The sequence below is a fragment of the Heteronotia binoei genome, chromosome 9 (genome assembly GCF_032191835.1).
Source record: "Heteronotia binoei isolate CCM8104 ecotype False Entrance Well chromosome 9, APGP_CSIRO_Hbin_v1, whole genome shotgun sequence".
Lineage (NCBI taxonomy): Eukaryota > Metazoa > Chordata > Lepidosauria > Squamata > Gekkonidae > Heteronotia > Heteronotia binoei.
In genome coordinates this window covers 88,861,096-89,005,274 of record NC_083231.1, presented here as the reverse complement: position 1 = coordinate 89,005,274, position 144,179 = coordinate 88,861,096, and the positions used below count along the sequence as shown (strand labels likewise).

Genomic DNA, 144,179 nt, shown 5'->3' with positions numbered 1-144,179 from the left:
ATGTATACCCCACCCCACAAACCTTCAACACTTTGTTATTCAAAGAAAAGCAAACCTGAAACTTCTGGAACTTCTTACTGTTTAGAGAAGTAGAGATACATACAGAGTGGTTCTGGTTCATTAATACTGCTGCTTTCTCCCAGCTCAGGGAATCTCCTGTTAATGCAAGAGGCTGTTCTGCCAGCAGAATTGGTCCACCCATGTATGATATATAATAATGGATACTTCAACGGGAATGTAATATAGTCCTGGCTCTGGAAAATCATCTGTCAACAGGGGGGAAAAGTGTATCCCTCTGGTCTTGCCATATGAACCAGTGTTGTGATGGACACTCTACCTTTTCTGGAAGAAAAACTCAGACCACCAGCCATAGCATGTGAGGCATATTTTACCATCACATCATCAGAATACATTCTCGTCCTTTTGTCTGAGGCTGGCTTCCAACCAGAATAACCTGAGTAGAAAGCCACCCAACCTTTTTTATTAACCACCCCATTACTTTTCCTTCCTTAATGGATCATAATGTGGTCTAGGCTTCTTCTTTTGCCAGTGCAGCACTTCCTTTGCGCACAGCTGGCGGGTCAAGATCGCACCTGTCTGCACCATTTTGCAACTGACAGCCGCTTAATTCACAGCCTCTTGGTCTTCATTCAACAGGGTTTGTGGTGGATTTTCCAGACAATGGTTTAAAAAGTGATACTCCAAATCATCTTTAGCATATGACTGTCATGCATCATTTCTTTTAAAATATGTGGACTGGAAGTCCCATCCACGGTACATCCACCTTGGCTGCCTGACAAATGGAATTTAAATTACAGCAGCACTTCAGGAGCATTTTGGAATCCCAGCTATATTAAATGCATCTGGTGTCATGTGGTGGGGATGGAGGTTGCTAAGAATTTGACAATAGCATGATTCTCAAAGCACTTATGCCAGACCTTTTAAAGTGAGCCTGGTGTGCAGCAAGCATCTCCAAATGGCACTATTGGTGGCAATGGGGACATGACCTACAGCTTTGTTCATCTTCATTCCTGTGAGGTCACAACTGCTAGCTGTCTTGTACAGTGCGATGATCCATTGCTCTGGAGCCCTAGGGCTGTTCTTACTGGATTCTCCCTTTCTCAACCAGTGGATGCTTCTTCCCTACCACTTATCTAAGTTAGTGCTCTCCTGTCCAGAATGACTATAAATGCATGAGAGAGAAGATGACCATGTATTTCCAGGACAGCACATTCTATCTTATGTTGGCACTGTTGCAGCAGGTACTCTCTTGAAAATGGCATTGGATATTGCATCTAAAAGTTCAGTATAAAGTTGTTAAAATAAAGCAGTTAAATAACAATAAATGAAAATCTGACACCCATTGCTAACTGCTGCCTGGAGGAGTTTGTTTTGCCTAACTTGGAAAACACTTCTAACAATGGAGTGTGAAAAGGGAAATTCTTCAAATGATGGAGTGCATGAATGAACGATGAAAGAAAGGACAAAGCTTAGCTCTCCTCATGCACATGCTCTATTTCCAATTAAACAAGACTTCCTTGCTCCTTTTTTACTCAGCCGCCCTGAGTCCGTTTGGAATAGGTGGGATATAAATGGAAAGTAAATGAATAAATAAATAAATAACTTGCCAATAAATACGCATAGATCTTCTGCTGATGTTTAGTGTGGCTCTATGCCAAACCATTGATTTATTCAGACCAATACTAACTGCTACTAGTGACACTGACCCTTCATAGCCAGGCTCTCTTTCCTACCTCCTACCTGAGAACCTTTAAGGGGCAATAGCAGAAATAACACTGGGGAACTTCTGTGTGCAAAGTGCATGTCATGACACTGATCTATGGTCATCTAACTAGGCAGTGTTTGTGGTGTCCTTTTCGGTGCTGAGTAAGGAATAAGTGGTAGGAAGAAGGTGCTTGTATTGATTCAGCTCTCTCTCCAAGAAGTGTAGGACTCTGCTCCATTGTTGTAGGGCAGGGGTGGCTATGGTAGCTCTCCAGATGTTTTTTGCCTACAACTTTCATCAGCCCCAGCCAGCATGGCCAATGGCTGGGGCTGATGGGAGTTGTAGCAAAAAAATCTGGAGAGCTACCGTTGGCCACACCTGTTGTAGTGGTTGGTGGGATCTCTAGATTGGAGGTCCCATCTTTCAGGGAACTGCAGATGTCGATGTAGCAATGGTTAGTGTAAGAGCTAAGAGACTCCCCGTTTTGAAACTCTCCTCCACCATGAACTCATTAGGTGGCCTTCTGCAAGCCACTCTTTCTCACCCCCCAGCTTCCCCAATCTGCCATGTGGGGATAATAATACTGACCTTACAGCCTAAGGATTCCAACAAGATAAAGTATGTGAGTGATTTATAGAAGAGATCTGAACACAGAAGCCTGCACTGATCGCTTCTCCCTGGACTGCTGCCAGTGTGTTTAGGCCAGAGAACATTAGAAGTTTAGGCCAAGCTGTCTGGACTCAGTAATGCACGAGAGCATCAAATGAACAGAGTTCTTTCTGCTGAGTTTGTTTCAATGGATTTGAAGCAGCACTTGTTGGTTTCTTGCTTGGAGAGACTGTGTCACAATCCTTCTGTTGCTGGGAGAATCTCATGAACCAACACCCCTGAAACCTGAATTCAAGCCTAAGAAATGTGGCTTCAATTTGGACCATTGTTTGGAAGCCTCTTTCTTTCATGGCTTCCCTGCCATGTAGCATTAGGATGATGACATTTGAATTTTCCAACCCGGGATCTTAGTGAACACAAGATTAGTAAAATGTGAACTAAGATTCCAGAATGCTGCAAAGAATGGACTTGTTAAAAAATAAAAGAGAGAGTGACATTTAAACTAGGAAGACAAGTGAAAAGAACAAAAATGATTCTGGGACAACATTTTCTTTATTTTATGGAAGTGATATAAAATCTCAAGTTACACCCATTTCTCACTGCTCAAGGGCTGCTTGAAAATCCCTTCTTGCTACTGTAGTGTGGATGGTAGCTGGAGCCTTGAGAAAAGTGGAGGATAACTAGAGTGGGTGAGCTGGAAAGCCAATGGAACCCCAGCAAGCACACTTCCCACTTCCTCCAGTCCTCTCCACCTTGTACAGTGAGGCCAATTCATCTTTTCCCAGCATGTGCATCTGACTCCTAAAATTCATCTTCAGGCTAAATATTTTTACCTTTGTGTCCGGCTGGAAATACTATGAAGAGACAGCATTCCCTGCACTGTTTTGGCACTCCTACGAACTTGGCTCAAACAGGAAAGTCCAGAGGTGCAGTGAAATGAAAAGCAATGTAGCAAAGAATATATCATAACTGTCAGTGTGATGCACACAGTGGCCAGACAATAACTCCATAGAAGCAGCAGAATCATAATTCCCTTGCTCTGTCTTTTAAAAAAACCCTATCTTATGATAGAAAACACCAATAATTAATGCATGCATATAAGAATGGAAGAGACTTACCAGATCATTTCAAAAAGTCCATCTATTCCAGCACTCTGTTGCTCACAAGAGCCAATTAGATACTTCCTGCAATGTCTACAGGTACAGCATGAATGCCAAAGCCTCCCTCTGTTGTTGCCCAGCACCTGCTACTCAGAGAAACGCTTCCTCTGAATGTGGAGGCTCTATTCAGCTATTAGCATCAATAACCATTGATGGACCTATCTTCCATGAATTTGCCTAACTGCCTTTGGAAATTATGAAAGCCATGACCCCAGCCTTTAGTAGCAAATTCTAAACACTAATTCTTAGAGTTGCCAACCTCAAGGGCTTTTTTTGATGAGATCTCCTGGGATTATAACTGAACTGGGATTATAACTGATAAAAATATGGAGCAGAGGTCCATCAGTGGCTATTAGCCACAGTGTGTGTGTGTGTGTGTGTGTGTGTGTATATATATATATATATATATATATATATATATATATATATATATATATATATATATATATATATATATATTTGGCCGCTGTGTGACACAGAATGTTGGACTGGATGGGCCATTGGCCTGATCTAACATGGCTTCTCTTATGTTCTTAACTCTGGGCGATAGAGATGATCACCAGGAGAAAATGGCAAGGAAGGGGGAGTTTCTGGATTGGATTTCCCATACCCTAGTCCAACATTTGAGCCGCTACACCATGATGAATCATACTTTTTTCTAATGAAAAAGCCTTCTAGGCTTTAGTCTTGCCTGCCAGATTGTATATACAAACTGGATTGCATGCTTGCATAGGGTTATCTCTGCATAATCAGGACACCTTTCTTCCTTCAGGTTTCCAAGTTGTTTGGTAACAGACCTGCATGTACATCCATGTACATGTATAGGTTCTATGTGGATGTTTGAATGAATACATGTAGGTCAAGGATGGAGTTTGCAGTCACTATCTTTCTCCCTCCCCTACATGCATTGATTCTTCTCCCATTAGCCCTGTATGAGACACACATTGACTGAATGCAAGGAAAGGGATAGAGGCCACAAGTGTACTGCCTCCATGCAATCACTGGGCAGTCCGCATGGGGCAAACCCACAGAGGAAGTTCCCATACACTCTCCCTGTGCTCAGCAACTCCTACCATCTGAACGTTTCTGACCATGGGGAGGAAATGTCTGTGCTGATACATACTCTGCACATGTGCACTGTTTGCATGACCCAGAGATTGTGCAGAGGTAAGGCCAACATGTTTGCATATGTACTGTCTCTCCCTCCATGTCCAGTGAATGCACAAGGAAATTGTCTGTATAGGACTACTGAAAAAAGCTAATGGGTGTTTGGCACAGCTCCCTAAGCACCTTTCATTATCTCCTGGAAAATGACAAATTCAGCATACAGTCATAGAATAATCTGGTCAGTTCTAATTTCTAGACAGCTGATATGCAAAAAAGGAATTGCCAAAAATGATTTCTCTATCACGGACATATTATGTGACCTTTTGGTGGAAAAATTAAAATGCTAGTACTTTATGTTCTCTGCAATGTTGATTTCCCTTCCAGAGAGAGGTGGGATATAAATGTTTTATATAAATAGAATAAGGTCTTGTAAAGCTGAGATAATACTCCTCCTGTAGTCACTTCCAGCAGCTCCATGACAGCTCCTTTTGCCCCCCAAGTTGGAATGAAGAGTTGGACACAAGGTATTGGTATAACTGACTGAGGTAGGGGCGGGGGGCAGATGGTGCTGCCGTTATAACGGCAAGCCCCACCCCTTCCAAAGCACACCCAAATGGGCTGCGAAAGTCCTCCCTTCCCTTCCAGGGAGGCAAAGACGTTCCAGCAGCCTAGCAGCGTTGCTGCTGGCTACTAGAAACGGATTCTTTGTTTCATACCACTTTGAAGGTATACTTGATGGGAAACGCATACAATGGTGCTATACAGGAGGAAAAGGAGGAACTTTACTGAGTTCATATTGTTCCATTTTGTGCTGGTGCTTTCCGCCCCATTCTTAAATATTCTGACACAGGATGGTCCTTTTTGAAGAAAAATTTTATGCAGCAGTGCAATCAAATGGTTGTCATTTGTAAAATAAGCATTTATTACTGACAGGCTTTCGTAAATAAGTAATTGATGTTCTCGCAATGGCAATGACAGCTCCAAAACCAACAAGGAACTGCCAGAACAAACAGATCTGCAGTGTGCTTCATCCGATGCCGAACTTATTTTCCATCAGAGTGATGATGTTCCAAGCTGTACCCAGATTTGTTGACACATTGCCTGCTTTCTACTTTCCCTTTCTTGGCTGCTGCCTTTTAGCAGGAGGAGAGGGGCTTTCCCCCCTAAATGGCATAGCTGTAATTGTAGGACATTCTGAAAGTCTGAGGGGGCTGGTTACAGCAGCTAGGTCCTATTCCCTTCTTCTGCCGCTCTCTACCCACATAGATTTCTTAAGTTTTGTTGAGTTCTTTTTGCAGCCACTTTAAGGAATCTCATTTACTTCTTTATACTCATTTACTTCTTTATACCTCACCTTTCTCCACGCCTGAGGGTGGGGGCCTCTGGTGATTGCTAGAAGCAATCTCGGCTTTGTCTCTACCCCACAGAGAATGTATTATCATAAACATTGGGAAGAAGCACTTTTAACCCCCTTCCCTTCTGAGGAAGGGCATTGACAGGTGGGCTCACTTAGAAATATTCCAGAACAGCTCTGATAACACCAAGACTGTGAGGACAGGGAGATATACTTGCTGGTAACAGTAGACCATCACCATCATTTGGAATCTCCCTGGCTTTTCCTATACCCTTCCCTTTCAGGTCTTCTCCCCCATTTTTGCTTTTTCTCTTGCACACCTTTCTCCACAGTGGGGGGCCCAAAGTGGCCCATATCGTTCTTCCATCCTCCATTTTATCCTCACAACAATCCTGAAAGACTGACTGGCCCAAGGTCACCTAGCAAGCTTCCATGGCAGAGGGGGGATTCAAACATGGGTTGCCCAGATCTTAGTCAGACACTATACCATACTATATACCAGGCCTCAGATTCAGTGGGAGCTCACAGGAGCGCCTCTCCTGAACCTTTCTGAGAGTTCCTACTCCTCTTTCCCACCTTGTCCATTGAATAGTAGGTGCAGCTGCATAACAATCCCTGGATGAGCTCCACCACCTATTTTTCTACAAAATGATCACTGCTATATACCATTCAGTAGCATATAGTGTTGCACTGGGAGAAAAGGCAGCCTGATCTTGTCAAATCCTGAAAACTAAGCAGGGTCAGAATTCGGATGGGAGACCAACAAAGAATACTGTGCAAAAGAAGGCACTGGCGAACTGCCTCTGCTTCCCACTTGCATTGAAAGCCCCTTGCTGGGTTCACCATAAGTTGGTTGCAACTCAACATCACTTACATATGTCTGTATGTAATGTAGCATTTGGATATTGGAGCACCATGATCTTAGACTCTCCAGGATTGTATTGTTAATCTAGTTTGTGCCAGAGAGCATTGTGTTTGCTAACAAAAACATTAAGCTTGTCTGGAAAGTGAAAATGAATTTGTGTTTGATGACTAAGGTGGCAGTTGAGGAAAAATCATTATGGTAATTATAGGCACTGGGAAGGGGTCTGGGAAAAGGGATAAGGGAAGGAACTGAAGAACAGAATCTTGCTGAGGGCTCTGAAACTTAAAATGCCTCTGCAGTGAAAAACAGTTCACTTTAATTATGCCTTGGCAGCAGAAGACTTTGATCACCAGGCTTACATTCTTTCCAAGAGGGTGAAGAAACAATATGCCCAAATTACAAATAGAAGATGACTTTACAAACTCTACAATATGTATGTTTCGCTTTATTGTCTAAACTTATTATAATATTACAGAAAAAGGCAAAAGAGGGCATTTTGAAGACACCTTAGGTTTCCTTTGGTTTATTAAAAAGAAGATAATGGGAAAAAACCCCAAGGTTTTAAACAGCTAGAAAAGATGCATGGATAGATGCCTAAGAAAAGTTGCATGGACTGATGCCTGCAAATACAGCTGTGAAACAGGGAGGTTTTGATTAAAACAGGGTAGTCGGGACACTGAAATATGCTTGTCATTGTGGCAGGCAGGTACCTACAAAGGAAGAAATCCCCTCTGAAGATTTTTTTTAGGGATAGTCAGGCCATCCTGTAATGGAGATCCACAGTTTAGTCCCCCAAAAGGATGAAGGGCAGCTATTCACTAGTAGATGAAAAAAGGGCACAGCCATGACCAGTCATTCCCACCCACATTTATGACGCTTTCAAACTCCTATGATCCCCCAAATAAAAATGCCTCTGGGCTTCCCTTATACCACCTAGATGCAACCCGGACATCATGAAATACCAAATTACATGGCTTCTCCTGGTACATGGGCTTTCAGGGTGACAAGAACACTCAGAATTTTGTCCCCTGCTCCTCTCCACTCTCCAGCTCTGCACATTTCCATGTAGGGCTTCAAATAAATTAATGAAAAAATAGTGATGTCTTTATCAGCATATTGATGACACCCCATTCCCAAACGGTAGATTATCTCAACTAGGATGCATATATAGGAGGGAAAGACTAAAACAAATGCACATCTTTATCTGAAATTCCAAATTCCCTCTTCCTATTGCTCTTACTGACCATATTGAAAACTGCAGAAAAATCTAGCAGGGTTAATGCAGAGGAAATACCCTTGGGATGCACATCACTAGAGTACTATTAATAGGACATCCGTTTCTGGAAACAGGACTGAAAAGAATCAAAGTAGGGTCAGGTGTCAGTCAGGTAGACCAGAAGTTGCTCTGACAATTTTTCCTAGGTAAAGAAGCTGTCAAACTAGTCTATAATTAGCCAGGATAAAGAGTTATCAAAGACGGTATCTTTAGTAAATGTAGTAAAGCTCCTCTTGGTTCTTTTAAAAAACTTTCCCCACTTTAGGGATCTGTTAACAGTTCTGATCAAAGGGACTCTCACCTTATTTTGGCAAGGTATAATTAGCTGGGTGGAACATGGATCTAAGCGACACAGTGCTTGTTTTCACACTGCCAAGAATCCTATCAACAGTAGATAGGGGGACCATGGTGAAATGACCCAGGCAACTTGGATGAGCGAGCACATCTGACACCTCTGAAAGTGGATCAGCTGTCATTTGGCATCTAAGTTGGAACAGATAAGAAAAATCTTCCTTTGCAAAACAAACAAACAAAAACCTACCAGAATGTCACAGTGGCCACAGTGGCCTCTTCTCCAAAGGAACTAATGTTAAGTGTTAACAAGACTGATAGTTTAATAAAGCTTTGGGGCATGAGAATTGTCAGAAGCCACTCTGCCCCTTCATCTAAACAGCCCTTCATGGGTTCCTTTTTTTTTTTTTTTTTGTCGCAGAAGAGTGGAACAGAACTATGGGAAGTGATTTGGTTTCAGTTCTTCCTTGTTCAATGGCTGATTTTGGGTGAGGTCAGACATTCAGAAAATCCCACTACGGGCATGAGTGGAGTCCGGAAGCATGTCAGATTTTAAGCGGTTGTCCAAACGTCAGCATCTGAGAATGGTGGTTAGCTTGTTCAAGTCTCACGTTGAGACAACTGGGGCATGGACTAATTTGATACTGCTTTAAATCCGGAACAAAATTCTTCTGACGGTTCCTGAGTGGAATTTCTCTGTTTGAACACTCCATCGTTGGCGACTCGTCGAAAGTGCACCACCGCTTCCCGTCCAAAGCCCCCTGCAAATGATATCACTGCGCCAGTGAATGAGTGAGCGAATGTTGGCTCGATAAATCGTTTATCCGCCCCTATGTCTGGAAACAAAACTCACTTTTGAAACTAGATGTGAACTGATTTGAATTCCTGGGTTTTTTTCTGCACGCGTAGTGCTCGTACTGGAAAAAGTAGTGCCAACGGACTAGCAAAACTGTTAGTGATCCGACCCATTTAAAAGCAATGCACATCCCCGCCCTCAAGAACGAGTTTATGGTGGGTGTGCGAGGTCTCTCGTGGAGAAGGGAGGAGACGCTGGATCTGCTCGATAGTGCAGATAGCAGGCATCACTGCGCCTGCACTATTGCAGATTGACGTCTCATGAAACGAAGTCCGGTAGAGCGCTCTGATCGACCAGCGACGGGACCCACATGGGATAGAACGGGAGCCCAGCTGTTGTCTGATTGGGAAATTGGTTGTGCAGATTATAATAGAGGTGCGTTGCAGATGGATTTAATGGTGAGTGTGACTGCACCCTTTGTCTAGGAATGAAAGTGTTTATTGAACTCCATACATTCACTTTTTACTCCTGGAAATGTAGGGTTGCTTTGATTTTTTCATCTTGCAATATCCATGAAACCTGCAGTACATATCTGTTTTTTTTTTGGGGGGGGGGGAATTGTTGGTTTGCTTGCTTGCTTTATACCTAAAATTTCAAGGAATATATTTGTCCATTTTTGAAAATACATGTCAGTTCCTTTCCTCCTTCTCAGCCTCCTCTGGAGCACAGTTCATAGGAAAGTGACATACAATGACTTTTTGGTGTTTTGCAGATTGGACAAGATTCAACACGTGAGTTGCTTCTCTGAAAGCAATGGAATGGGATATTTATATGTAGCCTGATCCTCTCCTGGTTTATTCAATAAATCCCAATTATATCAGTGGGATGTTCTTCTAAGTTAGAGTGCACATGATTAGAACCTTGTCAGGATTTGTTTATGTAGAATAGGTTTCAGTGGGGTTGATGATGCAATCCTTTGTACCCTTATTTAGGAGTCACTTCATTGCTCACAGTAGGATATGTGCAGTTCTTATGTATTTACTTACTTCATTTATACATTCTTTTCTCCCCAATGGCCCCCCGCAAAAGCTTACATCATTTTCCTCTTCTCCATTTCATCCTTATGTGCACAGGACTGAGCTATCCAATGCAGATATATAGCAAAAGCAAGATTGGTTGTCGTAACTGATTAAAAGCATGCCTTTCAGATAGTGGCTTAGGGCCAGTTCACACATTACAAAAATAATCTAGGAAGTTGCACAAATCCCCCATGTATATCATCATGTTGTACATGTTTGTAAATCACAGTGTGTACATGAAGCAATTTACATGTGTGTATGATTGTCACATGTGTTGATCTACATGGGGGATTTGTGCAATTTCCGACATGGAAATGACTTTTCACATAGGACTTTTGTAATGTGTGGGGTGGCTGTTATTCACAAAGCACTTAGTGTTTGGATAGAAAATATATTAATCACCAGGGGGTTAACAGTCTGTTGTAATGATTGAGAGAACCCAAAGCCTCTATTTTCTCTGCGGTAGGGTTATAAGTTCAAATGTTCAAGTTAAACTAAATTCATTTTCAAGGTGTTTTATGGGTTAACTTTTAGGACAAGAGCAAAGAGATGTCACTGAGCAAAGAGATATCTCTTTTACATGTTCAATGAAATCAATCTGATACTGATTGAAACAAAACCCATTTTATGGCACAAAAACAAATGTAACAGACATCACAATCATAAAACAAATGGAAACAAATGACTGGAAAAAATGTAGAGATAGGCTGGGTACAGACGGGCAGCTTTGCATGTGCCAGAGGCATTCCAAACTGTGCCGCCCCCAAATGGACTGGACAAATCCCGATCAGATGCTCCCACGCAATGAGCCCATATATCGCACAGGGGGCACTTTGGTGCATTCACATGGTTGTTGCGTGCCATCCCCTTAGCAGTTTGGGTTTCTTTTTCCCCCTTACATTTTTATTAGCCATGCGCTCATGTGGCAGTGATTTTTTTAACAAAAAAGAATATTGGTGAGCGCCTAGAGTACCACCTCAATTGCACACTCCCACATTCAGACACCTGGAAAGACAGATGGGGTGCAGCAGAAGAATTTGCTACCACTTCCCATGTGGTAGCTGTTTGATCCGTTTCAGGGACATCAGAGAATGGGGTGAGTGCGAGAGTGGAACAGGTGACAGCTGTGCCTGTCTGACCTTGCTTTTTAAAATCCACCTGGAGGCCATGCCTATGTTGGCTCAAATTGGCTGTCTGAATTCAGTCGTACTCCTCTCACTATCGTAAGCACAGTTGTGCCAATCTAAGTCTATTGAAGTCAAAGAGCTTAGAAGGATATAATTTTGCTTAGAATGGTGCTTAGGATGGCACTGCCCTTGAAGACTGTTCAGCATGCAGCAGAATTATTTATTTATTCATTTAAAACATTAAAACATTTCTTCAAAATAACTGAGACCCAGCAACAATAAAATCAGCACAAAGTAATATAATTCTGAAAGCAGCTGAATTATAACAATTAACAGGAAATAAACTTCTTTAAAAGTTCAATAGCGAGCTCTGTTTTAAGACACCTACAAAACAATGATCTTAAGGGACCAATGGATTTTCTAAGGAGGCAAATACCACTTTCCATTTTTTTTTTTGTTCCTGCTTCTGCCACCATGTTTTAAACTGGTAGCACACAAAGGAAAAAGTAAATTATATCTTCCAGTTTTTCAGTAAGAATTGTTTTTCATTTGATGATCAATATCTTGGAATATTATATATAAATTGGGACTAAAATGTTTTACTCAAATTGAATAAATGGCTCTGAAAAGCGTAGTATATTATGTTATTGTCCACTGCAACCTGCATCAGATATTTGTGGCAAATGTGGACAAAGCTGAACCAGAGGTTTATGATACAGCCAGAGGGAGGGGAAATCTTGTGAGGTAAATATGGAGGAGGGGTAATCCCACTCTCCTTTCCCATATCTACTTCCTCTCATCTTCCTCACTTCCACTTTCCTGTTGCTGCTTACTCCTCCTTCCCCTACCCACCTGTTACTGCCATCTTCTTTACTCAACCTTCCCATTGCTGCAGTCTCCTCCATTCTCCATCAGAGGAAATTTTCCTTCATGGCAGATCATCTTTATCTATTGAAGGGAGGTATTTTTATTTTTAAAGGAAGTGGAAAAGACCAAAGGATCCAGCCCAATGAGTGTTGCTTGCTGATTCCATTGTTCACTGAACATCTGCCTTGTGGTAGGACCAAACTACATGTGATGGAGGCTTCCACATGTAGCCATGTATTTGCCCATTCATGTGTAAAGCTGAAGGGACTTTTGCTCTTTCACAGGAAATGGAGTGTGTAAATCTATGCCCTTTCTTATCTTGTTGCACTCCACAGCATTTTTCTTCTTGCACATTATCAATACCAAAAATAAGGCAGCATAGAAGAAGAATGCTTAAAATAATAGGAAGTGTCAAGATAGCCTGAGAGACATTTTTATATAAAAATAAGAGATTCCCTCCCCCAGCCCACCCCCTTGCAAATGAATGGCCAGAGAAATGAATGAATCCAGATAGTGAAAGCTTATTGTGGCTAGAAGGGCCCTTATGTACACTTTGTCCCCATCTCTTTGTGACTGAAGGAAAACCAAAATCAACATTTGCTGAGGAACAAAACTCAGGTATTCTGGTGCTCTTTTGGCCATGATGCCTTATAGGAACTTTTGAAGAATCCACTTCTACTTGGGCTCAGTAGAGGAGAAGGAAACTTATTTGCCCACCAAGGTCGGAATAACGAGTCGGACACAATGCATTGGATTAAAATTGGGCCACTTTATTAACTTACAACATGAACAGCAAGGGAACCCCACCAGCGGCCTGGCCAGGGCTAGGGGTCACCGCGACCGCTCCCCTGCCATTAACGGGCGAGGACCCAGCCCCCCTTCCGGAGCTGAGCTGCTCAGCTCCCTCCAGGCAGGCCCAGCAGGGAGGCCCGCACCAGAGGGCCCAAACCCAGACGCACGTCTCGGCGGAAAGGCACCCTCTAGCCGAGCCTCCTGGACAGTCTGCATTCTCCAACCCGGGTCTCCAAACCCCAAGGCCGATCATGCCAGACCCCAAAATTTCCCCCAAAGTGGGGGACGCTTCACAGTCCTCCCCTAGCCGCATAGTGTCCTAAACCCCTAAAACCTGCCACTAAAGTGACCACCTATTTAACGGCACCTTCCCAAGCCAATTCCACAATCCACTGCACTGCTATGCAGGGTAGGCGAAAAACACACCCCAGCACCAGCCAATCAGCTGGAGCGTAAAAAATTCCTACCCGGCTCCCCAAATGAGGCAACCAGCAATGCCCACATAGCATACAGGGCGGGTGGGAGGGCCGATCGCCGAGGGACTGAAGAAGGGACGGGGAGCTAGCCGTTGACGCGGCTAAACCCCGCCCCCAGCAAAGCGCGCCTAAACGCGGCGCAGTCCCACTCTCCCGCCCTGGAGGGCAAACAGGTCCGAGCAGCCTAGCAGCTACGCTGCAGGCTGCAAGACCACGATTGCCCACCAAGGTCGGAATAACGAGTCGGACACAATGCATTGGATTAAAATTGGGCCACTTTATTAACTTACAACATGAACAGCAAGGGAACCCCACCAGCGGCCTGGCCAGGGCTAGGGGTCACCGCGACCGCTCCCCTGCCATTAACGGGCGAGGACCCAGCCCCCCTTCCGGAGCTGAGCTGCTCAGCTCCCTCCAGGCAGGCCCAGCAGGGAGGCCCGCACCAGAGGGCCCAAACCCAGACGCACGTCTCGGCGGAAAGGCACCCTCTAGCCGAGCCTCCTGGACAGTCTGCATTCTCCAACCCGGGTCTCCAAACCCCAAGGCCGATCATGCCAGACCCCAAAATTTCCCCCAAAGTGGGGGACGCTTCACAGTCCTCCCCTAGCCGCATAGTGTCCTAAACCCCTAAAACCTGCCACTAATAAGGCCAAGTCTCTACTTAGGGCTTAGCACCCACCGGGAGGCCCAAAGCCACCCGCAACCCTTGCTGCAAATCTCTCAGAAAAAGCACGTTACCCTTTTCCGAGAGATGCACCCCATCCCCTCTGTAGAGGTCAGGACATCTCGCTGAAATATCCGGATGGGGTAAATAGTGGCCCAAACCCTTTTCGAGTAATTTTTTAATTTCTTTATTGGCTTTATACCTAGCTCTTTCTAAGGCTGCAGGGTCCACAGCATGATGCCACACTTGGCGGGGTAGCATGGCTGACCAAACTATCGTGGTCTCCGGCCATCGCTCCCTGATGCGCTGGAAGTCATCCCGGGCTTGCCACACCAAGGCCTTACCCTTCAATAACCCCAGATCATTACCTCCCAGGTGAACCATTAAGACCTGTGGAGGAGGACCCGCTCTATCTTTGAATAACAACGGCAGCAAGCCCGGCCACTGGAGGCCCCGGCGCCCCTGCCATTCGATGACCGCATGCTTGCTGAGTCCCAGCTGAGAGCCGACCGCAGTTCTCCGTGCTTGAAGACCAGCCCAAAACACGTAGCTATGGCCGCAGATGAGAACTCGGCACCGGCTCCTCTGGCCAGGAACAGCAGCATCTAAAAGAGAAAAACCATTAAACACAAACAGGACCAACTCCAGCACACAATCCAATGTGCTCAATGCCCGCAAAAGGGGCGTATGTATGCCTTATAGGCTGAAGAACGCCAACGCCCCAACCTCTGAATAGAGGTGGAAGGCAACCCCATAGCAGCCGCTGTCGAGGCCGCCCCAATTCTAAAGGAGTGGGTACCAAACCGCACCCCTGATAACCCTAACTCACCCAGCGCCCTGGACGTAACCGCCCAAAACTGGTGCTTCGTTAATGGCTTACCATCCATGTGTATAAACAAAAATCCATCCTTGGGCCCGCGCACTGCCAAATAAGCAGCCAGCGCATTAACTGGACACAACTCGAGCTCTGAACAACTACCCAGCTCGAGCACGGCACCCCGCTGCAGCTGATCCGTCTTCGAGCGACGGACAGTAATGACCGCCTTAGGCCCCAACAACCTCAGGTCCCTCAGCTGCAAAGCCCTACCAGAAACATCGTTTCTAGATTGAGCTACCAGCTCACTCACTCTAAGCGCCCCAAAAAAGGCTAACAAGGACGCGGCATGAAATAAACATGCCTCGAAAGGCGAGGCACACACCACGCCCCATACCCTTTTTAACCCCCGCAGAATCGACGGAGACACCGGATTCCGCGTGTCAACCCTGGGTCCGGCCTCTCTAGCCCACCCCTCCAGCATCTTTCGAATACGAAAGTCTGCTGTATCCTCCCTATAACCAAGTGCCTTACTTGCAAAAGCCAATGCAGACAGGCACCCCCTAATAGATCGCACGGCCAACCCCTTACCTCGTAACGACACACAGTAATGGAGCAATTCCTCCACTGGGAGGGGCCAAACCCTGCGATACCCTACCTCAGCCCGAAAGTCTTCAAACTGCCGCACGGCCCGCTCGTAAGACTTCCGAGTGCTGGGCGCAATGGCTAGACCTATCGCTCTGCAGGCTTCGGCTCTCCAATCTGCCATAGCTCCTGGGGCATTGGCACCGGCTCTCCGTCTGCCTCCGGGGCCAGCTGACGAAACCTCTCCATCTGTTTACGAGATAGAGCATCAGCCACCCCGTTGCTCACCCCAGGAACATGCCTGGCTAAAAACAATATATTAAGCCGCAAGCAGCGCAGAGTGAAGGCCCTCACCAACCTCATTACCCTCTGCGATTTGGATGAAAGGGAATTAATGACGTGGACTACTGCCATGTTATCACACCAAAAATGGACAGTGTGATTGGCCATATCCTTCCCCCACAGCCAAACCGCAACTAAGATGGGAAAGAACTCGAGGAACGTAAGATCTCGGTTCACCCCTACCTGCGTCCAGGAATCAGGCCACACATCCGCGCACCAATGTCCGCGAAAATAAACTCCAAAGCCTAAAGATCCTGCAGCATCAGACATGACCTGGAGCTCGGCCTCAAGCAACAAGTCCTCCCTCCAAAAGGAGACCCCGTTGAATGACTCCAAGAATTCCTGCCAAACCCTCAGATCATCCCTCATGCTGCAGGTAACCCTAGTTCTATGCTGGGGCAAGCGCAACCCTGCCATAGCATCACAAAGTCTCCTAAGAAAAGCCCTGCCAGGAGCAACCACCTTGCAAGCAAAGTTAAGGTGCCCCACCAATTGCTGCAGTTCCAGCAAAGTGACCTTCTTCCTAAGAAGAAATGCATTAATCCTAGCCCTCAGCTCCTCCACTTTCTGCAAAGGCACCCTAGACAATTGATCAACCGTGTCAATCTCAATCCCCAGGAAGGTCAACCTCTGGGTTGGACCTTCCGTCTTTTCCGGCGCTAAGGGTACCCCAAGCTCAGCAGAGAGCTCAGCGAAACCGGCCAGCAGCTGGCCACACTGCCCTGTCCCTACTGGCCCCACAAACAGGTAGTCGTCCAAATAATGCACGACGTCCTGCAACCCCACTTTCTCCCGCACAGCCCATTCTAAAAACGTGCTGAAACGCTCGAAAGCGGAACATGACACAGAGCAGCCCATCGGCAATGCTCTATCCATGTAAAATTGGCCCTCAAACGAAAACCCTAAGAGATCAAAATCATCGGGGTGGACGGGCAAAAGGCGAAACGCCGACTTAATATCGCATTTTGCCAACTCAGCCCCCACCCCGCAATGCCTCACCACAGCGATGGCCTGGTCGAAGCTGGTATACCTGACAGAGCATAACTGCTCTGGGATCCCATCATTCACTGACTGTCCCCTAGGAAAAGACAGATGGTGAATCAAACGAAATTCACCAGGCGTCTTTTTGGGTACCACACCTAAAGGCGAAACCCTCAACGTAGTCACTGGAGGCTGTAAAAAAGGACCAAGGATCCTTCCTTCAGCCAACTCCTTAGCAATCTTGTCTCTAACAACTTGTTCCAAACCTTGAACAGACTTAAGATTTTTAGACATAAACGAAACCCGAGGCCCCTGAAAAGGGATCCTAAACCCAAACTGGAAACCCTCCAACAGGTACAAAGCGTCAGCCCTCCTAGGATACCTAGCCAGCCATCGCTCAAGCGGACCCACCCTTATCGGGCTGGGCCCCTTTTTTGGCTGGAAAGGCTCCCCCACTCCCACCAGGCTTCTTTGGATTCCTGCGCCCCCGGGCTTTAGGGCAGCTGTCAAAGGCATGGGATCCACCACACAAGGGGCAGGCGTGTTTAAACTGGCACGCCTTTCTATTACACACCCCCAGGGATCCAAAGTCCCAGCAGAGCAAGCGGGGTTGAACCGCCTGCCCCGCTGCGCCGCGGGGGGAGCTCGACGAAGCAGATGGAGACGCCCTACTCACTAGGTGACCACTATCTGATCGGTCACCCAGGTTGGGCCTAGCCGGAGACATAACCTGCAGCCAAAGCTGCTGGTGAATCCGATCCCACTGGAGGGCCGGATATAGGGCGGCCCTCATTCTAAATTCCTGGTCGTACTGTAACCAGGCTGATCCACTAAAGGCAGTATAACCCTTATAAATAATGTCTAGATATTGGAACAATGATGCAGCCCGCCACGGCTGCGCCCTGGCAATTACCCCGGCGTAAATGCAGAACCCAGGCAACCAATTAGCCCATGTTCTGTCCACCTTTCGCTTCCGCAGCTTCTCTTTCTCCTTTTCATCCAATTCCTCTTTGTCTTTTTTTTCCATTTCTCGGTAAAGAAGGGAAAATATATCCACATACTCTCCCTTCAAAATTTTTTCCCTTGTGGCGGGCAGCAAATGGTCCCCGAGTGGCAGAGCAACCTCACCAAAAGGCAAGGCTGTAAAAGGCACCATCCCATACTGCGATGGTGCTCCCAAAATGGGACCCGACAGGCTAATCTGCCCTGTGCCAGGATGCATACAAGGTATGCCCTGGCCCCCTGGCCAAGCCCAATTCTGCACCAGCCCGGACGCAGAAGGAGCAGGCACACCTAAGCCTAACCCTGAGGCACCCAGCCCGGCTGTAGTAACAGGTCCCCATGGCCAAACCTGCCCAGACCCAACTTGCAGACCATCACCGGACCTACCTCCAAATCCAGCTGGCACCACCGGCAAACCACTGCCTGACGTCCGCGCCTCGTCCACCGCGCCTGCATCGGGGCAACTGGAACAGGCATCCCTGCCTTGCACGACTCCACCAGACCTGCCCTCAAGAATGGACAATCTGGTGAGAATATTAGCCTGCCGTGCTTTTTTGGATTGCCTAACATCGCCCCCCACGCTTAAGGAAGGAACACCCGCCGCCTGCTCCAAGGCCTGCAGCCTGCCCAAGATGTTAAAATCCACTGCCCCTTCATCCTCCTCATCCGAAGAGGATGACGGAGGTGGTGGCCTCCTGGCAGGAGCCTTAGCTGGTCTGGGTGCAGGCTTCTTGCCCTTGGACTTGCCGGAACCTTTACCACCAGACATTTTGCCCACCTTCCTTTAAAATGGGACCCAAAATGGCCGCCCAACTGTCTTTCACCCCTTTTCCAGAAAACCTAAAATGGCCGCCCAAACTGCCCGGCAACAGCCCAGCTACCAACACTTCCAAAATGGCCGCCCAACTGTCTTACCACCCTTCACTCAAGGAACCCCCGAATGGCCACCCAAACGCAACCTAACGCTGCTCCAATATAGCCCAGGGGTGCTCCACTAAACCCAAGGGGCTCCACTATACCCAAGGGGCACCACTATAACCAAGGGTGGTGCTGGGGATTCAGCAAACTGCCACCGCATGCAAAGACCAATGCACCTTAAACCCCCCACCTGGCCCAACCTTCCACCAGGATCCAAGTAAAAGATTTTGAGCAGCCCAAGCTGCAGTACTGCAGCTTTAACACTCTGGGCTGCCAAGGTCCTGCAGCAATAATAAATGCCCACACCAAATGCGACCACCCAGACTCCAACCAGCTAGGCTAGGCACCCCCACGCAACCAGGCTAGTCTGCTAGCTACGTTAACCCCCAAAGCCACTCAGCCTGCCGCCGTTGATCCCTTCCAAGATGAGGCCGCTGCCGCCGCGCCGATCCCCTTCACGATAAGGCCGCTGCCGCCGCTGCACTCAAGAGGAACAGCCAGCACCAGGTCCCTCCGAAGCGCCTGAGAAGCCGCCGGCACCACCAGCCCCGAAAAGGCTCGTGCTCAGCCCCCGCGCCTCCCGAACGCGCTCCCAAAACGCTTCAAACAAGAGAGCCGCCCGACCACGCTCCGATCGCCGAGGGACTGAAGAAGGGACGGGGAGCTAGCCGTTGACGCGGCTAAACCCCGCCCCCAGCAAAGCGCGCCTAAACGCGGCGCAGTCCCACTCTCCCGCCCTGGAGGGCAAACAGGTCCGAGCAGCCTAGCAGCTACGCTGCAGGCTGCAAGACCACGATTATTGAAAAAATTGTTTAAACATCTTATTAAAGAATTTTTGCATTGCTTTTCTCCCCACTGGGGGCTTCAAGCAGCTTATAAAGAATATAAAAATACAACATATTCAAACAAAGAGGAAAAAATTCAGTGCAGCTCTTCAGCTGGACCAGAATCCCCTGGACTGGTTCACCAATGGCAATGGGCTAGAAGGCAAGGCCTAAGAATCAAGGGCAAAGACCCATTTGACTCTTGCCCTTCAGCTCATACTTCTGGTTGTGCCCAGCCTTTCAAAACCTGCAAGAGGACTAGAAATAGAAGCACAACCCAGGTCTCATTTAGCCTGCAGAAATGTTTCTAAGATCCCTTTACCCTACTACTTGATATAGGTCCAAGAGTCTAGATATATAACTAAGACTTGCAAATTTTTCCACAAGTGGGCAAAACCGTATAATAGTTCCACAGGCTTGTCCATGTGAGATAAAGCCAGAAAGAAATGAGGCTTCTTATTCCAGAATCAGAAGTAATCCACCACATGCTGTACTTGGAAGCAGAGCTTTTTTTGTAGCAAGAACTCCTTTTGTAGCAGGAACTCCTTTCCAATTTGCCAGGACCTTACAGGGTTCTTCTTACAAGGTCTACTGTAAGCACTTGGAGGATTGGCTACTTCGGGGGGGGGGGGGGTGTAGCCTAATATGCAAAGGAGTTCCTGCTACAAAGAAGCCCTGCTTGGAAGTATAAAAATAGGGCTACCAGGTCCTCCCTGGCTACTGGTGGGGTGGAGGCTAGAGTTGCCAACTCCAGGTTGGAAAACTCCTGGAGATTTGGGGATAGAGCCTGGAGAGTACAGGGACCTCAGCAGGGTGTAATGTCACAAAGTCTACCCTCCAAAGCAGGGGTGTCAAACTGGTTTATTACAAGGGTTGGATCTGGGACTTTGCGGGGCTGGGCCATGTGTATCATAAAATGTAATGCCAGGTAGTGGAAATATAAACTTTATAAAGGACATGGACAAACACAATTAAAGATATTTTTATTAAAATACAAACATGCTAAAAACTTTTGCAGTATTTTGCTTAAAATGGAAAGGTGGGGAAAATAGTGGGATTTAGCAATACAGTTTTTCAGGGCCTTTTTTGTAGAAAAAGTCCAGCAGGAACTCATTTTCATATTAGGCCACACCCCCTGATGCCAAGCCAGCCAAAACTGCATTCCTGTGTGTTCCTGTTCAAAAAAAGCCCTGCAGTTTTTCAAATAAAACAGCAAGTAAAAGCACAAGGACCACAGCAGAAGCTAAAACTGTAAAATGTTCTGAGCCTGTACTAATATTTCGCACAAATATGTTCCCGTTAACATTCCAAGAGAAATACATGTGCATAAAGTAAACAATATAACAAAACTTTTGCAAAAGGAATAGAATCCCTCCATTCCACCCTCGCACAAACTGTGGAATTCACTGTGTAAGCTTTACTCTTAATACCTTTGAGCTATTGTCAGGAGGTAACTATTGGTATATACTCACTGTTTTGGTCAGATTTGTAATCTTCAAGAGAAATGCAATTTTCCTGTTTCCATTCAAAAGCCTTTACAAAGTGCTGACTGGTTGACCTTCCTAACAATTATAGAACTGCTGCCTCCCCTTTCCCAAGGTGGTTTTCCAAGTTTTAAAATAAATTAAAATATTTCAATTGGGTAAATATGCAAAGAGTTTGACTTTTTCAAAGACATCTTTTGGAACAAATAGGATGGACACAGAGGAGGAGGAAATCAGTCTTGATTCAGAGCAAATAGGCATATTATTTAAGCAACAAAGTCAAAGGAAGATGGGGTTCAAACCAACAGAAGAACTCTCTTGCTTCTTGGTATTATTGTATGCACACTTCAACACCTATTTCATTTCTTATTATATTCATTTATTCGGTTTTAAAGGGGCGGTATCTATAAAGTTATCAAGTTCCTGATTAACAAAGACCCTGTGTAATGCAAAACTGATATGATGGGAGTGGCTTTACTCTGATTATTTACATACATATCGTTTCAGAAAACAAAACTGAGTTGGACAATTTTTAGGGCATGAAGTTTCAGGGACGATCATCTGCAGTTTTGCAAAACAGGCATATCGTGTCTCATGTCCAGGTCTTGTAGACTTTGCTGAATAGTAAGTGAGTGAGACAAATGCATATGTCCTAGAATCACTTCTAATATCTTATCTATCACGAACCCTTTCATGGTCTCTGTTATGTTGTGGGGCAAGACTAGCCACTGTTTTGCCCCCTCTTAACAGCCTTCACCACTTTAGGTAAAATCCAGCCCCCTCTCTCTCACATGCATTGCCTGAGGCAACCTCACTCAGGTGTTGCTCAGTAGTATACCAAGTGCCCAGGCAGGTAGGGGAGGACTTTTGCAGACCTTCTCAAGTCAAACAAACTTTGTTTCTACAAGGCACAGACTTGGGATATAATAAAGGCCAGAATCTAGGTGCACTAAAGAAAACAGACAAAAAGACAATTGCTAACTGAAGTACTTACAATCCATGTTACATCTGATCTCTGGCAGTTGCAGGAAGCCCCTGTCCCTGGTACATCTGTAACTCTATTTGGCATCATTCTCCTCTGCAATCCTTCATGGTAAAACAGCCAGTCCCAAAGAGTTTCCAAAATGAAGACCCCGCCCCCCCCCAACAAAGAAACAGCTCCCCTTTACAGACCTCACCCCATGTGTGTTCTGGTGCTTTCACCCAATCTGAATGTAAGCCTTGGGGATCATTCCCACCAGATCTGGACCCTCTAATAAAGTGGTGTTAACAAGTGGTATTGTGTTATCTTTCCCAGCTGGAAAAGGATACTCTGAATGGGACAAGGAGCACCTTCTCCCCTTCTTCCTAGCCACATAAACACTTGAACTACATTCTGTCACCATAACTGTCATGGAATCTCTTGTCCCCCTGCCCCTCATCTCACTATAAACCCTTTTGGAATAAATTGGGTTTAAAATGTAGAAAAATAAATGAAATGGAGTGATATCTTCAGATTGAGATGAGCCAAAGCACACTGTTAGTACAATTGTAATACATTTTTGTGTGAGGAAGGTCTCTGTTTCAGCATGAGATCTGAAGAAGTAGGGTTAGGAAATTCTTCCAGATGCATTTAGATGAAAATGCTTAAGTGAAATAGCATTTGCATCCCCCCACCCTTGATGAAGGGTGTCAGTCACCTCTGAAACGTCATTAGTTCTCACTCAGGTTGTGGTGTTTGCAGTGGACTGTGGATGCCTATAGAGAGCAATTCTTGGTGTTTTCAAAGGACTTTGGATATCCATAAAATCCATAGAGAAAGCTCTTGGTGTTTCTAAAGAGGTTGTGATGAGATTCTCCTTATGTAGCTCACTTACTGATTGCTACCTTTGACCTGTGATCCAATCAGGATGGTCCAACTAGCCCAATATCATTAGATATCAGCCCTGGATAGTACGTGGATGGGAGACCACCAAAAAGTTCAGTGTTGCTATGCAGAAGCAGGCAATGGCAAACTAGTTCTTTTTGTCTCTTGCCTCAAAAATGTTATATGGTCATAAGTCAACTGCAAATTGACCACACTTTCCACGGTCACCTTTGCTGTATAAGGAATCAGGCAAACATACGAAGACAAATGTGAAAAGGATCACTTCATATATTTAATCTTATTATACATTTCTTTCTAAATTACAAATTCAACAAGTTGCAAGTATAGTTTGCTACAAAGCTTTCTGTACGAAATATCTTCTATAAGAAAATACATCTCATTAAACATTTCCTGTAAATAAATTATTTCAAATACTAGATCTTGCAGGAAAACAAGGGAAGGGCATGCAGAAGCCATCTGATAACCTTTAAATGAGGGGGAGTTCTGACTTTGCAACTGCTGGGGTGCCAAAGGACTCCTTCCTGTCATCTCATAGAGTCAAAAGGGTTAGAGCAGGGTATATGGATACCATCCAGTTCAGCAAAAGGGGAAAGGTCTTCTTGAAATGATGCACCTAATGACCTTGTTGCTGTTTTCATTGCACTTGCATAAACCGGACACAGCTCCTACATCAATCCAAAACAAGGCCCAGTGGGATGCAGTATTGAACCACTGCAGTTTAAAGTTTAAATAATCTGTATAATTTTTTAAAAAAGAAATAATAAATCAGAGGCCTAAACTCTGAGATGATGTGCAGTATTACATGCTCATAAAGGAGCTCTCCCAGTTTTCAACAGAATGAAAAACAACCCTGAGAGGCTGCAGTTTTGAATGGAGGAGCTGTGTGGCTAAAAGGAGTGTTTATCCCTTTCTACATCAGCCATTTTCTGTTCAAAATCCCCTCTTGCAGCTACTTTTCCCTCTCAACAGATTTTCATTTGTATATTTTCAATGGTAGCTTCACATCTGGACCTCTGCTGAAGAAAAGCAACTTGCAGGGCGGGAATTCTGAATGAAAGAAAGAGCAACAGAGAAAGGTTCAAGTGATTCCTTCCCCCATTCCTCTGCTATTTTTTTTCATTTCTACAATATCTGTTTGGACCTTATTATAAGCATTTGTATGCCTACTTTATTTCTGGATAATGCAAGCTATCTAAAACTTTAAGACTGGTATGTAGGTCAAAGTGTGGCACTAGTTGTGTAAATACACACAATTTAACTTTTCTGACTTTTTTTTACATTCTGTTAAGGAGAGCTAAGGCAGGGAGGGAAGAACTTTGAAAACTGTCAGTATCTTCACTGAACTAGTTTCCAGGATTCTTGACAAACTGGCTCAGAACCAGCTTCGTTTGTAGCATAAGAATGTCCCTAAATACTTTTAAACTCTGTGGATCATTAATGGCATGATAACGTAGTCTTGTTAATCCAAAATATAGATGATATGTATTGAGCTGTTCTGATTTCCAAGTTTGAGTCACAAACAAGCCATAATTTGCAGAACACAAAAACATAAAGTAGAAACAGAAAGCTTTGTAGAAAGGGTTGTGGGAAGCATAGTGGCCACAGATCCCATTTATTTTAGACTCTCTTAAGATGGCTCATTTCAACATGGATTTAATCACACAGGGCGGCAGGAAAAAAATTATAATCTGACTGCCCCCTAGGAGTGACACAAGGTAAAACAAAGAAAGGAACAGACACACATGTTCTTTCAGCCAATCAACCATACTGCCTGGGGTACTCCTACCCCTCCATTCCCCCCCCCCCAGCCTCTTCAGCTTACACAAATAACACATTTGAAAAATAAGTGAGTATAGCAAGAGAAAATGCAGGGGTGCTAGGAAAGAAATAAAGCAGATAGTGGAAGTCATCATTCATTTGTATCATTCCATTAATACTGCTGCGGTGATTGAGAAATCATTGTTGTCCACTACAATCAATGGAAGCATTTGAGCCTATCCACACAGTTAACATGCATTTGAAATAAGAACACACTCTTTTGCCAGTCTGAGCTGTTGTATTTCATCATGTGAAGTCATTTATGAATAACTGATCATGTGTCCATCTTCATGGTAGCTTGCATGGGGTTCTCATGCCACTGGCACATGGATGCTTCCATTTTTAGCGTCTCCCAGGTTGACATGTGCTGAGCAGTCTTCTTGGCATTGTCATTAAATAGTTCACAGCCAATTGACAAGGCTGTCTCCCTTTGAGGTAAAAGTCCTCAAGAATTTACTAGGCAATTCCCAGCATCCTGGCATTCGCAACTAGCAGCTCAACATCCCATTCCACTCTGGAAGCATCCAGGAACAGCTCAGTTTATCTCTCAGCCTCAACGTTGCCAGCGTATAGTCATATAGAAAGCGTGTTATACAAAGAGCACACCCTTCTGATAGAAATGCTCAGTCAATTTGTGCAACTGTACCACACAGACTACCATCCCTGCTCAATGCCTATCTTCAGGGTTAACATCTTTCTTGAAAGATACTGACTGTTCATTTCCTCCACAACCATCTACTAAGCAACCTGCAAAATGAAGCTCTCCTGTTTGTCAGGACACTCTTTCAGGTTCACATGACAGCTTTGAATTGTTAAACAAGTAAAGCTAACAGTTTACGACGGTCACAATAACTTTTTCCTCCAAATATCTTTTGTTTGTTATGGAGTCCTTGTTTAGTGTCCAAGAATGCATTGATCAAAATGTCCATCAGCAAAGCACTGCTTTGTGTTGTACACACATACGATAGCATTTATTTTACAATCATATGGGGGAACCTAACCCACCAGGAATGCAGCCAACTTGTTGAGAAGTCACAGGACATCTATACAGCACAGTCAACTTCAAATGTCATTGGCGTTGTGCTTTGCCACAAAGATTTGGCACTACAGGCAGAATGACACTATATAATGAAGACATTCCAGCTGCCTTGGCATTCCTCTCCAGGGCAGAAATGTCATTCAGTCCATTATGATGCTTATTCCTGCCACAGTTGTTACTTTGGTCATTCTGCTTTTATCTGCAATCCTTATGTTCCACCTTGCAGCAATGCACTCAGTCCATAGCCTGTTGGTTACAGGCTCTGCATCATCAGATCTTCTGGCACACGTGAAGTCTCGCTTTTGAAGAGTAGGTGGCATCTTTCCAGATTTTGCATGACAACCCTTTGGCACAGTCACATCGCTGGAAAATCTCCAAGCCATGGGACCCTTTCTTGCGCTGTTTGGTGCACACCTCCCCTTGGTGCAAGACAGGCTTACAAATTTTGGTCCAGAAATGACGTGCACAGCAGAACCCCTCAGTACAGTCAGAGGACCTTAAACAGGGGTCTCCTTCATGACCTAAAAATAAAAGAGGAAACCAAAACACTCAATACGCAGGGAAAAGAAAAGGAGCAGATTAAACAGTCCTATAGGAAAAAGTGCAGCAGCACCAAGGGGAGGGGGGAACTACTCACTACCAATGAAAAAATATTAAAAATCTATTTTGAAAAACATGTACCATTTCATAGAAGAAGCATATATACAGGGAACAGGAAAATCCAGTGGCTACTTGCAAGCAAATATGAATAAAAAAGTTGCACAAGAAAAACTGAATAACGTTATTATACAGCCAGACACAAAGAGAAAACATCTTTCTGTTTGTTTCAGGCCAGCCTGTTATCAGTGTTATAGTTTTATATTTATGCAATTTAAAACGTAAGCCAGTCTATTTTTAAAAAGTTTGCATGAACTTGCCTTATACTGAATCAGACCACTGATCTTTCAGTTTTATCTCTGGGTAAGTCTATTTGTTTTGTCTCTCCAGTGTTTTAGGTCTTTCATGACACTTGCCAGGGACCGAACCTAAGACTTCCTGCATGCAAAACTGATGCTCTACAGCTGAGTCAGGGACCCTCCCTTAGTTTTAGGAAAGATACATCAGAAATTATTTTATGACATAAATATATGCATGCAAATATGTTATTGGATATGATCCAGCACCTTGGATTTAGGGTTGCCAGGTCCAATTCAAGAAATATCTGGGACTTCGGGGGTGGAGCCAGGAGACATTACGTTGGAGCCAGGAGCAAGGTTATGACAAGCATAATTGAACTCCAAAGGGAGTTCTGGCCATCACATTTAAAGAGACTGCACACCTTTTAAATGCCTTCTCTCCACTGGAAATAATGAAGGATAGGGGCACCTTCTTTTGGGGTGCATAGAATTTGGACTCCCTGGTCCAATCTTTTTGAAACTTGTAAGGTGTTTTGAGGAGAGGCATTGGATGCTATGCTGAATATTTGGTGCCTCTATGTCAAAACACAGCCACCCCGAGCCCCAGAATCCCATGGACCAATTTTCCATTATACCCTATGAGAATTGGTTTACTTAGGGAATAATGGAGTGCCCAGCAGATATTTCCCTCCCCCTCCCACATTCTGATGACCCTGAAGTGGGGGGAGGGCCTCCAAACCAGAGGATCCCCTGCCCCCAACTGGGGATTGGCAACCCTACTTGGATATGATCCACATTTGGAAGATTTCCATAGGCTTAAAAGAGCTCTTCCTCCCCCACCTCAGTATATATGCAGCAGATAGGGTTACCAGCCTCCAGATGGGGCCTGGATATCTCCCGCTTTTGGAACGGATCTCCAGGTGGCAGAGATCAGCTCCCCTGGAGAAAATGGCTGCTTTGAAGGATGGACTGTATGGCATTGTACCATGCTGAGGCCCCACCCCTCCTCATACCCTGCCCTCTCCCAGATCCACCCTCAAAGTCTCCAGACACAGACCTGGCAACCCTAAGCAGGGAAGATGGGTGTTGTATGCTTCCAACCACCCTCCTTTGCCATTTGGTGCTAGTCTCTTCTACTTCAGAGCATGGGTGCTATGAATCAAGAGAGAAGACTGGATGAGGATCTAGGCGTCCCATTTGCTGCCTGCATAAGCACCCAAGAGGCAGGTCCACACTGTAGTGTCTCAAACTGGCGTTGGACAACTCCCCCCAAAACAGTTTCCTGGAGGCACCTTGCTTGGTGGTCTGCTACTTGGATCCCCCCAAATCTGACATGCATGTAACATGTGGGCCATATGGAGGGTCACCCCAGGGAGCAACTGTATGGGTTGAAGGCCTCTAGCTCACCCTGGTCAGTTTTTGTCACTCCTGAACCAGCAGAGGTGACATCACTTTGAAAAGCATTTCACTGAATGACCTTTTAAAGAGGTCTGAAACTCAGCCCCCCGAAGTCCAATGTGGACCAAACTTGGTCCAGCACCTTGACGAGGGAGATCTGGAGACGACATGACATTTTGAAGCCTCGAGACCATGTGGGGGGCTTTTTAAAAACCAGACCAGTTCACAAACTGGTTCACGAACCAGGCTGTGGTTTGGTTCATGAACTGGTCCGGTTCTGTTCGTGAACTGAACCAGCATTTTCTAGTCTGTGCTCATTGCTAGTAAGAAGTATCTTTCATATCATACTGCAAGGTATTCTCTTGATGGGGAGAAATTTTAGATGTTTTTTCTATTTTCCATTATAGCTTTATGGAAATCATCACAGTGAATGAGAATCTACAGTGAAAGGCAGCCCCTTTCAGCGGGGATGGAGGCACTCCTGTGTGCTGACCGACCAAAGCAATCCAATGGTCTCCAAAAATCTTATGTCTTAAGGGTTAAATAACCAAACATTTGATTTCAGGAGAACATTGGAACCCCCCGCTGAGCAAGCTTTTGGCACTGCCGGGAAAGTTAGCCCACTCCTGTGGGGATGGAGGCCCTCCTGTGCACCAAGGGACTGATGCAATCCAGCGGTCTCCAAATATCTGTAATTTGAAGGGTTCAGTAACCCTGAAGGGTTATTTTGGAGACCTTTCGATTGCTTCTGTTGCTCGGCTCATAGGAAGCCCATTGTTGCTCATGGGAATCATTACAGTGAATGGGCCCATAGGGTTAGAGTTAGAGTTAGGGTTATGGTTCGAGTCACAGTTAGGTTTGGATTAAAGTTTGGGTTAGGTTTAGGGTTGGAAAAGATATCTTTCATATCATACTGAAAAGTATACTGTTGATGCAGAAGAATTATGCATGTTTTTCCATGCTCCATTTTAGCGTATGGGAATCATTACACTGAATGGACTAGTAGGATTAGAGTTTTGGTTAGGGTTACGATTTGAGTCACAGTTAGGTTCAGGTTAAAGTTGGGGTTAGGTTTAGGTTTGGGTAAGAAGTATCTTTCATATTGTCTTGATGGGGAGAAATTTTAGATATTTTTCTATTTTCCATTATAGCCAGGAAGGCACAGTCATCTGCAGCCACGTGGGTGGTTCCTGGAGAGGTATTCTGGGAGTCTGATGCCTGTAGCTTAACCAGGTCCACACTGTAGTGTCTCAAACTGGCGCTGGACAACTCTCCCAAAAACAGTTTCCTGGAGGTACCTTGCTTGGTGATCTTCTACTTGGATCCCCCCAAATCTGACATGCAGGTAACATGTGGGCCATGCAGAGGGTCACCCCAGGGAGCAACTGTGTGCTTTTAAGGCCTCTAGCTCACCCGGGTCAGTTTTTGTCACTCCAGGTCAGTTTTTGTCACTCAAAGGTGACATCCCTTTGAAAAGCATTGCACTGAATGACCATTTTTAGGGATTTGTAACTCAGCCCTCTGAAGTCTAATGTAGACCCAACATAGTGGGTACATTGAGGAGAGTGATCTGGAAACAACATGCGATTTTGGAGCCTCGAGGCCTGTGGGGGGGCTTTTTAAAAACCAGACCAGTTTGCAAACTGGTTCACGTACCAGGCTGTGGTTCAGTTTGCGAACTGGTCTGGGAACCAGTCCGGTTCTGTTCGTGAACCAAACCAGCATTTTCTGGTCTGTGCCCATCCCTAATTATTATGTTACATACATTGTATGTTGAGGGCAGCATCTTAAATGCAGTAGATAAGAAGTTTTGTATATAGATGATTCCAAGACAAAGGCCACTTGCAAGTTGCTGAAGGCTTAAGGTCTTCCTGTATCTTTCTCAGACCAAAGAAACACATGTTTAAATACTTATCTCATAATAGGTTCACGTTCAATCCAAACAGCTATTTCTGCTGGTGAAACAAGGAGGAGGGGATCTCCTTTGGCTACTGAAAAAGGCTATGGGATATATATGTAGAAAAGCCATGTAGGATGAATGCTGGAGGGGGTTTTTTTGATCAGGAAAGCACTTCCAGCTTGCTTCCTGGCAGGGGGTGTGGCCTAATATGTAAACGAGTTCCTTCTGGGATTTTCCTACAAAAAAGCCCTGTGTGAAACAATGGTGATGTCAGGGGTGTGGCCTAATATGCAAATGAGTTCCTGCTGGGCTTTTTCTACAAAAAAAAGCCCTGAGTGCTGGATAAGGAGGGGGGATGGTTGAAATGAAAACACTTCCTGGATCTAAAACAATGTTACAGAAAAATCAGGAAAGACTTGGTGAATCTTTAGACAAGAAAAAAAAAATCAAGTCCCCGAAGTAGCACTAGGACCACCAGGTAGACAGGGTTTTTTGGCATCACTGAGAGGCAGAGGCAGTGTACTTTCTGACAGACATGAGACTCATAAATGTGGGGAGAATTCTTCCTTACAATTTGGTCTGTATTGATGCTTCTTTCTTGTATCCTTTCACCTTTCCTCCTCTTTCAGGTTTCCCTGTGTCATCTTTACATGGTTTCCTTTGGAGTAAATACTTAAGAAAGTCTCTTTATCTGAGCTTGACTCTGAATTGGGGGGGGGGGGGGGGTGTCCGAATTCTTTCTGATGTAATCAGCCTTTATTCAATCATAGGCGCACTGATTAATTGTAGCACAAAAATCATCTTTATGTGATTGCATTAGTTTAGGGTAGCTTTTGAACTGTGTTTTGATTAAATACATGCATGCATTGATTAAGTCCTAGCCCTTGAAAGAAAATTGATGGACTTGTTTGCATTGATTAAATCACAGTGCAGAAACAAGTCAGGAGTTCAATGTAGGGCCGCCCTGCAGCAGTTTCCAATTCTGCCATCACTTGATAGGGCAACTGGTTTGTAGGGGGGAGAGGCTCTGAAAATTTTTGGAGTAACAGTGTAATGTCAATTCTAGTGAATTGCAGAATGTTGCATTAATTGAGCTGAAGACAGCAACGGTCTGTCATTGAGCCTGGCCTCTTCCATTTCTCCTCTCCCCTAAGGGGGGAAGGATACCATTGGTTAACTGCCAATTGGTTCTTAGACTTGAAATTGTTACTGTTCTACTGTTCTTAATTGTTTTAATTGGATTTGTAAAACTATTTATTGAGATGTTCACCACCCTGAGACCTGCATAGGGAAGAGTGATGTATAATTCAAATAAATAAATAACATAACTTCAAAGATCATTGCAGAAGTGATACTGTGCCTTTGCTCTGAAGGAGCCCTCCATGCCTCCCTCCACTCTCCCCATTAAGTGGTGGCAGAACTGGGAGTTGCTGCTGGGTGCCCCTACACTGAACTCCTGTCTTGCCTTTGCGCTGTGATTTAATCAGTGCAACCCTAGTTCAGTGACACCTTAGAGACTAACAAAAGTCATCCCAGCATAAACTTTTGTAAGTCAGAGCTCACTCTATTAAATGCATAAAGTGTATATCCACAGGCTGATGCATTTTTATGGGCGTGATTTGACTGTAAATTGAGATCTAACAATGTGTGAATACTCTGGTAAAAACACATTCCATATTTTACCACAAGATATTTATTAGTAAGACATATATTTTACATAGTCCAAGCCTATGCATGTTTACTCAGAAGTAAATCCAACTGAGTGCCACAGAGCTTGCTCTCAAGTAAGTCAATGCAAAATTGTAGCCTTGGAGTGCATCATGACAGGCATTTCTTGGTTTTCTTTGCATGTAATAATCCTTGAGAAGAACACTATTATTATTTGTAGCTTTCAGATAAAGGCTGAGCTAATGAGATTCATACTTGTTCCCAGAAACAGAAGATCTGGTCTCCATTTCACTAACATCTAACTTAGTCTACTGTAGCATGCTCTGAGGGAGCTGCCTTTGAAAGTGGTTCAAAGCAAGCTTCTGTGGCTTAAGGGGGCTATAATGCTGATAGGCACTCATTGCGGAGATCATAAACCTCCACATTTACGTCAATTGCACTGGCTCCCATGTCTATAAATGTATTTATTTATACCTTACTTTTCTCTCCAATGGGGACCCAAAGCGGCTTACAACATCTTTCTCTCCCCTATTTTATTCACACAACAACCCAGTGAGGTAGATTAGGCTGAGAGAGTGAGCTTTCATGGAAGCAGAGATCTGGATTTACCCTGATCCCCATTTGTGGGACCACGAGGAGGGGTAAGAGGCAAAGCAGCCTTTTGCTGGTGGAGAGGGGCAGCGTCAGACCAAGCACAGGAAGCAGGGGCCCACCCTAACTTGATGCGGGCCCTATAGGATGTCTTTGGGGAGGGTCAGAGGGCAGGGGGCAGCCACCAGCTACTTAGAATGCAGCACCGCCTCTTCCTGCCCTCTTTGACCATCGAATTCAAAGTTCCTAGCCTAGCACCGTAATATCACACCATGGTGGCTACAGTTGTTTCTAGACCCAATTTAAATTCCTGGTGTTGGTTCTAAAAAGCATGAGCTTTGGACCAGGGTTTCTGAGGAACTGTTGCACCTGTATGAACCTGTCCATTTCCTTCTATGTATCTGCCTTAAGCCAGAGTAGGTCATTTTGGCCATGGCTTGGAATTTCTTGTCCAGGAAGCCTCATGGAAGCTTCCTGTTATTAAAATTGACCTCCAGTTGACCAAGATTAGTTCCCCTGGAGAAAATAGCTGCTTTGGAAGGTGGACTCTATGCTACTGAGATTCCTGTCTTCCCTTAATGGCAACCTTACTTATCAGCCTGTTGCTATTTTAGAGACTGGCTTTCTTTCTGGAGAACCTTTTGGGAGAGCTGGACCTAATTCTGTGATTTTTTATGGTATGGTCCACCACGTCCTTTTACATTCTCTGCTGCTGTACTGCACGTTTAAGTGTTGGAGTTTTGAATATTTTAGACTGCTGTGGCCATTTTTTTTAAAGTGCTTATGCATGGTTTATACTGTTGATAGGCTTGCCAATCCCCAGGTTCCAGCGGGGGTTCTTCCGCTTTCCCAGGCTCCTTCTCGCCCCTAGTCACTGGCTGGCAGGGGGAAGCCCCACCCCCACATAACCACGTGCTTTTCCACCTCCATAGGCTTCAGTCTCCGATTGAAAAGCTTCCTCTTGGGATGGTGTGTCTGTGTTACATTGAAGAAGTTGGCAGCAACTTGTGAGTAGAGAGGTCAATCCCTCACTTCAGAGTCGCCAGAAATGGGGTGGGGGTGGGAGGGAAACGTCTGCTGAGCACTTCATTATTCCCTATGTGGAGATCGATTCTCATAGGGTATAATGGGGAATTGATCTGGAAATTTCGGGGGCTCTGGGGGAGCTGTGTTTTGAGGTAGAGGCACTAAATTTTCAGTATAGTATTTAGTGCTTCTCCCCAAAGTACCCCCCAAGTTTCAAAATGATTGGACCAGAGGGTCCAATTCTATGAGCCCCAAAAGAAGGTGCCCTTATCCTTCATTATTTCCTATGGAAGGAAGACATTTAACAAGGTGTGCTGTCCCTTTAAATGTGATGGCCAGAACTCCCTTGGAGTTCAATTATGCTTGTCACACCCTTGTTTCTGGCTCCGCCCCAATGTCTCCTGGCTCCACCCCCAAAGTCCCCAGATATTTCTTGAATTGGACTTGGCAACCCTGTTGACCATCATGCTGCATACTTTGTAGAAGAGTGGGACAATAAAATGAAGGAATGAATAAACTGACTTTCTAAAAGCATCATTGCATACTTTACAGAGAAAGGCTGTCTTTTCAGAAGACAACCATAGTCCAAGAGATTGTTGATCCAATCCTACCTTTTACGTGTGTCAACTTGGATTGCCCTTTCCCTAGATTCTGCCAGCCCAAGTCCTTGGTGGGATAGTGATTATTTTTCTTGTTGCGGGGTATTTCCAGGGCTGGAATATGTGGTGTGAGAATGCTTTCGGTCACTGGTATGCAGATACCTAGGGTGATAAGTAAAACAAGAAAAGACAGAAAGGTGATAAGAACATAAGAGAGCATAAGAGAAGTCATGTTGGATCAGGCCAATGGCCCATCCAGTCCAACACTCTGTGTCACACAGTGGCCAAAAAACCAGGTCCTATGAGAATAGTGTGGCAGTGGACTTATTGTTCACTAAGGAAGAATCAGCTGAAAGAAAATGAAACATTAGGAGAGCATTCCATATTTGATTTCAGTAAATCAAAATGTCTACAGTCACCTATTGAACATGTGGCTGAAAGGAAATCTCAATTGGTAGTTGCTGATTTGTGGCTCATATTTATAATACCATCCTAAGCTTAGTTGTCTCAAGAGAATGTAACTCTCCAGAGGACTGCACAGTTAGATACATAGCTCTCACCTAGGTGGTATTGTTTCTGGGCTGTTCAACTTCAGACCCCACATGAGAGCCTCACATGATTGAACTGCCTTCAAATAAAATAATCTCCCACCCTCACAGAGGACTAAAAAGAAGCCTAGGGCGTTTTCGCATTAGCGTTTACTCCGGGGTGGGTGGCATCCCATTTACCTCCGGATCTTTTGCTCGATTTCGCACATGTTGCTCCGTGGTCACGGTTTGATCTGGGGCTTCAGCAGTTTCATCCCGCAGTATCTGGATGCGCATGTTAGCGGAGTTTCCTAAAACCTGCAGATCCACACCGGATCCACTCCGCGGAGTTTGTTGTGGGAAATTCATCCCATCCCGCATCAACTGCTTTGTGGGCGGCACCCTCTGCCTTTCAGTCCTCCCACTCCATCCATCCCCTTGGGGCGTGCAATTCAAATCATGTACGCAGCTGGCCTGGCCAATCATCAGCCATTCGTGGTGCTCCCCAAAAGTGCCCACCCGGCCATTTTTTTTTTAAACTTCTCAATTCTTGCGTAATAGCGATACTTCAAAATAATAAAAAAAAAATTCTTTGGTTGAATAGCCTCAATTGTCAATTCATAGCTCCTGTAGTTTTCCTAGAGTTTACGCTGAGTAAAAGCCAAAACCATTTTTTTATACCAAAAAGCGGTTTTTGTTATTTTCCATGTAAGAGAGAAACCCTTTTTTAAAAAAAAAAATCGTCTTAGTTGCGTTATTTCGCAATAACGAAATTTTGTCATATAAATTCCTCAATATACATCAGGGTCGATCCCTGGGGAGGGGCTCGCAAGTAGCAGCGATTGTCACAATTTGCATGAGCCAAACAGAACACTGGGAGGAAGAAGGGACTGGTATTGCTAGGCGCCATTGAACAGCTTACTGCCTCCACCACCGCACAGCAGCTACGTGCAATGGCATCCAGCAGCAAGCCGATGGGGGCTCGTGGTGTTTCGTGGCGTGAGAGCGAAACAGAAGCCTTGCTGTCCATTTGGACTGAGGATAGCGTAGGTTGTGTGGAGGATGCTGCTGCTGCAGCCAATGCTTAAGCAGAAGCGTCACGTGATGGTTTGCCCGCGAAAAAAAGGGGGATTCTCTATTACGTTGTTACGTTGTTACGCAATTACGCAACTGGAATTGCGCTTAAAAAAAATGATTGACAGGGCATCGAAGTCAAGTCGATGCCAGTGTGAAAACGATTTGAGCTGGGGCTTCATGGAAAGCGACTCCGCAAAAGAGACAATAGTGCGAAAACGAGGGAAATGGTCCGGACATAATTGCTCCGCGGAATATCGGTAGCAAACGCTAAGTGCGAAAACGCCCCCGAGTCTTCTATTGACATTTAGGCTGGACCCAACCCTACAGCTGCACCAGATTTCCACTTTCTGTGTGGAGTGGAAGTACTTCAACCATTTCAGAATACACCTTGAATTCAGGACTGGATCTACATGTTTTTTGAGGAGGGGGATTAAAAAATGATGCCCCCTTGTGGGCCCATTCTATCTTATGGGCCCATGGAATAGAATGGGCTTCATACCCAATTTGGCACCCCGCCCCTCCGGTGGGGCCGGGGCAAGCGCACCCTCTGCCTCTCCCTAGATCCGGCCCTGCTTGAATTCCGTTTTGAGAGATGGGCTCATGAAGTTCCCATCCTGTTTCAAGGCAAAGATGTACAACTCTCCTGTTTCCTCATTTATGTAGTGATCAGAATGTCTCAGACTTTCTAAGCAATGTGGAAATGTTGTGCCTATTGCACAAGTCCCCTGAATAAAACAGTCAGTGGTTGAAGCCAAAATGATTTTTTAAAATGATGTTAACAAAATGTCTCTCCTTTTCTGATCTAGGTTGATTATGTTGATGTCCTGATTCTACTTCTTCTCTGGGCAATTCAGAAAAACTACTTAGAGGAGCAAGTGAAATGCAGATACAGTTTCCTATTTACATTTAAAAAAAATTGACAGTGACCTACATACCATTGTTGCAGCGGTTTCCTGGGCAGCACATGCCATCTCTGTGACAACGCCTCTTTTTCCTCCTGCAAATCATACAGGCAGATGTAGCTTGATGGGGACTATGGCAGTATTTCCCAACCTCACATTCCTTGTCGTTGGTACAAGGGTAAACCTATGGAAGAGAAGGGGAGGACATAATGAGTTAATACTTTGCCAATTAAAAAACAAATAAAGGAAGGGGAAAGGAAGTACAACAAAAGGGAACAGTTAGACTTGAATAATTTTCAGACAGAAAATGGTTTGACACCCCAAATGCTGGATTTATAGCTCTGTAATCATCATTGGTCACAGCTGATATCAGAGGACTTTCCCATTTTATTCTGTTTTTCTTTCAGCCAGTATTTTCACACAGACTGAGACACTGCCAATTCTGCATATCATGAGCTCATGGCCCCCATAATGCACCTGATATTTTATTTGTTTATATCCTGCCATTCAGGGCCACCAAGACAGATAGCAATTATAAACAGAGACAATCATTGTATCATGTCAGCTGGGCAATGCATGCCTTTTCCATGTGACACACATGAAAAAAATCCATGCATTGTTTGACTCACGTGCCTCCTGTACCAAAACAAATCAGCCAGTATCATAATGCCCCTGTATAAATCGATGGTGCGGCCTTGTTTGGAGTACTATGTACAATTCTGGTTATTGCACCTCAAAAAAGATATTATAGCATTGGAAAAAGTGCAGAAAAGGGCAACTGGAATGATTAAAGGGTTGGAACACTTTCTCTATGAAGAAAGGTTAAAACACTTTTGGGCTCTTTAGCTTGGAGAAACATCAACTGCGGGGTAACATGTAGGCTTCCCATTCCCCAGGTCACAGCAGGGGATCCCCCGGTTTTACAGGCTTCCCCCTGCCCACAGCCACCATGTACCTCTAGAGCTCCAGGAGGTTTAGAAACCTGCAAACAGGTCCCGTTTTAAAATGTGTGTATGTTTCTGTTGTTTGTGTGCCTTTAAAGTTGAGCATGAAGCAAAAAACGGGAAGCACTTCATGGGGAACGGTCAGCAGCAGCTTCAGTTTGTTTTGCTTTCATTTTCAGAGCAAGTAACCAGACCCAGTAAGTGTGTGTGTGTGAGAGAGAGAGAGGGGGGGAGGGGGAGGAGGGAGGGAGGTTGCCAATCCCCAGGTGGGGGCAGGGGTTTCCCTGGTTTGGAGGGAAATGTCTACTGGGCACTCTATTATTCCCTAGTGTGTTGGACTGGATGGTCCATTGGCCTGATCGAACATGGCTTCTCTTATGTTCTTAGAGTTTTCTCTCCCAAATGGCTAGAGCGTCTGGGAAAATCATAGAGTTTTCCCAGAAATGCCTAGAGCAGCTGCCACGCAACGTTGCCGGCATGATGACATCACTTCTGGGTGACATCAATGCACCAATGATGTCGGGGGAGGTTCCCCCTGCTGGCCCAATGTGGGCCAGCGGGTTGGGAACCTCCCGGGCAGGGGAACCCCCATCCAGACAGGGGGCTTGGCAGCCTATCTCTCTTCTCTGTATAGAATAACAGCCACTGGTTTTATGTATTAGAATGCCATAACGCTTTGCATAAAACATAAAACACTGCAAACAAATGTACCATTTTTGTATCTTTTGTACAGAATGTATGAGTGTGTGCACACTAGAATCACCAACTCTGGGTTGGGAATAGCAATACCATTCCATAGGGCGGGGATCCCCTGCTTTCATAGTGTCTTGCTCACCATTGTCTAGCTGGCCAGCAGGAGAAAATCCCTCTGCATCCCCAAACAGTGATGCCACGTGTGATGCACTGACATCACACGGAAGTGACATTAGCATGTCAGGGATGTTGGGTGGGTGGCAATCTGTTTTTGGGCAAAATTCTATGGTTTGCAGCTAATTTCACCATAGAGTTTTGCCCAAAAAGCAGATTGTCACCGCAAACATGCTGACATCACTTCCGGGTGACATCAGTGTGTTTCACAATGTCCCTGCCCACTCTTGGAATGCCTCTCAAATCCATATGCGAGCACAATGAAGGAACCTGGCAACCCTTGTTAGCAAATTTGTGGAGATTTGTGGGTGGACTCTGGGAAGGGTGGGGTTTGAGGAGGGGAGGGAGTTCAGCAGAGATGTAATGCCATAGAGGACAAGTTCTAAAGCAGCTATTTTCTTCAAGGGAATTGTAGGCTGGAGATTAGTTGTGAGTTCTGTAAATCTCTACTCCCCTCATGGAATTTGGCAACCCTATGCACCTAGGGTTAAATCTCCCTTCTATGACTTTTACTATGTGATAGTAGGCAATTACCATCCCTTCATACTGCTGTATCTGATTTGTGCTTATTAAGTTACCCTTTCAGTTGCGTAAGCAAATATATGTTTATATCATATTAATTCATTGAAGACTTTCACCAAACAAGTTTCTAAATTATGAGTTAATTTTTATAATTTTAAACCAAAGGTTAGTGTAAGACTCAAAAACACCATTGCATGAAAAAAAGAATTATTTTCAATAAAAAATGTTGACATTTTGAAGCTGTTTTCCCCGAAGGCTTATATTTAGTTGCCATTTTAAGTTTGCTTTTTGAAAGACTTTTTATACTAATAGCCAGAGGGCCAATAAATATAAAATAAATTTCAAAATATGATACTGTCCCTACTCCAAAGAACGTGTTGTACATTTTTACATGCTGAATAGCAAGCAGCTTACATAAGAGCATTCTGTGAGACAAAAACAACTTTCAATGAATCTTTGCTTTAGATACTAAGTGTTCCCCTATGTACTTCACAGTTCACATTTGCTCATGTGAAAAGTTGTACATCTGCACTGAGAACAGGTTGCAACCAACTTATGGTAACCCCAGCAAGGGTCTTTTGAGGGAAGTGAAAAGCAGAAGTGGTTGGCCAGGGCCTGCCTCTGCGCTGTCTTTGTTGGTGGTCTCCCATCCAAGTACCAAACTTGCTGAAGTACCAAGAAGCGCCTTCCCTCCTGAGAACTATTATATGCATTTTTAAAACTGCACTCAGAGAGTTCTGGACCATGGCCTTAGACTACCTTTTATAAAGCATATTTTTTACAATATCTGTCTCATAGGTTCCCATGAATTACTGATAGCTCTTCTGCTGTTGCAGAATATGCATTCCTTAAAAGACTGAGGAAGATCCTTTGACAGGCCTTTGAAAAACAGATAATGGCCGAGGTCAGACGTACAGAAAATCCTGACATGGGCATGGATGCAATGCATGTCAGTTTTATGCAGGCGTCCAAACATCAGCATCTGGAAATGGTGGATGACTCGTCCAGGTCCTGAATTGCCTCAACTTGGACCTGGAGTTTTTTTGATAGTGCTTTAAATCCAGACCAAAAGCACTCCTGACAACTCAAGAGTGGACTTTGCATGTTTGAACACATTACCGGGTCATTGTAAGAGCAGAACCAGTTCCCACCCAAACCTCAACCAGAAGTAATATCAATGTGTGAGCGGACAAGAGAAAGATAACTCTGTCAACTGTCTGGTAAACCGAGCACCTGAGTGGTCTTTTAATCCAGTCCCAGAACTGAGAATAGTTGTGTGTAATTTAGCAGGTTATTTCTGCATGCGTGATCATGCAGGAAAAGTAGTTCCGTGGTAGAGAAAAGTAGAGTTGCGGGGGATGTACTAAAACAAATTAAAAGATTGCCCATAGGAAACAATGGGAGAGACTGGATTGCCAATTGGATATAATGAGAGACAAGATTGTCAATTGACTTGCATGGGATCCATTGAAACACATTGAAGCACAAAAATGGCTGCAATAAAAATCTGGAATGGATTTTCCAGGGAAGTCAACACAACCTACAAGTGTCCAGGAATGGGATTGGCAATCTTGTCTCCCATTATATCCGATGGGTAATCCAGCCTCTCCCGTTGTTTCCTATGGGCAATCTTCCTATGGGCATTTTAGTATGTCCTGCGAGCCATTGGGAATGCACCTGCGCAAATCCAGAGTGCTACTGTCAAAAACGAGGTCGGGCAGGGACGTCTGATTGACCAATCATGGGAGCAAAATGGGGTGTAACGGATGGCTGTTGGGATGTCTGATCCAGGAAATGCATTGATAATACACCCGGACTATAATAGCAATGTATTCATGACGGCTTTATTGGTGAGTGTGACCAGGGCCAATGGGTGTTTTTACACACACTATTTCAATGCAATTTGCTGTTAGATTTGCTGTTAGGTTTGCTGTTAGATTTTACTGTGTGAAATGGAAAAATCCACTTGTAAATGGTCACTATGTAAAAGCTCCCAGTGTATCTTTCCTAGGGTTGTTCTCTGTGCTGCTTAGCTGATAATTTCAGTTTTGGTGCTCTTCCTAGTCCATGTTATGTTTGGGGGACAAAACAAAACTTGACAACGTGCCATGGATGGTGAGAGGGGAAGTAGCTTGAGATATTTTCCTTTATTCAGAAATAGTTCTCATTAAAAAAAAAAAAGTTTTGTGACCTCCACTGCAATCAGATGAACACTTTGATCCAAAGTTGTTGCTGTTCCCTTCCAGATTTAAAGTGCACAGTCAGACAGCAACATCTGTCTCCCATTCCCCAGTCATTGGCACCCTGTTCTGACCTGCCTTCGAAGTGGAGTTATTAGGCACCAGAAAGTCCAGTCTTTATGGATGTCAGCACTTTCACTCTGCATTTCTGGATATCTGAACTCCCCTGTTGCTAACTGAAGCCAGTTGGGAAGTGTGAATGTTCCCATCCAATTCCCTACTTTTTTTGATCAGGTGGAGATGTGTGCATATCCCTGGGTTGTCAATTCACCACTTGTGCATTTCTTATTTCTAGTTCACAGACATCTCTCTGTCTCTGTCTTTCACGCGAGTGTCTCAAGACTGTGTTTTCCTTATAAAAACCTCCAAGGCACAGTTTCAAAAATATTTTAGCCACGTTGAACTACATATCTCAGCAGCCTCCTCCAGCAATTCCATTGGCCACCAGCTGCTGCCATCCTGCTAGGAGTTTGAAGAACTGCTTTGCATAAGTGCTTAAACACATGCTCAGAAGACAAAAGATGAAAAAAAGCTGCCTGATTGCCCACTCTGGTTGCTTCACAGCAGTGATCTGACCAATTAACCACAGAGTGAGTGCGCACCAAAGTGGGTTATGGCAGGATATCTGATTAGAGACGATGCCAGATTACATTAAGTCTGTTGTCTGACTGTAGCCAGTGCATTAAATTTCATGCCAGCCACCCTGCCCCCCCCGCCGAAACTCCAAATGACAAACACGATTTTTCCACCCCCATTTTATCCTCACGACAACCCTATGGTTGCCAGCTCCAGGTTGCAAAATACCTGGAGGTATAGGGGAGGACCATGAAGTGGGCAGGGGTTGGGGAGGGGAGGGACTTCAATGGGATACAATGCCATGACCATTTTCTCCAGGAGAACTGATCTCTGTGATCTGGAGATTAATTATAATAGCGGGAAATCTCCAACCACCACCTAGACATTAGTAACTCTAAGCAACCCCATGAGGTAGGCTGGACTAAGAGTATGACTGGTCCAAGAACTTCATGATTCCATCCATGTGAGGAGGGGAGGTAAAAGATTAAGCCTATTGCTGTGATCCACCTACTTCACGGCTTCATGTCCACTCCATTGATCATTTGAACACCCTGAGTGACTTGCAGGAGCCTTCCAGGGAAGTAAATTCAGAACAGGGAAAACAAAGGTTTCCTATGACAATTAAAAATGATGTTTTCATCCACACTGGGGGTTTAAAACAATGTTAGACTTTTCTGTTAATAATCAGTTAAACTCCAGCACTTGTGCTCCTCAGGATCTGGAGATAGTGATGTCTTTTGCCTTCATTTAATATTCAATATTCTCACATAAATCTTTCCCCTTACCAAAGACCCATGGTTTGGCAAAACATTATAAAGTTGAAACACTTCTCTGAATTTATAGCAGCCCCTTTGATCTCACAAACTTGGCATGAGAGAACCCTCAAGCTTGTGAGAATCCCAGTGGGGTGCTTCTTAGTTTGAGTACAGCAGGAAACACTACTGGGGTGTGTAGACAACACTCAGAACAATCATCTCAAAACGTACACAATGAAGGGCTTTTATGTGTTATCTAAACATTGTTGCTTTAATATTTGCAGTGTCTTTATGACTTTCTTTTTTGAGAGAAAGAGAGGAAAAGAAAGACTTTAACTTTCCATTCCAGGCTTTTATCAGCATGCACCATCCTGTGACCTTATCATTTCTTTTTACTCAGTCAATATTCCAACAATCTGCCTGGAGAGACTGAATTTAAGGGAACCAGCTGTTCTTTGGTCCTGCCTTGAACTACTGGGAATAACTTCATTTCTGAGGTACAGTTTCCCTGAGTCTTGCAAAGTGCCTTGGTATTAGCATGAAGCAGAATAAACCAGTCTGTAAATTATAGCTAAGCCATCCAAATCTATAAATCAAACAAAAGTGATTCTTTCCCCCCAAATAGCTATAAATAAGCAAGCTTCCATCTGATCATGTAAACAATATTAATCTGTATAACCACAGGAAAGAAGCTCTTCTTGAAACAAATTACAATTTGAATTAACAGCTGCATTTAGTATGAAGGTATGCTGCTCAGAGCCTGGAAAATGGCAACACCTGCCCAACAATACTCTGATCTGAGGGTTTCTTTAGACTCCAGTAACACAGAGAGAAGGATGATGTCTTCTTGTCAGGCTTTGGAAGCATTTCCTAGCATTGCTTTATAAAGGGACACACACACTGAAAAGCAGCCAAAATAAACAGAGTTTGCAAGCCCACACTTTTGTGTGATCTCACTGGGGTAATTTACCCACTGGGAACTGCTGAATGTAATAATCTGCTGTATTTCAACCAGCTTCTTCAAACACAGGAATGAACACAAATGAAGAACAGCCTAGGGGGGAGTTTTCCTCCCTCCCATGTTCAGGTTCTAGCTAACACTACTATCCATTTACTGTAGAAATGACTTCTGAAGCAAATCCAAAATGAACAGAGGGACTGTGCTGGTCCCTCTGCTTTTCTCACAGGATGATTCACTGACACATGACTCTACCTGCTCACCCCACCCCATTGTAACTCTTCTTGGCTGATTTAAAGGCACATTCATAATTGGAAACACAAAGAGTTGCAAGCATCTCCTAACCATGCCAAGATTTAAAGGCACATGGAGGCTGTTGGGGGGGGGGGCTTCCCCCCACCAGCCAGCTGACTGCCGGTAGAAGGAGCCTGAAAAACCGTGGGCTCCCCTGCCCAGACTTGGGGACTGGCAAACCTAGTACGAGGCGAGGCAAGGAAAGGCCAGGTTGGATATGGCCTTTCCCTTCTACATCTTCACTGGTCTGATCTGGGCCAAGTTGGAGATGGAGGCCTTCAGCCTAACCTATCTCACAGAGTTGTTGTTGTTGTGGAGGAAGGGAGAGCTACATAATATGTCACTTTGGGTCTTCACTGGGGAAAAAGCAGGATACAAATAAAAATAGTACACATGTACAACAAGGATAGAATTTCCTGTCCCTCCCACCCACATCCACCAACCATGTTTATATCCTGTGAAGATGAAAACTGTGCCATTTCAAGGAACCTCTTGGGGATACTCATTGAGATTTTGATTCCCCATGATTTGGCCAGCCTCAGATCCCAAGTTTGCCTAAGCAGAGGTGATCAGAATTTGATCCACAGAAAGCCTTTCTTCCAGGTAATATGTATTTACTGCATTGATTCTCTGGCTAGAGGAATAAAATGAGTATGATGTATGAATTCACCCTGAATCCATTTTTATGTGGATATATCTTGTTTCACTAAAACTATTTATGGTTTAAAATATTACAAGCACTGTATGTGTGAGAGCAAGGGAGAGAGAATTTCAACATCTGATTGTTTTAAAATAGAGAGAGATACAGAGTAAAAGCTTTCTGGGGAGTCTCTGGGGAGTGTTTCTCTCATTCTGTGCCATGGCATGTGGAGTTCTTGGATCTTTCTGTGAGGAACACATGATGTGCCAGCCAAGTCATAAAGAAGCCTGGAAGTTAGACACACAATGAGCCTCAAAAAATATGGAATAAACAACTGGGACTAGAATTTTATTCATTGACTGAACAGAAGAAAAGGGGAGTGATTTTCTATATTAAACAAGAATTGGAGCCGAAATTAGTGTTTAAGGATAAAGATGGAAGATTTGTAGCGGTAGAAATAATACTAAATGCAAAAAAAATGTTGTTATTGGGACTGTATGCACCAAATGGTGCAAAGGATGCTTTTTAAAAAGACATTATAGAACAATTTGATGAACTGACTTATGACCAAGTTTTGATAATGGGGAACTTTAATGGAACAATTAAGAACACACTGGATAGGTCTGGGGGGAAAAAATAATAAGGAAGGAAAAGTGCCAAAGTCTTTTTTTGAATTGGTCAAACAAGAAAATTTGGAGGCTATATGGAGGAAATTTAATCCTGAAGTGCGGGACTATACCTTTTTTTCAGCAAGACATAAAACTTTTTCCAGAATTAACATGTTGTGGGGCACTAAAGACTTAGGCCTTATAACAAAGAAAATAGAGATTTTACCTAAAATTGGGGCTGACCATAACCCAATAATGTGGATTACAAAATTGTCTAAGAAGTTGAGAAGATGGAGATTGAATGAAGATTTACTACAGAATAAAGAAATAGTGACATCTCTAGAAAATGAAACTAAAGCTTTCTTCCAAATAAACGATAAAGAGGATATAGAATTTCAGACAGTCTGGGATGCTTATAAAGCAGTAATGAGAGGAATATCAATTACATTGAATAACAAAGATAAGAGGGCAAAAGAAAAACAGATGTTGGACATTCAAAATGAAATAAAGAAAAAAGAAGGGGAATTGAGAAAAAGGCCAGGGAAAAAGAAAATTATAAGGGAGATTACAATATTACAAATGCAAATGAGACATTTGTTAAATGAAGAACTGGAATGGAATCTGAAAAGATTGCAGCAGAAATCTTTCGAGGGAGCAAACAAACCTAGAAAATATTTGGCCTGGCAACTGAAGAAAAAGAGAGAAAGTAAAATTATTAACAAAATTGTGGTGGATGGAAGAGAGGTGGCAGATCAAGAAGGAATAAAAAGAGAATTATTATGCCAAGTTATTTAAAGGTGTTAAAATAAGGATAGAAAAGATGGATGAGTACTTACAAAAGATAAAAATAGCACCCTTAGCAGAAAATATGAGAAAAGTTTTGAACGATCCAATTGAAAAAAAAATAGAAATTGAAGCAGCAATTAATGCAATGGAAAATGGAAAAGCACCTGGGCCAGATGGATATACAGCTAAATCTTTTAAAACCCTCAAAGAGGAGTTAATCCCGAAACGTCAGAAATTGATGCATATAATAAGAACAAAAGGGGAAATACCAAATACATGGAAGGAAGCTGTTATTTCATTGATTCCAAAGGAAGATAGAAATGTTATGAATGTAAAAAATTATAGACCAATTTCATTATTAAATAATGACTATAAAATATATACAAGAATCTTGGCAGAACGGTTTAAACAATATTTGATAAACTTTATAAAGGAAGATCAAGCGGGGTTTCTTCCCAAAAGGCAAATAAGAGACAATATCAGAATTGTTGTAAATATTGTAGAATATTATGAAAGACATCCAGAAAAGGAAGTAACATTATTCTTTGCGGACGCAGAGAAAGCATTTGACAATTTAAATTGGGATTTTATGTTTGCAGTAATGGAGAAAATGGAGCTGGGAGAAAGCTTTATAAGAATGATAAAAGCAATATATACTGAACAATGTGCAAGGCTATGTATAAATGCTGATCTTACAGAAGACATGATAATTAGTAAAGGTACAAGACAAGGTTGTCCACTTTCCCCACTGTTGTTTATAATGACTCTTGAAATATTACTGATGCAAATTCAAGAAAATAAAGAAATAGAAGGATTAAAAGTAAAAGGATTTACTTACAAATACAGAGCATTTGCAGATGATATAATGTTTATAAATGAAAACCTCATACAAGTCACACCTTTGTTGTTAGCCAAAATACAAGAATATGGAGAGTTGGCGGGACTTTGTATTAATAAAGAAAAATCAAAACTTCTATGTAAAAATATGCAAATAAATAAGCAACAAGAATTGCAGAGACTAACGGGCTGTGAAGCTACCTCTAAGGTAAAATATTTGGGTGTGGAGATAACAATGAAGAATATTGATTTGTTCAAAAATAATTATGAGACGCTATGGTGTAAAATGGATGAAGATATGTTAAAGTGGAATAAACTTAATTTGTCACTGTTGGGTAGAATAGCTGCAATTAAAATGAATATTCTACCAAGAATAATGTATTTGTTTCAAACTATTCCGATTGTGAAAGACAGTAAACAATTTAATAGATGGCAAAGAAAAATTTCAGTTTGTGTGGGTGGGGAAGAAACCAAGAATTAAAATGAAAATTTTAACAGATGCAAAAGAGAGAGGGGGATTTCAATTACCAGACTTAAAATTATATCATGAAGCAGTTTGCTTAGTATGGATAAAAGAATGGGTAATGTTGTTAAAAAAACTTAGCGTTGGAAGGTCATGGAAATAAATTTGGCTGGCATGCTTATATGTATTATGGGGGAAAAAAGATAGACGGCTTTTTCTCTCACCATTATATAAGAAACAGCTTGCTAAATACATGGATGAAATATAAGAAATATGGAGATGAGAGAAAACCGTTATGGATAGTGCCAGCAGAAGTGATAAAAATAACAGCTGAGACAGGTGAAGAAAAGTGGTTGTCATATAATCAACTATTAAAAATACAAAGTGGCAAAATAGAATTGAAAACTGTTGAAGAGCTGAATAATAAATATGATTGGTTTCAAATGCAACAAATAAAGAGCTTGGTGGAGAATGACATTAAAACTGAAGGAATAAGAAAAGAGCAAACAGAAATGGGAAAAGTTCTGCTTGGAGACAATGAAAAATTAATTTCAAAATTATATAAATTACTTTTAAAATGGTCTACGGAAGATGAAGTAGTGAAATCTCAAATGATTAAGTGGGCAATTAATGCAAATAAAGAAATACAGATGGAAACTTGGGGATATTTGTGGAAGAACTCTATGAAGTTTTCGACGTGTCATAGTATTAAAGAGAACTATTTTAAAATGATGTATAGATGGTATATGACTCCTAAGAAATTGGCAAAGATGAATAATAAGATGCCAGACAGATGTTGGAAATGTAAGAAACATGAAGGTTCTTTCTACTATATGTGGTGGACTTGTGAAAGAGCAAAAAAGTATTGGCAGATGATTCAACAAGAAATTTCTAGGATCTTGGGATATGAATTTAAGAAAGTTGCTGAGACTTTTCTGTTGGGATTACAAATGGAAAAATTTCCAAAAGAAGATAGAACTATAATTTGGTACTTGCTTTCAGCTGCTAGGATATTATATGTGCAGTTGTGGAAGCAAGAAAAAATACCAGAGAAATGGGATTGGATTGTAAAAGTTATGACATGGAGTGAAATGGACAAATTAACAAGAATTATAAGAGTCTATGATTTAGAAGTTTTTAAGATGGAGTGGAAAAAGTTCAGTAGATAAGTAGAAAAAGAGTGGAAAATAAAAGGACATTGGACAATTTTAGATAATGACTAAGTCTTAGAAAAAAGAATATTAATTTTTGTTTTTATTAGTTAAGGGTACCTTTAAACATTAGTACTTTAAGTAAATAACACCGGCGGGGGTCAAGTATTGGGAGGAGGGGTGGGTTGAAAATAATATATGGGATAGATAAAAGAAATTATTAATGATGCAAGAAATATAATTTGTTACCATATGTTACCAAATAAAATTGTTTTAACATTAATGAGCCTCCAAAAATAGTGCCTTCATTGTAATACCAAGGGCTCTGAATGAATCATTTGGATTGGCTATTCAAGGGAAATTATAGTCATAAGGAAAAAAACAGAAGTTCTGAATGCAAGCAATGATCCATCTGCAGTAAAACAAACCAACCTATTTCCTATTTTCAGATACTAACAATAACATCACTGGGATTTGTTGGAGAAGATCTTCATATAGCTCAAAAGCTTATATGTTCCCATTACTCAAAGTTGTAACCCTCAGCTATGAAACTGGCTTTCCCTCTCACAAATATATTTTTTACCTCAAGAATTTGATCTTCCACAAATATTTCCAAAATGTGCATTCCATTCCAAAACGTGAATGTGAAAGATCAGCTGTGAAGAGCATTGTTGTAATGCCAAGTACATCCTAGCCATCTAATTCTGAGATTACTGAGTCACTCTCTTGCCATCTCTCCACACCCTTTCAACACCATTGTCAATTTCATTTATAAAAGGTTACTTTTTTCTGAGAAGCAAAATGAATTATAGGGCAGGAGTGATCCTAAAGACTGATTTCACTCCCTGCTGTAAAATGTATTTGCTTTCTTATTGGAATATGAAATTGGGGACTTTGTAGTGTTTTCAACATGCCTGTGGAGACCCAGGATGGTGCTTGACTAGAATGTTAGACTAAAATTTTAATCTCCAATCTGTCATTGAGACTTGCTGGGTGAGCTTGGTCCAATTGCACACTGTCAGACCTATTTCTCACTCAGCTTGTTCCGGTCTCAGAGCCCCTTTCCCCCCGGCACTTCTGTCTGGTTTCACACAAGCTGCCCTGGGATTGTGACTTGCCTCGCCTCTTTTCCACAGCAAGCAAGATACTCTGAAAACTGGTTTCTGCTTGCTGTGGGAAAGAGGCAGGGCGAGTTGCAACCCTGCAGCAGCTTGTGCAAAATTGGACAGAAGCACCAGGGGGAAAAGGGCTCCCATACCAGAACAAGCTGAGTGAAAAATCAGTCTCAGTCTACTTTACCTCACAGGGTTGTTGTGAGGATAAAAGGAAGGAGAGAGGAATGATGTAAGCAGCTTTAAGTCTCCACTGGGGAGAAAGGTGGGGTATAAATGAAGTAATTACCGTATTTTTTGCACCATAAGACTCACTTTTCCCCCCCAAAAAAGTGGAGGGAAAAGTGTGTGCGTCTTAAGGAGTGAATACTGCAAAAAATTCACACAAATGCCTCTAAATTCACACAAACAGCTCTAAAAACTAGGTGCGTCTTATGGAGTGAAAAATACGGTAAATAATAAAACAAAACAATAAAAAAGATGGGATTCTGGGATTTTGTTTGTTGTGATATCAAGATGTTGGGAATCTACAGTGAGAAGGAAGGCAGGAGGAAACAGCTGAGGGTTACATGTGAGGAAATGTTGTCCACATTTCACAGCTAATCTCACTTCAGGAGTCTTTGTAAGAGTTGGACACTGGGCCCAGCCATGTATTATTAAAGAGGAGATTAACAGAGAGTTGACACATTTAACATAAGTCAAGCCTATGATCTGATGTTTAAAAAAAATTACAACATATGTTTCATTTTCAAGAATACAGGGTTTAAGTTGCTTACATGTAAACATTGGTTAAAATACGTTCATTTAAATTGTGGCTAAAAGTTGTTGGTTTCTGCAGTCCTCTTTCTAGAGAATTAAAGGCTCTATGAAGAGCCACTGGGTGTTGTTTACAATGGCATTCAAAATAAATCAGTCCATTGTGTCCCACTCTGGGATTCTGAAACCATGCAATAGTCCAATGTCAATAATATCTCTGCTTCAAAGATCATACAAACCAATCCTACAAAATATGGGCATATTTAGAGTACTTAATATGCCTGATGGAGAGATGACAGCATGGTGTAGCCTGGACTCATCAGATATTGGAAGCTAAACAAGGTTGGTCCTGGACCACCAAGGAAGACTCTGCAGAGGAAGGCAATTGCAAACTTCCTCTGCTTCCCATTTGCCTTGAAAGCCCCTTGCTGGGATCTCCATAATTTGGTTGCAATTTGTTGGCACATACTTTTATTATTAATATTATTATTATTATTATTATTATTATTATTATTATTATTAGTAGTAGTAGTAGTAGTAGTAGTAGTAGTAGTAGTAGTAGTAGTAGTAGTAGTAGTAAATTTATATCCTGCCCTCCCTGCCAAAGGCAGGCTCAGGGCAGCTCACAGATTAAGTGTCACACAATCAAATTAGCGTGACCAAACAAGATAAAACAACAGGAAAACATAAAAACATAAGAACAATTATTAAAACCTCAACATCAACATGTGCTAGTACAATAGTTTCAGACAACAATTAAAATTGTAATGGTGATAAGTAGCTAAATGGTTGATATTAGATGTTCTAAGAGGTCCCAGGATCACTATAGTGTGATGAGATAGATCCGCTGGTAGTATTTATGGGCCTGTCCTGTTGCTGCAGGTGTTGCCATTATGAAAATGCATGGCGGAAGAGTGCTGTTTTGCAGGCCCTGTGGAATTGTGGAAACTCTCACAGGGCCCTGACCTCCTCCGGCAACTCATTCCACGAGCTACAGGCAGCAACAGAAAAAACCCTAGTTCTAGTTGATTTAAGCCTAACTTATCTGATGCTGGGAACTGTCAGCAGGTTTTGAGACCCGAACCGAAGTGCTCACTGGGGTATACTCAGGGAAAGGTGATCCCTAAGGTATGCAGGACCCTGGCCATATAGGGCTTTAAAGGTAATGACCAGCACCTTGCACGGTAGCCAGTGCAAATGTAATATGTCTGAGGTGGGTATCATGTATACTTTGCTTCCATCAAGCAATCCAGTGAACTCTTACAGAGTTCGGAGAAGATGGAGCGGGACTGGCAATGATGATTGTTCAAGTCTCTAGACCACTGCATAGTTCCTTATCACTCCCCATGTCTAGCGGTAGCAAAATTAGGTTATGTTGAGTACATGCAAATGTTCATGTCATCATTTATACGCATTGCAGAATTGGGCTTCCATATGCTCTTGTAGCTCATGTGGTACATCTTTGGGCAGTTCCACTATTTATGTTCAGTATGTGAGTTTATTCTTACTGTATCTCTTTAGTGCGACCTGAATCCCATTGTTTTGATTTCTACATAATAGTTAGCCTAAAGCGATAAAAGAAGAGTAATACTGAATTAGCATCTTTTTTTAAAGAGCAGGTGGTGCTTAAGGGACTCTGGAGACCTGAGTTAAAATGTTGATTAAGTAACAGGCGAGAATGAGTTTGATGATCTCAACATTGTCCCCAGTGAACATTTATTCCCCCCCATAAAACAACGCTGTTTTTGATATATTGCAGTTATTTCCTGTTTTGGATATAGGGAAATAGCATACTTCTGTTGTGGGTCAGTAACTGAAAGAAAACCACTGTGGTTAGTTTAACTTTTATTAGCATTATGCGATAATTACTTGAATGCGTCTATCTATCATTGTGACCTAATTCCAAAGGACAAGAACAAAAGCCAAATGGAGATGGATTTATTCAGCAGGTGGCTGGAAATTAACAAACCCTGTCAAACACTAAAGCTTGCATTATGCATACTATAAAAATGAATACTCAGTGTTAGGTTGTCAACTTGCTTCTACCTGTAGTAGAAGAGAATAAAGGGCTATTGAGCAGGTTAACAGCCTCATGATGCAATGAAGTTGAGACACTTGGCTCAAGTCAGTGTCTAGAAAACTTGGAGACTGCCTTTGCCCCTATGCCCAATGGTTATCTGTAAGTACCACCTGCTTATTTTTGGGGGGGAGTAGAGATATAGTTTGCTGTGAGAATATTACCACTCAACTATTTGATCCCTTCCAAACTATTCAGCACACTATTCTTGGGTTCATCCCTGGCTCCAGTAGACAGACATGTTCTGGGGATTCCTGCATCCCAGGTATGTATGGGTGAAATTTGAGAGCCAGTTTGGTGTAGTGGTTAAGTGCGTGGACTCTTACCTGGGAGAACTGGGTTTGATTCCCCATTCCTCCACTTGCACCTGCTGGAACGGCATTGGGTTAGCCATAGCTCTGGCAGAGGTTGTCCTTAAAAGGGAAGCTGCTGTGAGAGTCCTCTCAGCACCACCCACCTCACAGGGTGTCTGTTGTGGGGGGAGAAGATATGGGAAATTGTAAGCTGCTCTGAGTCTCTGATTCAGGGAGAAGGGCAGGGTATAAATCTGCAATTCTTCTTTTTCTTCATTATGTACAAGTTTCCCAACCCAAAACAGCCCTGAGAAGGTGCAATGAGAAGGTGTAATGTGGTTTAGTGGAACAAGTTTAAGTACTAATAGGCTTACACACAGGTTTCCCCAACAGGACACTTGGGGCGTTTTCGCACTCACCTTCAAGTGGTGCGACCACCCTCCTCACGCCGGCGGATCTGCAGGGATTTCGCACCAGAAGCGCCGGCGCACCCAAAAGAGCCGGCGACTTCCGTCGCGAAACCAGCTCAAACGTTTTCCTGCTTCTTGGCGGTTTCCGTTTGAGCTGGTTTCGCGATGGAAGTCGCCGGCTCTTTTGGGTGCGCCGGCGCTTCTGGTGCGAAATCCCTGCAGATCCGCCGGCGTGAGGAGGGTGGTCGCACCACTTGAAGGTCAGTGCGAAAACGCCCATAGAGTTGCCCTAGTGGATGATCTCCAGCGGCATCTGGACCGAGGTGGCTCAGCGGTACTGATGTTGTTAGACCTGTCGGCAGCGTTCGATATGGTCGACCATCGGTTGCTGACTTGCTGTCTCGCCAACGTGGGGATTCAGGGGTTGGCTCTACAATGGCTTACCTCTTTCCTCAAGGGTCGGGGACAAAGAGTGGCGATTGGGGGTGAACTGTTCTGGAGGTACCCGCTGGATTGCGGGGTCCCTCAGGGAGCAGTTCTATCCCCGATGTTGTTTAACATCTACATGTGCCCTCTTGCCCAGATTGCCCGGAGATATGGGCTGGGTTGCCACCAGTATGCTGATGACACCCAGCTCTATCTACTTATGGACGGCCAGCCTGCCTGTGTCTCAGAAAACCTGGATCTGGCATTGCAGGCCGTGTCTAGATGGCTCAGGCTGAGCGGGCTGAAGCTAAATCCAACGAAGACAGAGGTCCTTTGCCTGGGTTGCCATGGTCGGTCTTCCACCAGTCGCGGATTAGCGGGCGGGGGGGCGGGGTGGCGATATTCATACGGGAGGCTTACTCCTTCAGGGCCCTCCCGGCCCCAAAGATCGATGGTGTTGAATGTGTCGGCCTTGCGTTGGATGTCGGGGAGAGGTTGGCGATCTGGCTGGTGTACCGTCCGCCTAACGCACCGGCCAGCGCCTTACCATCCCTGATGGAGGCGGTGTCCGGCTGGGCGTTGGAGTGCCCGGGGCTTCTGGTCCTGGGCGACTTCAATGTCCACGCCGATGACGCGGCTTCCACTCAGGCGATGGACCTAGTGTCTTCCATGGCGACACTAGGACTCTCCCAATTTGTTACGACTCCCACGCATCAGGCGGGGCACACATTAGATCTGATCTTTGCGGCCGGGATTAAAGTGAACGAAATCGCAACGGAGGCGATACCATGGTCGGATCACTTAGCCCTCAAGGCTCGTATGGAGACGCTACCACAACCCTGTAAGGGCGGAGAGCCTATTTTGGCTCGCCCGCGGAGCCTGATGGACCCGGAACGGTTCCAAACGGCTCTTCGGGATCCTTGGCCCCCTTGTGATTCCCTTGACACCCTGGTTGATGCCTGGCAAGACCGGCTATCTGGGGCAATCAACGAGATCGCACCCCGACGTCCTCTGCGCCCTCGATCAAGGCTGGCTCCTTGGTATACCCTGGAGCTACGCCGGTTGAAACAAGGACTCCGACGACTAGAGAGGCAGTGGCGGCGCACTCGTGGCGAAGCGGCGAGAACATCCTACAGAACGCTTATGAGGTCGTATGAGATGGCAGTCAAGGCCGCAAAGAAGAAGTACTTTGCGGCCAAGATTGCGTCTGCAAATTCGCGCCCGGCACAATTATTCAAAATAATTGGACACTTAACTACTCTGCCCCAAGGCAGACCAAACGTAAGAGAATTAGAAATAGGCTGTGAGGCTTTTGCGAAATTTTTTGCAGACAAAATCACGTCGCTCCGCCAGGACCTGCCCATCACCTTAGATACAGTACATGAGCCCGAGGCCCCTTGCCTGTCTTCTGATTTAACTCTGGATCATTTCGACCCGCTCAGCCTGGAGGAAGTTGACGGAATCCTCTCCTCTGCGCGCCCTACAACTTGCGATCTGGACCCATGCCCCTCCTGGCTAATTAAATCTTGCCTGAGGGAGCTTGAATGTCCTTTACGGGACATCATAAATAGATCCCTCTCAGAGGGGCGTTTTCCATCATCCCTGAAAGAGGCTTTGGTCCGACCCCTCCTGAAAAAAACTACAGCAGATCCGGCCGAATTGGCAAACTACCGACCGGTCTCTAATTTACCGTTTTTAGGTAAAATAATTGAGAGGGCAGTGGCGTCGCAGTTGCAGAGCTTTCTGGATGACGCTTCCATCCTAGATCCTAGACCCTTGCCAGTCCGGCTTTCGCCCGGGCTATGGGACGGAGACAGTACTGGTCGCCCTGGTAGACGATCTCCAACGGCATCTGGATCGGGGCGGTGTGGCGGTGCTGATGTTGTTAGACCTGTCGGCCGCGTTCGACACGGTCGACCATCGGCTACTGACCCGCCGCCTCGCCGATATAGGGGTGAGGGGGTCTGCCTTACAATGGCTCTCCTCCTTCCTCGAGGATCGGGGACAAAGGGTGGCAATTGGTGGCGAGCGGTCCCGGAGGCGCACACTGGACTGTGGAGTGCCTCAGGGGGCAGTTCTCTCACCAATATTATTCAATATCTACATGCGCCCTCTTGCCCAGATTGCCAGGAGATACGGACTTGGGTGCCATCAATATGCAGATGACACCCAACTCTATCTGCTAATGGACGGCCGGCCTGACTGCGTCCCTGAGAATCTAGACCGGGCCCTGCAGGATATGGCAATGTGGTTGAGGAGGAGCGGGCTGAAATTGAACCCAGCGAAGACAGAAGTCCTTTGTCTGGGTCGGGGCGCCCGGGAAGGGGAAACACCTCTTCCGGTCTTCGACGGGGCGCCGCTGAAAGCGGCGCACCGGGTTAGGAGTCTGGGAGTTTTACTGGAGCCTTCATTATCAATGGAGGCCCAGATTGCAGCCACTGCCAAGTCAGCCTTCTTCCACCTGAGGCGGGCAAGGCAGTTGGCTCCCTTCCTAGAGCGCCAAGATCTGGCAACGGTACTTCACGCAACGGTCACCTCGAGACTGGATTACTGTAATGCCCTCTACATGGGGCTGCCTCTGTACCGAACCCGGAAGCTGCAGCTGGTGCAGAACGCAGCGGCCAGGCTACTGTTGTGGCTCCCTAAATGGGAGCACATACAGCCTGGGCTGCGCGAGCTGCACTGGCTGCCAGTTATATACCGGGTTCGTTACAAAGTGCTGGTCATTACCTTTAAAGCCCTATATGGTCGAGGACCTGTCTACCTCAGGGACCGTCTCTCCCTATATGAACCCCAGAGAGCACTGAGGTCAGCTGGAAAAAACTTGCTGACTATCCCCGGACCAAGAGAGGTGAAGTTGCAATGCACCCGCAATCGGGCCTTCTCCTCTGTGGCCCCGAGCTTATGGAACCAACTTCCAGAGGAAATGCGGGCCCTGCGGGATCTTGAACAATTCCGCAGGGCCTGCAAGACTTTCCTCTTCCGACTGGCTTTCGATGATGTAGAAAATTAAGTACTAATGATACCGCCATCATAATAAAGAACAAATAGCAATAGCATTAGCACTTTTATAACTGTAATTAATTTTAAATCTATTAGAATTTTAATGTTGAATGTAACCTTGTTTTTATACAATGGAATGTTACTGTTACTGTTAGCCGCCCTGAGCCTGCCCCGGCGGGGAGGGCGGGATATAAATAAAATTATCTAATCTAATCTAATCTAATGGTCCGGGGAGGGAGATTCCCTTACCGGCCCTCGATGGTGTGCCTCTGTCAGCGGCGCACAGGGTTAGGAGCCTGGGGGTGCTATTGGAGCCTACTCTAACTATGGAGGCCCAGATAGCAGCCACTGCCAAGTCCGCATTTTTTCATCTTAGGCAGGCAAGGCAGTTGGCCCCTTTCCTGGAGGACGGCGACCTGGCAACAGTGATCCATGCAACGGTCACCTCGAGGCTGGACTACTGCAATGCCCTCTACATGGGGCTGCCCCTGTGCCAAACCCGGAAGTTGCAGCTAGTGCAGAATGCCGCTGCCCGGCTGTTGTTAGGGCTCCCTAGATGGGAGCACATTCAGCCGGGGCTTCGGGAACTGCACTGGCTGTCGATAACATACCGAGTTCGGTACAAGGTGCTGGTTATGACCTTTAAAGCCCTTTATGGTCTGGGACCTGCCTACCTTAGGGACCGTCTCTCCCCACATGTGCTGAGGTCGGGGTCTCAGAACCTCCTTACAATCCCTGGGCCAAAGGAGGCCCGTCTGAAAGCGACCAGTGACAGGGCCTTTTCGATTGCAGCTCCCTGTTGGTGGAATCAGCTCCCGGAGGAGGTGAGGGCCCTGCGGAACCTTGAACAGTTCCGCAGGGCCTGTAAAACAGCCCTCTTCCGGTTGGCATATAATTAATTGTGATTGGAATGCCTGAATATTAAATCTCGAACATCAGATTATTGAATACTGGAAAAATTTGAAGGATTGATTAAGGGAAAGGTAGCATAGTGCATTTTGATGTGAGTTTTATGTATTTTTATGTATTTTATGTATTTTATTATATAATTATTAACGTATTTTAAACTGATCCTTGTTAGCTTTTTGTGTTGTGAGCCGCCCTGAGCCCACCTCGGTGGGGTAGGGCGGGATATAAATCGAATAAAATAAATAAATAAATAAATAAAATAAGGGTCAAGAGGACCATTTCAAATCAGGGAAACAGACCCAGGAATAAGTTTCCTCTCCCTGCATGCCATGGTCCCAATAAAAATTGGGCCCATATGTTCCTGGGAAGCAAAGAAGTCTCAAACCATATCTGTCAAGTAGACCAGGAGACAGGCCTGGGAACAGTGTATTGTGTAGTTAGGACCTCACAAAACATACCGTAATCTAGGATTTCCATTCCCCTACCCTTGTTGGGTTTTCCCCTGTTTTTGGGGCCTCCAACCTACAGGCACAGAGATGGCTTGCAGGGGAGTCCTGCTCCCAAAGAACTCCATCATCGTCCAAAGTGCCTGGTGCAATGATGTCACTTCCTGGGCATATTGCACGGGGATGCCCTAGCATTTGGGTAAAAACTCTATGGTGCCAAAGAAAAAAGTCTCCCACTGGTAGCCAGTCTCTGTTTTGCTTTGCTCAGAACAATGTCAGAACTGCTGGGTGCTTCTGTCCCTCACACTCCAATTAAAAATTAACTGTTCGCTCAAAGAGTACACCACATTCATCATAAAATGATGTAGCTTTTATCTAAAAACAAAGACCTTTTGCAAATCATGGATGTGTAGTAGTCAGAGGGTTGGACAAGGATCTGTTGGGTGGCCAGATCTACCACTATAGTGGGAAACCTCCCACTACCAGGCTTCTACTGCCCCAGACTCCCACTGCTGCTTGGTGAAGCAGTGAGGTGAAATTAATGTTAAAAGTTGCATCACTGTGACACTCTAAGCATTTTTGGAACATCACTGAGACATCATCCCTGTCCCACCTCCAAAAGCTGCCAAGAGTTGTCATTAGATGGATAGAAACCCTAAAGATCTGGAAGGCCCAGGTTCAAATCTTCACTTGGCCATGGAAGTTCACAGGGTGACCTTAGGCCAGATACTCTTTTATAGCATAACCTGCTGTGAAGACAAAATGAGGAAGATAAAGCAATTTATGAGCTTCTTGTGAAAAGGTAAAATAGATATGTATAGCTACAGAAAGCTGTCAAACAAGATACTCCACACAGGTGGGTTCTTAGTCTTGAAAGCAACCACAGTTTGGGCAAAGGGATTTCAGTGAGGTCCTTGGTGCAGGAGTACGGTCCTCTCTGTACCAGTTTCCTGATGCAGATTAAAGGTAAAGATAGTCACCTGTGCAAGCACCAGTCGTTTCCGACCCTAGGGTGCAGATTACCCCCTCTCTTTTCCAGGAGTGATTGTTTTCCATGTGGTATGCAAAAGCAGGCCCCTGTATGTTTTCCTCCTTGGGTCAAATAGTAGCTGAAGGGAGTAAGCTGAGGTAATGAAAATGACATGGAGAAAGGGTTAAATGCCCCATCCCCAATTCAGATCTGCCCAGCTGCTTTTGGAGGAAATTGACAGGTAGACATATTCACAGGCTCATGCTGATCCTGATCTTTTTCAGCATTGTCAGTGACTGTCAAAGTGATTCATATTGACAGAAGAATTACTGCACTGGCACTGGCACAAGGGTCTAGACAGCAACAGTACAATGTTTTGACAGCTATGACAAATGTCCCCTGTGACAAGAGGACTTTATCACTTGATTTGATGTCTTCTCTAAGTGCCTCACCAAAGACCCCTCGACAGACTAAGATTGTTAATGCACTTTGTTCCCCATCCAGCTTTTTCAAAAGGATCTTTCTTGGCTTTCATGTCTGCTCTCTTCTTCCCACCCTCTGTCTGTTAGTTTGCTTTTTAGTTTCATCTCTGCCTAGCTATTTATCATCTGTCCCGGACTTAGATCCTTCTGGCTTTTTCAACAATCTGTTTACTGCTACAAAGAACAGTGGCTTTCCAAAAAGTACAAGAATAATGAAACCACAAAATACTTCTGGTAGGTCTTTATCTCTTTTTGGGGAAAGCTGAGTGAATTCCCTACATTGAAGTCATGTAGGTGATAGACTGAATCCCATATGTAGTTCATCACATGTGAGAATTGTGCAAGCAACTGGAAGACACTGCTTATAGGCCCTGTGCCAGACTTATCTGTCTCGGACATGGAGGAATATTTATCTGTCATGTTAAATTCCCACAGGCAAGATTCCAGCCAAACTGGGACCTCTGTTGTGTTCTGTTATCTAAAAGTTTATTGATCTACAGGATGTACCTGTCATGTGTCCAGTACTTCAAGTACTTGTCCCATGGAAGAGGGCAAATACTAGCAGAGCACTACATCAAATGACCTTAAATTACAGGAGGGTAGATTTTGGGAGAATATTAGGAGTAACTTCCTAATGGCAACAGTGCCTTTACAATCTGTCAGGAATAGCATTGCCAATAAGCCTAGAGAAGAATTCCTGTTCCTTTGAAAGAGACTTAATGTTTGGAAATGGGTAGCTGAAGTTCTTCATGGGATGGAGATAAGTAACATCATCTGGTAAATAATGTTCTACAAAAAAGGAAAAGGCATTTCTTTCTCTAGGCAGTTGGCATAGTATTAAATTCAAGACAGAATTCAGGACTGGTTAAATTCAGGACTGGTTAATGAAGAATAAATAAGTGCAATAATGAGCCCTTGGACAGCAATGATTTACTAACACATCAGTTTCTGTAGCTGGGTACATTTAGCCCTCTTGGTAATTAAATCCATGTCATTCATTAAGAAACATGTCAATTATCTCCATTCATGAGGAGGCCAAGCTCTCAACAAGGTTCTTTCACAGAAATACAGAGGACCACAAGGATGCTTTATATGATCCTGCTGGTACTGCTCGTACTGTTCCAGACTGTTGTTAACAATCTAACACTTCATTTTTCAATACTTTGAAGGCTTTTCCCTGACACTTTTATTTACTTTGGAAGAGCTGGTCAGGCAAGCAAATAGGAGAACGGGAGCATAATCATACAATATACTGTGGCCCTGCTTCACCACATATTAGGAACTCTCAAATTCCAAGAGAGCCAATCTGATGAGTGTTTGCAGGTATGTATAGTGTGTGTGTCATAGGAAACCATTTTCTGAGAAGAAGCAGACAGAAAAGTTTTCTTCCCCTCACCCTGCCTGATAGGTTTGGGCTGTGCTTCAAATGCCAGTTGACCCAGGTGAAAAGCAGAGGAGAAAGGAGGTTCTGGCTTCTGGCACTGGCCTAGGGTTGCCAACTCTGTGCTGGAAACCTCATGGATGTTTAAGGGGAAACATGGGAAGGGCAAAATTTGGAGAGGGAGTTTTGCAGGGATGTGATGCCATACAGCCTGCCCTCTCAACCTGAGATGCAGGGCAATTGATCTCAGCAATCTAGGAATTCCAAGAGAACTCCAGGCACTACCAGGTGGGCAATCTTACCAGCCACAGGAGGAAAGTGATGTCAGATAGTCTGATCACATTAATCAAACCAAGACCACTAGCAGTGCAATCCTAAGCAGAGTTTAGAATTCCCTCTCAGCCCATTGACTTAAATGGACTTAGAATGATGTAACTCTCCTTAGGATTGCACTATAACTTGAGCCTCTCTCTCTCTCTCTCAACTGGTTTGTTATGAAGATCATATGGGGAAAGAGAGAACCCTGTCCTCCTTGAGGCTAAAAATGTGGGGCTGATAGTAAGCCCTTTTGGCCACATAAACAACTCTGAAAGTCTGGTGATAGAGCTTGTCATGCCCTGGGTCTAGGCCATGAGGGCTAGAGGTAAGGTTGCCAAGTCCAATTCAAGAAATATCTGGGGACTTTTGGGGTGGAGCCGGGATAAATTGGGGGTGGAGCCAGGAGACATTGGGAGTGGAGCCAGGATAAGGGTTGTGACTTGCATAATTGAACTCCAAAGGGAGTTCTGGCAATTATATTTAAAGGGACCACACTCCTTTTAAGGGCCTTCCCTCCATTGGAAATAATGAAGGATAGCGGCACCTTCTTTTGGGGCTCATAGAATTGGACCCCCTGGTTCAATATTTTTGAAACTTGGAGGGTGTTTTGAGGAGAGGCACTGGATGCTACGCTGCAAATCTGGTGCCTTTGGAACTTGTGCCAGAGAAAAATTTAGTTGAGAATGGTGTGCATTGAAATGTGGATTTTGCAAAATTTGTGAAGTTTGCTAAGGAACGACTCCTGAGGAAACTCATCTGTGAAACACTATCCTGAGCTGGCGGAAGTGTCAAGTGAGCAATCCTTTGGTTGTAGAAATCATTGTTCCTGGAGTAAGTGTGATCAGTTCAAGTTGGAATGTCACATATTGGAAACTTTTATATGGATTTTGAGTGCAGCACCTTCTTTTTAGGATGATTTTTAATAGTCAGTACAGCCATACTTGCAGCCAGTACTTGATAGCCTTAGATTAGAGGGACGTTAGTTCAAATGCCTGCTCAACAATCATGCTTGCTGGACTACCTCGGGCAAGTCACACATTGACAGACTAACCTACTGCACAAGGTCATTGTGAACAGAAAATAAGATCCTCTATATGTATACCCCCCTGGACATTCCAAAGGAAGGCTGGGATATATGTACATACATGCTGTCAAATGCTAACTTATGGTGACTCAAGCAAGGGGTTTTCAGGGCAACTGAGAAGCAGAAGTGGGTTGCCAGTGCCTTCCTCTTCAGAGTCTTCCTTGACGGTCTCCCATCCAAGTAATGACCCTGCTTAGCTTCTGAGTTATGATGAGATTGGGCTATATTATACTGCCTTCCCATCCCTGGGATATACATATAACAAATAAAAGTTGATTTGGAGTTATTGTAATTCAATGTACTATTTCAATTTTTTTTAAAACAAAGTGACGCAAACATGATCTCCAGGTGAACGTATCTTGTTCAGAACTCCCTTGATTATACAAGGTATGTTCCAGATTGGATCATCATAGCAAAGTTCCATGGCAAAATTCCTCTTGTGGTGCACAATATCATGCGGAGCAGCTTTGTTCTTATATGGTAGCTGTTGGATTCAGGTCAAGGTAAGTGAAGTTTCTATCTGCTTTTGAGAAAATAAAATAATCTGCTTTGCTGGAGGAAAAACTATGGGTGTTTTCGCACTGACCTTAATCAGCAGCGACGCCCCTCTTCACCGCGCAGGATCGGCACGGATTTCACACTAATTGCCGCGGAGCGCACGGAAGAGCCGGAAAGTCCCGCGGCTTTTGCAGTGCAAATGGAAACTGGGTTTTGGCGGTTTCCGTTTGCGCTGCAAAAGCCACGGGACTTTCCGGCTCTTCCGGGTGCTCCGCGGCAATTAGTGCGAAATCCGCGCCGATCCTGCGCGGTGAAGAGGGGCGTCGCTTCTGATTAAGGTCAGTGCGAAAACGCCCTATATCCCCTGAAGTTACAGTAGAATCATTAAACTGACCAACATGTAAACCAGGGAATCACTTGCAATTGATGCCTTCTTTGTGCCTGGGCACATCCTTTAAATCCTGGGAACATCCTTTAAATGACCCACATTGGACAGAAAGCATTGCCTATTTTTGTGCCTTTGTAGTACCTGTTTGATAAGGGATTGTAAGAACTGATCTCAAGATTAGATGGAATCACAGCAGACATGAAAGACATGTAGAGACACGAAAATAATAACTCAAAAATCTCAAGCTATTTTTTTCACCATGTGTCTTTCAAACATTGGAGACGGCAGCAGAAGAATGCAGTGGTACTGTGAAAGAGCTATTTAATCATGAAAGAAAGCACAAATGAGATACATACAAATTTGCTTGGCTGCATCTGAACATCACACTGAAGAATTAGCAACAAGCTGGATATGGACCTAACTGGTCTGTGCTGGAGTGTAACTAACTTCAATGGCCATTTTCTTGATTTTATTACTTGAGTTGTTTTTAAGTATCATTACCCATCCTTAGGCTTCCGGGGGGTGAGGGTTAGACATGTAATGAAATGTAATGTATTAAAACGTGCAAATGCAGAAATGTTTGCCTGCAGCAACTTCAAAAGACAACATGACCCCACGGCAATGGTTTCCCGCCACATCATGCTCTGGTCCTGACATCTTAGTCTTTTTCCCGCTCTGTTTCACAATAGCCTTTTGATCTGTTTTAATGTCCTGGCTTTCTTGAAGCAATATTGTTTGAATGTTTCATTCAGGAGCCTCATCTTTTCTCTTGGATGTCCTGGAAACCAATCAACACCAACTCATTTTTAAAACAAAACAAAACAAAAAAATGCTAAATCCTCTGGGCTTGGCACAACATCTGACTAGTCTGTTTCTTTGTAGAATAACTATCCATTACAGAATTGCTCCTTTTTCACACTGGTCACCCTTATTGTCAAGTGGGTGGCCCAATTGTCATTTATCCCATTGCACACATTTTCCAGTCTTGAAACAAAGCTGCTGGTCCAAACTCAGCTATACCACTGGTGTATTTTAACCAATGAAAAGTTATTGTGATTTATTTCATTCAAATGTAACACAGGCTAAAGTTGTGGGGAAACAATAACTGGACATATTTTACCATCTCTCTCTCTCTCTCTCTCTCTCTCTCTCTCTTTCTTTCAACAATTTTTCTAGTACAACACAAACCAAAGTATAAGCTTTCACATGCACACACAGGTATCTGGGGAAGTGTGCATGCACATAAAAGTTTATACCTTGAATAAAACTTTGTTGGCCTTAAAGATGCCACCAGACTGGAACTCTATTTCCTGGAAATATATATTTTTGAAAGGGGGAAGCACCCTTCAAATCTGTCTTGATATAAAGATTTCTTTTCAGGCATTACAATCACACATTCTGGCAGCCACTAATGAGGGCATGCACCATCTGTGATATTTCTGTACACCCAGTCACCTTTTCATATGAAGAGGGCAATGTATGCATTTATATGTTCTTACAGCTCATACACACTACATGGTTTCATTGTACTTCTTAATTCTGTGTATAGCATATCTACAGAATAATCATATACTTTTGTTATAGTGGCCACAGCAACTACAGATTATTAATTATAATATTAACCAAAGAGATTATACATGTCAGGAAGTTCCATGGGGTGAAGAGTGAGTAGTGGAAAGCCACAATGGACATATGAAGCTGCCTTATACTGAATCAGACCCTTGGTCCATCAAAGTCAGTATTGTCTACTCAGACTGGCAGCGGCTCTCCAGGGTCTCAAGCTGAGGTTTTTCATACCTATTTGCCTGGACCTTTTTTTGGAGATGCCAGGGATTGAACCTGGAACCTTCTGCTTCCCAAGCAGATGCTCTACCACTGAGCCACCATCCCTCCAATGAGGTCAATATGATATTAATATACATTAAAATGGTTCCCTCCATTGATCACAAACAAGCAAACATATTGATACCCTCCAGAACCAGACAGAGGAGGAAGAAGATGATGAAAAGGAGGATGAGGAGCAGAAAATAATAAGAAGATATTGGATTTATATCCCGCCCTCCACTCCGAAGAGTCTCAGAGCGGCTCACAATCTCCTTTACCTTCCTCCCCCACAACAGACACCCTGTGAGGTGCGTGGGGCTGGAGAGGGCTCTCACAGCTGCTGCCCTTTCAAGGACAACCTCTGCCAGAGCTATGGCTGACCCAAGGCCATGCTAGCAGGTGCAAGTGGAGGAGTGGGGAATCAAACCCAGTTCTCCCAGATAAGAGTCCGCACACTTAACCACTACACCAGACTGGCTCTCCATGACTGGAACTATTTAAATGAACAGGATCAGCAAAATTACTGAGTAAAAAACCCCACAAGGCTTATTTAAAATTGCAGGCAAGCATGCTATTTCTATGTAATTGTAATCCTGACTGATGCCATCTTGGAGGTGGAGAAGAGTTAGTACCAATTTTTAGTCTCTTTCCAAGCCTACCTCCAATTACTAATTACCCTTTATTATAGAAGGTCATAAAAGCTGAAACAACTGATTATAAACTTCTTGCCAATTCTGAATATTGCCAAGTAACGTAAATCCCAGAGAAACATGCACTTCTCACTTGCAGTGCCCCAGGTGTAAGTGCAGTTGATAGCTTCCTTCTCAACTCTGCTAATTCCAAAGTTTACACCCCTGGGATGGTGAAATGAAAGGGAATGGCTGCTACGAAGTCAGACTTCCTATACAGGAAGCCGCTGCTGCTGGGAAACACACCCATAAATCCTTCTTCAGCACTGAGTGTCAGATATCATGATTCATTAGCAACTATTTGCTTCATTCTGAAACATCTGTCTCACTTTGTGCATGATGTTACACATTGAATGAAACACCGATCACTTTCAGGTCAGTGGCAGAATTCATGTGAGCTTTGTTGATTCATTTATTAATTTATTTAAAGGGTGTTTTTGCTTAACCTTATTTTCCATTAAAACATCCCAGGCAGCTGACAGTCACAAAAATATAATACAATAAAAATACATCTCATAAAACCTTAACCAAAGGCAGCCGCCACCTTATAAATAAACCATAAATTAAAACAGTAATCAAAACACTGTAATAAAGCACAGCAAACCCTCAATAGAAGTACAATAAAACTGCAGGAGTTGCAAAAGTGTATCAACCCTCTTAGCACCTTCCCTTCCCTCATAGCAATAGCAGACCATAACTAGTCAATTGCGGCATAAAAACATTGACCAAAACTTGCTGGAATAAGAATATCTTCAACTAGCACCAAAACAAACAGCAAGGTTTGTTGGTAGATGCTTCCAAGAAAGGCAACTACAGCACTGCGGAACCACCACCATCACCACCACCAAGAAAGCCCATTCTTGGGTGGACCACCCACCTCCATTGAACAGCCAGGAGTCACCTCTATTAGGGTTGCCAAGTCCAAATCAAGAAATATCTGGGGACTTTGGGGGTGGAGCCAGGAGACTTTGGGGGTGGAGCCAGGAGACATTAGGGGTGGAGCCAAGATCAAGGCTGTGACAAGCATAATGGAACTCCAAAAGGAATTCTGGCCATCACATTTAAAGGGACGGCACACCTTTTCAATGCCTTCCTTCCATAGGAAATAATGGATAGGGGCACCTCCTTTAGGGGCTCATAGAATTGGACCCCCTGGTCCAATCGTTTTGAAACGTGGAGGATATTTTGGGGAGAGGCACTAGATGCTATACTGAAAATTTGGTGCCTCTAGCTCAAAAAACAGTCCCCCCAGAGCCCCAGATACCTGCGGATCAATTCTCCATTATTTTCTATGGGAATAAATCTCCATGGGGAATAACAGAGTTCCCAGCAGACATTTCCCTCCCCTCCCCCCTCTTTCTGACGACCCTGAAGCGGGGAGAGGGCCTCCAAACCGGGGGATCCCCTGCCCCCACCTGGGGATTGGCAACCCTAACCTCTATAGAGGAGTAAAGCCTCTGATGAGAATATTTATAAAGAAGCAGTACTATATGGGAGCAGGTGGTCCCAAAGTTTAGGGGTTTCAAGGTTAAAACCAGCTCTTTGAATGGTGCCTGGAACCCAAGTGGAAGCAAGTTATGGCATGTTGAGATGGTTAAACCTACAGGGCACTCCTGTCAACACCCTGGCTGCATTTTGGACCAGCTGAAATTTCTGAGAAAATCTTCTGGTCTAACTTTGGATGTTTGGGGAAGGACTGTTTGGGAAGACCTGTGTAACTTAGTACTACTTTTAAATATTGATCTCTATGCTAATCAGTTGTGCTGAGGGAAGGTGGGGGCATTACACCAAGACTAAGAGATTAATAAATTTATCTTCCTGTTATCATCAGTTCCATTTAGGACGGGGGGGGGGGTGTGGTAACACAAGCATGTATCTGTTTTGTCCTGGGCTGGGTTAATTGGGATCACCGAGGTTGAGAGCAATAGAGAGCAATTTAGTGGAGTTCTGCAGGGCCGGATCTAGGGGGGAGCAGAGGGGGTGCTTGCCACGGGAGCCGCCGGAGGGGAGGGTGCCAAATTGGGTATGGAGTCCATTCTGTTCTATAGGCCCATAAGATAGAATGGACCCATAAGGGGGCATCATTTTTTAATTCTGCCCCTCTCTCAAAAAACATGTAGATCCAGTCCTAGAACATGCCACAACATGGTGGTGCCACACAGCCAGAAGTGATATGGTGGCACTGATGGATGCAATATCTCTCCCCCAAGGTATTGCCAGGAGGTGGCAAGTCAAAATGGGACTCAAGTATACAGACAGGAGGTGGGGCAGCCTGCCTAAAGTGGGCAACCTGCCCTGCCCATGCCAGACTAGGATCTGAGAGGCCCAGGTTCAAATCTCTACTCTACCATAAAGCTTGCTGGTTGGGCCAGTCATTTTTCTTAGCCTAACTAACCTTGTTGCGATGATACAACAGAGGAGGGAAAAAAGACTTACATTCACCTGTGCTGCTTAGAGAAACAGCAGGATACAAATGTGTTAAATAATTGATTTCCACATGAAGGGACACAACCTGCACTGCAAGGCCTGCCCCAACAGATCTGTAGCACACTTCATAGGTAAGCACCTGAGACAGTGGTAGTGAAGAGGCAGCTGCCCCAGCTATTGTTTTTTTTTTCAATATCATGCTTAAGGGATCCTCAGTATTCTCCTTCAGTTACAATGACTGGTTACCGGCATGCTCCTTCCTCTGTTGGGTGCAACTGTTATGAAGTGCAGGCAAATCCCCTATAATGGCATATTTTGCTGGGTTGTGGAACTGATGAGCCACATGATTCCTTTTCAGATGATAAAATAACATTTCTCAGGAGCTTAGCAACTACATATAACAGTAGGGCACACTTTCCACAGTCCTCCTGATATGGGCAGTCACTGTGTTATGTGAATAAGGACTAGGGATGCCAGCCTCCAGGTGCTACCTGGGGATCCCCCAGAATTATAGCTCATCTCCAGAATACAGAGAGCAGTTCCCCTGGAGAACACCGATGCTTTGGAGGGTGGACTCTATGACATTGTACCCCACTGAGGTCTCTGTCCTCCTCAGGCTCCACCCCCAAATCTCCAGGAGTTTCCTAACCTGATTCTGGCAACCCTACCCCCCAAACTCTGCCGGTGACCAGGGGGAACTAGCTGCAACCCTAATAGGGACAACACATTTTCCATGCATGTATAGTTTCAGTACACCTTGAAATGCATACCTTGAAAAATCCAGGAATCAGTTTCTGTGTACCAGAATTGTAAACACATGGTAAATATGCACATTACCTCTGTTCATACAACACGGTGACCATGCACATCAAGAGGATTGCAGGCAATGCCTGCTCCCACTCTGTACAGTTGATAGGATCCAAGATGGTTGAAAAGGTCTATGCATTCCAGGGAAAGTTATGCTTTCCCCTATAAAAGTATGTTTCTAGTGGAAGACTGCAACCCAACATTTAGATCTCAATCCATTCCAACAAATAAATGCCTGCTTGACATTTTCACTTAGCTGCAATGTTTATTTACATGGACACGCTGAAATGCTTGCACATTATACATTAATGGAGGAATGCACAGTGATGTATTTATCAGTTGTTACTTATATCCAAATGTAATTTAAGAATGGCTTTTGGACATGCTTGAAACAAATGCAGTGAACAATGGTTTTTAATGAGAATCCATTAGGCTCAGTTTTCTTTTTGTTTGTTTCTGAATAACAAGTAACACTATTCACAGTTATTGAATACAGAAACTCTGGGAAATAATGTATTGTACAAGCATTTCTGCTTTGGGTCCAGTTGGAAAGAAAGTAATGTCAATTAATGGAAGTGACCAACAAAGGACCTCCCCTTGTTCCTAAATGTATACTATGATATTAATTTACTTTGAACTAGAAAAGGTTAAGAAGTCAGGATCCATTCTTAATGAGACTAATCCCATTGGCTTCCATAGGACAGTTAATGGGTTTGCAATGATTTACGTTAAAGGCTATTCACATGAATAACAGATTACTCAGCGGGCCCTGAAACTGTTGCCTAATGCTACTGTCAAATACAGCAGGGCTGACTTTCTTGAAAGTGACAGATAACATTGACTCAAGGAAAAGTCTGGAGAATGTGCCATTCAGAAGCTACAGTGCTCATTGTGGGCTTGATTCAAAATAAATCATCATTTTAAATAATTTTTTTACTGGATGGATAGGTTATATTTCTATTCTGCTTCTCAGCCAACAATTTGCTCATGGGAATAAAAAAAATCAATATACATTATAATTAAAGTTGAGCACATGAAGCTGCCTTATATCAAATCAGATTAAAATCATTGCTCATAAAGGCTCACATAACAGGCGATGTAAAAGACCTCTCCTTGAAACCTTGGGGAGCTGCTGCTGATCAGGGAAGATAGTAGTGACCTTGATAGAGATCTTTTACATCATCTTTTATATGAGCCTTTTAAATGGAGATGGCAGAGATTGAATCTGGGACCATTTGCCTACAAACAAAAGTTTTGCCAGTGAACCATAGTTTCTCTCCTAAAGTTCACTATACATGGTCCTTCAAGAGGGGATTCTTCAGCACCTAGTCAGGAAAACATTGAATCCTTTAGAACAGCATATCACACAAGCAGTCTTACAGACAATGATGTCTGAAAGCATGAACTAGGATAATAGTTGCTGGTTGATGCTGAAGGAGAGAAAGCTGTTGACTTCATGCCCTACTTGTAGAGTTATTAGAAGCATCTGGCTGGCCATTATGGGAGACAGGATGCTGAACTGGATGGCCCTTTGGTTTATGTAAGTACTAAAGTGAAAGAAATGACAATTGTGGTTTGGATACACAGACTGCCTTGCATTGCATCACACCAATACTTTATCCAAGCCATTATCATCTACTCTTTCTGGCAGTTGACTCTGGGTTCTTTTGAGTCCTTTGCTTAGAATTTGTGTAAGCGGTGATGTTAGGGACTGGAGAGTTGCAAAGTAGGTTTTAGCAGCCACTAGTATTCTATATTAGCTTGAATGGAATCATGCAATGTTTTCTTCTACTCTGAAGTTCTCATGGACAACTTGTAGGGGAGCTCCACTTTTCATCCTATTTAAGGTTAATATCTGCTGGCCCTGTGACTCAAGAACAGTTCTAAATAAGAAAGCTTCCCAGGAAACATAAACATTTCATACCACAATTAGGGTTGCCAGGTCTGTGTTCGAAAATACTTGGAGACATTGGGGATGGATCCGGGAGAGGGTGGGGTTTGGGGAGGGCAGCGACCTCAGCATGGTAGAGTCCACACTTCAAAGAGGCCATTTTCTCCAGGGGAGCTGATCTCTGCCAGCTGGAGAACTCCAGGCCCCACCTGGAGGCTGGCAACCCTATCTAGCTTTCTCTTTGGGATTGCTTTGCACATATTCAGAATTGGTGTGTGCTGACTGACATGCAAGGGAAGAAGAGCGTGTAATTGTGTATTTTAGACTCTACAATCCTATCCATGTTTACTTAGATGGAAGTATCATTGAGTTAAATGGGATTTACTCCCAGATAAGAGTGTTGAAGTTTGCATTCAAAATCAGCAATGCAACCTTGCAGCAAATACATTTTTCTGTCTCTGCTCTACATAATTATTTGATTTCACTATAGTCCACAGACCATATTCTTCTTAGTTATCTCCCGGGGACTCCAACAGGACTTACTTCCAAGTAAACTGTGATGAGGATCACAGCCGTAGGAGAATTTTCATTTCATTTCCTCTCCTCCGTTCTGAGCCATTTTCTATGTATTTTTCTTTTTACGAGCTACCAAATTACATATGACCAAATATACCTATTTAGTGAAAATGGGTTCCATTAGTTTGTAACTTTAGCCAAACATTGTTTTCTTTTGAAGGAAGATAATGGAGAACAGGTGGGGATGTTTAGCATCAGGCTGCTGTTTCTAGAATTACATATCTTCTGGGACTCACCAGCAATCTCTGAAAGCTGTCAGGAGTGCTCAAGAACAAGTATGATCCAGAGCACATTTTGTACATAAAAAGCCTTTTTCAAAAAAAAAAAAAAATTAAGTAGGTGAGACAGGAGAAAACTAGTTGGCTGGCAAAAGGGTTTTAAAGTGTCCTTGTTAAAGGTCAGGACTTCCTTCTATACCCCACATTAACTGAAACTGGCCCCAGTTCCCCCAGGAGAAGCATCATGTTCCCAACATCCTTTCAAAGGCACACTAAGAACTGTTCCCATTTGAAATTTCAACACTAGCAACATACATACAACTCATGTCTGTGCAGCTAGATTCAGGGCTTTTTTTGTAGCAGAAACTCCTTTGCATATTAGGCCACACCTCCCTGATGTAGCCAATCCTCCAAAAGCTTAGAGGGCTCTTAGTACAGTGCCTACTGTAAGCTCCAGGAGAATTAGCTACATCCGGAGGATGTGGCCTAATATGCAAAGGAGTTCCTGCTACAAAAAAAGGGCCCTGGCTAGATTCAGTCATGAAGAACAAAGAGGAGCTTCTTCATGACCAGGTAAAATGTCTGCCCAGTTCAAAAGTAGTGGCACGCAAGACTATCTCCCTGAATGCTTACTTTGCAAAGACCCTGCAGGCACAAAATAAGCTTACTCATCTGATTAAAATGAAGAATTTAAAAAGCTGTTAAGAGTGTACGCACTACCTGGGCTGCAATGCCCTCTTTTCCAGAATGTAAAAAGTATCCATTCTAACCAAACATATAGCATGATTTATTATGATTCAATATGATCTAGGGCTGCCAGCTCCCAGGTCCCCCCAGGTTTACGTTAGTAGCATTAGTTAGCCCCAGGTCCTGGCAGGGGTACCCCACTTTGGGGGGCTTCAATTCATTGCCAGCCAGCTGGCCAGTGGAGGAAACCCCTTTCTCAAACAGGGATGCTGCAGGCAACCCCACCCTGAAAGTGGGATGCCACTTCTGGGTGATGTCATCATGCTGGGGACATTGTGTGGTTCTGCTCTGTTCTGAAGCACTCTCTATGGTTTTGAAGGCAAAAAGCCAGAGTTTTGCCCCCAAACCAGAGCGTAGTATGCAATGTCACCAACTCAATGACATCACTTCTGGGTAATGTCACCACACCAAGGATGTTGTTGCACCCCCAGAACACCTCCCAACCCCTCTGCCATAATGGTGAGGGGACTTGGCAACCCTAGTATGATTTACCAAATATGCTGCAATGGCCTACAACCAACATGTGTAGCTGATTATTTCAAATCAAGATGGGAGCAGCCATCCACATAACTAGTTCTTGTGCACATCTCCTGTCCCTTCTAATTCTTTGTTGTTTTTTCAGATTCCTCCCTTTGATCTTTTTCCTCCATGCCAGAAGACTACATAATCTTCCACCATTTTCCCCTAGTCCCTGCTCAGTTTCCTTGCCTGGCTATTTTCTGGGGTTCCACTCGCCTTCTCTCCTCTTGCTGTTCTTCAGTTTCTTGTCTTTCCACTTTTCTGGTGGATCTCTAGGACTTGAGCAACTCAGCCAATGACAGCCAGCACCCATTTTGCCTGTCCCTTTCCTCTGGATCAGGGCAATGCAGCCAGCTGCTACCAGACTCACTTGGTACAAGCTTGCTCGAATACATTTCATTTATATATTTTAAAACATCTTTAAAAAATCAAGGTGCGTACAGGCAGATACAATATAGGTTGTTTGCACAAGCAGTTCCTAGGACACCATGTTCACCATCTTCCTGGTGGTCGATGCCCACCCGCCAGAAGTATATACATCTTTAAAGAGTATTCCAGCATCCAGAGGTCATTCAGAGATGATGTTAACTAATTTTGTTCAGAGAGAGGAGAAAGACTTCACTCCAAATTCCTGACATACCTTCTCATAGAGATTTGGAATTAGGTTGATTTCTTTGGGAAAGTTTATCACCCTAGTGAGAACCCAAACTGGCTTTCTCATCATCCTCTCCTCCTCTGTTTTAACCTCACACAACTCTGTGAAGTAAGGTTCAGAGTGTGTGACTGGCCCAAGGTCCAGAGAGCTTCTATGACAAAATGGGAATTTGAACCTGAATCTCCCAGAGCCTATACAGACACTCTAACCACTGCACATGCTTAACTCTCCTGCTGAAATACTAGAATGGAAAGTGCTAAGCTTTGACTGGATCATTAACTAAGTAATCAAAAGAAGATAGATGTAATTACTACTGGAGAATTATACAACTTTAAGGCTTCCATCCTTCTGAGATTGGTAAAATGAATACTCAGCTTGCTGGGGGTAAAGAATAAATGACTGTGGAAGGCAATGGCAAACCACCCCGTAAAAAAGTCTGCCAAGAAAATGTCGTGATGTGACGTCACCCCATGGGTCAGTAACGACCTGGTTCTTGTTCAAGATTTTCTATTCCTTGTCTGCATCATCATCAACCAAAAGGGAGACTGAAACCATGAAATGAAACTGGGGAGGGCAGCCCAGAAAGATCTAGAAAGTGTAAGGAAGTGTCACTGGCAATCAAGGCCAAGTTGATTTGTGTCATAGTATTCTCCAGCACTATGTATGGGCACAAAAGTTGGAAAATGAAGAAAGATGACATGAAGAAAGTGGATTTCTTTTAAATGTGGCATTTACAGATAATATAGACCACCAAGAAGACAAATAAGTGGGTTCTAGAAAAAAAAATCAAACTTGAACTCTCCCTAGAAGCTAAAATGACTAAACTAAGTCTATTATACTTTGATCATGATATGAGAAGACAAGAGTCACTATAAAAGACAATTATACTGGGAAAAGTTGAAGGCAGCAGGATAATAGGAAGACCCAGCATAAGATGGATTGATTCAGTCAAGGAAGTCACAGCCCTCAGTTTGCAAGCCCTGAGAATGGCTGTTAATGATAGGACATTTTGGAGGTTGTGAATTCATAGGGTCGCCATAAGCTGGAAGTGACTGGATAGCACTTACACACACACTCTCTCTCTCACACACACAGAGTCGGTACTGGGGCTTCTCTTATCTATGAGGAAATAAGCATTGTTTCCTTTCTTTCATTATCATAGTCTTTTTCATAGTTATCTTTATCTTTTTTTTTAAAATAGTTTTATGGGTCTGGATTACATGGTCTGTTGATCAGCATCTATCTCAGCAAATATTGATGGATTCCAGAGCAGAAATGACAGTACGCAGAGAAAAAATTCCTCTGATAATTCAATTTTTACACTTTAAGGAACAGGTTTCTGAGGGGGAGGATTCATTCATTCTTCCCCCTATTTTTGTGCCATGCCCTTTTCTCCCTCAATTGATCAGTTTAAATTAGACTTGAAATGTTGTGCATAAACATTCTTCTTCAATTCACACTATATTATGGGGTTTATAGTTGTAAAGTTATTTTCTTCCAACTTACAGTGAAACAGAAGACAGCAGCAGTGTAAACATTCAAACTATGAAATGGCTCTCCTAGGTGTGAAAAGATGATGATACAGGATGTGAGATTACAACAGTTGTCTAATGTAAAGAGTTATAGCATCAGGGCTGTTCAGATACTAAAAGAATGCAGAATTCTTGTTGCTGTGGTAATGATAAAACATGAAACCAACAAAACTTTTTTGAATACAGCAACTTGGAAACCATAGAATCTATCTAGTAAAGCTTCTTACATTTTCAGAATATTTAAAACTGACAAAATTGCAGCATCTACCCAGCTGATACATCTGGGTAGCTATTTTACCTCCAGATCTCCTTTGAATAGAAAGCCACCATTTTATCAGAGAAACCAGCTGCCAAATCTGTTGTAGATTCTGAAATACAAGTTTTAATTATTATTTTCTACCTTCCCACTGAGTCTCCCTCTGACACCTGCCTTGTTCCTTTGCTGTTTATACAGCTGTTTTATGGCAAATCCATAGGGTTTTCAAGGCAAGTGATGTTCAGAGGTGGTTTGCCATTGCCTGCCTCTGTGTGGTGTCCCTGGGCTTACTTGATTGTCTCCCACCCAAGTACTAACCAGGGCTGACCCTTCTTAGCTTCTGAGATCTGACAAGACTGGGCTAGTTGGGCCAACCAGGTCAGGGCATGCTGTCTAATATAAAATACGGTGGTCAGCATTCCAGAGCTAGCAGGAATAGAAGAAGCAGAACAGACAGACCGATTCCCCACTAGCCTTGTTCAGTTTCATGCTCCTCTTCTCTGTGGGGCTTCCTTCTGATTCGCACAAGCTGCCCTGGAGCTGCAACTCATTCTGCCTCTTTTGCATGGCAAGCAAGATCCTCTAAAAACCCGGTTTCTCTTTGCTGCACAAAAGGGTGGGGTTTAAATCCAATCTCTTCTCCTCCTCCAGTATTTCACAGAGGAAAATAGATCCATGCACCCTCTAATACAGCTCCTGCCAAAGGCTCAGTTCTCCCTGCATAGAACTCCAAACTCCAACCTAGGAAATTCCTGGAGGTTTGGGGGCAGAGTGTGTGGGAGTAGCTTTACCTAGAATCTGTGGTATACCATAAAGTCTGCCCTTGAAAGCAGCCATTTGTTCCAGGGGAACTGATCTCTTTCATCTGGAGATCAATTGTAATTCTGGGAGAATGCCAGCCTTCACCTGGAGATTGGCAGCTATACCCCTGTACTCACCTGGAGATTAGCAACTATACTATTCATATAATTAGTAGTGGTTTTACTGATTTTAAGCCTGTCTGGAAGGATCATCGTCCTAACACAGGTTATCAGCATGTCAAAATATAGTCAGGACAGAAAAAACTGCCTCGCAAGATACTTACGGCCACACTAAATAGTACAGCATCCCTGGAGACTACCTAGGAGATGGCTGCTGCCTTTTTAAGTCTGGCATGTCAATACAATTGTCTTGCAAGGACTACGGATCTCAGGTCACCACACTAATCAAGCATAGCAGATTTTCCCAGGTTGCAGGAGTTTAAATTAAGACCCCAAACCTTGTGCAAAGTCACATGAACATATCTAATCAGCCTCACATTTAAATCAAGCCTCAGCATGCTGGCCTGTCGGAATAGACGATACCATGCTAAATGGATCAGTATTTAGCCTTAGCCAAAGGGAAATTCATATTTAGCATCATGGTTGTTGTTTTTTACCAGGAACGCAGAGGAACACAGTTGCAGCTGACTTGTTGTCAGGGGCTGTGGCCCAATATGCAAATAAGATCCTGCTGGGCTTTATCTACAAAAAAAGCCCTGTGCGAAACAATGGTGATGTCAGGGGGTGTTGCCTAATATGCAAATAAGTTCCTGCTGGGCTCTTTCTAAAAAAAAAAAGCCCTGTTTAGTATCATATTTTGAGGTGCAAGAGCAACAATGTCCCTGGGATGTTTGTCTGTAAGAAAGTCTGGTGTATTTCACCAATAGGTGCATTTTACTGCTAGATCTACTGTGCAAGCCTTTCTGAGAAGCAGGGTGTTTTAAAAACCCAAAGTTCCAAAATACAGTGAATTTGGTCTTTCATTTAAAAAAAAAACAAAACACCTCCCCCTCCCCTTGTTTCTACTCCTTTAGTCACGGTTCTACTCCTAGTTTCAAAATTTGCTTGCATGCTCAGGGAGGTTAGTACAAACTGGTCTGGTCCAGCCCTACATTGTGTATGCAGAGCCACACACATGAGGGAACAGCACGTTGACCATCTGTTCAGAATTGTGTGTGCCATTGTAAATCCAAGGATCAGAACTACATGTACAATGTGCAGATGTTGGAGGCAGCAATCCATGTACCTGAACCACATAGCACCCTCTGCATGCATTTGCCAATCCAGACGGGAAATCTGTTTACAAAAACTAGCCAGGGTGGCCAGCTACTTAAGTCACTTCTTACAACACTTTGATTTTCAAGTCAATAATTTCTGCAATGTAAACTCCACACACAAAATCCAGGTAACACCAGGGGTTGTTCTGTAGGAAAAAAGGTGCAGGAGCTCAGTAGCATATCTCGTTTGCATATGCCCCAGGATCTATGTACAGCAGGGAGAGAACTCCCCACTGCATGCAGACCCTGACTGGAGGTTCAGGAGCTGTGCTGCTGTAAGCTCCTGCTGAATTCAAGTCCTGGGTAATACTATCTATTAAGACTGACAAAAATAACACAACATATTGTGCGACCGTGTGAATTCTCCTGAACTTTTCACCTGGCCATTAAAAAAAAAAAGGTAGGGGGAGAGAAACACAACTTTCAGGTCATGATGCTGGGGTTCTTTTGATGGCATCATATTCAGAATGTTTATCTCATTTCAGTGGGCAGGGGGTCAGAATATCTAGTATCGGATCACACTTGCCACACCATGCGACCATTGAGATCTGCTAAGTATCCTATACATGATGCATACGGAGGGGCCTCAACAGCATGGTTTCTCTTCTTCAAACTGATGAAGAGGTCTGAAGAAGTAAAAAGGTATCACAAGTTGCATTATTTTTTGCTGGTCTATAGCACAAGATGCTATGTGGATTTTGGTTTTGCATTTTGCAATGGATCAGCTTTTTTGTCCACTTCAAAAAGTAATTTCACAAAGACATTCTTCAAAGGAATGTTAGTCTATTCTCGATATCTTTTAATCTAGCCTGGTTCCTCACAATAAGAATGCCAAATAGTTATTAGGAATTTTACTGATATGAATAGGATTTTCAACAAAACTGAAGGAAAAAATGTCCTGTCTCTCAGAAGCTTAACTGGATGTTATTTAACAGGAGACATTATCAATGAAAAGCTTTAGCTGCCCATTTCTACACATTAAGCCTCAATTAAAGGGACAGGATATTTTCCTCCAGGTCAGTTGGTAACCCTAGATATGAAAAGCTGAGATCAGAGTTCAGCCAAGAACTCTTGAGTCCAGCTAGCCAATAGGCTAGGACATACTTAATTCTCCCATATACCAGTGGGATTGAAAGTTTTGTCTTTAGAGCACCCATAATAGAGTTACCAGCTCCAGGTTGGGAAATAACTGGACATTTTAGGGTTGGAGCCTGGGAAGGGCAGGGTTTGGGGAAGGGAACTCAGCAGAGTATGATGCCATAGAGCCCACCCTCCAAAGCAGCCATTTTCTCCAGAGGAAATGATCTTGGTCATCTGAAAATCAACTGTAATGGTGAGAGATCTCCAGGTACCACCTGGAGGTTGGCAGCACTATCATTTCTATAATTGCAAATAAACAGACTCTGTTTCTATTTCTTGAAGAAATGTGAGAAGTCAGACAGAATCACACTGGGATCGAGTACTTTTTATTATAAAAATGGAGGGGGAGGGGTTCCCATTAGAAGAGGAAAGACAAATAAGTGTAATAAGTAGAATGCTTGATTTGAAGAAAACTGCAATCTGTGCTGAATATTTTGCAATCAGAGTTTGATTTGCTTTTCAAAGGAATGAGATCTTCAGTTTCAAAAACCTTGTCTTTCCAAATAAATCTGTGGTGAATTATACCATTCACAACCAGCTGACAGATCTTTCCCCTCTTTGCACCACAATTTTGCCAATGCTCCAACACATACTCACAAACAAATTGGGTTTGGGTTTAAGGCAGGGGGAGGGGTGAAGCATTCTCTCCCTCTTTATTTTTGTCCATGTGGTATACCAAATATCACCTTGAGGCGACTGTTCATTGCGAAGCCTAGCCTGGGATTTGACATAGCACAACTAGACCTCTCGGCAAGCAAAAATCTGGATCCAATTTTCAAATGAAAGACCATCTCATTAAACATTTTTTTAAAGACTATGGAATGGCTTTGTCAATGTTGGGGGTACAGACTCCTTTCAACCTTGGGAATTATTATTTATTTAGATGTTGGTTTTAGATCAAAATTGTTGATGGAAAATGTTTGCAGGGCTGGAGGGGATCATTTCTGACTTCAAACCTGACTAATCTCTAAAGACAAGGAAAACAACTGGTCAGCAAGTAACGGAATTTTCAGCTTGCATAAATACTCTTTGCAGCTTCAAGAAATTATGAAGCCTTAAACAGAGGAGGCACTCAATGGCACTACAGACTCTACCTTTTAAGCAATATTGTACTTGTAGCTTCATTGGATAGCCCAGGCTAAGCAGATCTCATTAGATCTTTGAAGCAAAGTGCTGGCAAAGTAATTTAACACAGCATAGGTGCATAACCTGATTAAAGTGTAAATGTTTATTTAGGAACTAACATACTTTATAGTAAAAAAGAGAGACAGAAATAGGTTCCACTCCTAACTACATATGAGAGAGAAAGTAAGATTAAGTGTGGAACTTCCAAGAAGAAGCAGAATATTGCCCTAAGAGTAGCAATCTAATTACACTTAAAAGGAGAGAAGGTGCTGACCTCACTATCCTATCTAAATGTCCTGTTGCTGCCCCCTGTAGGGTCTTCTTCATACATTATCTATTTCAACACTAAGCAAGGTCAGCCCTGGCTAGTATATAGATGAGAGACCTTCAAAGGATGTGATGTGGAGACAGGCAAACCACCTCTGAATGTCTCTTACGTTGAAAACCTCATAAGTTGCTATAGGTCAGCTGTGACTTGATGGCAAAAAACAACAAAGCTTCACTGAGGATGATTAACACATTTCCTTTTTGTGTAACAAAATCAGCAAGAAATTGTTTTAAATTAGTTTGTGTTGCATCTACACAATTTAAGGTGCTTCTGGACATAAGATATTTGACGTAAAGTCTTTAAATTAAGCTTGACTTCATCATGAAGATCTATATACTTCAGATTTGGCTAAGTAAACCCACACAGAGATTTCTGCTGGGGGTGCCCATGGAAACCTATATATGCAAATTTTACCTGTGCATTAAAAAACCAGCTTGGGAAAACACATTCTATATCTCTTCCCCTGTTGCACTGCAGACTGCGGATATTTAAATCCAGACTGCCAAGCTAAAGACATGCTGCAATATGCCTCTCCCACCGCTATCTCTTTTATGGGCTCAATCCTACACATCTACTTGACTAACAGTGATGCCTACCTCTGGCACAAGGCTCCTTCCCCTGATGCAAGAAGCTTTTGTAAGCCATGTAATACCTTTTATTAGTACCAATTACACATAACAGTGTGCAGGCTTCTGAGTTCACTAGGACTTTCCATCAGGCCAGAAGTTATAAAATAAGAGGGGAAAAGCAGATTTGAGAATGCATAGGAACGCAGTTCCTGCTGGCTTGGTATCAGAGGGTGGGGCCTAATATGCAAATGAGTTTCTGTTGGACTTTTTCTACAAAAAAGCCCTGTGTGAAACAATGGTGATGTCAGGGAGTGTGGCCTAATATACAAATGAGTTCCTGCTGGGCTTTTTTTTTTTTTTTTTTACAAAACTAGCCCTGACTGTAAACAACTTGCTTCCTTTGAATAAAAGAACCTCTTGCCTCAAGAAAAAGCAGCTTGCATTGGAGGAAGGCGCCACTGTTCGTGGAAAAGATCTGTGAAATCCAACTTTATGCTGTCTATTGTCATTTGAGAGTCTTTGTTGGAGACAGACAAGATTTGCAATAAATGGGGAACTGCCCACAACCCCAGGCACTGTTCAGTCTTTGTTATAAATACACCGGGGGGGGGGGGGGGAGAAAACCATTTTGCAAAAGCATACAGGCTGAAGGAAAACAACATTCATTTATTAGCAAGGATACAAGGACGGGAGCAACTAATTTCAAGACAAAGAAGTTCATGCAGTCTATAATTCTAACTTACAAATATAACTAACCAATGCCGAGGGATGCCAGCCTCCAGATGAGGCCTGGGGATCTCCTGGAATTTTAGCTCATCCTCAGACTACAGCTCCCCTAGGGAACCTGGATGCTTTGGAGGGTGGACTCTATGGCATTGCACCCTCCCCTCCCCCCCCCGAGGTCCCTCTCTTCCCCAGGATCCATCCTCAGATCTCTAGGAATTTTCCATCACAGAGCTGACAATCCTACCTCCCACCGGTTGCACCCAAGAGTCTAAACTAATGCATACAAATATCAAAGCAGGGAAGAGGATTGTTCCATTATAATGCATACAATAAATACACCACAGGAAAGTTGCAAGATCTAATCTAAAGTGAAACTTTCCATAGCCTAAGCAGCCACATATGTTGACACTAGATAACTAATATACAAGTGAACAATGTCTGGTTCAGCAGCTCCTTCTCTTCTCTTTGTTTTGTTACTGAAACTCTAGTATGTATAAAGGGTGGCTTTTTGAGTGGAGGGTAAGGGAGACTTACTCCTTCACATGCCCACAGAGAAACGGTTAGATGAACCAGCATGCTGGTACTGGACTGTCTGAGAGTCAAGATATTAATAAGATTGCAGCAACATTTGAAGCTCTGCATTGGTCACCAAGTGCAGCTGAAGCTCACATGACACAACAGCCTTGCTGAAGCCATTCAAGTCCATGCACCGTCTTTGCCTGAGTGGGAAACTTCAAGCTAACCCTAAGTACAATGCCTTGAGCACCACAGAAGAGAAAAGGGATGCAAATCTGGAAAAGTCAGACAAATAGCCCACGTGCTGCTTCTTCACAGTGTGGAACAAGGTGCCAACAGTTTGCAGCTATAAATTCAGCAGTCTTCTATTGGAGCAGGGAGAGAAGGAGGAAATATATTTTCATACGGTGAATGCCAAATATTAGCATATCAGTGCTAGCAGTGGCATATCAATTTTTCCATAAGATACTTAGGTTGTGTCTGTATAGGTTATGTATATTTAGGTTGTATCTTTGATGCCCAGAGGGCATCAAAGTGGCTATTGGCACTCTCTTCATTAGTGGAACAATTAAAAAGCTCTGTCCATGCAATGGTTCTTAGTTCAGAATACCTAGGAACAGAAGACTTTCTCTTTGGTCACCCTTTGCTTTGCAGTTTCTAGTTCTAGATGTGGTTTTCCATGTTAGTTTTACCCCCTAGCTGTGATATGATAATTAGGGATGGGCACAAACTGGGAACATGTGGTTTGTATCAGTTTGTGGTTTGTTGCATGTGCTATTTGAAAACCAGACTGTCACAAACCTTTGATGCTAGATGAACTGGTTCAGTTCATGAAGTTTGTAATGTGGTAGAATCGCTGCCCAGAATGGTAGAGACAACAAAACCACCTAGGATCTCCAACTGTTTCTCCCCTACCTGACCTCCAGGTTTGGTGAGGATTGGATTTATGGGGTCTGAGTTACAGCTCAGGTGCCCCCAGGAAAGTGTTTTCTGAGGACATGACAGGTGCAGGTCCAGGAGGTTCAGGAGTGTATAGAACAGAGACAACAGACTTATAGCAAAACTACAGCTGACTCTCCTGTATCTGCCCTCCAGGTTTGGTGAGGATTGGATTTGCAGGGTCTGATTTAGAGGTTCCTAAAGAAGGTGCTCCCATCCTCCATTGTTTGCAATAGACAGGAAAAAACAGCAAGAAAAGCAAGGGCAATAGAAGCCCAGAAGAACAGAATCAAAGTCCCCAAGAATCTCTGCTGTAGAAGCTGAAGGTGGAGGGCATTTTTCTAAGTCTGGCATTTTGTAAGCCTGGCAGAAACAATGCTATGTGCCCAGCTGAACCAGTGCCACTGTGGCAGTGCAAATCCAACAGAACTAAAGTCAATCCAGGAAAGTGCTTTTGGAATCCAGGAAAGTGCTTTTGGAGGTAATGTCAGACACAGGTTCAAAAGTCTATAGAATGCAAGCTACACACCAAATGCACAGGGAACTCACCCTGCCACCTGCTCCTCTACAATCTCTCCAAGTTGGGGGCAGATTACATTTCCAGGTTACCCAGTTCCAGACCACCACCCCCCCACACACACACACACCAAAAGTCTCACCAGCGCGCCCTCTGGAAAAGACAGCTGCAGTTGTAGGAGTCTATGGAACACCTCAGTCCACTCACTTAACAACTTCACCAAACAGGAGGACTCTGACAGCAGTGATTCAGATGGAGGAGGGAAACACCCTCCTCTTCCATATCCCAACTCCCTGTTCCTGGTTCTGCCTCAAGTACAACTCTCTGTGGCCCCTCCCAGCCCAGTTCCAGAAAGCAGCTGTGCCTCCCACCTCCTCCAATTCTGGGGACAGTGTTTGGAAACATTTATGTACCCTCCCCAGTGATCCCTGTGTGGCAGAGTGCCAGGTATGCCACACCCATATCTGGAAGGCTGCAAACCCACCCCAACACTTGCCCCTCAGTATATTGCTGCCAGAGGAAAGAATGGTGGCTAGCAGAAAGAAGAAGAGGCCCACCCTCTATCAGCATGGAGAAACAGAGGTGAAGCAAGAGGCCCTCCAAGAAAGGCTCCCTCCACTCAGGCTACAATGGGAAGGACATCAAAGTGGGCTACCCTCCAAGACAGTGCCGGATTAAACACTATGAAGGCCCTTAGGCAGTTGAAATCTTGGGGGGCCCCTCGCAAATTATCTTGTAATATCTCCTGCAGGCACCTTCTCAAAAGACCCTTTGACAAAGCTCAGGAGAGAGGCAGAGAGAGGCAAACCAGCCAGGGGCCCCTAAAGGCATGCGAGCCCATAGGCTGGTACCTACTCAGCCTACTTGTTAATCCAGCCCTGCTCCTAGAGGTCAAAAGGTCTAAATGGAGAAGCCAGGAAGCAGCCACTTGCCTTCTCATTGGCAAAATAACTGCTTTGGCTGGCCAACTCTTCTCCCTCATGGAGGAATAGCTTTTTGCTGGCTGCAGTGGTGAAGGTTAAGGCTTGGCTCTCCAGAGCACAAGGCAGAACATTGCACTTCACAGCAGACCTCTGAGCAGTAGGCAGGACTGTCGGGACACTAAAAAGTGGCTCCGTTCCATGTGCAAGAGTGGATGCAGACCACACAGCACAAAACATTGCCACCATGTGATACAGAGAAGCCTGAAGAAGTGAGTGGACAGCAGCAACATCATCCGTTGCAACTTGGTCTCAGATGCTGGTGCCAACATGCCACCCAATATGTGTGAAAGAGCTGCACGTGGCTCCCGAGCCACAGTTTAGCCACCCCTGTTCTTGAGGTGAGATGTATCCAGTCAAACCTTTCAGTTCAAGAGAACCTGCAGAGGAAGCAGAACTCTGAATGACAATTTTAAGAACTCTATGGACAAAATTTTAACAAAGAAAAAAGGGGGGTGGGTGGGACTGGAATAGAGTTTTATTGGAGACATATAATGGGAACTGTCCCTGGTAAATAAGGACAGCTGGAGAAAAGTTAGCTTGCAAATTCAATAGCAACTGCAGTTTAAAAGACAGCAAAAAATATTCTTGGGGGGAGGAGCAGATGAGGTGGTAAAAATGGGATGGAAATAGTCTTTTGTCTCTGTGAAGAGAAAGGAGCATCTGCAAATGGAAACAGATTTTCACTAATGAATCTCTCCCCCTCCCCTCCAAAAACCCCAGAAAGATCCTGCATTGGTGGAAAAATGTGACATTCTACTCTCTTCAGCACTAATGTGACACTTCTGAGATTGGTGAAATAACACTGTAGGAAAAATCCATATTTAGAAACAAACACAATTGTCGCCAAAATGCAAAATTACTTAGAATTGGTTCTCACATGTGCATTTGATACTTGACAACCACAATATCAAGTAATGATTTGCATGTGCAAATGTGCTCAGGTCTAATACCAGACAAATAGAAATTTCCTATCATATTGTCAGCACAGTGCTTTTTGATGGAGTTCAGTAATCAAGCCTAAAGAAAGCAAGTGAGCATGCATGCGTTTACCATCTAGCTTTTAGTTACACAAAAGAAATTGGTTCATAGTCATTTTTCCCATACAATCGTGGATAATGAAGGATATACCAAATTTGTTTTCAGTGTAGCTTTTATTGGGATGAATTCATAAACAGGACATTAATATCCAGCCTTCAGCATGGCTTTTCCCAGGTAAGTTACAATGATAAAAAGAACTTAGTTTTTATGTTTCCTTGTGAATATGTACACATAGCTTAACTCAAAAAAGCTGATTCTGTGAATCCCAAATGTTATATCAGAACCCCTCCCTTTCTAATTTGTGGATGCCTCAGAATTTTTCCATGGAAGACTAAAAACATTTAGCTATCAAAGACTTGATATTTTTTCAGATTCTAGGAATGAGCATGGTACATGTTGTACCAAATATAAAAAGAGTGTTGTGGTACCTTAAAGGCTCATATGCTGATTGTGACATAAGTTTTCATGGACAAATGGAACAACTGTAAAATTATCTTTTGACCAGTGGAATCATGTCTGTTATGGATTTTGTGGCTGTGAACATCTTGACAACGAAATTCACAGCATCAGTTGGTACATGAAGCAGCCATTTTGTTTGTGATGTAGTGCTTAGAGTGTTTGACTGGGAAAGGAAGATCTGGGTTCAGATCTCCACTCAGCCATGAATTTTGCTGAGTGATCTTGGGCCAGTCACTGACTTGAAACCTAACCAACCTCGAATGATTGTCGTGAAGATACACTGGAGGATGTGTGAACCATATATGCTGCCTTGAGCTATAAAAGGCAGATTAAATAAAAATAATAAACAATGATAAAACTTAATAATAATAAAAGAGGAGGAGGAGATTGGATTTATGCCCCCAGCCTTCACTCAAAGTCTCAGAGCAGCTTACAGTCACCTTCCCTTCCTCTCCCCAAAACAGACACCCTGTGAAGTAGGTGGGGCTGAGAGGGCTCTTGAGAGAACCACCCTAAGAGAACTGTGACTGACCCAGGGGTACCCAGCTGGTTGCATGTGGAGAAGTAAGAAATCAAAACTGGTTCTCCAGATTTGAGTCTGCCACTCTTAACCACTACACCAAACTGGCTCGCTCAAAACAAAATTAAGCATCCATCTCTTAGACTCAAACAAGGAAGAAGAGGCAGACAAGCAGAGTTTGTGTAGAGAATCACTTAACAGAACTTTTTTCTGTCTCTTGATGGCTTCACTCTTCCAGGTGGTCTGTTCTGTCTCAGCACTAAGGCTCCTAAGAGCATCACCAAACTGTCTTTGATTTTTATCATGAGTCATGGTGAGTTGTACTTAAAAAATATGGCTGCCACTAAAGGCTTGAGAGGAGACTGCTTCACCAATAACTTATTCTTTTGAGCACTGGGACTACCTTTAAGATTTTAAATAATAATACTAGAAAAAAGCAGGGGCATTATGTTCAATCATAGAGGCTATGCATGTGAGGTTGCTAACCCCTAGGTGGGGTCTGGAGATCTAGAATTACAGCTGATCTCCAGATAACAAAGGGAGTTCCCCATGAGAAAATGTATGTTTTGGAGGGTGGACTCTATGGAATTATATCTTGCTGAGGCCCTCCCCAGGCTCCATTCCCAAATCTCCATGGATTTCCCAACCTGGAGGAGGTGGCAACCTTACATGCCTGCTGGATTTCTCAGCGGTCTTGCATTCAAAAAGATAGAGTGCTTGGTAACTAACTCTGCCTGCACATGTGCATGTATGAAAGATATGAGTCCTGAGACCATATGTTTTGTCTTCTTTGCACCCATTCTCTGCTCTACACCGTTTTTAATGGCCCTCCTATCCCCACCCCCCGTGCCACCTTTGCAAGCTCCTGCTTGAAAGGACTGTTCTGCCCTTCTATACCAGGCCACATTTATTTTGATATTCTTCCATGCTGAAACGTTCTTCAAATAGACATGATTTTGCTAACTACAGAGTAAACAGGTTGCGTCTGGGGTCTACACCCCGTATAACACATGGGTTTCCTCAATGGCCTAACAGATAGGGTTGCCAAATCCAAGTTGGAAATTTCCTGGAGATTTGGGAGTGAAGTTTGGGGAAAGGTGGTACCACAGTGGGGTACAGAGCCCACCATCCAAAGCAGCTGTTTTCTCCAGGGGAAGTGATATCAACAACAACAACAAAATTTTATTTGTATCCCGCCCTCCCCGCCGGAGCAGGCTCAGGGCGGTTGACAGCATAATTCAAACCTTAATTATACAAAGATGAATAAAATTACATTTAAACAGTTTAATTAAAATTCTGATTAAGTTTTTAAAATTAATTAGTAAAAGTGCTAATGCTATGTTTGCTTTTATGATGGCAGTTTTTCTTAACAATTTCCTTCTTCTTCAGCGAAAGCCGATCGGAAGAGGATGGTCTTGCAGGCCCTGCGGAACTGTTCAAGGTCCCGCAGGGCCCGCATTTCCTCTGGAAGTTGATTCCATAGGCTCGGAGCTATAGAGGAGAAGGCCCGGTTACGGGTGCTTTGCAACTTCACCTCTCTTGGTCCGGGAGTAGTCAACAAGTTTTCCCCGGCTGACCTCAGTGCTCTCTGGGGTTCATATGGGGAGAGACGGTCCCTAAGGTAGACAGGTCCTCGACCATATAGGGCTTTAAAGGTAATGACCAGCACTTTGTAACGAATCCGGTATACAACTGGCAGCCAGTGCAGTTCGCGTAGCCCAGGCTGTATGTGCTCCCACTTGGGAAGCCCCAACAGCTGTCTAGCTGCCGCATTCTGCACCAGCTGCAGCTTCCGGGTTCGGTACAGAGGCAGCCCCATGTAGAGGGCATTACAGTAATCCAGCCTCGAGGTGACCATTGCATGAATCACCGTTGCCAGATCTTGGCGCTCTAGGAAGGGAGCCAGCTGCTTTGCCCATCTTAGATGGAAAAAGGATGACTTGGCAGTGGCTGCAATCTGGGCCTCCATTGATAGTGAAGGCTCCAGTAAGACTCCCAGGCTCCTAACCTGGCGCGCCGCTTTCAGCGGCGCCCCGTCGAAGACTGGGAGAGGTATTTCCCCTCCCCGAGCACCCCGGCCTAGACAAAGGACTTCTGTCTTCGCTGGGTTCAGTTTCAGCCCGCTCCTCCTCAACCAGGTTGCCATATCCTGCAGGGCCCAGTCTAAATTCTCTGGGACGCAGTCAGGCTGGCCGTCAATTAGCAGATAGAGTTGGGTGTCATCTGCATATTGATGTCACCCAAGCCCATGTCTCCTAGCAATCTGGGCAAGGGGACGCATATAAATATTAAATAACATTGGTGAGAGAACTGCCCCCTGAGGCACTCCACAGTCCAGTGTGCGCCTCTGGGACCGCTCGCCCCCAATTGTCACCCTTTGTCCCCGATCCTCGAGGAAGGAGGAAAGCCATTGTAAGGCAGACCCCCTCACCCCTACATCGGCGAGGCGGCGGGTCAGTAGCCGATGGTCGACCGTGTCGAACGCGGCCGACAGGTCCAGCAACATCAGCACCGCCACACCGCCCCGGTCCAGATGCCATTGGAGATCATCTACCAGGGCGACCAGTACTGTATCCATCCCATGACCCGGGCGAAAGCCGGACTGGCAAGGGTCTAGGATGGAAGCGTCATCCAGAAAGCTCTGCAACTGTGACGCCACTGCCCTCTCTATAATTTTACCTAAAAACGGTAAATTGGAGACCGGTCGGTAGTTTGCCAATTCGGCCAGGTCTGCTGTACTTTTTTTCAAGAGGCGACGGACCAAAGCCTCTTTTAGAGATGATGGAAAGCGCCCCTCTGAGAGGGATCTATTTTTGATGTCCCGTAAAGGACATTCAAGCTCCCTCAGGCAAGATTTAATTAGCCAGGAGGGGCATATCTGTGGTCTAAAGATCAGTTGTAATTTCAGGAGATGTTGAGGTCCCACCTGGAGGTGGGCAGCATTACTTCCAGGGGCCCTTTCAGGTCAGAAAAAACAACATACAGGGAGACTGAAGCTCCTTCTCCATATGCACTGTGGTCCTGATCTGAATTGAGTATCCCACATGCAGAAGCTAAGGAAAACCCTGAAAACTAATTCATATTTGATGGTGGGGATCCAGCCTATGTACTCCATAATATATGTATGTGTGAAATAGCAAATTCATGCTGGCTGCACTGCAGTTCTCTCATTAAAGACTGATGTGTAATGAATAATAACAAAAAAAAATGTTTTTGTTAATCAGATGGCAATGTATCAACTTGAAGATTAAACCACTCATGAGTTCATTACCAGGAGTATTCCCCCTCCCCCGGGTCTGCAGTTATATGTAAATATCTGCTTGTTTAATACAGGATGGATTTGGAGTAGGACAGAAAAAAAAGTAATGTGATTATTTCAGATTTTGTTGGGGATTCAGCTGCCTTCCATACTATCAAGGTCTTATGGAGAGTTCACATATTGATAAAGCTTTTTACATACATCTGAGGAAGAGACAAAAGGAGCTAAGTATCCAGAGCCTCATTATGGTGTTTTAATGTTTCTTGTTCATCTATTATCTTATGTTTTTGTTCCATCATTTGAAGTACTTGTTTTAGTAATTTGTTCCTTCTCTTTTTGGCTTTGTTCCTCCTCCAGAGAAAACCAGCCTGTGACATTATTATAGAATCATAGAGTTGGAAGGGAGCTCCAGGGTCATCCAAGGGCCAAATTAAACAGTACAGTGGCACTCCTAGATTAGTGATCCCACTTGAAGAAGAAAAATTCAAAGTAGCAGCCATATGGTAGATGGGCAATTCAAATCAGAGTGACAATTTAGGGTTGGTGGTGGGCTTTAAACCACTACTGTATTGCACCTTTATTTCTTCCTCTATAGGGCAAGAGGGGAGGGAATGATTTGCATTAGGAAAATAGTAGTGGGGAGGGTACAAAGCCCCCTTTCTCAGCTGCATTAATATAAATCAACATATTATCATGGTTTCTTTTATCTATATCTGTCTGTCTGTCTACCTATCTATCATCAGTCTGGGAAATCAAATAATGGATATTTACCTTCTCTTTGTGGTTATCTTGTCCAGTGTGGCCTTCAGACAGAAAATCCAAATGGTTCCCAGAAAATGTAGAAAGACAAATCAACTGCCATTTTGCTATGATTTAATGGTATTTTAAAATCTGTCTTCTGAGACAGTCACCTAAATCTGCCTAAAAGTATGCCTCAGCCTGTTTTGTGAAACTGGTCTTAAGCCAGTAAAGGACAGAGTTTAAGATTTATTATGTTTTAGAACTTTAATTGGATAATAAGTGGATTTTAATGGGTATTTTATGTTTTCTCCTTAATCCATTCTTACCACAAGCCCTAGGGGTATGGATTTTTTTATAAATAAATACATTTGACCTCCTTTTCCTGACATGAATATTTAACTTTGGGTCCAAAAAGATAATTAAGAAGCAACTCTTAGTGATTATCCATGGAAAACATTTTAATAGCTATCATGTTACCTTTCAAGCAACAGAGTACTGAACATGATCAAAGCAATGCAGAAGGCTTCACAGAGGGAGGTCAGTGAATGAGCTAAACCAACTAACATGTTCTACTTTATATTATTGGGAAGAGACTTCAATTGTTCAGTGTTTTCAAAAGACTTATAAGATTTGGGGGTGGAGCCTGCAGGACCGGATTTACATGTTTTTGGAGGGGGGCAAAATTAAAAAATGACACCCTCTTATGGGCCCATAGAATAGAAAGGACTCCATACCCAATTTGGCACACACACTTCTCTGGCACCACCCAGGGCAAGCGCCTCTCTGCTCCCTCCTAGATCCGGCCCTGGGAACCTGCAAAGTGCAGGATTTGGAGAGGGGAGGACAAGGATGTGATGCCATAGAGTCCAGTCTCCAAAGCTGCTATTTTTTCCAAAATGGAACTGATCAGATCCCACCTGGAGACTGGCTACCCATGTATACATGCATGTGAGTGAAACCTTGAGTTTAATCAAAGAGGTTTTCATCTTGGTTAAGAGTTTATGACGCTGTTATTGTCCATCATGGACCATTCCTCACACTTCAGCATATTCTCTCACTTTCTCTTCCAAGGGATCTCTTTGAGCAACCGTAGCTACTAGACCTCTCAGGGCCTGTCCCTTTTGGAATTCCTTTGAAGCAGCTTTCAGGAGGCAACAACAGTTACCTTGAGAGAGATGCTTGTCAAGTTTTGGTTTCTCAGTGAAGTATTTGTGTAAATAAATGTTGGAAGAGAAAATGCCATGGGGCTGGAACTCTGCAGCTGGGAGGTTGAGGAGGTGGAGAGAGATTCTAGTGGGAATGGCGATTACTTTTTCTTTCCCCAAGAAAAAAATTAACATATGTATTAATCATGGCTCCAGCTGGAAGGGGCAGGGTAGAAGAGAAAACGGTTTCTTAAATTATTAAATATGTTTATTCAATCATAACTTGTAACAGGAAACTGCAGCTGTGGGAGGGAATGAGTATTTTTTCAGACCATATGCAAGCACTTGCTTTCACCCAGCACAGAAAGCCAGACCTTTCTGATTCAACATCAAAGTGGACAAAGGTCTACTTCAAATCCATAGTAACCTTTTATTAGCATTCTTCAACTTCCTGTGTATTTGCTCTAACAGCTTGAACTCAGAAAATGTGAAATAATAGCCCTGAGAGGGAAGTTGAGCCATTCAGGGCAGCATCCTCACTCAAGGAAGGAACTAGGGTTGCCAGCTCTGCCCTGGCCACTGGCAGACGGGTGGGGGGGATAGAGTTGTCAGATCCAGGTTGAGAAACTCCTGGAGATTTAGGGGTGGAGCCTGGGGTGGACAGGGACCTCAGTGGGGTACAATGCCATTGAGTCCACCCTCCAAAGTATCCATTTTCTCCAGGAAAACTGATATTTGTCATCTGGAGATGAGCTGTAATTCCAGGGAAATTGGAGGCTGGCATCCTTAGCAGGAGCTAATTTCTGGAGATTTGGGGGGCAGTGCCTGGAGAGGGTAGATTTTGGGGATGGTGAGAACTCCATGATGTGCAATGCCTTAGAACATACCCTCAAACTGTCATTTGCTCCAGGGAAACTAATCTCTTTTGGCTGGAGATCATTTGTAATTCTGGGAGAATTCCACCACCACCACCCCAAAATTGGTAACGCTAGAGGGGTTTTATATTGTCTGGTGCTTATGATACAATATTGCTTGAAAATGGTCTCTTCCATACCCTGGATATTCAATTTTTAAAAAGTTTCCTGTGAAAATTCCTTCATCTCCTTACCTCTCCCAATCAACTGATCTGGTGCTGATATTAGCACCAGACTGTTTTAACTATTTTAATAATGTAATGTGAACGGTTCTGTTTTTTACATGTTGTGAGCCGTCCTGAGCCTGCTCCGGCGAGGTGGGTGGGATATAAATCCAATAAACATAAACTCCCATAATTGGGACCAAAGAGAGACAGAAGCAAAATCAAAACTGGACTTGATGTGGCATATCAAATCCTCACAAAGAACATCTGCAGGAATCAAACCAGTGTGTCGGATTGCATATTACTGGGATGCAGCAAAAAAAACAACAACTAAAGGATCACTAACTATTGTAATATGGGTAAAAATTCCCAGTCCACCTTCCATCACAGCCATTTTATCCAGGAGAAGTGGAAGAAATCTTTTAAATAGATAAATAAGAAGTGATATATCCAGTACTTTTTTTGAGCAGGAATGCACAGGAATGCAGGTCTGGCTGCCTTGGTATCAGGGTGTGTGGCCTATTATGCAAATGAATGCCTGCTGGACTTTTTCTACAAAAAACCTGTATAAAACAATGGTGACCTCAGCAGTGTGGCTTAATATGCAAATGAGTTCCTGCTGGGCTTTTTCTACAAAAAAAGCCCAGAATATATCTAGTCTGAAGATCAGTTATGAGCCCAGGAGATCTCCAGCCTCCCCTGGAGGTTGACATGCCCACTCTGTCCACAGTGTGGCTTCAAATGCATCCTACAAAATGCAGTTATGATTAAGGCTCTAATCCTGCAATGTGACTTTTCAAATCTCTGCAAGCATAAATTATTTGGGCGCATCTGTTCCATCTAATATTCTGGTTCTGGTGGCTTGTTCAGGCATGACTCTCCAAACTACACAGACCCCTGTATGAGGTCATTTCATTAGAACTGTCACCACAAAATCAACTAAGGCAAAATTTGAAATGAATTTGGAGGTTCCTCCTTAGGCTGAAAAACTGAGGTCCCTTCCAACTCTATGATTCTATGTTGTCCATGAGTTGGTTGCAATCCTGAAAAAAGCAGGGGCCCCAATTGCATCCTGACAGCTGTATGCATGTATACTTTGTGCATTTTTTCCAATGGACATGCATAGATCAGGGACAAAGCGCCACTACAATCCCATTCACCCTACCACACTACAAATATTCATTCTACTCAGAATATCTGGAAAGAGCTTTTGTCTCTTATGTAGAGTTAAGGTTACCAACTCCAGCTAGGAAAATTTCTGGAGATTGGGGGGCAGTGCCTTTAGAGGATAGATTTTGGGGATGGTAAGAACTCCATGATGTGCAATGCTGTAGAACACACCCCCAAACCGTCATTTGCTCCAGGGGAACTAATATCTTTTGGCTGGAGATCATTTGTAATTCTGGGAGAATTCCAACCCCCCACCCCCGAGATTGGTAACCCTATAGGGGCTTTATAGTGTCTGATGCTTATGATACAATGTTGCTTGAAAATGGTCTCTCCCATACCCTGGATATTCAATTTTGCAAAAGTTTCATGTGAAAATTCCTCAGATTTTCAGCCTAAGGAGGAACCTCCAAATTCATTTCAAATTTTGCCTTAGTTGATTTTGTAGTGACAGCTCTAATGGAATCCTTTTCAAAGCAAGGCATCATATTTCCAAAATAAATGCTGCTCTGCTGTGTGCTCCCCTGTCCTCCGAGCAGTTCCGGGGAAGTACTACTGGGCTTAGTTTCTTTTGTAAGAGACAGCAGAGTAACTTATGTCATTTGTGTGATATTTGTTTTATGTACATATATACAAAAAGGCATTCCTGCAAGACAACAGATCTACTATCCTCTCCCAGATCTCCAGAGAGAGAACCTGGCCTTCACCCAAAACCTTTAACCAAATCACAGCTTGCTCTCTCTCTCTCTCGCTCTTTCTTTTTTTCTCTCTCTGTTCCAAAACTGGGAACTGCTGTTTCTTCAAACACATGTGCATACACACCTGGCTCCCCTTCAGCTGGTGGGAAGTTATCTTCTCCAATTTGGATGAGGTATTGCTCATCAATCAGGAAAGCATCTCTAGCAATTAGATCCCATTAATGAAAAGTTGGCTAAGCAACCTGGGCTATTAGCCTACCAAGAAAATAGTCAGCCAAGCGACTATTACAGTAAGTAACCTGAATGAATACTTTGGGGGAAGTTTAGAAAATAACCTCTGTGCACTACTAATATTTATTCCTACATATTGCCAGTGCTTTGGGGCCTGAATTTTCAGCCTTTATATGTACAAATCTCAAAGATATAAACATATACATAAGGGCAGAAGGAAAGAATGGGATCCTCCCCCTTCAGTTTCCACTCTTGCCTCTTTTAAAAATAAGTCTAAATCAGTAATCTCTGACCAGCAATGCAGAGTTGCCAGGTACCGCCTGACCACCAGTGGGGGGGCAAGGAGGATTTGGCAGCAGTGGGGGAGGTCTAGCCTGGCATCTCAATAAGGTGCTTTATCGTTTGATCTCATCCAGTTCTCCTTATTGCTACAGGTCCTGTTCCAAATGGTTTTTCTCCATATGTGACCCATGATCTCCAGCTAGGGTTGTCAAGTCCAATGGGGACTTTGAGGGTGGGGCCAGGAGACTTTGGGGGTGCCGCCAGGAGACACTGGGGTGGAGCCAGAAGCAAGGTTGTGACAAGCATAATTGAACTCCAAAAGGAGTACTGGCCATCACGTTTAAAGGAACTGAGCTCCTTCCCTCCATTGGAAATAATGAAGGATAGGGGGAACCTTCTTTGGGGGCTCACAGAATTGGACCCCCCTGGTCCAATCGTTTTGAAACTTGGAGGTTCTTTTGAGAAGAGGCAATGGATGCTATACTACATATTTGATGCCTTTATCTCAAAAGATAGCCTTCCCAGAGCCCCAGATACCCACAGATCAATTTTCCATTATACCCTATGGGAATTGGCACCATAGGGGATTATAGGGTGTCCAGCAGATAGTTCCCTCCCCCGCCCCATGCTTTCTAATGACCCTGAAGCTGGGGGAGGACCTCCAAACCAGGCGATCCCCTGCCCACACCTGAGGATTGGCAACCCTGTCTCCAGCATAGTGTTTTGGAGTGATCAAAAGGATCCCTCCTCCCTTTTTCACCACAGGGAATGCTGGTTGGATCTAATCCATTAGCTCCCATGCGAGGTGGGGGGTGGGGATGATAGTTTAATATGTAGGATCTTTTCTCACAGGGACAGAATAAGGACCAGAATTGTATATGGCCTCAACTAACACATTACTTGAAACCTGTGGTTCTCAGTGTCTTTTTTTTTTTGCACTCTTCTTTCACCTTTTCTACTTTTTTGTTCTAAGCTATTTTAAGTAACTAACAATGGCCATTTTAAATTCCTTCTGAAAAATCTTCATTTCACCAATATGATACTTGTTTAAGTAAATGCAGAAAGTATTTGATAGCACTGGGATGAAGACAATGAGTGTAGTGGTTTGAGTGCTAGACTAGGGTCTGGGAGATCAAGGTTCAAATCCCCACTTGCTATGAAGTTCACTGGTTGACTTTGGACCAATCGTTCTCTGTAAACCTTACCTACCTCACATCACCACCACCATCATCGTTGTATGTCATTGTGTATAGTATAGCCAGGAGATCTTAATATTGTCTGGCAACCAGAAGTTAGAAGAAGAAGAAGAAGAAGAAGAAGAAGAAGAAGAAGAAGAAGAAGAAGAAGAAGAAGAAGAAGAAGAAGAAGAAGATGATGATGATGATATTGGATTTATATCCCGCCCTCCACTCCAAAGAGTCTCAGAGCGGTTCACAATCTCCTTTACCTTCCTCCCCCACAACAGACACCCTGTGAGGTGGGTGAGGCTGAGAGGGCTCTCACAGCAGCTGTCCTTTCAAGGACAACCTCTGCCAGAGCTATGGCTGTCCCAAGGCAGGTGCAAGTGGAGGAGTGGGGAATCAATCTGGGTTCTCCCAGATAAGAGTCCGCACACTTAACCACTACACCAAATTGGCTCTAGTTCTAGTTCTTTTAGCATTATGCACCACATTATGTGAGCTAGACTTGTTCTTTAGGCAAGAGACATTTCAGAGGTGGATTGTCATTGCCTGCTTCTGTGTCACGACCCTGATTCCTTGGAGCTCACCCTTCCAAGGCTGACCCTTCTTAACTTCTGAGATCTGATGAGATCGGGCTAGCCTGGGTATCCAGGTCAGGGTACCTACCTCACAGGGTTATTGTGAAGACTTAATAATGAAAGAGTGGAAAACAATGTACACTTGCTGTAGGAAGAGTGAGACAGCATGTATCAATAAACATATTCTTTCTTTCTGGCACAAATGAGATCTGTCATGTTCCTGCTTCAAGTTCCCCTTCCAAAACTGATTTCAGTGGATGAAGATGAGAATTCCAGTATGCTTCCATTCCATCTCACGCAATTCTTGGTTTGCAATCTTGCAGGAGAAACTTGAAGTTGCGCATCTTCAATGTTGGATGCCAAAACACTCCATGTTCATACTTTTCTAATAATGACAGTGCCTTGAAGTACATGTGTACCAAATTTCAGCTGTCTGACATTTGGGGAAGCACTCTAAAACTGTAGATACCCACTGAGTCATTCAGAAAGTGAGGCCCAAATGTCTTTCTACAGATGATATTCCTCTGACATCTTCTCATGGAAATGATATCTCTGAACACTACATTTCACTACTAACAGCCTGCCCTTCCTATCATGCAGCTACAAGGCAGATTGCTGAAAGGTGAGCCAAAGAGATGCGATGTGACAAAAGAAAAGAAATCAAAACCAGATATTTGGCCACAGGCTGAGTCTTGTATTCAAATGACCTGACTCATCCTGAATTAGGGTGTCCCACCTCACACACAGCTTCCACCACGAGCACCATATTCCTGTTCAACGGGAAACCACTTAGATGCTTCTCTGGAGAACAACACGGTGCCGGAGCTTCTGGAAGGCTAAAATCAAAACAGACGCATGAAGCTGCCTGTCTGAATTGGCACCGCCATTCCAGCTGCAAAACACATGAGGCACCAGTTCATCTTTTTTAACATCAGCAAGGCCAGGAAGGGATTCATTAAAGGGAAAGGAGGAGGGGGGAGGAAGCCACAACTCTGCTTGTAACATCCTTGCATCCCTGTCCAGTTTTATATAGAAAGCATTAGATCAGTGTAAGAATAAAGGATTATGGGTTGCTGGTGAAAGGAATGCTTCACACAGATGAAACTCATCCTACACAGCAGTTGTCTTTCAGACCAGCAATGCACCACTGATCCGCACAGCTACCGAACTATGGCTATGGTTCTCCAACCAGCAGTTGGCGATTGGCAGCTGTCCAGAGTAAGCAGATAAAGGGCTGAAGTTTCTGTATAAAAGCTATGGGGGACATTTTGATCATTCTTCAAGATGCTAGACAAAGAGGAGAAGGATGGCTAGAGTTCATTCCATTGCTAACTGCACACAGACATGGGTGAAAAATACTTGCTGTTTTATACTAACAGCCATCCTTCAAAGGCAGGTGGTGAAGATGGAACAGTCTTAGCAAGCTGCCATAAAATCAGATGGTTTTGTGAAAATTCTCCCCAACGTAAGTGACATAACAACAAGGGATGTCAACAACTATCACAGGACACTGGTAAGATTTTTGTAAGCTTCCTTCAGTTGCCATTTTACAGTGAAAATTACAAGAAAGGAGGGAGACAAGACAAGGCAAGAAAAGATGGGCAGATGTTGGATTGTGCTCAAATGCTGTACATACAGCCAATACACCACTTTTTAGACATACCTTCAATGTAGGGTTCTTCCAGTATATTTTATACACTGTATTTTATTTTAAAAATACACAACATAGCTAAAAACAACAACATTTAATACAATTAAAATGAAATATTTAAAAGAGAACCAAATCCAAAAAACTCAGATGCCACCACCCTCAAACATTTTCTTTACAGACAAACATGATCAGGCTTGGTGGTGGTGGAAAATGCTATCAAATCACAACTAACTCATGGCAACCCCATAGGGTCTTCAAGCCAAGAGCCTGTCAGAAGTTGTTTGCCATAGCCTGCTTCTGTGTAGCAACCCTGGTCTTCCTTGGTGGTCTCCAATTTAAGTATGGAGGACAACCATCCTTAGCTTGTGAGATCTGATGAGATAGGGTTAGCCTGAGCTATCCAGATTAGGCAGCCTTTTCCCCTCATAGGGTTCTGCTGTCTATTTGATAGCCTTTAGCCATCCTGATGTCCCTTTTGAAGTGAGAGACCAACAGTGTCATTCTAAGCAGAATTATACCCTTCTAAGTCTGTTGGAGTCAGTAGATTCAAAAGAGCACAACTGAACTTAGGATGGTACTGCAAGTGACTCAGGCAGTCTAACCCTTCATTCAATGACCCTAAGCTCCTATATGACTCTTATCCTTAAAATACCATGTTGATGAAACAAAGATACTAAACAGATATCAGTCAGACTTTTCCTTCCTTAGAATTACTGTCCCCTGGGAATACATATGCTTAAAAATGCTGCTACTATAATCTTCAATTTAACTTTAGGGTTATGATCAGAGTTTCTTAAATTCCCCAGGCAAAGCAAAAAGCAAAGTACTCAAACAAGCCTGCAAACCCCAAAATATCAAAGCCCTTTTGAAATAGTAAATGTTGGCCTTTTTGATGTGTATATTTTCCAGGGGTGCTATTTCCACCCATCAAGTGAATAGGCTCAAAATCTGATGATAAACTTCTCTCCTCACCACTACTTTTTTATACCTTTGACTCAGGAAATTAAAGATTATACATCATTTGGGCTTCCCTAGACTTCCTTCCAATGCCAATTAAACTAGGTAAAGAGTTGAAGCATTTCAGTATTGGGTTACTTAAAATATTTATTTACCATCCCCTCAACCAGTAAACTACTTTCCTCAAAGGCTAATGAGAAAACAATTACAATCTTATTAAATATCAACTTTAAAAGGAATCCAATTTACAACCAATACATAGCACATTAACCTTGACCTTAGCCTAGGCTAGCCTGGCTTCAGCGGATCTTGGAAGGTAAACCAGGATCAGCCCTGGCTAGTATTTGGATGGCAGCTCTCCATGGGGATCCTCTGGAATTACAGCTCATCTCCAGACAACAGAGATCAGTTCTCCTAGAGAAAATAGATGCGTTGGAGAGTGACTTCTATGGCATTGTACCCCCACTGAGATCCCTCTCCTCCTCAGGCTCTATCCACAAATCTCCAGAAGTTTCCTAACCTGGGTCTGAAAACCCTATCTCTCCCCCCCGCCCTCCCCCATCCCCTGCTGATGGCTGGGAGGATCTGGCAACCCTAGCATATGCTTGGAGTTAGAAGATTGTGATGATGAGAAAGATGGTCATCAAAAGCAGCTTAATTGCAGCACAGAAGAATTGCATTGAGTGGAATTACCCCTTCTTTGCCAATGTTAAAAGTACAGGAGCCCTGGAGCTGTCTAACAACCCTAAACAAAGGTGAGGAACCACACCATGATCTACGTGAATGTTTTTTTCCAGAGCCATTCAATACCCAGAATAAAAAGAGCTGACTGCTTTGATGTATGAGGCTTTTGGGGCTTTTGCTAGAAAATCTCAAAAAGAACATCAGTGAGCTGGAAAAAATACAGAAGAAGACAACCAAAATGATTAGGGTATTGGAGCACCTTCCCTATGAAGAACAGCTGAAGAGTATGGGACTTTTCGAAGTTCAAAGCTTAAACCTTCAGGTATTATCCATCTGTATCTCATTCCATTGTCGCGTAATTTTTCTGTTAGTTTTTTATATATATTCCTGTCAGTTAACACTTGTCTTGGCAATTCTTTCATAATTCTTATTCTACTACCTCCCACTGTCAATGTCTTTTCAAAAAAATTATTTATGATTTTTCCCACCATTTCTTTTGTCATAAATCTTATGACCACATCTCTTGTCAAATTGTTCTTTTTTGCATAGAGTGAATTCACTCTATACGTATAGTCATACATATTTCTATTCCCTTCAGGATCTTCCTCCAAAAATTCTGTAATTATTTTTATTATGTATTCTTTTAGATCAGATTCTTCATCTTCTGGTACACCTCTCAGACGGATCTGTGTCTCCATCAACTTGCAGTCATGTATTATCACCTTTTCTTGTAATTTTAACAAGGTTTTTTGTTATTACTACAGTGTCATTTCTGAGATTCTCTATTTCTTTTTTAATTCTTTTTTGAGTCCTCAATATCCTTTCTTATTTCTTTTTTAGAGGCAGTTATCATTTCTTTCACCCCCTTCATTATCCTGGCTTCCATTGCATCTAATTGGGCTTGCATTTTCTCCATTGAAACAGACCTAGCACGAGTTTGCTTCGGGTCTGACATGTAAAAAAGATCGAAAAATTTTATCTCACCAAATTAAATTTGGACCATTAGGTTTAATAGAGTGAAGCTTGCCCTTTCCAATGAACCCAATTTCACCATCCTCTGAGCCTCCCAGGCTCAGATATTAATGTTTAAAGTTTTTATTTTTCCCAAAATGGCGGTTGCGACTTTTGCTTCACTTTAAAAAAAAATTCTTCTTTTCCCTTTAACCAATTCAAATCTTCTTCACCACTATCCAATAGTCCTTATTTTATAATTGCCAACTCAGTTGACTCCACCAATTTTTATTGTCCTGTCACTTTAAAAACGTTGTTAAAACTTTGTCCTTTCAGCAATGGCCACCGATGTTTCTCTCTGATATTATAATCCTAAAGTAGGCCATTTACTTCTCTGACTTCCTTCTTCTTTCTCTGGTACTTCCTGCTTTTCCTGCCACCAAGTCTCGTTTCGCTGGTAGAGAAATCTCACGATATCTGACGTACTTCCTGTGTTGACTATGAGTGCTGCAGATCTATGACGATGGGGCTACCTCCTCAACTGCAGATAGACTAAACAATAAATTCCTTTCTCCCTTTAGCACTGTCTTTTAAATTTACAAAGTTCACATTTAGCCCCTTTTCTTCTCCTCCTTTCAGGCTTCCATTATTTCCAACTCCCACCTTTTAATTTTGTTTTGTTTAGCTTTAGTTAGTCCCGGAGTGAAAAGATAGCAATCAGTACCTTTTTTTTGTAGTTTATCCAGATCAACACCAGTCTTTTGTAAATTAGATGTTTAAAGTTGTAAAGGAAGATTCGGATCCTGTCGAGCTATGTCAAATAAATGACTCTGAAAACTTCTGCAGATTATGAATATGCAACTTCTCTCCGGAGATCCCTCAAAGGAGCCCCACCCCACCCTGGGACTCCCTTTCAGCCAAGGTAAGTCTCCTCAAAGTATCTGTGCATATCTTGTACAATTCTCTAGCTGAGAAAAGTAGGCAGTAGGCATTAATTTGCCTTTTACTACCCCGAACAGAAATGCCATCCTGCTCCCATTAAGGAAAGCAGCTCAGCTCGCCATTTTCCGATCCCAGAAGTCAAGGGAAAAGGATTACAATTACAAACACACAGGAATTGCGTAGATTCTATGGAAAATATAAAGAATTTGCTCCAGGATGGATTACAAATTGATATCTTGGAATGTAAATGGACTAAATTCATCACAAAAAAGAAGGGCAACATTTCATTTGATAAAAAAACAAAATTGTAACATAGTTTGTTTACAAGAAGTGCACATTAGACAAAAGGATTATAAATTTTTATGGAATAAGCAACTGGGACTAGAATTTTATACATTGGCTGAACAGAAGAAGAGAGGAGTAATTTTTTATATTAAAAAAGAATTAGATCCAAAATTGGTTTTTAAAGATAAAGATGGAAGGTATATAGCGGTGAAAATTATATTGAATGCTAAAAAAACTTTATTGTTGGGACTTTATGCTCCAAATGGTGCAAAGGACATTTTCTTTAAAAATATTACGCAACATCTTGATGAAGTGACCTATAGGCAAATTTTGTTGATGGGGGACTTTAATGGAACAATTCAGAACACAATAGATAGATCTGGGAAGAAAAAAATTGATAAAGAAGGGAAATTGCCAAAGTCTTTTTTTGAGCTGGTTAAACAAGAGAATTTGGAGGATATATAGAGGAAGTTCAATCCTGAAGTACGGGACTATACCTTTTTTTCAGCCAGACATAATTCTTTTTCTAGAATTGACATGTTGTGGGGTACCAAACATTTCGGACTTATAACAAAGAAGATAGAGATTTTTTCCCCAAAATAGGAGCTGACCATAACCCAATAATATGGATTACAAAATTGTCTAAAAAGTCAAGAAGATGGAGATTAAATGAAGATTTACTACAAAATAAAGAAATAGTGACATCTTTAGAAAAGGAAACTAAAGCTTACTTCCAAGTCAATGATAGAGAAGATATAGAATTTCAGACGGTATGGGATGCCTACAAGGCAGTAATGAGAGGAATATTAATAACATTGAATAATAAAGATAAGAGAGCGAAAGATAAACAGATGTTGGACATTCAAAATGAAATTAAGAAAAAAGAAGGTGAATTAAGAAAAAGGCCAGGAAAAAAGAAAATTATAAGGGAGATTACAATATTACAGAAGCAAATGAGACATTTGTTAAATAAGGAAATGGAATGGAATTTGAAAAAATTACAACAGAAATCTTTTGAGGGAGCAAACAAACCTGGAAAGTACTTGGCCTGGCAATTGAAGAAAAAGAGAGAAAGTAAAATTATTAATAAAATTGTAGCTGATGGAAAAGATATGGTAGATCAAGAAGGAATAAAGAGAGAATTGTTTAAGTATTATGCTAAATTATTTAAGGGTGTTATAGTAAAGCGTATTTGCAAAAGATCAAAATAGCACCCTTAACTGAATATATCGAAAAAAATTTGAATTATCCAATTGAAAAAATAGAAATTGAAGTAGCAATTAATGTAATAAAAATTGGAAAGGCACCTGGACCAGATGGATATACAGCAAAAAAATTTTAAAAGCTTAAAGAAGAATTAGTACTGAAACTTCAAAAATTAAGGGGTGGGACGGTGTCTCAGTGGTAGAGCATCTGCTTGGTAATCAGAAGGTCCCAGGTTCAATCCCCGGCATCTCCAACTAAAAGGGTCCAGGCAAATAGGTGAGAAAAACCTCAGCTTGAGACCCTGGAGAGCCGCTGCCAGTCTGAGTACACAATACTGACTTTGATGGACCGAGGGTCTGATTCAATATAAGGCAGCTGCATATGTTCATATGTTCATTGATGAATGCGATAAGATTAAATGGGAAAATACCAAATACATGGAAAGAAGCTGTAATTTCGTTGATTCCAAAGGAAGAAAGAGATATCACGAATGTAAAGAATTATAGACCAATTTCATTATTAAATAATGATTATAAGATATACACAAGAATCTTGGCAGAACGGCTTAAACAATATTTAATACATTTTATAAAGGAAGATCAAGCAGGTTTTCTCCCTAAAAGGCAAATAAGAGACAATATTAGAACTGTTGTAAATATTGTAGAATATTATAAAAGACATCCAGAGAAGGAAGTTGCATTATTTTTTGCGGCTGCAGAGAAAGCTTTTGACAATTTGAACTGGGACTTTATGTTTGCAGTAATGGAAAAAATAAAGTTGGGAGAAAACTTTATAAGAATGATAAAGGCAATATATCCTGAACAATGTGCAAGGCTATGTATAAATGCAGATCTTACAGATGAAATGATAATCAGCAAAGGTACAAGACAAGGTTGTCCACTTTCACCATTATTGTTTATAATGACACTTGAAATCTTATTGATGCAAATACAAGACGATGAAGAAATAGATAGATAGATAGATAGATAGATAGATAGATAGATAGATAGATAGATAGATAGATAGATAGATAGATAGATAGATAGATAGATAGATGATAGATAATTTTATTTGTATCCCGCCCTCCCCACCGGAGCAGGCTCAGGGCGACTCACAGCATCATTTAAATTCCAACTATACAAAGAAAAGCAAAGAAAACAAATTACATTTAGACATTAAAATTCTGATTAAGTTTAAAATTAATTAATTAAATTAGTAAAAGTGCTAATGCTATTTGTTCTTTTATGATGGCGGTTATCAATAGCAATTTCTTTCTTCATCAGCGAAAGCCAGTCGGAAGAGGAAAGTCTTGCAGGCCCTGCGGAATTGTTCAAGATCCCGCAGGGCCCGCATTTCCTCTGGAAGTTGGTTCCATAGGCTCGAGGCTACAGAGGAGAAGGCCCGGTTATGGGTGCATTGCAGCTTCACCTCTCTCGGTCCAGGAGTAGTCAACAAGTTTTTTTCGGCTGACCTCAGTGCTCTCTGGGGTTCATATGGGGAGAGACGGTCCCTAAGGTAGACAGGTCCTCGACCATATAGGGCTTTAAAGGTAATGACCAGCACTTTTTAGCGAACCCGGTATATAACTGGCAGCCAGTGCAGCTCGCGCAGTCCAGGCTGTATGTGCTCCCATTTAGGAAGCCCCAGCAACAGTCTAGCCACTGCATTCTGCACCAGCTGCAGCTTCCGGGTTCGGTACAGAGGCGGCCCCATGTAGAGGGCATTGCAGTAATCCAATCTCGAGGTGACTGTTGCGTGAAGTACCATTGCCAGATCTTGGCGCTCTAGGAAGGGAGCCAACTGCCTTGCCCACCTTAGATGGAAAAATGCTGACTTGACAGTGGCTGCAATTTGGGCCTCCATTGATAGTGAAGGCTCCAGTAAAACTCCCAGACTCCTAACCCGGTGTCGAAGACCGGAAGAGGTATTTTCCCTTCCTGAGTGCCCCGACCCAGACAAAGGACTTCTGTCTTCGCTGGATTCAGTTTCAGCCCGCTCCTCCTCAACCAAGTTGCCACATCCTGCAAGGCCCGGTCTAAATTCTTAGGGACGCAGTCAGGCCGGCCGTCCATCAGCAGATAGAGTTGGGTGTCATCTGCATATTGATGGCACCCAAGTCCATATCTCCTGGCAATCTGGGCAAGAGGGCGCATATAGATATTGAATAACATTGGTGAAAGAACTGCCCCCTGGGGCACCCCACAATCCAGTGGGCGCCTCCGGGACCGCTCACCCCCAATTGCCACCCTTTGTCCCCGATCCTCGAGGAAGGAGGAGAGCCATTGTAAGGCAGACCCCCTCACCCCTATATCGGCGAGGCGGCGGGTCAGTAGCCGATGGTCGACTGTGTCAAACGCGGCCGACAGATCTAACAGCATCAGCACCGCCACACCGCCCCGATCCAGGTGCCATTGGAGATCATCTACCAGGGCGACCAGTACTGTCTCCGTCCCATAATCCGGGCGAAAGCCGGACTGGCAAGGGTATAGGATGGAAGCATCATCCAGAAAGCTCTGCAACTGTGACGCCACTGCCCTCTCTATTATTTTACCTAAAAACGGTAAATTAGAGACCGGTCGGTAGATAGATAGATAAATAAAAGGAATGAGAATTAATGGATTTACCTATAAATATAGAGCATTTGCAGATGATATAATGTTTATAAATGAAAATCCTACACAAGTTACACCTTTGTTGTTAGCTAAAATGCAAGATTTTGGAGAATTGGCGGGACTTTATGTTAATAAAGAAAAATCAAAACTTTTATGTAAAAATATGCAAGTAAATAAACAAAAGGAATTGCAGAGGTTAACGAGATGTGAAGTTACCTCTAAAGTAAAATATTTGGGTGTGGAAATAACAATGAAGAACATTGATCTGTTTAAAAATAATTATGAAAAGTTATGGCGTACAATGGATGAAGATATAATAAAATGGAGCAAGCTTAATTTGTCATTGCTTGGTAGAATAGCTGCAATTAAGATGAACATTTTGCCGAGAATAATGTATTTATTCCAAACTATTCCGATTATGAAAGACAGTAAACAATTTAATAAATGGCAAAGAAAGATTTCAGAATTTATATGGGCTGGAAAGAAACCAAGGATTAAATGAAAGTTTTAATAGACGCTAAAGAAAGAGGATTCCAATTACCAGATTTAAGATTATATCATGAAGCAGTTTGTTTAGTGTCGATAAAAGATTGGGTGACGTTATTGAATAAAAAACTTTTAACGTTGGAAGGTCATGTAAATAAATTCGGCTGGCACGCTTATATGTACTATGGAAAGAAAAAGATGGATGTTTTTTTCTCACACCATTACATAAGAAATAATCTGCTAAATATTTGGATGAAGTATAAGAAATATGGCGATGAGAGAAAACCACTATGGATAGTGCCAGCAGAAGTAATAAAAATAACAGCTGAGTCAGGAGAGGGAAAATGGATGTCATACAATCAACTATTAAAAAGACAAAGTGGTAAAATACAGTTGAAAACTGCTGAGGAGCTGAATTATAAATATGATTGGTTTCAAATGCAACAAATAAAGAGTTTGGTGGAAAGTTATATTAAAACTGAAGGAATAGGACGAGAACAAATAGAAATGGAAAAAGTTCTGCTTGGAGATAATGAAAAATTAATTTTGAAAATCTATAAGTTACTTTTAAAATGGTCTACAGAAGATGAAGTAGAGAAATCTCAAATGATTAAGTGGGCAATTAATGTAAATAAAGAAATACAGATGGACACATGGAAATATTTGTGGAAGAACTCTATGAAACTCTCAATATGTCAGAGTATTAAAGAAAATTGTTTTAAAATGATGTACAGATGGTATATGACTCCTAAAAAGTTGGCAAAGATGAACAATAAGATGCCAGATAGATGTTGGAAATGTAAAAAACATGAAGGTTCTTTCTACCATATGTGGTGGACTTGTGAAAAAGCAAAAAAGCATTGGCAGATGATTCAACAAGAGATTTCTAAGATCTTGGGATACGAATTTAACAAAGTTGCAGAGACTTTTCTGTTGGGATTACAAATGGAAAAATTTCCAAGAAGATAGAACTTTAATCTGGTACTTGCTCTCAGCTGCTAGGACATTGTATGCGCAGTTGTGGAAGCAAGAAAAAATACCAGAGAAATGGGATTGGATTGTAAAAGTTATGACATGGAGTGAAATGGACAAGTTAACAAGAACCTCAAGAGACTATGATTTAGAAGTATTTAAGATGCAGTGGGAAAAGTTCAGAAGATACGTAGAAAAAGAGTGGAAAATAAAAGACATTGGACAATTTTTGATAATGACTAAGTACAAGAGGGAGGATATTAATTTTGGTTCTTATTAATTAAGGGTACCTTTAATATTAAGATTTTAAGTATATAACACCAGCGGGGGTCAAGTAATGGGGGGAGGGGTGGGTAGAAAGTAATATATGGGATAGATTAAAAAAAAGTAATTATTAATGATGTAAGAAATTGAAATTTATTACTATATGTTACTAATAAAATTGTTTGAAACAAGAGTATGGGACTTTTCAATTTAGAAAAGAGACAACTGAGGAAGGGGAACATGATAAGTTTATAAAATTATGCATAAGGTGGAGAGAATTGACAGAGATAACTTCCTCTCCCAAAATACTGAAACTTGAGGGCATCCAATGAAGCTGATGATTAGTACTGAAGTACTTCTTTACACAGTGAGTGATCAAAATGCAGAATTTGCTGCCAGAGGATATAGTAATGGTCATAGACATAGACAGCTTTAAAGGGGGATTAGACAGATTCACGAAGGATAGGCCTAACGGTGGCAAGTAGCCATGGTGACTGAGGGGAACCCCCATATTCAGAGATAATAAGCCTTAGAATAACACTGCCAAGAGGCAACATCTGTCACAATAAAAGAACTCGTGGGCATTCGATGAAATTGCTGAGCAGACAGGTTAAAACGGATAAAAGGAAGTACTTCTTCACCCAAAGGGTGATTATCTGCCACTGTGTGACACAGAGTGTTGGACTGGATGGGCCATTGGCCTGATCTAACATGGCTTCTCTTATGTTCTTATGTCTCTGTGCTCTGTGGGAACTGGTTGGTCAGCATATTAGACAGGATGCTAGACTAGATAGACTACTAGTCTGATACAGCAGGGCTTTTTTATATTCCCCTTGAAGCTGGAGAAAACAAAACCATCCTTTGCTTTGGCCCAATTAGAAAATGGTGGTATGGCTGAGGGCAAGCACCTCCACAGTCCACACTGCTCATCTCCTACTCCTCACCATTGTGGAAGCAGCAAGCAGAGTCTATAGATGAAAAACTGTCCAATGTAATTCAAATGCTTCTAGTATTTTGCAGAGCATTTACATCTCTCCACAGTTGGGACTTCAAGTGGCTCAGAATAACCTATCCCCTCCTCTATTTTCTCACAACTACTCCTGTAAGGTAGGCCAGACTGAGAACTGGTGATGGGGCTAAGTACACCCAGAAAACTTCAAAAGTAGAAGTGGGAATTCAAACCCAGGTCACCCAGGGTATGCCAATCTATCCTCTTGGCAGCCAGCAGAGAATGGGGAGTAGGCTTACCAGGGAGTTTCACCTAGTGTTTCAGCCCACATGACTTCCAATGTGACCCAGAAGTGATGTTCCTTCTATCATAGAGTTTTTACTCAAAAATCAGATCATGGCCCCAACATTCCCAATGTGTCTACTTCATTTCTGGGTCACACTGAAGTCACATAAACATGCCACTAAAACACCAGATGTTCCTCCCTTTTTTTGCAGTAAGTCTCCCCTACCAGCCACCCTGATCAGTGGCACAGATGTGGTGGTCTGGGACTGGGGGACCCCTGCCCCCACCAGGGAGCCTGGCATCCCTAGTTTACAGATATACCCTTATATTTAACATGGCTAGGGAAATGGCCATTGTGGACTTCGAACCCTCATTTCATGTAAAGTTCACCTTCAATCTGAAGTGGGACTGTCTAGCAGACTTTCTCACCACATTTACTGTATGTGAGAACTAAGTCTGACTTTTTGGCCAAGCCACACACTGAATTGCTATTACTATAAACATTTAAATGGCTTTATGAGCCTGGTATGCATGCCAAAAGCACAGCAAATCCTTTGATTTAAAAAAGGGTGACCAACCCGTATGGTAACGCTGCTGTGTTACTGTGAGGTATATAAAAAAATAATGACACAAAGTGCGCTAAAAACACACTTGAGGCGGTATTTTAGCCTTGAATATACATAAGCAAACACTTTAAAACCATGTCAGGAATCTTGCTTTGTCAACCTTCCGGCCTAATCTGAAAGGGCAACTTTACTCTTTGGCTCTGTACTTTTTGTTCAAAAGGAGAATGGGAGCATTTGAGGCAAAAACAACAAGTTATCAGAAATTTAACCCCAGGCAAATCTTACAGGAGAAGTTCAAAAGAGAAGTTGAAATAAAACAGAATTCAGCTGAGGAAGGCAGTTTCTCCAATCTCCTGGCGTCAGAGAGCTTAGTGATAAATATGCATATAATGCTTATTGTTCTGTTTTGTTCTGTTCTGGTAGAACTCCATGTCGTGAGCCAGTTCCAGTTGTTCTATAAGTTATATTTACTTGGTCACTTGTACTTTTAAATCTGAAGATCCAATTGAGACTAAAGTTCATTTGCAATTTGTTGCAGCTGCTAGAGTGGGAACCCCCTTGGAAAAAAATAATATAATTTCAAGAGGATTCTTTTGGTTAAAAAGCCATTTCCTTACAAGGGAAGTTCTGGAAGATAGCAAAAGGGGGCGGGGGGGAGAACAAGCCCCAAATCTTTACAAGCGCTCCTAAAAAGCATTTTGGAAGCACTGTATTAATTCAAACAATAGCAAAACCATTTTTTTTACTGAGTTAAGAAGCATAGTCCTTCCAATGAAACTTTTAATATAGGGTAAATTTTTAACCTAACTTTTGACAGACAGCTGTTCTGCTTCAGTGAACACATTACCCTTAACAAGATGCATATGAGGCAAAAAAAATATTACTAGGTTTTGCTTTGGGAACTGTAGGAAGTGGGCTGATGGCCAGTTTTACTTTGTTGCTCCTTCTGGGGACAATGGGAGCCACTTCGGGGTGGGGGGGGGGACCAAAATGCCACAGATTCAGCACTAGCACAAATCCTAAATGTAGTACAGCATAGACTCGCTCAGAATAGTATTTGTCTGGTGAAACTATTTCTCTGTGAATAATATTGTTGCAAATGGAGTCCCTGGGTTCTTCATGAAATCATCCCAATCCTCATTATTTTACTTCTTATTGGCATGAGTTCCTAAAAAACCTTGGATGAAACAGTGTCCAGTCCATAAGTGGATAGTAAACTCTTCTATCTCATCATTTGTGATTCAGAACTGGGGATTTTCTGTTGGTTGCATAAATCACATGATAGGACATCTGCTTGCTGACTGGCTAAAGATTTTCCAGCACACTAAATAAACATGTGTGACAAAAGGGGAGGGCGGAAGGGGGTGTTACAAAACATTTGGGAATTCTGTAGACCCGAAGGCTTCCTTCCATATGTTCACACTTAAAAACTAGTATTATCCTACAAATAGTAATATTACAAATCAGCCAGTTTACTTGTGGAATTGATGTTTCAATATTTGCAGGCTAGCTTTGGCATCCACCTGCCTTGCTATCCCAATATCTTGCACCGAATCCTCTTCTCAGTTCCTCACGTTTCTCTCCTGTTATGTTTGTTAATGTCTCCCTTTTTGCAGGCTTTCTTTATGCAAAAAACAATCCTCTTCCCTCACCATCATTACCTCTGTGAGATATCAGTAGATCTCATGCATATTTAAAAAGTTAAGTGAGGTGTATGCCTTCTGGAATCTAGCTCCCTACATGAGTGTGAATTCTCAGCCTCCCATCATTGTACTAATTTTTTGAAGGTGGCAAAAATGGGTTTTCCTTAGGCTGGAAACTACAGTTTTAAAGAGAACGGTAGCTTTAATAAAGCCTCCACAAACTGTGGGGACACAATTTTGTTGCTGTTGAATGTTCATATATGTTTTGCAGGTTTTTGAAGCACCATAAAAACATATAAAACCCATAAACAGAAAAAATAGTAGGATACATGTGTACACAATGGACACTAATGTTACACAATGGGGACTAATGGTCATGTTTCACATACAGTAGCACCTTAAGAACCAACAAAATTTCTCGGGTATCAGCTTTTGTGAGTCAAAACTCCTTTCATTAGATATTTCACATGTTATCATTGACTTGGACGCAAACAATTGCCACTGCATGTGCATACTTCTGTTACCAGAACTGCTGGGATCTCCTCTTTTTTGATAGGGGAATTAGCAAGAAGTAGACTTAGGTAGAGCCATTTTGGAGCAGGGTTCTCAAACATTTGTTTACTTCATGAAAGCAGGTTAAGCAAAAGCATTGCATGAGGGAAATCAAATGGCATCTCATGAATCTCTCATGCCAAACTAGTCAAATGGGTGCACAGCAGGAACTAAATATTTTATTATCAGGCAAGATTTTAAAAAGTGATCTAGCCATATTTATCTATGCAGTTGCAAATTATCTATAAAATATTTTGATGTATGGCTTTGGGGTTGTTAAGTTACAGGGAAAGTAAAGGAATCTCTTATGTTAAAGGAGTCAAATAGGTCATAGTTATATGAAGAAGATATTGGATTTATATCCCGCCCTCCACTCCGAAGAGTCTCAGAGCGGCTCACAATCTCCTTTACCTTCCTCCCCCACAACAAACACCCTGTGAGGTGGGTGGGGCTGGAGAGGGCTCTCACAGCAGCTGCCCTTTCAAGGACAACCTCTGCCAGAGCTATGGCTGACCCAAGGCCATTCCAGCAGGTGCAAGTGGAGGAGTGGGGAATCAAACCCGGTTCTCCCAGATAAGAGTCCAGACACTTAACCACTACACCAAACTAGCTCTCCGGGGACTTTTTCATGCACAGATGGGTGATGTTCCCTTCCTTTAGATCTTACTCTCCCCATTGATTTCCATTTCCTGACTATGTTCTTGACCCCTAGTTCAGTTTAGATAAGATGAATGTGACCCGGCTGTTTGCTTGCTGCAATTTTATTTATTTGCTTTAGGTATACCCCACTTTTCTCCCCAATGGGGACCCAAAGTGGCTTACGTCATTCTCCTCTTCTCTGTTTTATCCTGTGATGTAGGCTGGGCTGAGAGTGTGCAATTAGCCCAAGGTCACCCAGCAAGCTTCTGTGGCAGAGTGGGGATTCAGCCCCAGATCTCCCAGATCCAGTCCAACACTCTAACCACTACAGTGCAGTGACTCCCTTTTGCACCCATGGCAGTACATACACAATGTGGAACTGAAAGTAGTTTTTTTAGTTCACTTTTACCATCTTTTTCCTAGATGTACAATGTACGCAAACTTTTTTACTGCACAGGCATGATGACCAGCATATTACGCTCTGTGCTAATTGCCATTGCTTGGCTATTTTCAGTGGAGCTTCCTTCCAAAGTAACATTGCATCCAGGGCTTTTTTTGTAGCAAAAACTCCTTTGCTTATTAGGCCACACACCCCGTGATGTTGCCAATCATCCATGAGCTTACAGGAGCAAAGGAGTTCCTGCTACAAAAAAAGCCCTGGTTACATTCATACACCATTGGTCATTGCAGCTGGATTGCCTTGTCCACAAAGGAAAATCTAATCACAAATTATTGCTGTAACCCAAGGGTTAGCATCATATCTAAAATGTGTCTCCGTGGTAGAGTGTCTGAAAGCCCAAGGTCCAGGACCTGCCATCTCAAGTTAAAAGTCTCACGTAGTAAGTGATGTAAAAGACTGCCTAAGACCTTGGAAAGCAGCTGCCAGTCTGAGTAGACAATACTGACACTGAGGGAGCAATGGTTTGAGTCAGTATAAGGCAGCTTCCTGTGCTCGTGTAATCTATGTATGCAGCCTAACAGTGCAATTTCCAAAATTAATGAGTAATTAAAATGTGGAATTTGCTGCCAGAAGATATAGTGATGGTTGCAGACATAGACAGCTTTAAAGGGGGATTAGATGATACAGGGCTTTTTTTGAACAGGAACGCAGTTCTGGCTGGCTTTGTGTCAGGGGGTGTTGCCTAATATGCAAATGAATTCCTACCGGACTTTTTCCACAAAAGAAGCCCTGATTAGACATATTCATGGAGGACAGGTCTATCAGTAGCTACTAGCTATGGTGACTGTGGGGAACCTCCACATTCAGAAGTGGTCATCCCCTGAATCCTAGTGCCGGGATGTAACATGAGGGGAAGGCATCAGCCTCTATGTTGTTGGACCTCCAGAGAAACTGGTTGGCCACTGTGTGAGACAGACTGCTGGAGTAAATGGGCCTCTGGTCTTATCCAGCAAGGCTCTTCTTATCTTCTTAGGTTCTTATACAGATTGACTCCAGATGAAGTCAAATGATTTCATTATTCACAGACAGGAATAACTCTATGCAGGATCATGCTAGGTGTTCAGGACTGCTGCCTTAAGTAGCAGCCTTCCTTATATCTTCATGATGAATTTGAATGTCTCTTACCCAAAATATGAATCAGGGGAGTGGGGGGAGGGTCACAAAACTCATTTTTTGCCACTTTCATTCTAAAAAGAGAGTTCCATTTTAAAGGGGGACTCATTATCCTGCCAATCCTCCTCTCTTTCCCCTGCATTACTGGTTTGAATTACACGGCCATCCAATCAAACATCATCCCATCTTAGTAGCTTTTGTTCATGGCTCTGATCATGACTACAGGCTGGTGCTTATTACTGAAGAGATAATAAAAGACATCATAGCATTTTCCCCTTTCAAGTTAGCATATTAAAAATGCAATAAATCAAAGGTGGCTTCATTTGAGAAGGTGCAATCACCGGTGCCTGGTTTCTCTAACAGAGAGAGAGGGAGGAAAGGGAGAGTCAACAGAACACACATAAAGTAGGCCAGATATAGATATTAAATTTATATAAATTTAATGCTTAGATTTTATAAAGAGGAACATGATGGCAAATGACTCCCACTGTTCATTTAAAATGGCAATTGTTTCTGGCTTGCAATTATTTTTGTCTACATTTTGTAGTGACATTTTCAGTATTCTTGGGGAGGCTAATTATATGAGATGCTGCAGTCAACACGACTGGCATTCAAGAAGGATTATTACTACCAGAGGTGTTGGATACTGTGGTCAATTGTTCAGCACTGCGAACTTTTAGTTGCTTGCTAGTATGAAATACCATCTAGCGAGTCTTCTGAGGATTTCACAAGGACAACATCCATTTAATGAAATGCCAGTTCTGACTTGAGAAACAAAAACTCTTTGGCTTAAATTCATCAACCCCATAGTTTCCTTAGAATACTACAGTCCAACAAGTCAATGGATAACTATATGACATTAATACAGCAAGAACACAGATTCAACAGCTCTTCAAAGATTTATGTCATGTCCTTTCCCCTTCTTAATACCTTCTATAGCAGCATGAATAGTCCAGACAAGCCCAAGCTTGTCAGAGCTTGAAAGCTAAGCAGGGGTTAACCATAGTTAGTATTAGCATGGTAGACCACCAAGGAAGCCAAAAAATGCTATGCTAGAGAAAGGCAATGGCAAACTACCTCTGTGCTACTCTTGCCTTGAAAATCCTATGAGGAGTCAGCATACATCAGTTGTGACTCAACAGCACTTACTTATTAATGCTTTCTATGCCCTTTAAGTTTTCTGAAGTTCTGCCACTGTGGCTAACCTCTTTCTGGCCATTCTGGTCTACATGCCTTGATAACACTTTCTTTGAATGTATTGATTAAGTGCATTTTTATTCCACTATTCATCTAGGGAGCACAAGTCAGCTTCTAGCCTAAAAACTGTTTTATGAGACTTGTCTCAAACCACTCAGCGTTTAATGCTGTTTTTGTTCTCTGTCTGGGTTTCTAATACTGTGGCTTTAATGCTAGGCATTTAACTGCTTGTTAATAAGCATTAAATCATGATGTGACATCACCCCAGAGTCGGAAACAACTGGTGCTTGCACAGGGGACTACCTTTACCTTTAATAGTTAAGAACTTTGTACAGTTGTTGCTTTTTGTTCGCTTTTAGTTGTAAGTCATCTTGAGCAAGCTCTCTGAGAGATGGCGTAGAAATTTTCTAAATAAACACATAAAGGCAGCATGCATCATTCTCCTCTCCTCCACTGTATCCTCACAAAAACCTTGCACAATAAGCTGGGCAAGAGAGAGTGATTTGTCTGGCCAAAGGTCACCACAGGCAAGCTTAGTGCCAGAGCCTCCTTACTTTGAGCCAATTTTGCCATTGCAGTTCATGTTCACAGTGTGGCTCCTAAAGTGTTTCCCACATGTGTTCCAAAATCTAGTTACACACACATGCACACACACAAAGGGGCAGGTTCAAGTGGATAGCTGTGTTGATCTGAAGCAATAGAACAAAGTTTGAGTCCAGTGCCACCTTTAAGACCAAGAAAGCTTTTGTGTGCAAGCACACTTCTTCAGATACAGTGAAACAGAACATCCTTAATCATTATATATATTTTACTTTTTTGGGGGGTGGGGGGTGTTAATTGCTTAGAAGGGCTAGTTAGAGTCAATATGCACAAGTAACCGGGTGATTATAGCTGAAATTGGATTAAGGCAGTTGGTAAGGTCTGTGAATAGCAGTGGATTAACATTACAAGAGTTAACAAACGGATGTGATAACTGAGTTTGAGTCCAGCAGTATCTCCAAGATCAACAAAGTTCAATTCTGAGTATAAGCAAGAACTGAAAGATCTAGCATGTGCAGATGCGTCAATTTACTAGGAAGCCAAGCTCAACAACAACAACAACAACAAGTCATCCTCCCTGTGGCCCAATACTGCACACATGAAAATGGGGACATAATTATATTACCCCTAAACAGGGACCTTTCCTTTTCAAACAAGGACCACTGCCTGAGCTCTTCCCATTACACGTGACTAAAAGTCATTGGTTGCACAATGTCTTCAGGCTATCCCTACATTCTTGGAAAAACTATGGAGATTCTCCTTCTAGTTGATTAAATATAAGCTAGAAAAATACAATTGTCCCACATTCTATTATCTAATGTCCAATATGAGCCTTGGTGATGGAAAGCACTGTCAAGTTGCAGCCAACATATGGTGACCACATAGGGCTTTCAAGGTGAGAGACATTCAGAGATGGTTTGCCATTGCCTGCCTCTGCATAGTAATGCTGGACTTCCTTAGTGATCTCCCATCCAAGTGCTAACCAGTGGTGATCCTATTTAACTTCTGAGAGCTGATGACTTGCCTGGGCCATCTAGATCACGTTGTAGAATTTTATTTTATTTTTGGATTTTTATCCCACCCTACCCCACGAACAGTCTCAGGGCAGATTACAACACGAGCCTTGCATGTTTGTAAAATGGCAGGATTTGCATGATGTAAGTGGCAAGCCTATGGACAGTTAAAGGCAAAGGTAGTCCACTGTGCAAGCACCAGTCGTTTTCGACTCTGAGGTAACGTTGCTTTCACAACGTTTTCACGGCAGACATTTTATGGGATGGTTTGCCATTGCCTTCCCCAGTCATCTACACTTTTCCCCCAGCAAGCTGGGTACTCATTTTACCGACCTCAGAAGGATGGAAGGCTGAGTCAACCTGAGCAGGCTACATGAAACCAGCTTCTGCTGGGATCAAACTCAGGTTGTGAGCAGAGGGCTCCGACTGCAGTACTGCAGCTTTACCACTCTGTGCCACAGGGCTCTCCTGCACAGTTAGCTGGGGGGGGGGAGGATTATTTAACTCAATGGCAGTTACTTCCCAGTAGACCAACTTAACATTCATCTCATAGCAGCTTGCAGTTACAGTATGTCACAAAAGTGAGTATCCCCCCTCACATTTTGTAAATATTTAAGTATATCTTCTCATGTGACAACCCTGAAGAAATGACACTTGGCTACAATGTAAAGTAGTGAGTCTACAGCTTGTATAACAGTGTAAATGTGCTGTCCCCTCAAAATTATGCAACACACAGCCATTAATGTCTAAACTGCTGGCAACAAAAGTGAGTACATCCCTAAGTGATAATGTCCAAATGGGGCCCAAAGTGTCAATATTTTGTGTGGCCACCATTATTTTCCAGCACTGCCTTAACCCTCTTGGGCATAGAGTTCACCAGAGCTTCACAGGTTGCCACTGGAGTTCTCTTCCACTCCTCCATGATGACATCACATGGCTGGTGGATGTTAGAGACCTTGTGCACCTCCACCTTCTGTTTCAGGATGCCCCACAGATGCTCAATAGGGTTTAGGTCTGGAGACATGCTTGACCAGTTCATCACCTTTACCCTCAGCTTCTTTAGCAAGGCAGTGGTCATTTTGGAGGTGTGTTTGGGGTCGTTATCATGTTGGAATACTGCCCTGTGGCCCAGTCTCTGAAGGGAAGGGATCATGCTCTGCTTCAGTATGTCACAGTACATGTTGGCATTCATGGTTCCCTCAATGAACTGTAGCTCCCCAGTGCTGGCAGCACTCATGCAGCCCCAGACCATGACATTCCCACCACCATGCTTGCCTTGCCTTTGTACACCTCACCTGGTTGCCGCCACACAAGCTTGACACCATCTGAACCAAATAAGTTTATCTTGGTCTCATCGGGCCACAGGACATGGTTCCAGAAATCTATGTCCTTAGTCTGCTTGTCTGCAGCAAACCGTTTGCAGACTTTCTTGTGCATCATCTTTAGAAGAGGCTTCCTTCTGGGATGACAGCCCTGCAGACCAATTTGATGCAGCGTGCGGCGTATGGTCTGAGCACTGACAGGCTGACCCCACACCCCTTCAACCTCTGTAGCAATACTGGCAGCTCTGTAGCAATGCTCTTTATGTAGAGCAACAATTCGTTTTTTCAGATCCTCAGAGAGTTCATTGCCATGAGGTGCCATGTGGAACTTCCAGTGACCAGTATGAGGGAGAGCGATAACCTGCTCCCCCTTCACACCTGATACCTTGTACCACTAATGAGTCATATGACACCAGGGAGAGAAAACAGCTACTTGGGCCCCATTTGGATATTATCATTTAGGGGTGTGCTCACTGTTGTTGACAGCAGTTTAGACATTAATGGCTGTGTTGCGTAATTTTGAGGGGACAGCACATTTACATTGTTATACAAGCTGTAGACTCACTACTTTACATTGTAGCCAAGTGTCATTTCTTCAGTGTTGTCACATGAAAAGATATACTTAAATATTTACAAAATGTGAGGGGGTGTACTCACTTCTGTGACATACTGTATGTGGAGTTATGTATATGCGCATTGAAGACTACATACATCTCCTTCAAACACAATAACAGGCACAGAGAGATGTTCCAGGTAAATAGGAGGCAGATTGAACTTGAAGCATGTGCAAACTGGGACTGCCTCACTCTAGTAAAGAATCTCACACAGTGAAATCCTTGGCACAGTTACACCCATCTCAGTCCATTGACCTCAATAGACATGTAGACTGCTCATAAAGGTCAGAAGCATCAGGAGTTAAACTTGCATTGATTCCAGACCTGAATGCCCTCTATGAAGTGAGAATAATTCTACACTCAGTTATGTGGACCTTTCTAAACCATGCGACTTGCCTAGCTCTGCTGGCCTCCTTAGATTCATGAGTTGCCACTTAGTTTTGTCCTTAGTTGGCAAGAGGCTTTAAAATTCAATGGATGATAGATGAAACCTCCAAACTAAGCAAAAAAGTGATCAAAGAGGAGTTACTTTTCCAGCAACAATTTATCTCAATGGGAGTCCATCATCTCTTCAGTACTATGAACTTACTACTTGAAATCTCTATAGCTCAATAGCATATCACATGCTTTGCAGGGTGATTAACTGTTATATTTAAATGTTTTAAATGCTTATATATTTAAATGCTAGTTTAATTTTATGTTTGACTATCTGTTGTGAGCCGCCCTGAGCCACTTCGTGGGAAGGGCGGGATATAAATCATAAATAAAAAAATAAAAATAACACATGGAATTCATTGCCACAGGAGGTGGTGGCAGCTACAAGCATTGACAGCTTCAGGAGGGGATTGGATAAGCATATGGAGCAGAAGTCCATCAGTGTCTACTGGCCACAGCTTATTGTTGGAACTCTGTCTGGGGCAGTGATGCTCTGTATTCTTGGTGCCGGGGTGGGGGGGGGGGACACAGTGAGAGGGCTTCTAGTGTCCTGGACCCACTGGTGGACCTCCTGATGGCATTTGGTTTTTTTGACCACTGTGTGACACAGAGTGTTGGACTGGATGGGTCATTGGCCTGATCCAACATGGCTTCTCTTATGTTCTTATGAGAAGGTGATTCTTACCCCCTTCCATTAGCAGAAATTTACCATTGGAAAAATGTTGGCATTTACTGCCATAGTACTGTTTCTCAATTAGAACAGAGTACACTGAGCTAGATGCACCAATGAGCTTCAGCCTCAAATGCTCAGTGTTAAAGTTCTCAATTAATATGCTCAGAGTTCCCAACTTTCTTTTCAGTTAGAAGCTTTCTGAGATTATAATAACTGTCTGTATACCAGAAATTACATACTAATATATAAATGGTGGTGGTGGGGAACATCTGGTCAGTTTCACAGCAACCCTAAGGACCAAAGTACAGGATACACCCAACACACGTTGGATCACAAATGCAAGACCAGACTTGTAGTCAGATGTACATTTTAAAAGTGTTTGTTCACTCAGCACTACAGTGGTAGAGAAGGAGCTTTCAGTTTTCCTCCCACTCTGCTTTTGCTTCTTCCCTGTTATGAACAGTAAATGGTTAATGCTGTAACCCCGTCTAAGAACCTTGAGTGACAGGACATTCAAAAAGGGTCATGTTGGCCTGAAGCAGCAGAACAAAGTTTGAATCTAGTGGCACCTTGAAGACCAACAAACTTTTTTATTTTTAAACAAAGTTATTCATAAAACTTTGTTGGTCTTAAAGGCTACCGGACCTTTGTTCAGGGAATTCAAATGGCATTCTGAAGTTGAGAATGTCAGCTGAGGATCAAGAAGGATCCTGCATTAGGGAAGTGGAACACGTAACCCATCCCTATAAAGTCTGAGAGAAATAGCTCCTAGAAGACAAGGAAGGAAAACTGGAATTTGTGTGAATGTCCCTGCCTTCACCAACTTTAGTGTCTGTGAGAACAAGAAGCTTATGTTTGTTTATGTAAGCAGAGACTGCCAAGAAATCTCTCTCTACAGGTTTTTAAAGACCTATCTGAATAACAGAAACAGTTACTTGTTTGTGAAAAACCATCAGTTTGTTTCATTCCTGTTGCCTATTCATCTCATAAATCCTAAACCTAATTCCTACCTAACCATTTCCCCTCAAAATAATATAAAACAGTTTGATAGTTTTGATTTACCCTTAGCCTCTCATATGCCATTATAAAACAAGGACAGAAGAAGGATTATAGGCTCTCCCATCAGTTCCCTAGGTTGGGTCAGCATTTACCAATATACATTCAAACAACTGGGTGGAACAGCAGAGAAAAACAAAGAAGAAAGAAAAAGGGGCTGCTTAGCCAAGAAAGGGAAACCCTGCAAAGGAGGGCAAAATTGTCATATCTCCCTCTGAGTGTTGAATGAACAAGCAGTTTTAAAAGTAATTTCCTCCAAAGTACATGCATCTATGACCCACCACGTATTGAGTTTATCATGCAGTTATGCTCTAAATCAGCATCAGAAATGAGGTACACAGTCTAATAGCTGGTCCAGTAGCCCAGGTGAACCTCTATGCCCAGGGTTTAATTGTAGCTGCTTGCATGTTCAAAGCCAGCTTGGTGCAGTGGTTAAGTGTGCGAACTCTTATCCAGGGGGACGAGGTTTGATTCCCCACTCCTCCACTGTATGCCACTGAGGTCCCTCTCCTTCCCACACTCCACCCTCAAATCTCCAGGAGTTTCCCAACCTGGAAATGGCAACCCTACACCCCTCATCCCCTGCCAGTGGCCAGGGGAGAACTGGCAATCCTATTAGATCCTTTTGCCTGATATGTTTATAAGCACGCTGACTTTAATTACAGGTGCCTACACACTGGAAGAAACTGGATAGCTATGAAAAATAGAAATGTGAATCACTGCCACCATCTATATCTAACAAAGAGGGATTTGCCTCTTGAAAGCTTATAGTCTTGTAGTCTCTAAGGTGCTATCAGGCTCAAAATGAGCTGCACTGCCACCAGAGGAATCTTTAACATATAGTTCACAGGGGCTGAATCTCAGAAATTTATTGGAATACCAAAACTGGAATAAATAAACATACCCCTCATACTTCTGAGGTTACTGAAGGCATCTCAGTGTCCCCTGATTCAACAACACTCTGTATAACATCCAGAAAGTAACTATTTCCCCAGTATGTAAATATTGAGTGGAGAAAAATACAGTCAGTTTTGGTGATTGTGGGCAGTAAAGTCAAGTTGCAGTGGTGAAACCATAGAGTTTTCAAGGCAAGAGACATTCCAAAGTGGTTTGCCACTGCCTATCTCTGCACAGCAACCCTGGGCTCACTTGGTGGACTCCCATCCAAGTACTAACCATAGCTGACCCTGTTTAGCTTCTAAGATCTGAAAAGACCAGACTATCCTGTAGCAACTCTAAATCAATATCAGAAATGAAGTTGTACAATAAACTAGTTGTCCACTACAGGAAGAAAAAGAAGCTGGGAGAGTTTATAGAAAATATATGACAAAAAGAGTTATCTGTAGCTAAGGTTGCCACTTTTAAATTGGTTCTTCTAGCTGTCCCTTTAATATCAGCTTGATCTGCAGTAAATACCAAAAGATGTGATTCACCTCAATGAAAAGCATCAACTGCCCATGTCCACACATTAAACATCTATAAAAGGGAAATATCAATGTTAACTTTAAATGGGGGTGTCTTGAGTTCAAATTCAGCATCTGTAAGGTATCCAGAGAGTCTGGCTTTACTTTTTAAAGTTAATGAAGCAGCAGGAAATTGCCCTGACCTGGATGGTCCAGACCAGCCTGATCTCATCACCTCTTGGAAGCTAAGCAGGGGCAGTCTTGGTCAGTACTTGGATGGGAGACCACCAAGGGTTGCTATTTAGAGGCAGGAATGAATGTCTCTTGCTTTAGAGGTCCCAAGAGGTTGCAGAAAGCTGATTGCAACTTGATAGCACTTTCCACCACCAGGAGATTGTATTCCTGCTGAATCTCCTACCTGTTTCTTCTTCAGTATGTTACTAACCTACCTCCTCCTACCGACAGGCAATAATATTAGAAACCTGAGTGAACTGAAGAAACAGGCAGCAGTTATTAGAGCAACTCGGGCTGCTGCTGAATCGTTCCAGTCCCCATTTTTATGAGGCTGTTTAACACTGCAAAACTCACAATTAAAAATGGCTGCATGCCTTGTTGACGAGGGCATCGAGTACAAACTCCGTGGGAAGCCTGGGTCTCTTGGGGCAGAATGTGTAGAATGGCCCACCCACAGACATGCAAGAGGAGCTCAAACTATGAGATCATGGAATGCACTGCAGTACGGATCATGCCTTGTCCTTGCTTTATCAATAGCAGATAATGCAGACACATGAACTTGCATTCAAGCTACATCTTCTAAAGAAGGGTTCGGCAGACACACAGATTCACCAGCCTAACCCAGTACATGCCGTGTATAATCTTCTTTTGATGTTTAATCATGTGGACAAGAATCAATTGCCTGGAAGGGACATCCATCTTTGGAGATATTAAGGCAAGACAGCCATCAGGCAGGGATGCTCTAGCTTGGGTTTTTCATGCTGAGCATGAAGTTGGATTAATTGAGCTTTAGAACCCCATTCCAGCTCTTTGATTCTATCAAAGGTAGCCCATTCACCTACAATAGGCTACCTTTTGTAGTGTTCTAATAGCAAGCCAGACTTTAATCAATATTTTTTTCTGCTGTCAGGCTCTCATCTGTATCCAAAGTCACTCTTTCTCATTGTAAAAAGGAGGCAATCTTTAACATCTTAATTCATCCAAATAAACAAACTCTCCGAAAGCCTAAAGTAACACAAAAAAGAAAGGAGAAGAAAGACCCGCTCTTTTAACAAACAAGGTCTTGTATTCCCCAAACAATGTCTTATAGTCTAAACAAGTTGAGGAAGGCTAGTAATCTAATAAAGGTCCATTTAAAACAAAATTATTAAAATGTCATGTACTGAGAGTTCAGGAGGCTTGAAGCCATGATGCTTAAGCTCAGCCATTTCCCAGCTTTGAAGCCATGAAGATCAGCAGAAGAGGGCACAGCTGCACAGGAATATTAAAGCTGTACTAATTTCAAGGAGGATCAACTGGAATAACTGAAGGATAATCACTTTGCTGGTCCTAAGCATACTAGCTGTAATATAAGATGGCAAGCTCAGAAGCTTCCCATGGATGATAATGTGTTTCCTCCTGGCATGTGTCTTCAAGGATTTCCTATTGCCACGAGCAACTTCTTTGGCTTCTGATCCTTTGAGCTGCCATTTCCTGGCAATAAACCCCACTGACTTCAGAGGAGTTACCTATTTTCAAGTAAGCAGTGTGAACTGAAAAAGTGATTAAAATGTGGAATTCGCTGTCAGAGGGCCACAGATATAGACAACTTTAAAAGGGGATTACAGAGGTTCATGGAGGACAGGTTTATCAGTGGCAGCCATGGTGACTAAAGGGAACCTCCACATTCAGAGGCAGTAAGCCTCTAAATACCAATGCCAGGAGGCAACAGCCTCTGTGCTCTGCTGTTGGCCATCCAGAGGCACTGGTTGCCCACAGTATGAGACAGGATGCTGGCCTAGATGGACCACTCACCTAATCCAACAGGACTCTTTTTATGTTCTTAAGTAAATTGTCTTAGCAAGAGATAATGAAACCAATATAATCAAGATTATTATAGTAGTGGCAGGTCTCTGTGCCAATCACAAAATAAGATAGCCATTCACAGACAAGGGATATACTGAAAAAGTATGGCTCTATACATTAACCACCCACCCCCAAGGCCTGTTGAGGATTAAATATGCTTTGGCATGGAATGTTGGGGAAAGTTAGAAATCAGTTACCAGGGAAGGGGGGAAGGGAAAAATTGGCCTGTTCTGCCCCTGAGAGTTTATAGAATCCTGTAAGGGAGGTTTGAGTGTTCATGTGAGAGAGGGGAGTATTTACAGATTGTTAATCCTCCTGCATGCAGTTTGTGGAAGGAGTTTCTACATTCTTAGAGCACTCCCCAGGTATGCAGCAAATATGACTTTGTAAATGAAAAGAAAACTCCAAGGAACCATCTGATGAGGACTGGACATATTTAGGAAGTACTAAGGGCAATTGAACATCAGTTGAAATGAGAATGGAAACGTGAGGATGTGGAAATTGGCTTCATCAACCCCTCTAAGAGGTTATATAGTATGTTGGAAAGGGAGATTTGGGTTGGGGGAAATGGAATTTCCTAATTAACATTGGCTCCTCCAATTCCTCATGGATCCTCATCTCTCAATGAAGTTTGGTCTACATTCCACACTGGAAGAACTTTAATTGCCACAACATTTTGCTATGGGTCATTTTATAGAAATGGTGGGGGGGGGGTGTTTCGTTTCAGACTGCAGGTTAGTGACAAGCATTTTTGCTGTATAATTTTTTTTTTAAATCCTCCATGTGAAAAACCAGGAATGCCTGAATGGGGGCAAGACTGAGCCCTTTTCCCATGTCATGCTGATATTTTAAGACCAAGGACTTTAAGAGATGGAAAAGAGATTCAAGCAGATGGTTACCCTACCTGAAGCTGGTAGAGGTGTTTCCTCCAAAACAACCTCACTGTTTGCTTGAGTGGAATGAACACATGATCTTTATTCATTGCAGCTACAGTGAGATCCAATCCCAATTTGTAAGGTTCACGGGGTAAAATTCCAATTCTCAAATGCTACTGGCCAGAACCTTCTCTGACCAGAACCACTGATTCAGTATTTAAAAGATATTTCTGACTTTATTGCAGGCATCATAACATAATGCATCACATTTAGCAATTTTATACATTAAGGCTGGCTTATAAAAATGGTTATCCCTTGTAAAGGCAAAACCCTAGTAATGTGAGTTTTCAAGCATTGCCCCAGAAATCCATGAAATAATTCATAGCATGCAACGTGTCCTGTTACAAGCAGTTGTAGTCAGTGATACCCCAGCTACTGATTTCTAGATATTAAAATATGAGTAAATATACAGAAAGAAAAGCAACATTTTGAAATGTTCCTCCTATCACAACTTCTACTACCATCTGCTAATTATGTGACATCAACATTATATAGGTCATCTATAGAACATACATGTGATGTCCCTCATAGTCTCCATAAAGTATGGAAAACAAAGATGAGAGCGGGTTAGAGATGGACAAGAGCAGTGGTCTTGAAACAACAGAATATTAGATGCATATATTAATATATGAAGCTGAGTCAGACCATTGGTCTGTCAAGTTCACTATTGTCTATTCTGACTGGCAGCATCTCTCCAGGAACTCAGATACAGATCTTTCATGTAGGTCTACTTGCTGACCCTATGGAGGCAGAAGTAAGGTGCGGCTAGGATGGAATGTCAAGAAAGGCTCAGCTGCAAACTGGTTATGGAGCAAGAAATACAAGGAAGAACAGAAAGGAAACACTCTGGGACAGAGGGATCTCAGGCCGTTGCCAGCCAGAGTAGGCAATACCAGACCAAATGGATCACTCAGCTCAGTAAAACACAGCTTCCAATATTCATAAGTCACTTGATGAATATATTGGTGATCATTCCAACCACATGGGGCAGCATGGTGTAAGGCATGGAGATGGAAATTGGAGAAGCAGGGAGAGGATAGCCAATATTATGATAGCATAAGTCTGATCTCCTACTTTACCATCTGTTTAAGCCTTTGAGGTGCAAATAGAAATCTCCCTTCAATATGCCATGTATTCAGTTGGACAGCACCAAGATTTAGCAAGTCACTAAAATGTATCTTTCACTGCCTTACCATCAGAGAATCACAATAGATGATGGCAAATTTTATTGACTGCTGCATGTTAGTTGCACATTGCTTTGGACCACATTCTAGTGTTACCTTTCCTCACTTGTTTGGGGTTATAAAATATTGATCTCCCCCATCCTGCTCCCATCCCTGTGGTCCCCAAACAAGTGCTGCTTGTCTTCACAGAATAACAATTTTTAATACAAGGTTGCTAAATCTTTTCCTGCTCAAGAGTGTTACTATGTCCATTTCTGTTACCAATGAAAGGAGCTAAGATTTGGACAAGTGCAGATTTCATAGCATCAACTCCAAATACCATCTGTTGTTAAATCTACACTCCCAGTTCTCCAATTGATGGATTTTAGATCAATGAAAGCAGAAAGTTTTTAATGTCAAACAACTGTTATATATATTTTTTACATTTAAAACAGTCCAGTATCCCTCCCCCGTTTCCTTTGGGCAGGGCATCCATCACAGCAAATGGTTACATGCACCCTTTTATTAAGAAGTTGAGTGAAGTAGGTCAACAAGCCATAGGCCAGTGGTTTTTAAGACTCCTTCTGTCTTTTGAAAGATGCCTGTTAACAATCAGCTTCCGTATTATTTGCCCTTTCAGTGTGGAACCTTTTGCTTCTGCCAGGACATTGTCCTTAGCACTGAATTGTGTCCCACTGATCTATTCTACTAACATCCTCTTGCATCACAGAATGTCATCTCGTGCTTGGAGGAAGGAAACGAAAGGTCCCCTGTGCAAGCACCAGTCCTTTCCGACTCTGGGGTGATGTTGTTTTCACGGCAGACTTTTTACGGGGTAGTTTGCCATTGCCTTCCCCAGTCTTTTACACTTTACCCCCAGCAAGCTGGGTACTCATTTTACCAACCTCAGAAGGATGGAAGGCTGAGTCAACCTTGGGCCAGCTCCCTGAACCAGCTTTCGCTGGGATAGAACTCAGGTCATGAGCAGAGAGTTCAGACCACAGTGCTGCAGTACTGCTGCTTTACCACTCTGCGCCACGGGGCCGCTGCTTGGAGGAAGGCACCACCATTAATGGAACACATATGCAGGATCCAACCCAAAGTATGATGGCGTCTGACTGTCAGCGAAGTGGGAATATTCCTGGGGGGGGGGGGGGGAGTGTGGAACTCATACCTTCCTGTACATAAAGTTTAGAATACAGTACACCTCAGTCACTCCAGCAGAGAACACAAGACTACATAAAGAGTCTAGATAGAAGAGTTGCTTTTTATACCCTGCTTTTCGCTACCCTGAGTCTCAAAGTGGTTTACAATCTCCTTCCCTTCTTCTCCCCAGAATAGACACCTTTTGAGGCAGGTGCGACTGAGAGAGTTCTGAGAGAACTGTGACTGACCCAAAGTCACCCTTCAGGGTTCATGTGGTGGAGAGGGAAATCAACCTGGTTCTCCAGTTAGAGAGGCCTTCATCCATCACTTTTAATCACCACATCAGAATGGCTATCAACTGAATCTGACCAACACAGCTGTTTCCGGGGGGGGGGGGGGCGGAGTCATGCTGGTCTGTGGCACCAAAATTAAGCAGAAGTCCAAGGGTAACTGCAAGACCAACATCATTCTTTCCTGCAGATAGAATGCTAGAATGAATTCTAATAGTTTTTGAGTCTCCTGTTTCGTCCCCTTCAAGTTTCTACTTAAACTAGAAGGGAGAGAGAGTGAGAGGAAAACAAACCAGCTGCGAGGCTTCCTTCCTTCCCCTTCCCTGACCTTAATCTGGGTTGGAGCAGCAGGGAGAGCAGGACTTGGGCTCCAAGCCTTCAGTTGTTGCTCCCGGCGCGCACAGCCAGCATTGCTACTCTCATTATCCTCCACTGGGACAGAAACAACGGCCTCCCTAATCTGAAACACAAACCTTGCACATCTGTTTGGAAGGCAGTCCCATTGATTTCCAGTGAGCTTACTTCCAAGTAAGTGTGCTTGGAAGTTAGTCCTGGCTTTTAATTGACTGCCAATATTGTGGTTTCACTCTGAACTTTTGCATTTTGGCACCTTCTCATCAAACTGGAAGGGCTTCCGCCACACAGCGAAAAGCAAGATGATTCAACACGATCATCCAGCTCCTTATAACAGCCATCACCTCTGTCTTGTTGCTACTCTGCCCTGCCAGTGTGCACCTAGAAAGAGAGAGAGAGCAAATGCCAGTGTGTGCAGTGGTTAGAGTATCAGATTAGGATCTGAAAGACCCCGTGCTCTGGAAGTTCAGCGGGTGCCCTTGGGCCACTCCCTTAGCCTAGCCTGCCTCCCAGGCTGGTTCTTGTGAGAACAAAAAGGACGAAATAATTATGCTGTAAACCCCAGGGCATTATATCTATTCATTCCCCCTGCTAAGGGTTCTGAGGACCGAGCAACAGGCCTAGCTATCACAATGGATGCCAACTTTATAACCATTTAGAGAGCCCCAAAGGAAAGAACTTCCATGTTCAGGAGCAGTATGCCTGAGTGAACTCGGGGCAGCAGAGCGGGTTCCTCCATCTCCCGGTTCCCCAGAAGCGCCCGCTTCCCGCCGTCGGAAGAGAATCCTGACTCGGTGGACCTTAGTCTGAGCCCCTCCCCTTATTCTCCGAAGCGCGACGGTTCTGGGTCCACCACCCCCACCTACAGGGGCCGCGCTCCGCTTTGCCTACTGCCTGGAAAGGCGCTCCGCATTCGTCAGCCGGAGGTGGGACGGGAAGGGGGGGATGGACGGGAGAGACCGAGAGAGTTCGGAGCCGCCGCCGCCGCCGCCTCGTCCTACCTCGCCTTGCCGGTGGTAGTGCTTGAGGGACTTGCCCCCCGGGCCGAGGATCTTGCCCTTCTTGCTGCCGCCCAGAGGCAGTGCGAGGTGGAGCGGGGCCGAGCGGTTGGTGGCCTGCGTCGGCGCCTCGCCCATGAGGGTGGCCTTGATGGAGTTCACCTTGGTGCCGTCTAGCTGGGAGCTCTCCGCCACCAGGAGCGCGGCCAGGAAGAGGAGCGGGCGGGTGGAGAAGGCCTTCCCGCTCCGCATGATCGTCTCCCCTCGCCCCCCAAGTCCAAGGGGCTGGTCGCGGAGGGGGGCGGCGGCGGCGGCGGCGGCGGAAGAGAGCGGCGCTTCCCTGGGCCGGCGTCGGAGAAGGCAAAGGAGAGCGCGAGGGAGGCCACTCCAAGTCGCCAGGATGGCGCGCAAGGCAGGGCGCGGGGCGGCGGAGCCGGTCCCTGGAGAGAAGCGGCTTGCTGGAGCCCCCGAGGCAGCCTCCCCACCCACCGAGCTGGGGCTTGAGAGCCAGGCAGTCCCCCGCCGCCCCTGCCTCGACGCTCTCCCGCAGCCCCACCGGCAAAAGCCAACCAGATCCGCCTCCCAGCAGCAGCTCTGCGACCAGCTCCGCCGCTCACTCGCTCGCTGGCGCTTTCTCTTTCTCTTTCTTTCTTTCTCTTTCTTTCTTTCTTTCTTTCTTTCTTTCTTTCTTTCTTTCTTTCTTTCTTTCTTTCTTTCTTTCTTTCTTTCTTTCTTTCTTTCTTTCTTTCTTTCTTTCTTTCTTTCTTTCTTTCGCTAGCTGGCCCCGGACATCCCGACTGCCGGCAAGCGGACGAGCCAGCTGCAGCCCCCCTCCCTCAACCGCTTCGCCTGTCGCTCCAAAGTCTGTCGGTCGCCGCGCTGCGGCAGCCTCGCTCGACTCCGCTCGCCTTCTGCCCCCCTCCGCTTTTATAGCTTCCCCCGGTGGAGTGCGCTTTCCCCCGCCCCCCAAAGCTGCGGAGTGACAGGCAGGGAAGCTGACTCATTCCCTCGCCCACTCCCGACTTCTCCCTCCCAAGTCCCACCCGACGGCCTTTCCAGCTGGGAGACGAGTGGGACCACACACACCCCCCCCCCAGCTCCGCCCAGCATCCACTCCAGAACCGGGCTCTGTCTTGGAGAAGGGGGATTCTGAGCATGCCTAGAGCGCAGCTCCCTCATCTGTAGCTCTTCACGGGGTGCCGTTAACATTATTAATAACGAGAATGAGGTGAGGATGAATTGTCACAGTCAGACATTTGACTGGTAGATGGTATTCTGCAATTGGAGATCTAGCTAAGTTCTTGGGAATTGCAGAGGTATCTTCGCCGGATTCTTGCCTGTCTTCTGGAGCTGAGCTGGTGGCATTTGCTCCATGCCCAGAATGCCCAGGTGTTTCTGGAGACCTCTAGGCCCTGCTCCAATGACAACTGGCACGATGATCGCTTTCTTTTCCCAAAGGCGGTCTAACTTTGTTTGCGTTAAGGCGGAAGAGGGGGAAATGGAAGACAGTTGAAAACCCATGTAACCCTAAAGAAACAAGGCCCAGGCAACCATCAGTAAGATTTGCCGTACTGGACTCCCACACCTTGGTCAAGCCTGCCCTAGAAAGTCTGCCATGAAAAGCAACGCCACCCCAGAGTCGAAAGCGACTGGTGCTTGCACAGAGGACTACATTTACCTTTTTACAGTTCTGGAGATGAATTGAGAAATTAAAGTTGGGAGACAAAGGCGGGAGAGAGGTCTGGGAAGGTCTCATTTGGAGGATAAGATTTGTGCACACAGAGATATTCCTCCACGTCACTTTTCCAGCCTGCAGCCAGAGCTTTGTGCGACTCTGAAAGCTTTCGAGTGCTTTGCGCTAGAAGATGATCAAGACAGGACCGTCGATTTCGCCTGCGCGGCGCCCTGAAGCGCTCTCGGTCTCACGCACACTTATAGGGGCTCCCCCTTGTTCGGTTTGCGTCGGGATGCTAAGTCCAAAATGGACTTTGTGGCCAGTGGAAAGGGGCTTCTTCCGCGAAGATCGTTTTGCCCGAGTTTGGCTGAAGCAGAACAGCTGGATTCCAGCCCTGTTGTAGCACCTGAGGGACCAACAAGAGAGTCGAGGACAGCCTTTGGACAACCCGTCCTAAATGTAGTTGCTACTGAACTGGAATCTCACTGGGCGTCTTCCAGAACAAAGTTTGAGCCCAGGGGCATCTTTAAGACCAGCACAATTTTATGCAAGGTATAAGCTTTTGTGTGCGAGTCCAGTTCTTCAGACCTGAAGGAGTGTGCTTGCGCAGGAAAGCTTATACCTTGAATAAAACTTTGTTGGCCGTGGATTCGAACTTTGTTCGGCTGCTTCGGACCAACCAGGCTGCCCACCTGAATAGGACTTCCAGAGGGCCGGAGTCTAGTCTCAGCAGCCTGAAAAGAACCTTCCTGCAAGTGTCTGGCTTCCAGTTTGCCGATTTCGAGGGAAAGACCGGCGTTCAGGTTAGACCAGAGAATCTGCTGGTTCTTCTCCCTTAGCTGCCTTGCTGGATCCAGCCGCTCCACATTTGGCTTATGAGACTCCGGGCTTGCAGCGGATGGGGCAGCACCTCAACCCCAACCTGAAATAAGGCGTTCCCTCTAAACTGAGTTAGTGTGAGCTAACTCACAGTTTTTTAGCCTCCAGCTCGCACATTTTTGTCTTAGCTGAGGAAAAATGGCCCCAGAGCAAACTAATTTACGCAGTGGCTCACAACTTTAATGCCAGTAGCTCACGAAGAAGAATTTTTGCTCACAAGACCCCACAGCTTAGAGGGAATATTGGCTGGAAAGCAGGTCCCTCTTTAGCTTGGATCTACCAGAGGCTCAGGGAGTCCGAGGGCGCTCAGAGGCTCTTCTTCACAGATGTGGGGCAGCGTGGTGGCCCGCGCTGCCAAAAGCTATGGGGTTCTCCGCAGGTTAGTGGTCTGGTTAAAACGCCCAAAGGCCCTGACCTCGCTATGCAGCGCCCAGTCCTTTCCACCTCGCCTCGAGCATTTCTCCAAGTCGTGGTCCCTCATTTGCAAAGTGAAAGTGGGCTGGCTGCTTTTGACAGGCAGAAAGGCTGGAGGCGCCTTCAAAGTCACCTGTGAGCAGGGCTCCTGAGTCCGGCCATCGGTCCATTAAAGTCAGTATTACCTGACCGGCAGCAGGTCTTCAGGATCCCAAGCAGATCCTCACTTACCAGATCCTTTAAAGTGAGGGTGCCCGGAACTGAATCTGGGACTTTCTGCATGTCAAAAAGACAGAGCCACAGCCATCCCTCTAAAAATCTGCCTCACTGAGCATAACACGTCCTCTAGAAGCTAGAAGTGCCCGCGGGTAGGAGAGTGATGACAACATGCCCGTCTTTAAGGAGCCACTTTATTCTTGCTACAGCAGACGGAGCGGGCAAAGCGGCGCAGAGATACTCCAGCCTGAGCACACTGAAATCAATAGAGCCGCTGGAGCGACTCTCCATACGATATTACCTTTGCGCGGCGGCTACCCCTTCCTTCTCTGGCACTCGGCTCACTCCGCGGAGAAAGCCCTTGGCCTCCATTAGAGGTCTGGGTAGACTCGGGTTTGGCGCCGCCGCCGCAGCCCCGCTGATTGGCTCGATGTCGGGATCTTGCTTCGATTGCGAGTCTCCTAAAGGGATGAGAACCCCGTCTTTTGGAAAGCCGGTCTATCCCGGCGGACTGCAGCGGCACCTCCCCCTCCCCCCCCCGCGCCTTTGCGTCTATGTGGCAGCAGCGGGGGAATCCCACTCGCGGTGCAGTCCTGTGCAGAGGGGCTCCAGCCGAAACCCCTCGCGAATCAATAGACGTGTTTATGCTGGGCTTGTTCGGAACGGTGGATGGGAGCCTTCCCCCGGAGCTTGCTGTATTCGTTTCCATCTAGCCCGCCCCCCCCCCACCCTCAGCCCCTTGGGCTATACGTGGTTGCTTAGAAAGGCTGCTCTCCTCGGGGGAGGGGAGAGAGGAGACCCGAGGGGAGGGAAACTAACTGGCTGGCATTCTTCGTCCCGGGCGCCGCCGGCTGCTGCCCCTGTCCCTCGGAGGCTGAGGCTGGGGAGGAGGAAACAGGTTCTCTTGTCCATTTCTTGTCCTCAAGACAACAGAATTCCCTTCGGAGTCGCTCCCAGGATTAGATCGGTTGGCTCTGACGATCGCGCAAGAACATTTCGAGCCCCCTTCCACCCTAGCGGGACTGTGGGACTGGGACTGGAGAGGGGCGGGATCCTCCTTTCCAAAGCCTTTGGCTGCACACGTGGCGCAGGAGCAGCTGAGGACGAAAGGCCTGGGGGGGGGGGGGCAGGCAACCGACGTAGCCCCCTCGCCGCAGGACAATCCGAGGACTACTAAGGGTGAGCACTAGCAAGGCCAGCTGGAAATGCTACCCCCGGCGTACTTTCGTGCACCTGGGAAAAAACCCAGACCGGCTGCTCACAGAAGAGGCCGTGGATTTCAAAGACCTGCGGCTCATGGAAGGTGAAGTATACTGGCCCCACTGTGCTGCTGCCGGTAGGGTGACTCAGCCCCAGAGAAGCTGTTTTGGATGCAGAAAACCCAGCTAGCCTCCAGCGCTCCACATCTGCATTCAAAAAGATCAGTAATGAGAACAACTTTTACCCAAGACGCTGGTGAGCAACCACCAGTTAACTACGCAATGGTGGCGGGAACTGCACAGTGATCTTGGTTAGGATAGAATGGCTTTAGGAGCCCATTTGCTTGGGGACTATATTTCTATTTATCGCAATGGAACTTCTGAGGAGGGGAGTTGAGTTCCAGGACCAGCACAGTGACTGGTTTCATTTTTCATCTCAATTGAGGGAAGAGGGATGATGTGGTCTCTAGTGGTCACAGTGTCATACTAGGATCTGAAAGACCCCACAATTGTAGCCCTGTTCTGCCATGGAAACTTGCCAGATGACCTTGGGCCAGTCACACACTGCCTCATAAGAACATCAGAAGAGCCCTGCTGGATCAGACCAGTGGTCCTTCTAGTCCAGCATCTTGTCTCATACCACCATATGAGTTCCTCTGGAGGGCCAACAACAGGGCATAGAGACTGAGGCCTTCCCCTGATGTTGCCTCCTGGCTCTGGGATGCAAAGGTTTAGTGCCTCTGAATGTGGAGGTTCCTCTCAGTCACCATGGCTAATAGCAACTGATAGACCATGAATCTGTCCAATCCCCTTTTGAAGCTGTCCGTGCTTGTGGCCATCACTACATCCTCTGGCAGCAAAATCCACATTTTAATCACTCTCTGTGTAACAAACTATTTCTTTTTGTCTGTCCTGAACCTACTGCACATCCGTTTCTTTGGATGCCTTTGGGTTCTAGTATTTTGGGAGAGGAAGAAAAATTTCTCTTTGTCAACTCTCTCCATGCCATGCATAATTTCATAAACATCTATCATCCCTCCCCCCCAGTAGTCATCTATTTTCTAAACTGAAAAGTCCTAGATGCTTCAGCCACACAGGATTGTTGTGAGGATAAAATGGAGGATAGGAGAACCATGCATGCTACTTTCAGTTCCCATGGAAAAGAAAGCAGATAAATATATAAAACTGATGGCAGAGCAAAATAAGCTCCACTGAAGCCACTGGAAAGTTAAGAATGGAACAAAAGCAGAAATTCACTTGATAGTAAATTCGGTTGGATTTTCAATGGAATTTCCAAGGAAATAAATGTAAAGACTGTTACTAATCTCCATCTGATTAGCATTTCATTGAAGAGAGTGATATGGTTGGGAAAGAAATTAGCCAGGTTTACAGTTCATTTCCTCATAGGTTGTTTACACCTGGATTATCCAGTGGTGTGGAATGAAAATGAGAAGAGCAAATGACTGTTCCTTGCCCCGAATCAATACGGATGTGTGTAGATGTGCTCTCCATTAGTCACTGTGAATTAGCAAAAAATCTGTGTAAGCATAACCGGTTCATTAAATCAGTCAAATGAAATGAAATGTAGCCCTAAGCCAACAGACTGCAAAGTACCTTGACACTCACTGAATGAAGAAGGCTTACTTCTTACTCAGAAAGATACTTAGAGAGTATACAGAATGAACTAAGAGAGACACAGTAACCCTGAGCATGCTTAAATAGAAAGATTCCACTAAATTCAATGGGGTTTACTTCCAAGTCAGAAATGCTGTCAGGTTACAGAAGCTAGATGGACCAATGATTTGACCAATATAAGGCAGTCATGAATGATTATGGGACGGGGGCCTAGAATAGGGAGCCAGACCTCTGGCAGGGCTATGGACAGATCCAGGAAGAAAGGAAGGAGGGAAGGAAAGAACCTAGAGAAATTCCTAATGTTTTGATCCTGTGGAGAGCAACTGAAAAAGTTCAGAAGCATCAACATTTGCAAAGAGAAGCACCAACATTCTGTTCTCACCTCAAATGTTAGAAGCAACCTTCTGCTCTGGCCTAGGCCTCATTTGCCCAAGTTGACCTGTGCAGGGCAGATCATCTAATATGGATTGAGAATGACCTGAGAGGGGGGTATTTTTGCACAGCCAACATCCCTTGGAAGAACCAAATCACAATTGCTGTTTAATACATGGATCCATCAGGTTTATCCATGAAGTGGTAATGCCAGAATTAACAAACTGACAGTCAGACTGAGTAATGAGACAATTTATATATGAACTTTTGGGGGGAATAAGTTTGTATTGTCATATCTCCCAGGATTTGGAGCTGCAGTCTGGCCTGCCTCTTCTTGACAGGTTGTTTCTCCTGAAGTAGTAGAGATACAAGCATGTCTTTTCACTTTGCATTCTGAAGAAGTATGTTTAGTACATGTGAATTTTATTTTGTTTTACAATACTGTCCTGAGGACTTTCTTTATTGGTTGACATTTCCTATCCATTTTAGTTAAACAGTATAGTGCTTTTCAGTACTTTTTTCCTTTCTGTGCATAAAATATACACATTTAATGAAATGTTAGCTTATCAGCACCAGTAGTTCAGTTATCAAGACTGTGCTTTCCATTACACCATATTTGGCTCATTACTTTGCACCCATGGGATACACAGCTCCTCTTGTACTGTGGTCACCAACCTCTAGGTGGGACCTGAGATTACTTGTAATTACAACTGATCCCCAGAATACAGAGCACTTGGGGGGGGGGAATGGCTGCTTTGGAGGGTGGACTCTATGGCATTATATCATGCCGAAAGCCCTCCCCTCCCCTCCTCAAATCTCTTGGCTCTACCCACAAATCTCTAGGAATTTCCCACCTGGAGTTGAAAACCATACATTGCATGTGTATGCATATGGGGCCACATTTGCTCTACCAATCCATATGTGATTTTTTGGTGGATTCCATGCAAATTTCCTTTTGCATACACTCTATCAGTGAGGTCTGGCCCTTCCTTCATGCAGAACACCCATGTCAAATGTGAGAATGACTGAACTAGGGCCCTATTGTGCATGGAATTATTGGTTCAGTTGATAGTAACAACTCTCAGATTCAGGCAATTTTTGCAGTCTAGGTCTAAAGAATAAACTTCCTTCTTGTCCTGACAATGCTACATAATGACATTGAATTGACCTTTCAATCAGCATCTGCTATATGTATAATATTCAATGTAGCACTAATTTGGCACCACCTTACAAGCAGATGTTCAAATGGTATCCATTGATACATTTGGTCAAATGTTAAAGCAGTTACAAGATTTATAATGGTGATGGAACAATTGGTTGAAAGAATTAGGAATTCAGGCAGGATAGAAGGATGCAGGATGGGCAAAGAGGAGATGAAAATTAATTTATTTGCAGATGATATAATTATGATTATAGCAAATCCCAAAGAGGGAATTAAGGAAACGAAAATCATATTAGATTACTTTGAAGCGATATCAGGATTAAGAATTAATATGGGGAAATCAGAAATAATGTATTATAATATGAATTTGAAGGAAAGGAAGGAAGGAAATTAATAGGTTAACTAAAATAGGAATGGGAGTCAAGAAATTTAAATATTTGGGAATAGAAATTTATAAAAATATTAATAAGATAGTGGGAAAAAACTATAAAAAGGTATGGGAAAAGATAACAAGAGATATGAAGGGATGGAGGAGGAAAACCATGAGTATAACTGCTAAAGTAAAAAGTGTTACAATGTTTTGGTTACCAAAATTATTATATTTATTCCAAACAATACCATTAGAAATGGACAAACAAAAAATGAGTAACTGGAACACAAAAATACGAGAATGGATTTTTGGTACTAAGAAATTTAGAATTGCAATTTAGTATATAATCATAACTCTGAACTAGGATGGGGAGTACCGGACATAATAAATTATTATGAAGCTTTTTAACTTAAAGCATTATTAGAAATAGAAAGAGAAGGGAATCAGAAATGGGTTAGGTTTGAAAATGAAGCTAACAAAGGGGTAGGGAAATTTGGTATTTTTACAAATAAATGGACTAGAAATCTTAAATTGGATACAGGACCAAGGAAAAGTACATTAATGATCTGGAGAAAGTGGCAGCCAAAATGGTTAAAACAGATATCCAGATGGTCGCCTTTGGAAACTTTGGAAGAGGAAGGCATAGACTATAGATGGGGGGAACTACTAAAACAAAAAGGATATAGTAGAGCACAAGACTTGTTATCTGCAAATATCTTAAAACCATTTCAAGCTCTAGAGAAGGCAGTAGGTGCAAAATACTGGTTAAAAGCTGCAGGCTTATACACAAAAATAAAAAGATAATTGAAAATAGTGACATAAATATAGAAGAACCAATAGAAGAGATTTATAAATTAATGAAAAAAACCAAAAGAGGATTGGTAGGTGTAATTTATAAGAAAATGACCTCAGATGAAGAAGGAATAATAGCCCACCTTCAAAGAAAATGGAGTACAGAAACTCAAATAGAACAAAAAACTAAAAAATTAATGGAAGGAATTAAGGTAATAAAAATATTTAAGTTTAGGGAAATGGAGCTAAAATTTTATACCAAGTGGTATAGAACCCCAGCCACCTTAGCCAATATGTTTCTAGGATTAAGCCCAAACTGTTGGCATTGTAAAAAAGTGAAATGATGGTACACCCACATGTGGTGGGAATGTCATGAGGTTAAATAGTATGGGAAAATATAGTAAGAATAATAAACAAGCTCTTTCAAGTAAAGCTAAATATAGATTTTGAAATGATGTTGATGAGCACTCCAGGCAACACAATAATAGGGAAAAAGAACCAAGATCTATTAAAAGCGTTGCTACTAGCTGGTAAAGCAGTAATAGCAGTAGGGTGGAAAGATAAAAATAAATGGACAGAAAGAACCTGGCATAATTATTTGTTTGTATTTGTTTGTATTTGTTCAGTCAGATATAATGGATATAACAAACCAGGATCTGCCATGGGAAGATAGAACATCGAGGATCAAAGAAAAGTGGTCGCTTTACCTGAGCTGGATAAAAGAGGAACAGAAGGAAGATGTTCAGTGGAAGCTCCAAGCCCTCTGCCCCTGGCTGAAAGAAGAAGTTTAGATTGAGGGGGGAGGGATGGGGGAGAAAAATTTATAATGGAACAATGAGACAATGGAAAATTGTACATTCTAATTAGTAAACAATTCTAATTAGTAAACAATAAAAATTATATATTATATATATAATTTATATTTTTATATATATGTATATATATGTTACAAGATAGCTTCTCAAAATACTTCAGCTTCACAGGTTTACGGGCAGGACTGACTAACATTTTAGTAGCATTGTTTACCGAAATACTAAACAAAAAAGAGCTATTCTCAAGCAGCACTGGCCAGTGCTAAAGAATATTGTTAACCAAGAAATATCTTAGAATACATGATTTAGACCAAGTCAAGAGTGAATAAACATTTCTAGGACAAGTTTTCTAGTTTTTGAATTTGCTTTTCAGACTGAACTAGCTCCAAGCATGGATCCTCCAAAATGTCTTTTAAAGTTGCTTGGAGTAGAATGATTTCCATTTGCATCTTTGCAGAGACAAATTAAAACAGTATTAAATGAAGCAAATTTACCCAAACAGAAATATAACACTGGGGGGGGACCTCACTTTGAAGGAGAAATGTTTAAATACTAATAAAGTGAGATATCTATCAAATATTCGGAAAGCAGAATACATGATGAAAAGCAGACTGCCATGACTTTCCTCTTAAGGTATGTAATACTGTCACCAGGAATATAATTCCAAACACTTTATTTAATGTTCCTCACTGAACTGTGTCCAAGCTCTAAGGCTTCTTCGTTAGACTATGTGGCCCTGAGGATGAAACTCTTGTGTTATTAAAATAATAGGACTCCGGGTTAATATAAAACAAAATAAAAACTATTTGTACAATAAGCATATTGGTTTCAAGATGTGTATAGCTTAATTCTTCAATGAATAATAACTTCTGACTCTTTTACTTCATACACGCCTCACTCTTAAATCCTCCTTTCTTTTCCTAATTCAACTTTCTGACAGCTTCTGTCTCTCACACACCTATAATGCTCTGACAATATTAGGTTTTAGCTCTCTATCTAGCTCCTAATATGTCCTCTAAAAAGTATTCTACTTTTCTTCCCTAGAATCGTAACTCCTTTCACAGCACTAGTATGGGATTCTAATCAGAACACTGTTTTTGAGACTCTGTAGACTGCTGACTGATAGGCTTCCCAATCCCCAGGTCCCAGAGGGGGATCCCCCGGTTTTACAGACTTTCCCCCTCCCCCAGTCAGCTGGCTGGCGAAGCCCCTCCCCCACAGCCATCATGCACCTCCATGAACGATTCCCATAGGGAATGATGGGGAATTGATCCATGGGTATCGAGGGCTCTAGGGGGGCTGTTTTTTGAGATAGAAGTCCCAAATTTTCAGTATAGCATCTAGTGCCTCCCCCCAAAATACCTTCCAAGTTTCAAAAGGATTGGACCAGGGGGTCCAATTCTATGAGCCCCCAAAAAGGTGCCCCTATCCTTCATTATTTCCTATGGAAGGAAGGCATTTAAAAAGGTGTGCTGTCCCTTTAAATGTGATGGCCAGAACTCCCTTGGAGTTCAATTATGCTTGTCACACCCTTGTTCCTGGCTCCGCCCCAATGTCTCCTGGCTCCACCCCCAAAGTCTCCTGGCTCCATCCCCAAAATCCCCAGATATTTCTTGATTTGGACTTGGCAACCCTACTGACTGACCACAACTGACTGTTAACTGCTGTCACTCTGTTGAGAATTAACTGCTGACTGACTTCCCTCTCTCTTCCCACACACATATACTTCTTAGCTCTGCCCACACACTCTCAGTCACCAACCAATCACATAACTCAGTCCCCTTCTTTCACCCCCCCCTTCTCTATTGCAACTTACCAGAAATTAAAGGAATGCACATATATAAATTCAAATCATTACACAGACCAATTAATATTTGTGAATACATTTTTATATGAGAGTTACTATATTGGGTTGGATATTATAAACTCATTGCAGAACAGAGGGTTGGGATAGAATGGAACTTTTCTGCCTCCCTTCTCTCACTGCAGCCTGCTCATCACCATGAAATGTCACTCCTGGAGGTTAGGGGACCCGAAGAGATAACATAAGTCTGCAGCTGGAAAGGAGGATCAGCAGAAACTGCCAAACCCATTTTTTCCCTGATTCTATCCTTTAAGGGATTTACTTCAGAGAAACATCAAGCTACATGTGCTGGATAAGGAGTGGCCGTGGACATTGACCAAACATTGCAACTGCAGGGCTTGGGAAGGATGAAAAAGAAAGACAGAGGAAATTGACATTGTCGTGCCCCATATTTAAACTTGATCTCAGCTAGTGGCTTCACAGATGTTAGGTGCGGGGTTGTATCAACATTGTGGGGCTCTTGCAAGAAACAGCCTGCTGAGATGATGATCAGCAATTAATGATCAAGCAAAAGAACTTCCATTTATATATATTCTCCATAACTCAGAGATGAAATATGCTATTTTAAAGGAAAGGGACTGCACTAAATTATCCTGTATCCTTTATATCCCACTCAGTGTGTGCTTTTGGGACAATGACCCTCACCTCTGAGAAGCATGAAAAGGGTAATGGATTTACCACTTCTGATCACCTGCCTTGGTGTATCCAATAGGTATGTAAATTCTTCTGCAACCGGATAGAAATTATACAGTGGATTAAGTGGAGTCCTTGAGCCTTAAAATTCTTTTTCCTCTAGAAACGATTTCCTGCCCTGGAGGGTGAATTCCTCTGAATAACACTGGACCATCTGTAAAAAATGACTTTTCAAAGTATTGCTTTCTAAGTATTTCTGAAGGAGGGATGGCATTCTAAATTTCCAGGACTGTAGAGAGATTAGATCAGAATAAGCGCTGACAATATTGCCTTCTACCCAGAAACAGCTGAAAACGTTACCAGTAAATCTCAGCCAGATGCAAACTGCAGCAGGGAGAAGCAAAGACAGAAAAAGAAAAGCTCACAGGGGAGCCTGAGAATGAACTGTGCACACCACATGACAATGGTGATGGAGGGCTGGACTTGGATCAGTAACACCAAACTTCCTGCTCCTGATTCCTGCTCAGCTTTGAAGACCATGGTATAACCTTAAGCCAACCCCTTATCTGTTAGCCTAACCTACTCAAAAAGTTGATGTCATCATGATAAAGCAAGATAGTCCCATGCCTTCCTTTCTAAAGAAGGGTAGATTGTGTGAGGAAAAAAAATAAGTACGTATGTTTCCATAGACCAAGTTCACATTGAAAAACCCATGCCACAAACCCAGACAGAATTGTGCATACAAACAAGTCCCAGTACTTTCAGCACATATTTAATTAATTTATTATGACATAAATGTGCATGGTCTGGAGCTCTTGGTGTCAAAAGTTTGAACTGGACAGTAAAGATGATAGAAAATGTACACATACCGGTACTTCCCTCGAAGTAGAAAACTAGCACACGTAATGTGGGCTGGGTTAGATCCTTTCTTTTTGATGTACCCTCTTGTCAATTGTATGGAATTACTCCTTTGTCATTTGTAGGGTTGAAAAACATCCACTTTCTGACATTTGAAGTGATATAACCCCTGGTATTATCTCTGGATACAGCCTTCTCATTCTCCTGCATGTATAAATTAAGCAGAATGAAATGGTATAGTGAGGTAGCAGAACTCTGGACTTTACCACTTCAAGCTGCAGGTGGACAACATCAATACTGAATGCTGCTCCATGTAAAGGACATGTACATGCACACTGGGTCACTGTATTATATCTACTGCTCATGTGGTATCACAATTTTTTGTTTACTGGCAGGCCTTACAACACAACAGCATTTGTGCCAGTTGTTTAGACAAGGATTTGGGATCCACACCTAAAGGATTTATATCATGTGTCCTTCCAGTTACAACACCCACTCATTGTAGTGTACAAAAGAGATTGACAAAGCCAGACTGGTACCGGCGACAAACTGGACAGACCATAAAGGGATACTGATAGAAGAGTGCTATTTTTGTCACCATCATTGGCATAGGCAAAACTACTCCAGAATATCACCAGTGAATGGATCATTATGGACAGTGATACCATATTTTCTTGAAAGCGAGATGGCCCTGATTGTAAGATGACTTCCTTAAAAATTCTTATTGGACATAACAATATAAGATGGCCCCCTCTTTTTAGAAGGCCTAGCCGGGGGACCCCCTATTTGGAGCCTTCTCCCCCCGCTCGCCAAAAATCTGGAAAGTGGGGGGGGGGGATGGCGGCCCTTCCCACCCAGCCCCGATCCCAGCAGCTTCTCCTTGCCCTTCCCTTCCCACCCAGCCCCAATCGCAGCAGCCTTTCTTCAGTTTTCCCAGGCTGCTTTCCGCCCCCAATCAGCTGGCTGGTGGGGGGGGGGAGGGAGCCCCACCCGCAAAGGACCATGTGACTTTGCACCTCCATAGGCTTGACTTGAAAGGCTTCAATTTAGGATGGTGTGTCTGTGTTTCTGTGAAGAAGCTGGCAACAACTGGTGAGTAGAGAGGCCGATCCACTCAGACTCGCCAGAAAGGGGGGGGGGGAGAGGGAAACGTCTTCATTATTCCCTATGTGATCGATTCTCATAGGGTATAATGGGGAATTGTTCTGGAGGTTTCAGGGGCTCTGGGGGAGCTGTTTTTTGAGGTAGAGGCACCAAATTTTCAATATAGTATCTAGTGCCTCTCCCCAAAGTACCCCCCAAGTTTCAAAATGATTGGACCAGGGGGTCCAATTCTATGAGCCCCAAAAGAAAGTGCCCCTATCCTTCATTATTTCCTATGGAAGGAAGAGGTGTGCTGTCCCTTTAAATGTGATGGCCAGAACTCTCTTGGAGTTCAATTATGCTTGTCACACCCTTGTTCCTGGCTCCGCCCCCAGTGTCTCCTGGCTCCACCCCCAAAGTCCCCAGATATTTCTTAAATTGGACTTGGCAACTCTAGAGGGGACACCTATACTGATTTCCCACTAGCCTCACACCACTCTCAAGCTCCTTTTCTCTGCAGGACTTCCATCAGATTTCACACTATCTGCCCTGGGGCTGCAATTAACATCACCTTTTTTGCACAGCAAACAGAAAAAAAGCCAGAGCGAGTTGCAGCCCCAGGGCAGATAGTGTGAAATCCAACAGAGAAGAGGAGAGGGAGAGCAAGGTAAGGCTAGTGCGAAATTGGTTCTAAACTTGCATTTGAGTAAATACTGTACTGGTCTCAAACACAGCACAGGCGTTGTGTGGTAAGAGATGGTAGCCCAGGAACTAGGCCCTGCATCAAGCCAGATGTCAATTCTGTTCCCATGTTCACTCAGGCAACACTACTACAGGCCATACCATCTGGGTTCATATACCTGTTCTTCCTCCAACTTGATGTAGACACTCATCTGTTAACATGCCCTTCAGTTGTCTACGTACACAATAGGTCAGCAACTACCCTAAGGAATAAATGGATTTAACAAAAAAATAGCAGTTTTCAGAAATGGGGAGAACATTTCAAATCTGCCAGACTGTTGACATAATCTACTTGTTGACCTGAAAGTCACCTACAAAGGAACTTGAAAGAGATCCAGCAAAAAATAGCTGGTATGGAAGTTGTATAAGCTCCAGAGGGTGTCAAACCCATTTGTTACAATGGTCGGATCTGACATAAATGGGACTTTGTGGGGCTGGGCCATATGTATCATAAAATGCCAGGCAGAAGAGATATAAACTTTATAAAGGATACAGACAAGCACAATCAAAAATATTTTTTTACTTAAAATACAAAGATGCTTAAAACTTCTGTGATGTTTTGATTATAATGAAAGGTGGCGGAATAGTGGGATTTGGGCTGGGTTATCACCAAGATGCAGAGGACACTCAGCTTCATTTTGCACCTCCAGCTGTCCCTAGGGAAGCTGTAGAAACCCTGAACTGATACCCGGAAGCACTTTTGGAGTGGACACAGGCGAATAAATTGAAGCTTAATCCCAACAAGGTGAAGTGTCGGTGGGCAGAAGGTTTGAACCTGGATTTAAGGTGTCAGCTGTCCTGGATGGGTCTGTATTCCCCTTGAAAGATAAGGCCCATAGTCTGGACCATAGTGCTAGGCCTATCACTGCCTAAGCAATTGGCAGCTGTGGCCAAGAGTGTCATTTACCAGCTTCAACAAGGGACCTTCAGTGATTCCTCCTTCCTGCCCAGTGTTTTAAT

General features: G+C 43.4%; 1 protein-coding gene across 1 annotated transcript; it reads right to left on the bottom strand.

Moving 5' to 3' along the window:
* Window positions 1-25,598: 25,598 nt before the first annotated feature.
* Window positions 25,599-128,784, bottom strand: DKK2 (dickkopf WNT signaling pathway inhibitor 2). Its single transcript, XM_060246952.1, has 4 exons — window positions 128,518-128,784; window positions 36,481-36,631; window positions 33,954-34,103; window positions 25,599-26,384 (listed from the first exon to the last, which is right to left on the bottom strand). The coding sequence occupies exons 1-4, from the start codon at window positions 128,764-128,766 to the stop codon at window positions 26,134-26,136; spliced, it is 801 nt and encodes a 266-aa protein (XP_060102935.1). The 5' UTR covers window positions 128,767-128,784; the 3' UTR covers window positions 25,599-26,133.
* Window positions 128,785-144,179: the final 15,395 nt, after the last annotated feature.

Excerpts from the sequence above, each read along its gene's own strand:
- DKK2 (XM_060246952.1), bottom strand. The coding sequence starts at position 128,766 with ATGCGGAGCGGGAAGGCCTTCTCCACCCGCCCGCTCCTCTTCCTGGCC. Across the intron at positions 34,104-36,480 it reads AGGAAACCGCTGCAACAATG|GTATCTGCATACCAGTGACC; the intron begins GTATGTAGGTCA and ends TTATCACCCTAG. Across the intron at positions 26,385-33,953 it reads CAAGTTGACACACGTAAAAG|GTCATGAAGGAGACCCCTGT; the intron begins GTAGGATTGGAT and ends TTTTATTTTTAG.